The 133,134-nt window shown below is 61.1% G+C and overlaps 6 protein-coding genes across 10 annotated transcripts; 2 read left to right on the forward strand and 4 right to left on the reverse strand.

The window, feature by feature from the left end:
- The first annotated feature begins 8,967 nt into the window (after positions 1 to 8,967).
- Positions 8,968 to 21,414, forward strand: NUP85 (nucleoporin 85). Of its 3 annotated transcripts, XM_055129794.1 has the most exons (20): positions 9,061 to 9,105; positions 11,380 to 11,473; positions 11,584 to 11,804; positions 12,175 to 12,354; positions 12,446 to 12,516; positions 13,085 to 13,128; positions 13,350 to 13,419; positions 14,431 to 14,552; positions 15,570 to 15,704; positions 15,782 to 15,904; positions 15,990 to 16,121; positions 16,231 to 16,337; positions 17,368 to 17,451; positions 17,535 to 17,600; positions 17,680 to 17,831; positions 19,381 to 19,498; positions 19,581 to 19,681; positions 20,338 to 20,489; positions 20,570 to 20,671; positions 21,232 to 21,414. In XM_055129794.1, the coding sequence occupies exons 5-20, from the start codon at positions 12,492 to 12,494 to the stop codon at positions 21,331 to 21,333; spliced, it is 1,635 nt and encodes a 544-aa protein (XP_054985769.1). In that variant the 5' UTR covers positions 9,061 to 9,105; positions 11,380 to 11,473; positions 11,584 to 11,804; positions 12,175 to 12,354; positions 12,446 to 12,491; the 3' UTR covers positions 21,334 to 21,414. The 3 variants fall into 3 exon arrangements, with proteins under 3 accessions (XP_054985767.1, XP_054985769.1, XP_054985768.1); XM_055129792.1 differs by lacking the exon at positions 12,175 to 12,354 and having other exon boundaries at positions 8,968 to 9,105; positions 11,645 to 11,804; XM_055129793.1 differs by lacking the exon at positions 12,175 to 12,354.
- Positions 21,415 to 22,328: 914 nt separating this feature from the next.
- Positions 22,329 to 31,619, reverse strand: GGA3 (golgi associated, gamma adaptin ear containing, ARF binding protein 3). Its single transcript, XM_055129791.1, has 17 exons — positions 31,432 to 31,619; positions 26,882 to 26,966; positions 26,728 to 26,803; positions 25,889 to 25,987; positions 25,224 to 25,347; positions 24,987 to 25,090; positions 24,824 to 24,904; positions 24,588 to 24,725; positions 24,438 to 24,519; positions 24,228 to 24,344; positions 23,906 to 24,136; positions 23,711 to 23,781; positions 23,407 to 23,615; positions 23,138 to 23,319; positions 22,891 to 23,060; positions 22,699 to 22,809; positions 22,329 to 22,627 (listed from the first exon to the last, which is right to left on the reverse strand). The coding sequence occupies exons 1-17, from the start codon at positions 31,469 to 31,471 to the stop codon at positions 22,517 to 22,519; spliced, it is 2,031 nt and encodes a 676-aa protein (XP_054985766.1). The 5' UTR covers positions 31,472 to 31,619; the 3' UTR covers positions 22,329 to 22,516.
- Positions 31,620 to 31,742: 123 nt separating this feature from the next.
- MRPS7 (mitochondrial ribosomal protein S7) lies at positions 31,743 to 35,260 on the forward strand. Its single transcript, XM_004615666.2, has 5 exons — positions 31,743 to 31,873; positions 32,363 to 32,554; positions 32,676 to 32,739; positions 33,331 to 33,498; positions 34,779 to 35,260. The coding sequence occupies exons 1-5, from the start codon at positions 31,791 to 31,793 to the stop codon at positions 34,998 to 35,000; spliced, it is 729 nt and encodes a 242-aa protein (XP_004615723.1). The 5' UTR covers positions 31,743 to 31,790; the 3' UTR covers positions 35,001 to 35,260.
- On the reverse strand, positions 35,178 to 38,757 carry MIF4GD (MIF4G domain containing). Of its 2 annotated transcripts, none has more exons than XM_055129797.1 (6): positions 38,615 to 38,757; positions 37,545 to 37,666; positions 36,329 to 36,438; positions 36,108 to 36,263; positions 35,933 to 36,025; positions 35,178 to 35,565 (listed from the first exon to the last, which is right to left on the reverse strand). In XM_055129797.1, exons 2-6 carry the CDS (start codon positions 37,624 to 37,626, stop codon positions 35,329 to 35,331), a joined length of 678 nt encoding a protein of 225 aa, XP_054985772.1. In that variant the 5' UTR covers positions 37,627 to 37,666; positions 38,615 to 38,757; the 3' UTR covers positions 35,178 to 35,328. The 2 variants fall into 2 exon arrangements, with proteins under 2 accessions (XP_054985772.1, XP_054985771.1); XM_055129796.1 differs by lacking the exon at positions 38,615 to 38,757 and adding an exon at positions 38,229 to 38,598.
- Positions 38,758 to 39,938: 1,181 nt separating this feature from the next.
- Positions 39,939 to 54,290, reverse strand: SLC25A19 (solute carrier family 25 member 19). 2 transcript variants are annotated; one of them, XM_055129795.1, is made up of 9 exons: positions 54,156 to 54,290; positions 53,119 to 53,174; positions 49,880 to 49,966; positions 48,197 to 48,365; positions 47,962 to 48,117; positions 46,974 to 47,147; positions 43,912 to 44,092; positions 43,080 to 43,210; positions 39,939 to 40,404 (listed from the first exon to the last, which is right to left on the reverse strand). In XM_055129795.1, the coding sequence occupies exons 4-9, from the start codon at positions 48,326 to 48,328 to the stop codon at positions 40,222 to 40,224; spliced, it is 957 nt and encodes a 318-aa protein (XP_054985770.1). In that variant the 5' UTR covers positions 48,329 to 48,365; positions 49,880 to 49,966; positions 53,119 to 53,174; positions 54,156 to 54,290; the 3' UTR covers positions 39,939 to 40,221. The 2 variants fall into 2 exon arrangements, with proteins under 2 accessions (XP_054985770.1, XP_004615775.1); XM_004615718.2 differs by lacking the exon at positions 49,880 to 49,966 and having other exon boundaries at positions 39,942 to 40,404.
- A 5,646-nt stretch (positions 54,291 to 59,936) lies between these two features.
- GRB2 (growth factor receptor bound protein 2) lies at positions 59,937 to 104,627 on the reverse strand. The gene is made up of 6 exons (XM_055133279.1): positions 104,468 to 104,627; positions 94,589 to 94,782; positions 64,880 to 64,977; positions 62,616 to 62,738; positions 61,400 to 61,568; positions 59,937 to 61,181 (listed from the first exon to the last, which is right to left on the reverse strand). The coding sequence occupies exons 2-6, from the start codon at positions 94,664 to 94,666 to the stop codon at positions 60,996 to 60,998; spliced, it is 654 nt and encodes a 217-aa protein (XP_054989254.1). The 5' UTR covers positions 94,667 to 94,782; positions 104,468 to 104,627; the 3' UTR covers positions 59,937 to 60,995.
- Between the last annotated feature and the right edge of the window lie 28,507 nt (positions 104,628 to 133,134).

Raw genomic sequence — 133,134 nt, forward strand, 5'->3', positions numbered from 1 at the left:
GGGACCATATGGGATGCTGGGAATCGAACCCGGGTCGGCCACGTGCAAGGCAAACACCCTACCCACTGTTCTATCGCTCCAGCCCCATCAATCTTAATTTATTTCTGGGTCTCCTTTGGTACTTGGGGGCTCCTCCTGCCATGGTCCCCAGGGGTCACTGCCACTGATTTTCACAGGGCATCCCGCAGGGTCTCTCGCCTTATCTCCCCAGTCCCTCAGCCTTTTTTTATATGTGGTTTCTTGGGTCATGACAGAGCCTGGCAAGCTCCCCGTGGCGTATTCAATATGCCAGAAACAGTAACAAGTCTCAAAATGGAGATGTTACTGGTGCCTGCTCACATAAATCGATGAGCAATGGGATGACAGTGACAGTGACAGTGACAGTTTCTTGGGTGATGCTCAAGGGCTGCTCCATACTCTGTGCTCTTGAGTGACCCCTGGTGCTCAGGGGACCCTTATGTGATGCCAGGGAGTTGAACTGACTTAGTTGCATCATGCGAGGCAAGCACCTTACTCCGGTACTATCTCTCGGCCCTATCTCTCAACTTTGATTCCCAACCCTTATCCAACTTTAGGGCTGGGGCGATAGCATAGTGGGTAGGGCATTTGACTTGCATGCGGCCGACCGGAGTATGATTCCTCCGTCCCTCTCGGAGAGCCCGGCAAGCTACCGAGAGTATCCCGCCTGCATGGCAGTGCCTGGCAAGCTCCCCGTGGCATATTCCATATGCCAAAAACAGTAACAAGTCTCACAATGGAGACATTACTGGGGCCCGCTCGAGCAAATCGATGAACAACAGAACGACAGTGCTACAGTGCTATCCAACTTTAGTCTTGCTCAACTTTTTTTTTTTTTTTTTTTATAGAGCTGGGGATGGAACCCGTGAGCAAACACATACAGGGTAAAATCCCAGCTGTTGGGCTATACCCCTTAGCTCATCTGCAAGTTTTATTTTATTTATTTATTTTTTCTTTTTGGGTCACACCCGATGATGCACATGGGTCACACCTGGCTCTGCACTCAGGAATTACCCCTGGCGGTGCTCAGGGGACCATATGGGATGCTGGGAATCGAACCCGGGTCGGCTGCGTGCAAGGCAAACGCCCTCCCCGCTGTGCTATCACTCCAGCCCCTCATCTGCAAGTTTTGAAATGAATGAATTTTGGAGCCAGAGAGATAGCACAGTGGTTAAGACACTTGCCTTGCAGGCAGCTGACTCAGATTTGTTCCCGGGCACCACAGAGGGTTCTCCAAGTCTGCCAGGAGTGAGCCCTGAGCACAGAATCAGGAGTCAGTCCTGGGCACAGCCCCTCCCCTCCAAACAGAAACGGGTAATGTATTTTTGTTTTGCCATAGCCAGCGATGCAGAGACTACACAGGGCTCTGTCCTTGGGGGTTGCCCCCAGCTGAGCGTGGGGGAAGGATGAAGCTGGGCCGTTCACCCACAGAGCAGGCCCTCAGCTGTTAGGACGCCCCTCTGGCCCTTTCAGGTAAATACTGTACAGATAACTGCATCCCTATCAAATAACTCACTCCTTCAGTTTTTTTTTTGTTTTTTTTTGTTTTTTTTTTTTGCTTTTTGGGTCACACCCAGCGATGCTCAGGGGTTACTCCTGGCTTTGCACTCAGGAATTACTCCTGGCGGTGCTTGGGGGACCATATGGGATGCCGGGGATTGAACCCGGGTCGGCCGCGTGCAAGGCAAACGCCCTACCCGCTGTGCTATCGCTTCGGCCCCCCACTCCTTCAGTTTTTAATACATAAATATCAATATTTTTTTAATTTTTTAGTTTGGGGCCACACTGGCAGTGCTCAGGAGTTACCCCTGGCCCTGCACTCAGGACTTACTCCTGGCCATCCTCCAGGGACCATACGGGGCACTGAGGATGGGACCCTTGTGTCTGCACGCAAGGCAAATGCTCTGTCCTTTGGACTATTGCTCTGGCCCCTGTTATATGTTTTTTTTTTCTGGGGGGGGTCACACCCGATGATGCTCAGGGGTCACTCCTGGCTCTGCACTCAGGAGTTACTCCTGGCAGTGCTCAGGGGGACCCTATGGATGCTGGGAATCGAACCCAGGTCGGCCTCGTGCAAGGCAAACGCCCTCCCTGCTGTGCTATCGCTCCAGCCCTGTTATTTATTTATTTTTTAAGGCCACACCTGGTGGTTCTCAGGGATCACTTCTAAGGCCGCATCGGGGACCATATGGACACCAGAGCTCAATCCTAGGCCGGACATGTGGAGGGCAAGCGTCCTACCCACTGTACGTCTCTGGCCCTAATTTTCACATTGAGTAATTTTTCAACAAAATCCCACTGTGTTTTAGGGCCGGAGAGAGTCCAGTGGGTAGGGCTCTTGCCTCCTGTGGCACCCTGGGTTCGATGCCCAGCAGCGGGACTGCTGTGTCAGGGGGAGGCGCAGCTCCTGTTTGTTTATTTTCAGAGTGTTCATATATTGTTTTCCAAGAGGCTGAACCAGTTGATAGTCCCACCACTGGCGGGTGACGTTTCCGTTTCGCTCACACCCATTCTGACCATGATAAACGGATGTGGGCGGGGGGAGGGGGAGAGAGAACAGGGGGTAAGTAAGGTTCTTGCTGCCTTGCCTGTAGACCTGCCTTGCATGTTGGCCAACCTGGGTTTGATCCCGAGCACCCCGCCTCCTCCCCTGAGCACCACCAGGAGTGCTCCTCAATCTGCACTGTCTCTCGGGCCCCAGGCCTTGTGATTAGAAATGAATTTTAAGAGAGGACTTATGGGGGGCTGGAGCGATAGCCCAGCAGGTAGGGCGAAATATCTTTTTATTTTGTTTTTTTTTTTTTTTGGTCACACCCAGGGATGCTCAGGGGTTACTCCTGGCTCTGCACTCAGGAATTACTCCTGGTGGTGCTCAGGGGACCATATGGGATGCTGGGAATCGAATCCAGGTTGGCCGCGTGCAAGGCAAACGCCCTCCCCGCTGTGCTATTGCTCCAGCCCCTAATTTTGTTCTTTTAATTAATTTATTTATTTATTTTAGCTTTTTGGGTCACACCCAGTGATGCACAGGGATTACTCCTGGCTCTGCACTCAGGAATCACCCCTGTCGGTGCTCAAGGGACCATATGGGATGCTGGGAATCGAATCTGGGTTGGCCACGTGTAAGGCACACGCCCTACCTGCTGTGCTATTGCTCCAGCCCCTAATTTTGTTCTTTTAAAAATTATTTTTTATTTTATGTACCACCGTGAGATAGAGCATTACAAAGACGTTCACGATTGGGTCTCAGTCATACAATGTTCCAACACACCCTCCCTCCATCCGTGTAATTTCCCAGCCCCAATGTCCCCAGCTTCCCTCCCACCGCCTTAAACCTCCCCCTCTCCCCGCCTGCCTCCGTGGCAGGCACCTCTCTACCCTCATCTCCATTCTGCTGTTATTTTCTGAGGGTCACACCAGGCTGGCTGTGCTCATAACTTCCTCCTGGGTCTGCATTCGGGGCCGGCGCCCGGCTGGGCCTGTGAGGCCAGATGCCGTGCCGGGCTCTAACTGAAAGACTGGCCGTATGCAAAGCAATGCCTCACCTGCGGGGCCCTTCCCTGCCCCCTCCTCTTTGGCTCGTTTGATTTGGGGCCACCCCTGGCAATGCCCGAGGCTCACTCCTGGCTTTGTGCTCTGGGGTCACTCCCGGTGGTGCTGGGGAACCATGTGCAGTGCCAGGGGTTGAACTGTGGTTGGCGGTAGGCAGGGCAAGTTCTTGAACCCTGGTGAGGTCAAAGGCTCTGGATGCCTCTTGGGGGTGTTGCTGTATGTTAACTTGATGACTCAGTTCCCACCCCCCCACCTTCACCCCCCCCCCCCGTCCCAGACCCTCTGGTTTTTTGTTTGTTTGTTTTGTTTTTTTCCCTTTTTGGGTCACACCCAGCAATGCTCAGGAATTACTACTGGCAGTACTTGGGGGACCATATGGGATGCCGGGGATCGAACCCGGGTTGGCCGTGTGCAAGGCAAACGCCCTCCCCGCTGTGCTATCGCCCTGGCCCCCCAGCCCCTCTGCTGATGACAGTGATGACCGGGTTTGCATCCACGCGGTGACTCTGAGCCGAGCGGCTAGCTGGGGTCATTATTAGGGGAGTGTGCGCGCCTGCAGGAGTCGCACCCGGCTGGCACCTCAGCACATCCCTCGCGCAGCGGCTCACCAGGGTTTCAGTCTTTCCACTGTGGTTCTGGAACACGCCCGACTGCGGTGCAGCCCCAGATCTTGGTACCAGGAACCGGCAACACCGCCAGGGCGGGGCTTCGGTGCGGGGCTGGTGTCGGGCCGTTGTGTTAGCCTCGGCGCATTCTCCCACCCCGCCCTTTGCTTCTGGAGGGGCACATCCCTAACGGGCTCGGGGGTCCTGCCCAGAGCGGCCCTGCGGTGCTGGAGGTGGGACCTGTCTCCTGCATTCAAAGTACTATGTGCACTGGGCTGGAGCGATAGCACAGCGGGGAGGGCGTTTGCCTTGCATGCAGCTGACCCGGGTTCGATCCCTAGCATCCCATAGGGTCCCCTGAGCACCGCCAGGAGGAGTAATTCCTGAGTGCAGAGCCAGGAGTAACCCCTGTACATCGCCAGGTGTGACTCAAAAAGCAAAAAAAAAAAAAACAAAAAACAAAACCAAAAGAAACCCAAAGTACGTGCGCTTGGGGCCGGGGACAGAGTGTATCGGGCAGGGTGCTGGCCTGGCTCAAGGCCAACTTGGGTTCAAACCCCAGCCACTCCCTGAGCACTGCCAGGAGTGATCACTAAATGCAGACCCAGGAGTTAACCCTGAGCAGTGCAGATGAAACAAATACAAAAATCAAATTATGTGCAGCAGCCCTTTAAGCTCTATCCCTGGCAGCAACCCCCGCCCGTTTTTGGGAGGTGCCAGTGATCAAACCCAGAGCCTCAGACTGAGTCTCATTCCTTGATGCCCGTCTTTTTCTTTGACCTAAGTGGCTCTTGATCTGTCTCCTTGGGTGCTGGGAGGCCAAGTACAGCTGTGGATTGAATTCAGACTCAAATATCTTAACTCTTGAGCTACACCCCTAGCTTCTGTGTGCTAATTTGTTAATTTTATTCAGTGTATCACTGTCATCCTGTTGATCAACGATTTGCTCGAGCGGGCCCAGTAACGTCTCCATTCATCCTAGCCCTGAGATTTTAGCAGCCCCTTTACTCATCCTTCCCAAGAGTCTCTCGCCCCCCACCTCCCACGCCTGGCTGTCTTCACCAGGGCCCCTCGGAGGGGGTGGGTGAGTTTCCCTCCCTGCCCCGAGCAGAGCCCCGGCAGCTGAAGACCTCCGGAACCCGGCCACAGCCATGCTCAAGGCCACTCTCCACATTAATTTTATTATTTAATTTTATATTATATATATATTTATTTAGCTTTTTGGGTCACACCTGGCAATGCACAGGGGTTACTCCTGGCTCATGCACTCAGGAATTACTCCTGGCGGTGCTCAGGGGACCATATGGGATGTTGGGATTTGAACCCGGGTTGGCCGCATGCAAGGCAAACGCCGTACCCGCTGTGCTATTGCTCCAGCCCTTAAATTATACTTTTAATAAATTATTAATTTTTTTAAAGAAAAAGCAAATTTGGGACGGGAGCAATAGCACAGCGGGTAGGGCGTTTGCCTTGCACACGGCCGACCCAGGTTCAATTTCCAGTATCCCATATGGTCCCCTGAGCACCGCCAGGGAGAATTCCTGAGTACAGAGCCAGGAGTAAACCTTGTGCACCTGTGAATCACTGGGTATGACCCAAAAAGGAAAAAAAAAAAAAAGCACAAATTTTCTTCCTATGTGCTATTCTTTGTTTTGGGGTCACGCTCAGAGGTGCTCAGGGATCACTCCTGGATGTTCTGGGGATTGAACCCAGTTGGCTTTGTGCAAGACAAGCCCCTTAGCTGCTATACTATCTCTCTGATGCCTTAACTTTCTTTATGCTTAAGGGTTACTCCTGGCTCTGCGCTCAGGAATTACTCCTGGTGCTTGGGGGACCGTATGGGATGCTGGGGATCGAACCTGGGCTGGCTACATGCAAGGCAAATGCCCTCCCCGATATACTAGTGCTCTGGCACCAATATCTTTTCTGCTTTGTTGTTCTTGTTGCAGTTATTTGAGAAGAGGTTTTTGGGTTTCACCCTGAGGACCTCAGGGCTTACTCCTGTCTGTGTAAGAGAGCACTCCTGGTGGGAATCAGGGGACCATATGGGCTGCCGGGGATCAAACCCGGTCAGTCCTGTGTAAAGCAAATGCCCTATCTGTTGTATTATCTCTCTGCATCTTTATTGTTTTTTTTTCTTTTTGGGTCACACCCAACAATGCACAGTGGTTACTCCTGGCTCATGCACTCAGGAATCACTCCTGGCGGTGCTTGGGCGACCATATGGGGATGTTGGGAATCATACCCGGCTTGGCCGCGTGCAAGGCAAACACCCTACCCACCGTGTTATCACTCCAGCCCTATCTCTCTGCATCTTAAGCACATGGACAATGCTGGTTTGGTCCCAGCACCACGTATAGTTTCCCGAGCACTGTCAAGAGTGATCCCTGAACAAGACCCTGGAGTACGCTGTGAGCACTGCAGGTTCAGCTTCCAAAGGACCCAGAATAAATAAATAAAAATTAAAGAAGGATGGGCCGGAGCGATAGCACAGCGGGTAGGGCGTTTGCCTTGCACGCGGCCGACCCGGGTTCGATCCCCGGCATCCCATATGGTCCCCCAAGCACCGCCAGGAGTAATTCCTGAGTGCAAAGCCAGGAGTAACCCCTGAGCGTCGCTGGGTGTGACCCAAAAAGTAAAAAAAAAAAAAAAAAAAAAAAATTAAAGAAGGATGCAGGTGGCTGAAAGATAGCTCAATGAGCTGGGTCAAGCTTTGCATGTACGAGGCCTAGATCTGAACCCCAGCGAACAAGGGGCCCTGAGTATCACTGGGTGACATCCCTGCCACCGGCCCCCAAAGACAAAAGAGGGAACACCAGAAAGGATTCCGTGTGGGGCTGGAGGGGTGGGGTTAGGGATGGTTCAAAGGGCTGATCTCATCTTCCTTGCTGTGGTCCAGGCTGCCACCATCTGATCCCGAGCTTTTAGTTGTGCCTGCCCCCCAAATGAAAATCGGTAAACAAACAAGGACGTATAAATGACTTCACTTAAATCCTTTCCTTGGAAGATCGAGGGAGGGGCTAGGAGGAAAGAAAGGGCTCATCTATGAAAAAAAAAAGCACTGTTTGCTAGTTTTCCTTCTGTATTTTATCCCTGGCACCACACCAATTGGTGCCCAGGGCTTCGTCCTGGCTTTATGGTCAGGGATCAATCTTGGTGGGCTCAGAGCATAAAAGTAGGGTCCATAGTTTGGTTTTGCTTTAGGGCTCACCCAGCAGTGCTCAGGGATACTCCTGGAGGGGCTGCAGGCTCCTTGTGGAGTGCTGGGGTTGCAGCCCCGAAGGCAAGCGCCTGAACCCCTCTATTTTGTCTCCGTTGCTTTCTTCTGGGTTTTTAACAATTTGTGCCTCAGAACAAAGTATTTGGTGACAAGTTTTTTCTACCCAGCCCATCTCATTTCCACCAATTCAAAGAGCTCATTGAAAATCATTTCATGGGCAGGACCTCCTGCTCTGCATACAGGATCTCTGATCAGGGCAGGTCCCGAGAGCCCTTAGAACACCAAGCAGCAGTTTCTGCGTCCACCCCACACAGCCAAAAAAAAGAGAAAAGAAAGAAAAAAGAAAGAAAAAAGGGCTGAAATTTTTGGAGGTATGATCCAGTCATGAACCGCTTTTAAAAAGTTAGACGGTGGGGCTGGAGCAATAGCACAGCGGGTAGGGCGTTTGCCTTGCACGCGGCCGACCCCGGTTGGATTCCCAGCATCCCATATGGTCCCCTGAGCACCGCCAGGTGTAATTCCTGAGTGCAGAGCCAGGAGTGACCCCTGTGCATCGCCGGGTGTGACCCAAAAAAAAACAAAAAAAAAGAAAGAAAAACAAACGAAAAACCAACCCAGTAATTTCAGGGAACAGGCATCCCCCACTGAGTAACTAACTTTAGTTTCCTGGTCAAATTTATTTTCCACATAAGGGAAGAGCTTAGGTTTTTAGACTTTCCCTAAAACTACTCTTTTGTTCAGGGTTTACTCCTGGCTCTGCGCTCAGGGTTGGCGGGATCTGGGGGTGTCGGAGAGCGAGCCCGGGAGGGTCACGCGCAAGACAAACGCCCTCCGCGCTGTGCCACCGCCCCGGTCCCCTAAGACTTCCCAATCGATCACGGTCGGTTAGATCTCAACGTTGCGTATTGGACACGGTCCGCCGGGCTCCGCTCTCGCCACCGGCGCGGATGTCTGTGAAGCTGACACTTGGGCAAACCAGTAACTCCTGCCCGTGCCTGCAGCACTGCCGAGCTTCCCGGGGGCCCGGGATTCTCCGGTCAGGCGCGGCCCCCGCGCCTTTGCACCCGCTCGTCCCGGGAGGATCAAACCCGCGGCGCGCGCGCGGCGGGGTCTGTTTCACAGCGCGTTCCGGGCATCCACACTGCCCTTCGCCGGTCCTACGCAGGGGTGGGCGTGGGGGTCCGCCCGTGCATACAAGCCCGGGGATGCGGGGGGCTGGCGGCCCAGGGTGCCGCGCTTGGAGGACGCCCACCTGGACACCAGGAAGCGGCGAGGACCGCGCGGGAGCCGCGGCGGCGAGGCCACGCCCCCAGCCCGGCCCGGCCGGCGCGCCCGGGTCCGCGCACGCGCCGCGCCGCTCCCGCCGTCTCCGGGGGCCTTTCCCAGGCCCGGCGCGGGGCTGTCCGCGGCGGCGCCTGACCGGGCGCGGGGCGACTTTCCCGGACGGGCGGCCCCGGACGTGGTTTCTCCGGCCGCAGGCAGGCGGGAGAGACTCGCGCCGGGACGCCGCAGCGGAGCGTGGCGGAGGGGGGCCGCGGCCGCCGTGCGTGCGCGCGCGGGGCCTGCGGGCAGTGGCGGGGCCGCCCGGCGGGGCCCTCGCCCGCCGCGGCGCCGGGGCGGGAGGCTCGAGGCGCGGCTGGGGCGGCTCGCGGGCTCCCGGCCGTGCGGCGCGGCGCGATGGAGGAGCTGGACGGCGAGCCCGCGGTCACGGTGAGCGCGCCCCGGAGGGCTCCCGGGGCGAGGGGTCCCCGCCGCGTCGCCGCCGGCCGCTCCGACCCCTCGGCTCCCGGGCGGGCTGGGCGGGACGAGGTGCCCGTGCCCGGCGCGCGCGGACGCTGCTGCGCGCTGCACCCCCGTGAGCCCAGGACCCCGCACCGGGGGCTCCTGCCGCCCCGCCCTCCTTTCCGGGGCGCACGCGGCTCTCCTCCCGCCGCCGGTTAAGTCGGCACGGCGCGGCCCCCTTCGGTCGGCTCGGGGTGTCCCTAACACTGGTCCTTTGCGGTCTTGGGGGGCGCGCGGAGGGGCGCTGCAGAGGCCACGCAGTGTTGGGGGTCGCCCCGGTCTTATCGCGTGCAGCACCTGCGGTAATGCTTTGATCTGTCTCCGTCCTGCCCCGCCCCCTTCCACACCCCCAAAGAGTTCTTTCCCGAGACTGTTCTTGGTTTTCTGTTTGGGGACCGCATCTGGTGGTATTTAAAGGCTACTTGCAAGCCACTGTTACGGTGCGGCCGCAGCACTGCTGGGGGACAGTGGGTGCCGGGAATGCAACCTGGGGCGTTCGCTCTGCCCACCAACCACCTCCATGCCCCCCTTTTGTTTGCTTGTTTGTTTTGGGGGTCACTCCTGGCTCTGCTTTGGCATCGCTTCTGGTGGGGCTCAGGGAACCGTGTATGGTGGAAAGTGATTGAATCCTGGTCGTTTGCATGCCAAGCCTTGAGGAACCTTATGGGGTGCCCAGAATCAACTCAGGTTAGCCTTGTGCAATGTAAGTGCCCTACCCCCTATTTTTTTTTAAAGCTTTTTGTGCCACACCCGGCGATGCTCAGGGGTTACTCCTGGCTCTGCACTCAGGAATTACTCCCGGCAGTGCTCTGGAACTGTATGGGATGCTGGGAATTGAACTTGGGTTGGCCGCGTGCAAGGCAAACGCCCTACTCGCTGTGCTGTGCTGTCGCTCCAATATCCCCCCCCCATTCTATCTTTCCAGCCCCCTCAGACTGGCAGCTAGGGTTGAAGCATTTAGCAAAACTCTTTCCGGGTCAGTGATGAGAGAGCACATTTCCGGGTGGTAGAGCACGTGCCTTGCTTTCGCTGGGCTTTAGGTTGACCTCTTAGGTATACCCAAGAGTATATTCCTTCTGTTCCCCCTCCCTATCTCCGCAGCGCTGTGGGGTACGGCCCTTACTGAGATTTTTTTTTTTTTTTTGGTTTTTGGGTCACACCCGGCAATGCACAGGGGTTATTCCTGGCTCATGGACTCAGGAATCACTCCTGGCGGTGCTCGGGGGACCATATGGGATGCTGGGAATCGAGCCCGGGTTGGCCGCGTGCAAGGCAAACGCCCTACCCGCTGTGCTATCACTCCAGTCCCCGCTTACTGAGATTTTTAAAAAGAAACTTGGGGCTGGAGCGCTAGCACAGCGGGTAGGGCGTTTGCCTTGCACACGGGCGACCTGGGTTTGATTCCCAGCATCCCATATGGCCCCCCCGAACACTGCCAGGAGTTATTCCTGAATGCATGAGCCAGGACTGACCCTTGTGCATCGCCGGGAGTGACCCAAAAAGCAAAAAGAAACTTCGGGCGGGAGAGCTAGTACAGCTGGTAGTAGGTGCACTTGTCTGCTTGTGACTGACCCAGGTAATCAGGAAGGAGCCCCGTGGTGTGGCCCGAGCACTGGAGAAAGGGACTGGAGTGATAGTGCAGTGCGCAGCACACTCACCTTGCACTCAGCTGACCCAGCTGGGATCGCCAGCACCCCATAAGGTCCTTCGGCCAGATGTGATCCCTGAGCACCGCTGGGTGTGGCCCCAAAATAATACTCATTCGGGACCTGAAGACTGGGTTTAATGTCAGCACACAGTTGTCTTCACAGACTAGCACTGACCGTGAGGGGTCTTTGGTGTGAGATGGTTATGCCTCGAGCAAAGCCTGTCGTGGTAGTAACAGCTTCTGGTTTTTTTTGGTTTTGTTTTGTTTTTGCTTTTTTGGGTCACACCTGGCGATGCACAGGGGTTACTCTTGGCTCTGCGCTCAGGAATTACTCCTGGCAGTGCTCAGGGGACCATATGGGATCCTGGGAATTGAACCTGGGTCGGCCGCATGCAAGGCAAACGCCCTACCCACTGTGCTATCGCTCCAGCCCCCGACCTTCTGTTTTTTTAAAAAAAAATAGAAAAGCATACTGGAAAGGTGCAAGAATTTCTCGACCCGGGGTGGAACTTAGTATAGGACTAAGTACTGTGCTCTGTTGTTTACTTACTTAGTTAATTCCTGGCGTGAATTCCAAGAAGAATCAAATATGTTTCGACTGGGGGCCCGGAGAGATGCTGGTGTGTGAAACCTCCTTCAGGAGAAAAGGTTGGTCACTTTTCTGTTGCTCCCCTGGACACGCTGGCCTTTCCTCCCGCCCCCGCCCCAGACCTGGTTCTGTCCAAGGCAGGTGTCCTGCCCGCTGTGCTGTCCCCTAGGCCCCTAGGACTGGCTTTCCTTCTGGGTGTGATGGGGATGACGCCTCCTTCTTTACTTCAGAAAAGTCGCCGTTGCCTGGGTGTCCTTTCATCTACATCGTCCGGAAGGATGTCGAGATTTACTCTCAGATCTTGAGAAAACTCTTCAACGAATCCCATGGAATTTTTGTGGGCCTCCAGAGGATTGAAGATGAACTGACCGGAAAATCCAGGAAAGCCCAGTAAGCAACTGCCCGGTGTCCGAGGCCCCGGGAAAGGCCTCCTGGTGCGGGAATCAGAGGGGCTCTGGCTTCAGTCCGCCCTCTGGGCCGGAGCAGCAGCGCAGCAGGGAGGTTCTGGCCGGGCACGGGGCGACTCGGGCCGCCCCAGCCAGACTTGGCCCCACCGTGTCGACAGGATGGTTCAGTGCTTTGTCTCCGCACGACATCCCTGTTCGTAGAATGTCTAGAACATTCCTTAATCCGTCCCCTGCCGTCTTTGTGGAGGGAGGAAGTGTAGGAACGTCCGTTCCGTCTGAGGGTGGATGGCAGCTCTTGTGTGTCGGGGTAGCCTATCAATCATGTTTTGTTTTGTTTTTCTTTGCTGGAGAAGTTTCAGGGGAAGTTTTTTATCTGGACCTAAATCTTGACCGTGTGTAACGGGGTCCAAATGGTGTCGCCTTTTGCCAACCCAGTTGTGGACACACATAGTGCTCGGGAACTATTCCTGGCTTCATGCTCTTGGCTGACCCCGGGTGCTGCCAGGCCTTGAACTTGGTTGACCGCATGCCAGGTCAGCACCTTCACCTCTGTCCATCAGATTCTGTCTCCCTTTGTCTTCCTGCGAGATATCCCAGATTTAGAAATCATTTCTCTCTCCATAGGTTGGTGCGAGTGAGTAAGAACTACCGATCCGTCATAAGAGCATGCATGGAGGAAATGCACCAGGTTGCAAGTAAGGCTTTTATCTATTAAGGTTTTGGTTTAAGAGCCACACCCTGCAGTGCTCAGGACTCATTCCAGGCTCTGCGCTCAGGAATCACTCCTGGTGGGCTCAGGGGACCATACAGAGTGCTGGGAATTGAACCCAGATCAGCCATGTGCAAGGCAAATACCTGCTGTACTAGCTTATGACTCCTGCGAATGAGAATTTATTTTCGTGGTAGTGGTTGAAATATTTGATAGACATTCCAGTTCAGAACTCTTCCTTGCGGGGCCGGAGCGAGAGTGCAGTGGGTAGGGCGCATTCTGTGCATGTGACAGACCCAGATTCCATCCCCAGAATCTCATGGTCCACCGAGCACCTCCAGGAATAACCCGAGCATTGCTGGGTATGGCCTAAAACGCCCCCCAGAAACGAAATACTCTTGTTTACCTCATGTAATCCTGACATAAGCTGGCTTCTCCCCTGCTGTGCTGTCTCTCCAGCCCCACATGGGTGGTGTTTGGAGAGACAGAGGCACGAAGCACAGACCTTCAACTGTGAGGCTCCATTGCTCACTTGATGCTCTGTCTTTTGTTAGCTGCTGCCAAAGACCCCGCCAGTGGCCGCCAGTTCAGCTCTCAGGTAAGGGCTGTGGGAGGTACCTTGATCACTCCACTCAGGTCACTGTGTCAGGGTGGCTTTGCCACCGTTGGGGATGTCCAAGTCTTCCTCGGGGGAAGCTCCGCCTTCGGGCTCCTTCATCTCCACTGAGCTAAGAAGTGACCCTGAGTCCAGGCGTCCTGCTCCTGGGCCCGCGAGCGGGCGGTGCCGGGCTGTCTGACTCGGTCCCCTTCCCTTGCCAGGTCTCCGTTTTGTCGGCCATGGAGCTCATCTGGAATCTGTGCGAGATTCTCTTTATTGAGGTCGCCCCAGGTAAGCCGGAGTGCCGCTGTCGGGAGGTGGCCGCTGGCCGCTCTCGCCACGGGAGAGCCTCAAGAACACCCACAGACGCCTGTGGGCTGCGGCGTGGGAAATGGGGTGGGGACCGAGCGATAGTCCATCCAGGGTTCGATCCCTGGCATCCCACTAGGAGTGGGCCCGGCGCACGGCCTGGTGTGGCCCCAGACAACACAGGGTCCCCCCCAGAGAAACAGGAAAAGACATTTTCTGCCCTTTCCAAAGCAAGTCCCAGCCTGGTGCAGTGGGTCCCAGCGTGGGTGGCGAGCTCTCTGCCTGGCACACAGCGCGCAGCCTCCCTGTGGGACCATCCCTCTCCCCACTGCCAGCCCCAGGGAAGTCGGGCAAGGGAGGCCGCATCAAAGGCCGGAGCTGCACACAAGGCTCTTTCCCAGTGGCCCGTGGCCCGTGCTGCCGGCAGGGGCTCTCAGACCTGGGGGAGGCGAGGGCTCTGGTTTAGTCTGTGACAGGGACAGGCCTGGGCGAGGCGGCCTCACTGCAGATGGGGCGGTGACAGGGGTGAGGTTTGGCCTCCTGATCTGGCCTCCAGTTGGCTGGGCCGGTCTGGGCTGTGCGGCCTCTGCTCCTCAGCTGGGTCCGATCCTGCTCTCACATGCTCGCACCCTCTCGGTCACGGTCCCTGAGGCTCTCGCTGTGACTCCGCTGTCGAGCACTGTGCAGTCGAGACGTGTTGGGAGGCTGGGAGGGTCATCCCGGGGTGCCACTGACCCATTTGATCCTGCGCGTCGCAGATGGTCCCTCAGCCATGCCAGGGGTGCTGTGTGTGACGCCAGGCGCAGGCCGTAGATACCCCGAGAGTCTGGCGTGGGGAGGCCGAGTCCCGGGATGCTGACCGGGACTCCCCGGCCGCCGGGCAGACACGGGGCCCGGCCTCTTCTAGCGCCGTCGCTCCCCGCCTGCTGCCTCTGGGGGGGTGTCCGCTGCAGGGGTTGCCGAGGCCTGTGTGACGCGTGTGCCCCTTCCCAGCGGGGTCCCTCCTCCTGCACCTCCTGGACTGGGTCCGGCTGCACGTGTGCGAGGTGGACACTTTGCTGGCCGACGTGCTGGGCAGCGAGGCTCCAAGCAAGCACGAGCGCTTCTGGGACTTGGTAAGGGCCCTGCCGCTCCCTCAGTCTCTTGTCCCTGGGGGTGTGCCCGGGGCGCGGGGGAGACAGGCGTGCTGCGTGGCCGCCCGGCGTCAAGGCGACGTGGTGTCTGAGGGTCAGGCGAGACGTGAAGAGTCAGAAGCTGATTTGATGGGGGTCCAGGAGATAGGACAGTGGGCAGGGCGCTTGCCTTGCAGACGTCCAACCTGGATTCCCCAGCACCCCACGTGCACCCATGAGCACTGAGCCAGGAGTAAGCCCTGAGCACCACATTGTGAACCAAAGAAAAAGCATTGGTGCATCGAATACACTTGGTTCAGGAGGCAGGAGCCGGCCGGGTGGCTGACGCCGCCTTAGAAGCACGAGGCGGGGCTGGAGGGAGCACAGCAGGGACGGATCCCATATGGTCCCCTGAGCGCTGCCAGGAGTAGCTCCTAAGTGCGTGAGTAAGCCCTGAGCACCGCTGGGTGTGGCCCAGAAAACAAAAAACGGGTGTGAGGCAATGAGCTCCATCCCGGGGCTGGAACCACCACCCAGGGTGGCTGCCGAGCAGAGCAGACCTGTGGGGCCCAGCGGGAGGGCCAGCGGGGAGGGCGTGTGCCTTGGACACGGCCCAGCCAGGTTCGGTCCCTGGCATCTGTGTGGTGCGCCTCCAGGAGTAATTCCTGCGTGCAGAGCCAGGAGTAACCCCTGAGCATCACCACTGTCTGCCCCCCCCCCCAAAAAAAAAACAAACAAACAAGCGAACAAGTTCTTGGTGACCTGCAGACTTTCGGCACATGGTTGAGAGGCTGCTGCCGGCCAGGAAGGCGGCTCAGAGGGGCCCGGCCATCCGCCCACGGGAGCCTCAGGGACCTTCCGGCACCCTGTGTTCACTGGAGCCCCCTGGGCGTGACCCCTGGCTGTGCCGCACGTGGGCGCTCTGGGCCCAGGGGCTGCCTCCAGGCCTCTGCAGGGGGGAGCGCGGGGGCGGGGCGGGAGGCTCTGGCCCGGGAACAGCCTGTCTGGGCGTCCTTGCAGGTGACCACGCTCGTGCTCCAGGGCCGCCTGGACGAGGCCCGCCAGATGCTCTCCAAGGAGGCCGATGCCACCCCCGCCTCCGCGGGCATGTGCCGCCTCCTGGGGGAGCTGATGAGGACGATGCCCATCCTGAGCGTATGTGGGCGTGGGCCGGGTGGGCGGGGCGGGGCGCGTGCGCGGGGGCGGCCGAGCTCAGGGCCGTGTCCCCGCAGCCGGGCAGCACGCAGACCCTCACCGAGCTGGAGCTCAAGTGGCAGCACTGGCGCGAGCAGTGTGAGCGCCGCCTCCAGGACGGCACGTTCGCCGCCAGCCCCCCGCTGGAGACGCTCTGCAAGGTGAGGGGGGTGCCGGTGGGAGGGGGCGCGGGCGGCAGGGGCGGGCGGCGGGCGGGGTGTCAGCTTCGCCCCGCCTCCCCTGCAGATCATGCTGGGGGACGAGGAGGCCCTGCTGGGGCAGAGGGAGCTGCTCAGCTCCTGGTACCACTTCCTGGTCACCCGCCTCCTCTACTCCCACCCCACGGTCAAGCCCAGCGACCTGCACTTCTACGCCCAGGTGAGCTGCGCACCGTTGGCGGGCGGGGTGCCCGGCTGGGCCCTGGCTTCCCCTGGAGCCCCCGGGAGCCTGGCCTCTCCAGGGACTGAGGGGGCTGCCCCTCTCGCAGTCTAGCTTTGATCTCTTCCTGGGCGGAGACAGCAGCCCAGAGGCCCTGGACAACATCTTGCTGGCGGCCTTCGAGTTCGACATCCACCAGGTGATCAAGGAGTGCAGGTAGGCCCCGCCCCTCCCGCGGGGCCCCGGGCCTGGGGGCTGGAGGAGACACGGGAAGCCCATCTCGGTGGCCCAGCAGCCGGCAGCATCTGCCGGAACTCTAAGCGCTGATTGGGCCTCAGCAGACCCGTCCTGCCACTTGCTTCCCGCAGGCTGCCTTGGTTCCCCCGAGTCTGAGGACCGGCCCGCTCCGTCGCCCCCAGCCGTCCTCAGGGAGGACCGGCGGGCAGAGCGGGCTGAATTCTGCCCGCGGGGGCGTTTGGAGCTGGGGTTCTGCTGATGGGGAAGCCGGCCCGGGAAGCCTCTGGCGTGGGAGAGAAGGCGGGCGTGTCATGGGGCGGGCTGCAGGTCTGGCGTCTGGGATGGCAGGGGGCCAGTGAGGGCTCCGGTTCCTGAGTGCCCCAGTAATGCCCTTGAAGTGGGATCTGAATGGGCACCCCTCACCCTCACCGTGCGAGCGCACAGGCCAGCCGGGCCTAGGAGCTCAGCGGGCTGGTTCCTGCAGGCCTGCTGAGGGGCCACGCTCCTACAGGCCGGACTCCTTTGTCGGGCACATGGGGGAGGGGGCAGGCGACAGCCACTCCTGGTGCCTCTGCAGTGCCCCCTGCAGCCCGGAGCGGGAAGCCGGGAGGTGAGCCCGAGCGCCCCTGGTTGGTCTCGTCACCTGATTGCACTGCACACGTGGAGTGTCGGCGTGTCCACACTCGGCTTCCGGCCTGCCTGCAGTGACCGCTGTTTGTGGAGACCCGCGTCCACCACGGCCCCCCGGCGGAGGGCAGAGCCGGTGGCCACTCTGCTCATGGCTATCGTCCCTTTCCCAGCCCAGGCCGCAGTGCGGCTGTGCGTTGCGCCTCTGGGGCGCCTTGGAACCCTGAGGCCGTTTCCCGTGTGGGGCTCCCTGGTCCTCCCTCAGGACGGACGCGAGGGGTACAGACTGTCCCGCCGACTTACCGGCCGTGCAGAGTCCCGGGGCCCTGGGCCCCCACGGCCCCCCGCTGGGCCCTGCCTCAGCCTCCCCCTCCCCCCGCAGCATCGCCCTCAGCAATTGGTGGTTCGTGGCGCACCTGACTGACCTGCTGGACCACTGCAAGCTCCTGCAGTCACACAACCTCTAGTATGTGCCGTGCCGGTGGGGCGGGGACGGGGCAGGCGGGTGTCTCACGTGTCTCACGCGTGTGTCACGTGTGCTGTGCTCAGTTTCGGGTCCAACATGCGGGAGTTCCTGCTGCTGGAGTACGCGTCCGGGCTGTTCGCTCACCACAGGTAGGGCCCGGCCTGCGGGTGCGGGGGGCGCGGGCGGGTCTGGGGTCCGGGGCGGCCCTCACGGCCCGCGCCTCTGCAGCCTCTGGCAGCTGGGGGTGGATTACTTCGACCACTGCCCCGAGCTGGGCCGCGCCTCGCTGGAGCTGCACATCGAGCGGATCCCGCTGAGCACGGAGCAGAAGGCGCTCAAGGTGCTGCGGGTGTGCGAGCAGCGGCAGATGACGGAGCAGGGTGAGTCGGCCGCCCCGCGTGCCCTGCAGGCACAGCCCTGGCCCCCCCACCCCCGTGTGTAGCCCTGTGGCGGGTCCCATCCTGTGGGCCTGGTGTGGGCGGGGACCTCGTGCTGCCAGGCCTCGGCCCAGACTCCAGTCCAGAGAGCGTGTCCTGGGCCCTGTGAGGCGTTTGCTTTCGGTGTTTTGGGTCACACCGGGTCATAATCGGGGTTTATGCCTGGCCGTGCTCAGGGACCCCATGCGATGCCGGCCATTGGGCCCGGGCCAGCAGCATGCAAGGCCAGCGTCCTCCCCACTGTGCTGTCGCTCCGGCCCTGTTTCTTTTTTTTTTTTTTTTGCTTTTTGGGTCACACCTGGCCATGCTCAGGGGTTACTCCTGGCTCTGCACTCAGGAATTACTCCTGGCGGTGCTTGGGGGACCTTATGGGATGCCGGGGATCGAACCCAGGTTGGCCGCGTGCAAGGCAAACGCCCTCCCCGCTGTGCTATCGCTCCAGCCCCCCATTTCTGACTTTTAAGTTCTGTTTTCTTCTGGGTGTTTGTGTTGTGCCAAGCCGCGCTCCTGGCTCTGCTCTCAGGCCTGGGTGCTGGGCCCCTCCTTCAGTGCTCGCTCCAGCCCCGTGCTTTCATTCCGTTCTCCTTTCAGGGAGGTGTGTGTGGAGGGGTGTGTCCTACCTGGCTGTGCTCGGGGATCAACTTGGGGTTTGCCACCTGCTGGGCAAGCGCTGCCAGCCTGCCCTGCTGCGCATCTGGCCCCTCGCGCGTCTCTGGAAAGTTCCTGTCTTCCGTACTGCCCGAGGCCAGGCCTGGGGTCAGCCTCGCGGTCACCTGAGAGCCTGAGGCTATTGCGGAAGTGTCGAGAGCAGTGGGTGGCCCCTCATTGTCAGGGGACAGAAATCTAAAATTGTGGGGCTGGAGTGATGGCACAGCAGGGAGGGCGTTTGCCTTGTACGCGGCTGACCTAGGTTCGATTCCCAGCATCCCATATGGTCCCCTGAGCACTGCCAGGAGTGATTCCTGAGTGCAGAGCCAAGAGTAACCCTTGAGCATCACCAAGTGTGGCCCCCCAAAAAAGAAGAAAAAAACCTAAATTGTGTTTTGTTACCTCATTTAGCGATACTCAAGGGTTACTCCTGGCTCAGTGCTCAGGGTTACTCCTGGCGGTGCTTGGGGAGCCATATGGGAAGCCAGGGATCGAACCTGGGCAACCGTGTGCAGGGCAGGTGCCCTACTCACTGCACTGCACTGTCACACTGGCCCGACAAACCAAGCCATGTCTTTCTTGGTTCTTGTCTAGGGGTCTTGAGCCGTAGTTTGCACGCGGGGGAGCGGCGCTGGGGATGGGCCCCAGGGCTCCCGCGCAGAGCCTGCCTGGCCCAGGTTCATTCCCCAGGGGCACTGGCGTGTTCGGGCTCTTCTCTCAGACTGGCGTCCCACATGTGGAGGACAAGGGGTTCGGAGCACCGGGGTAGGCGGGGGGCGCTGGAAGTCCCGCCAGCCTGCCCAGCTAAGCGGCCGGGGGTGTCTGTCTGTCCGTGTCCCGGCAGTGCGCAGCATCTGCAAGATCCTGGCCATGAAGGCCGTCCGCAACAACCGCCTGGGCTCCGCGCTCTCCTGGAGCATCCGCGCCAAGGACGCCGCCTTTGCCACGCTCGTGTCCGACAGGTGCGTCCGGCTGGGGCTGCCTTTCGGGCCTGCAGTGGCGACCCTGGGACGGCTGACGTGATCTCCGATCCCGGGCCTACAGGTTCCTCAGGGATTACTGCGAGCGCGGCTGCTTCTCGGATCTGGATCTCATTGACAACCTGGGCCCCGCCATGATGCTCAGTGACCGGCTGACGTTCCTGGGTGAGTGTCCCCGCCGGGGCCGAGCATGTGCCCTCGGCATGACCTGTCCAGACCTGCCCAGTGTCCTGCAAAGTCCAGAGTCCAGACCCGTAAGCGGCACTCTGCAGAGTTTTAGCAACACAATTTCCATCCAGTGATTTCAAACTTCAGTCTCTCGCAACGAGGAACAAGAGATGGTCATGCGTGCCCCCTTTGATAGGGCGTTTGTGAGGGTCTTCGGGAAAGATCGAAAAGTCAGTTCTTTTCCTTCTGTGTTTGGCCACACCCGGTGGTGCTTAGGACTCACTCCTAATGGGTGCCAGGGACCCAGCCTGGCTGACCCTACCCACTGCACAGTGCTCCAGCCCGTTTTGTCATTAGATTCAGGTTCTGTGTCAGGGGCAGGAATGTGGCTGAGGTCTTGGAGCCGTGGCTCTGCCCCCTGGTTTGTGGGGTTCACTCTGGCTGGGAGGATGGCCTGCGGGGTGGTCCTTGGCAGGCGGTTCCCCTTGCTCCGGTAGCCGCCCGGCTCGCCGGGATCACTGTGTTCTCGCAGCGTTGAGCTGGGTGGGGTCCCTTCGCTGTCCGCACCCACTCAGCCGTGGGGCTGCCCCTTCACCTGCGGGGCTAGGCGAGCTGGGAGGCGGGAGGCGAGCACTGCTCCCTCTCCTCACCAGGGAAGTACCGCGAGTTCCACCGTGTGTACGGGGAGAAGCGTTTCGGCGACGCCGCGTCTCTGCTCCTGTCGCTCATGACGTCGCAGATCGCCCCGCGGTCCTTCTGGATGACGCTCCTCACGGACGCCCTGCCCCTCCTGGAGCAGCAGCAGGTGCCGACAAGGCGTAGGGCCCCTGGAGCTGGGGGCGTGGGGGGCACCGCGGCCCCCGCCTCACCGCCCGCCTGTCCTAGGTGATCTTCTCGGCCGAGCAGACGTACGAGCTGATGCGGTGCCTGGAGGACCTGACGCTGGAGGCGCCGGTGCGCGGGGAGCCCGGGCTCGGGCCGCTGCAGGTCCGTGCGGTTCCTGGGGGTGGGCCACGCGCGCTGCTCTCGGGCTCACTCCTGAGGGGCGTGGGGGACCGCATGGGGCCCAGCTGTCAGGCAGACGCTGTGCTGGTGGTGCCTGGTGGGGGTGGGCCCCGGGTGGGCCTCTTGCTCCCTGCCATGCTGTCACCAACTCTCGGCCCCTTCCCTCCCTTGCCGACCCTGTTAGAGCCGACAGAGCACTGAGGACGTGAGGGGCTTCTGTCTTCCTGTCTTTCCCCTCAGGACTCTGCCCTCACAGTCCCGCTTCCTCTAGTGTTCCCGTCACTGGCAGCGACCATCAGTAGTTCTGGTTTGGGGCTACTCCCCCCCCCCTCCACCCCCAACCCCCGTGCTGGCGCTCCAGGCCCTCCCTGAGAGCGCTGAGGAGGCATGTGGCTCTGGTGGGGTGGGTCCATGGCCCACTCCCCGCCCCCCGCCGGCTGAGACCATCATTCCCCCACCCCAGAAGACTGCTTGCTTTCCCCCTTCTGACTTTGAAAACCACGAAGGCTTCTGCTGCCCTCATGCCGGCTGTCTTGCTTTAGGATGACGACATAGAGACCACCAAGGTGGAGATGCTGAGACTTGCCCTGGCACGGAACCTTGCCCGAGCAATTATAAAGGAAGGCTCGTCGGAAGGCTCCTGAGGTCAGCCTGCCTGGAGCTGCTCCCCCATGGCGGATTTGTAAGGCAGTGTATATAAAATAATAAATATTTTCTTTTCCAACTGTAAGAGCAAATTCTTAGAGCCAGCTAGGGTCTAGGAACTGCATTTCACCTCAGGTCACTCCTGCTCAGACCCTGACCCTGGCACCCCCACTTAGACATCTGGGAACTCCCTGGGGTCAGCGGCACCTCCAGGAGCCCAAGGAGAGTGAAAACGGTTTTATTAGTCATGCAGCAGAGACCCAGCATGGCCGTGGGGTCACCCACACACCGTCCAGCGCTTGGGGAAGGCAGTTTCCACCTACAACCCCAGCCCCAAGGGAGGCTGCAGCGGGACCTTTTCCTAAGGGCTGGAAAGACTCCTGTGGTTTGTCTTTCCGGGCAGTGGAACCTGCTCTCAGTCCCCTGGGGTGGCCTCCTGCAAAGGGCGGGGCCTGGAGCTCGGCGGGGTCACTGCAGCCCAGCCTCAGCAGCAGCAGGGTCTGGTGGCTCCTTGGAGCATGGCCCCGGGTCTCACCGCCTCCAGACCCAGCAGGACTGCGAGCTGGGGACAGCTGGGGCCTGCGGCAGGGAGGAACTCCGGCCTAGTGCCTGAGCTGGCCCATCGGCCACGGGACAGGATGGGACAGGAACGTATTTCATGCCAAGCGAGAGGTAGTGACGGGGTGGACTGTCCCCGCGGCAGGAGGCGCGCGCCTCAGAACGCAGCAGAGCACTGCTTCTGGAGTAGTGGCTCTGCCACTCAGCCGCCTCTGGTCCAGCTGCCATAACCAAGTCATCTGTAACAGCAGGCCCTGCCTCCTACCACGTCCACAGGACACACCCTGCCACCGCCAGGGACCAGCACGGGCCTCACCCACCTCCCTGGGGGGAGCAGGGGCGCGGGGCAGTGCTGGGCGGGGGCCCATTCCCTTGCCGCGGCTCCCGCATCAGCCCGGTGCAGTGTGGGGCCCGGGGCTGCGCCCACCCAGGGCCACCCAGGGCGTGTGGCCGCTTCAAGTCACACAGGTAGATCAAGTCAGGTCCTTTAAGGGGCACGGAGACGCCTAGCAGCTGCCCGCCGCCCCCATTCCCCAGCGAGCCGCAAGCACCGGCTCAGAAGATCCCTGAGCACCTGCTCGGCGCCCCGGGGCTTAGAGGAAGCTTCCGGCCACGGCCCGGGGCTCAGAGGTTCCCCCACTGCTCAACAGGCGGGAACTGGTCCACCTCGCCCACCTCCGTGTGCAGCTGCTCCCCCAGGGCAAAGGTCAGCCTGTACCGCAGCCTGGCCTTCTCCTGTGGACAGAGGGCAGTGGGTGAGCGGCCTCTTGTGCTCGGCCCCCCGGCCCGGGCCCGCCGGAGCTCACCTTGAGGGGATTGGCCAGCAGCATGACCTGCGTGATGGCCGCCGGCGGCTGCGCGGGGCTGAAGGGGGCCAGCTCGGTCCCCGAGGGCGGCTGCAGCTTCACCTTCATGGACTAGAGAGGGAGAGGTGGTTAGGGGGACACGTGGGGGCCGAGATGCACCCAGACCCACCGTCCAGCCGGGGCCCCGGGCACCTTGGGCACCGCGGCCTGCAGCACGATGGCCTTGACAGGCAGAGGGGCCGTGTTCAGCATGGACACCACCACCACCAGCACGTCGGGCCGGCCTGGCGGGCTCTCCTTGGCGAAGTGCAGGAGGATTCGGAAGCCGTTCTTGTCGTAGGCTGTCACGGGGAGCGCGCTGCCTGGGGGAAGGGCAGGCTGCAGCCGCAGGCAGCGCCCCGGGCCGGACTGCAGCCCACCCGCCCTCGCCTCCACCTACTGGGCCTGATGGACTCCAGGGGGACGTGCACGCTGGCCAGGGAGAGCTCGGGGCCCTTCGCGGGGCTTCCCTCGGCCGGGAAGAGGGGACTGCTGGGCCCTGCGGGGAAGGGGAGCAGGGGCCTCACTGGGGGCGCCCCGGGGAAGAAGCTGGAGGTGGCGGGCTTCACCAGGCCGGAGGTCCTGCAGGCAACGGAGAGGCGTCAGGGCAGAGTGGGGGCAGCGGCGGGAGTTCTGCCCGGCCTAGCCCGCCCCCTCCCCGCTCCTTACACTGGGGCTGGCTCCAGGAGGTGGCCGGGGGCTGCTGGCGGCGGCACAGCGCTGGGGCCGGCCTGCCCGGGGGCCGGACACTCAGCCAGGAGCAAGGAGCCCGCGTGGGGGGCCGGGCCGCCAGTGGGCACAGGGCACAGGGGCGCCAGGGCGGGGGGGCTGTAAGAAGCAGGCTTGGGGCTGAGGAAGTCCAGCTCCGGCTGTTTGCTCTGTTGGGGACAGAAGAGCGATTTGGGGGTCTGCGGGGGGCTCTGGCCCGGCCTCCCCAGGGGAAGGGCTTCGGGGATGTCGCCGGAGCCCCCACCTGGAACACAGGCCACTGGCCGTTTGCAGCTGGCTCTCTGGGGGGGATGCAAGGGGCTGGGTCGGTGAGGCCTGGAACAGAGGCGGCCCGCCGTGAGCACAGAGACAAGATGGGCCCCACCGTCCCCAGCAGCCTGCAAAGGAAACAGGACACGCCGCCCACCCTGGGGCCCCCCACGGCCAACACGGGACACACCCAGGCAAAGCAGCTCCTCATCCAGCAGGGAGAGGCCGGCGCTGGGCGGCCCCGCGGGGGCCTCGGCTGGGCTGGACATGCAGGTGCGCGTGGGCGCCGAGGCCTGGGGGGGCGGCGGGAGGATGGGGATGCCGGGGGCCGGGGGCGAGGGGGCCGGGCCCGGGGAGGAGCAGTCCGGCGTGTCGGGCTCGGCAAGGTCGATGAGCGTGCCCTGGACAAGGCAGCAGTTCCCTGGGGGATGGAGGGGACAGGGAGTCAGGCCCAAGGGAGCCGTGGGCGGGCGGGCTGCCCCCAGCCCAGAGCACTGGAGCCGAGCACACACCTTCGGAGTCGGGCCCCAGGGAGGTGGTCGTGTCCCCATTGAGGACCTGTCCTTCCACCACCGCCTTGTAGGAGTTGATGACGCGGGACAGGTTGTCGCTGGCCTGCAGGATGTCCCCTAGAGCAGAGGAGAGACTTCTCGCCGCTGTGACACGTCTGCGGCCGCCCCCCGCGCAGCCCCGCTCGGGCTCTCCGGCCCCCTCCCGCTCACCCAGGCTGCTGTCGTCGTCCTCCGTCTCGCTGGCCAGCTTGAACAGCGCCCGCCTCTTGCTCTCACAGCGGTCGCACAGCTCCTGCCGGCGCGGGGCAGACGTCAGAGCAGGCCGAGCCCCCCAGGCCGGGCGCCCCCGCGGCCCCCTACCTTCATGAGCTCCTTGTCGGCCTCGGACGAGCCGTCGCGGCTGTAGTGCAGCAGCATCTCGTGCAGCAGCTTGGCGTTGTTGTTCACCTCCTCCAGCGTGTGCTGGCGCCGGGTCACCTTCTGGATCCGAGCCTCGTCCTGCGCTGGCGCAAGGGGGGGAGGGGACAAACTGTGGCCACGCCCGGCCCCCCGGAGGGAGCAGAGCCAGGCGCCCCCCTGCCCCCCGAGCCACTCACCTCCTTCACCATGGACTTGATGAGCTTGTTGGCCTCCTGCAGGTCATCTGGGTTCTTGCTCTTCAGCAGCCTGGCCAGCAGCTGGGGGACACACAGGCCTGGTGAGGGCACAGGCGCCCGGCGGGGCGGGGCCCAGGGCAGCCGCAGCCCACCAGCCGCTCACCTTGGATTTCTCCTCGTCGTCAAAGACGGGGTTTTTGGGACGTGGCGGTGGGGAGGGGATGAGCGTGCGGTCCACGGGGATGGGAGGGTCACTCTGCACGATGCCTGGAGGGGCAGAGGGCAGCAGGGCTGGCTCCGACGCCTGAGCGGCCCTGCCCCCACACACCCCACCGGCAGGACCCCACGGAGCCAGGGACGGCGGCCCTGCCCCCCGCCGCCACGGGGACACCGCTCGCACCCTGTCTCCTCAGCATGTGGTACGCGTCCTTGATCTTGCATTCCTCAGGGAGGGCCAGCGTCCAGCTGAACAGCAGCTCGATGACCTTGTTCCTCACTCTCTCTGACACCCTGTCCCCCAGGTACTGGGACCAAAGGAAGCGAGTGGCCATGTCAGCAGGGGCCAAGGCAGAGCCCGGGAGGACGGGGTCCCCACAGTCCAGGGGATGGTGCTGGCCACAAGTGGGAAAACCAGGTTGGATTTACGATGGTCTCCCGAGCACAGCACCAGGAATAAGCCCTGAGCACTGCTGGGTGTGGCTCAAAAACAAGAAAAATAAGAGAAACCAACCCCCCACACCCAAAAACCTCAAAGAGACAGGTGGTCGGTGGGGGAGGGCCCCGGGCCTGGCAAACAGTGTCGGGCCGGGTCCGTCTCTGCCCTGCACCCACCTGACCCGCCAGATGCCACGTGCTCTGGCCCGGAGAAGGACGCCCGTCCCTCTGCACTGGGCCTGTCACGGGCAGGCAGGGGGCCGAGGGGTGACCCTGCTCCAGCCGGGCCCGGCCGCGGGACACAGGGAGAATCGGTTCTGGCGGTTGCTTGCGGGCAGTGCTCTGGCTGGATGGTGGACAGGGGACAGGACAACACCAAGGGGCCCCGGAAGTGACGGGGTGTTCACTGACCTTCGGGGACACGACCTTGATCAGCTCATTCAGGAAGCGGAATTTGCCCACTTCGTTATGAAACCGCCTCCCGCAGTTCTTCATGCACGCCTCCAGCACCTGCAGCGGGCGGCACGATGGGCCGGGAGCACGGGGCGGGGAGCACGGAGCCGAGGGAGCCATGGGGCCAGGGAGCACTGGGCTGGGGAGCACGGGGCCAGGAGCACGGGGCCGGGGGGAGTCACGAGACCGGGGAGCACGGAGCCGAGGGAGCCATGGGGCTGGGGAGCACCGGGCTGGGGAGCACAGGGCTGATGGGAGTCAGGAGACCAGGGAGCACGGAGCTGAGGGAGCCATGGGGTTGGGGAGCACAGGGCTAATGGGAGTCATGAGACCGGGGAGCACGGAGCCAAGGGAGCCATGGGGCTGGGGAGCACGGGGCTGGGGAGAGTGACAGGACCCAGCCCCGCTCGGCAGCACTGTATCCCCGAGCCCAGATAGGAGGAAGGTCAGAGATCAGCCCTGGCCAGGGCGGCCCACAGGTTCTGCCGAGGGAGCCGGGAGCAAGCCCGGGGTGTGGGCGCCGATGCCCTCGGCCTCTCCCGGGGAGAGAACACACGAGGCCCTGGCCTTGGAACTACCCGAACCGCCGCGCGCTCTCCCGCCCCACACCAGCCCAGGGGCCTCGCCCGGGCCAGCGTCCCGAAGGACAGAGCCAGCCCTGGCGGTCTCCAGGCCTTTGTTCCAGGTGACACGACAGGCCCAGTGTCCCCTCTGCCACCCGGGGTCCCCCCCTGTGGTCAGCGGCGTGTGTCACGGGACATGGCCGCTCGGGGCCCGCAGCCGAGCCCGCGTCCTACCGTCAGCGCCTGCACGGCCTCCCACTCCTGCGGGGACTGGATCTTGTGGGCCAGCAGCCGCACCGCGATCTGGGGCCTGCAGACGAGCAGGGACGCGTGAGGCGCCGCCGGCCGACCCCCCGCTGCCTCCCCCGCCCCGAGACTCGGGACTCACCCTTCGAGCTCGGTGTTGATCTGGTCGCAGAAGCCGATGATGTACTCCCAGTCCTCCTGGCGGTTGGAAGGGTTGGTGGCTTTATCTGGGCACAGACCGGAAGAGGCAGGGTCACTACGAGCAGAGCCGTGGGCGGGTGGGCGGCACGAGGAAGGCTTGGCTCTTTGTTGCTCTTCACGGGGCCACACCCAGTGATGCTCGGGGGTTACTCCCTTTGGTGCTCAGGGAGCCATATGGGAGGCCGGGCATCGAACCCGAGTCAGCCACGTGCAAAGGAACGGCCTACCCGCTGTGCTATTGCCCCAGCCCCAAGGGTGAGGGGCTTCGCTCTGACTCCCGTCTACTGATAGACGTTGCCTAGTTTCAGCCCCAGCACTGCAGGTCTCTGGGCATACACTGGGAGAGCCCCGGAACACCACCAGGTGTGGCCCCAAACAACCAACCGTGCACAGGCGCACACGGACACACACGCCACAGAAACGGTCCATGTCCCTCAGAACTGTTTGCGGGGGCCAGAGAGGCAGCGCAGGACAGCGGGAGGGCGCGTGCCTTGCACGCGGCTGATGGTTCCCGGCACCCCGTACGGCCCCCCGGAGAACCACTAAGGGTGATTTCTGAGCACAGAGCCAGGAGTAAGCCCTGAGCACCGCTGGATGCCCAAACACAGAGACTAAAGAAAAGTGAAAACAAATGCAAGGCTGATGGCCTCTGTCCCTTCCTGACCCCGGCCAGGAGCAGCCCGCCGAGGCCGGGGCCACCCGCCCGGGGTGAGGAGACACTGCAGTAGAGGGTGGGGCCGGGGGAAACTGGCGTTACGTTCACGCCACATGGAAGGGAAGCCGCACCTACGTCAGTCTTGGAACGAGCCGGACGCCTGGGAGATGCCAGGCAGGGCAGGAGCCTGCCACTGCAAGGCCAGGGACCAGCACGCTGACCCCCAGGCTGCTCCTTCCCGAGCAAAGCCCAGCACCTGCCCTCACACCCGTCAGGTGCTTGCGGCTGAGTCATCCCCATCTTTGGAGAAGCTCCTGGTTCTCCCTGGGCGCCTGGGGGCTGCGGACACACGTGCACACGGAAGGGGCGGCCACAGCTTAAGGTGTCGGCCACCTCCCGCTGCAGCAAAGGCATCACCCGGCGAGAGCAGGCACCCCCACACCCCAACTCTGACAACACACGCACACACGCACACACACACATATGCACACACGCATTCACACATGCACACAGAGAAAAGGTTTTTCTTTTTTTTAATTGGGTCACCGTGAGAACAGTCACAAGCTTCCAGCCTAAGTCTCGGCCATACAATGATCAAACGCCCAGCCCCTCACCACCAAGAGCCCACTGTACCCCGGCCCACCTGCCCATGTGGCAGAAGGCTTCCATCTCTCTCCGCAAGGAGAGCCTCTTCAAGGAGAGGCAAGTGCAGGCGCCCCCCACACCCCAGCTCTGTGCTCACACAGCACACCCGGGAAAGCGTCTTCCCAGGGTCCTTTGGAAGACAGAGTCAAACACAGGTGCTACCCGCCCCCCGCCCTGTGCCCACACTCTCTCTCTCTCTCACACGCCCTGCCCACGGGAGCCCCGAGCGCCCCTCAGCCGCAGACACCCCCCCTCCACTCCCTGCTTGCCTGGCCCCAGGCCACCCCCCTCTTTCACCTGACAGACGTTCCCGCCACAGGTCTGCAGGGGGCGCTCGGCCCGCGCGTGGCCTGATTCCGGGTTTCAGCCCCAGCTCTTCTCTGCCACCAGCCCGGGCACCCGGGAGCCACCGCTGGGGCTAGTCCCCACCACCGGGCTCCCCCGCCCACCCTGAGCACACGCAGCAACCTGGTGCCCATGCCGGCCTCCTCCCCTGGGCTCCCGCCGCTGCTCTCACCTCAGCCCTGCTCGGGCCTGGCATGACGGGCTGGTCCCAGGGACTCGGGCACCCGAGACAGGCTCTGTACGGAGCCAGGGTCAGAAGCCAGCGGAGGCCAAGCCTGGGCGGGCGCTGGCACGACAGGACGGCGGGTAGCGGGTAGGGTGCTGCCTCGCATGCTGCTCCTAGACAGCCCCCGGGGCGCCTGAGCACAGCGGGATCCCCGAGCACTGGGGGAGGGGGGTCCCCAAGCCAGCCTGCTAAGCGGCCAGGACAGAGAGAGGCCCGGTGCTAAGGCCCGAGTCTCCCCAGGGCAGGGGCGCGGAGAGCGGGCAGAGCAACCGCGGCTCCGGAAGGTGCACACCGGCCCTGCCGAGGACGCGCCTCGAGGCGGCATGCTCCATCGCCTGGGGACGCGGCACCCTGCAAAGGCCGCTGCCACCCGGGTCCCTCCTTCGCCCCGACCCCCCTCCCTTCTTCCCTTCTCCAGGCGGCTGTGTCCCTGCCAAGCCCCCCCGCCCCCGCCACGCGTGCTCACTCGCGCCTGCCGGCAGAGCCTGTGTCCGTGGGGCCCCGGGAAGCTCGAACCCGCCACTGCTCTGCTGTCCCCTCGGCCAGGTCCCGCAGTGCAGGGGAGCAGGAGGTGGGCTGAGCCCTCGGGGCGAGCACTGTGGGCCTGGGCTTCTCTCCAGCCACCTCCGGCCTCAAGGCGGGGCTCAAAGGCTGGCCCCCACTAATTCGCCTCCTCCCCCACCCCCGCACCCAGGCTCCCCCAGAACCTGCTCCGGGCTAGGGCATCATGTCTTTGTAAGCTGGGTCACACCTGGGGCCGGGGATTGAACCCGCCAGGGTCCACGCTCAGCACTGTCCATGCCACGGGGCACTCTCCTCCCCCACACCCAATTCTGCCAGGGCTCACTCCGGGCCTCCCTTCCAGGGAGTCTTCCGTCCTGAAGACTCGAGATAGACGGGGTGCCGGGGCCAGACCTAGGACGGCCACAGGCAAGTGCCTCAGCCCAGCCCTGTACATCTCTTCACCCCCAGGATCTGCATTTTTTGCTTTATTTTTAGTGACGCGACAACATGGTTTTTTTTTTTTTTTTTTGCTTTTTGGGTCACACCTGGCGATGCACAGGGGTTACTCCTGGCTCTGCACTCAGGAATCACCCCTGGCGGTGCTCGGGGGACCATATGGGATGCTGGGAATCGAACCTGGGTCGGCCACGTGCAAGGCAAATGCCCTCCCCGCTGTGCTATTACTCCAGCCCCGAAAACATGGTTTATTGAAACTTACTTAGAAAGGCGAGAGGAGGGCTGGAGTGATAGCACAGCGGGGAGGGCATTTGCCTTGCACGCGGCCGACCCGGGTTCAAATCCCAGCATCCCATATGGTTCCCCGAGCACCGCCAGGGGTGATTCCTGAGTGCAGAGCCAGGAGTAACCCCTGTGCATCGCCAGGTGTGACCCAAAAAGCAAAAAAAAAAAAAAAAAAAAGAAAGAAAGACGAGAGGAGAGAAAGGGGGAAAGAGCCGCTGCTCCGGGAACACAGGGCTGCCGAGCTGCCTCCCTCCAAGCTCTGCCCTACCCACCCCCTCACCTTCCCCAGGACTGGCCCAGCCCCTGCAATCCTGGCGACAGAGCCCTGGAAACTAACCGGGATCGGTGCCCCCACTGCGCTGTCACTCCATCCTCAGAACTATGCAAGCGGACAGATGCAACCCAAGGCAGGGACTCCCTGCTCCAAGAGCAAGCAATGACTAGGGGCCAGAGAGAGAGTACAGTGGGTAGGGTCCTTGCACCCGGCACGCTATAACCTCATACGGTTCCCTGAGCAGTGCCTCGAGAGACCCCTAAGCACAGGGTCAGGAGTAAGCCCTGAGCCCACCGGTGTGGGCCCGCCCCTCTCCGCTAAGAAAAAAAAAGCAGCAATCGGGCACCGGGAAAACCAGTCTTCCAGGTACCTCCCAGTGTCCCCCACCCCCGTCCCCACCCCCTGGGCTCCCCAGAACACCCCTCGACTCCACACCCTAGCCAGGGGCTAGCCCACCGCGCCCGGCCACTCTGAGCATCCTCAGATGTGCCTGCCGGGAGGCTCGGGCAAGGGCTGCGGTGACTGTCACGCCGCCCTGCCCCGGCGACCGGCTGCCGGGCAGCTGATACAGGGCCGAGTCCGGAGCCCTGGGGACCTTCCTGCAAGTGCAGAGCTCGCCCTGGCAGCCCGGGGGCACCCCGCGGAAGGAGGGCGCCCGGCGGGGCGGGGCCCGAGGGACCCAGCTCGGGAGAGAGGCGCTGTCCAGGGCCTGGAGCCGCGCGCGCCCCCCACCCCACCCCCGGCCTGCAGACGCTCGAGGGCGCGAACCCTCCGCGCGCGGCCTGGATGCCCGGGAGGCGCCAGGGATGCTCGGGCGGGCGCGCGGGGCGTGGGGCGCAGGGCGCGGCGGGAGCGCGTCTGCGCGGGGCGGGCGCCCCCTCCGGGCCGCTCCCCCCGCCGCCGTCCTGCCGGGGGAAGCCCCCTCCCCGAATTCACGGGGCGCCGTTCTGGAGCGCGGGGTCCCCGGGGCCTGCGGGTGGGCGCGCGGGCATGCGTTCCCGGCAGCCCCCGAGCTCGCGGGCGGCGGGGCGCGCGCGGGCAGGCGGGTCTGGGCGCGGGGCGCGGGGCGCGGGGCGCGGGGCGCGGGCGGCGGCTACTCACTCAGCCAGGACTCCAGGCTCTCCCCTTCCGCCTCCGCCATATTGCCGCCTCCCGGGCCGGCCCCGAGCCCTCAACGCTCGCGAGAGCGCGCGCGAGCCCGGCCCGGGCGGGGCCTGCATGGGGGCCTGCGACGAGAGCGAGCGGCCGCCCCGAGGCGCGCCCGTCCGCGACGGGTGGCGGGAGCGCAGCTGCTCTCCTCGGGCGCTTCCTTTGGGACCTCGGAGCGGGCGACCCGTAACGCGCTGGCTCATAGGATGCTGCGCTGAGGCAGGGGCCGGGGGCGCCTTTTCTCCCCGTCCCCCGTCATTCGCTCGGGCACGCCGCGGGCAGCCCGCGCGGGGTCCTCGCCGCCAGCCAAGATGGCTGCCCCCGCGGTGAGAGCTGCGCGAGGGTGGTCGCGGCTGGTGCTGAGCGTGCGCGGCGCTGCTCTGCGGCTCCCAGGGTAAGGGGTCGGGGCGGACAGCCGGGGGCCGCGCGGGCCTGGACGTCGAGACCTGCGGGGAAGGAGAGGGGCCACGGGCAGGTCGCGCGGGGACGGGAGAGGGCCCGCGGGCCGCGAGCGCTGCAGCGTTGACGCGCTGCGTGACCTTCGGCGGGGCCGCTCTGCAGCCGAGCGAGGGCTCGGGCGGTGCAGGGCTCCGCTCGGAGCCGAGTGCGGCTGCCCGGGGCTCCGCGCTGGGGTGGGTGGGCGCTGCGTTGCAACGTAGGGGTGAGGCTTAGGGACCCCTAGGCCGAGCTCGGGAGCCGGCCGTACCGTTTTCTCGGGCGGAGGAGCTCTCCCTCCCGGCCCGTTGGGGAGAGGCCCTCGCCTCTTCCCGGGTCTCCTGCAGCTCCCCCTTTGTGCGCGGGCTGGCATCTGTGCCCATTGTTGAGTCAAGCCCTTTCACTTGTGGGGTCAACTTCTGTCCTCTGCATACTCCCGCGCCCCCAGGCTGACCCAGGTGCGGTGGAGCCGCTATGGTCCCGAATATAAGGACCCCCAGGTTGACAAGGCGTATTACCGCAAGCCGCTGGCCGAGCTCAGTGAGGAAGACAGGCATGAGCGGGAGCTGAGGAAGACGCAGCTCTTCAAAGCCACCCCGGCCAAGAGCACCATCTCCGTGTTCGAGGACCCAGTGATCAGGTCCGACGGGAGTGCACGCTTCGGTTCCGTTGGCTGGGACAGTTTGGGGCGGGGGGGACGCCACCGGCCGGACGCTGGGGTTCAGCCGGGGAAAGCTGAACGTGTCCTTTTTCTCCCTCAGTAAATTCACCAACATGATGATGAAGGGAGGAAACAAAGTGCTGGCCAGGTCGCTCATGACGCAGGTAAGCGGCTCCGGGCTCAGCACGCCTCTCACTGGGCGAGTTCCAGGGGGCCAGAGAGAGAGGTCAGCGGGGAAAGCGCTTGCTTTGCGTGCAGCCCACCTGGGGCCAGTCTCCAGCACCCATATGGGGTCCCGAAGCCCGCCACAAGTGATTCCTGAGTGCAGAGTAAGGCGTGACGCCTGAACACCGCTGGGTGTGACCCCAAAACAAAACGACTTACTGGGTCCCAAGAGAGAGCATGAGAGAGAGGCATTCCTTTGAGTCCTGCCCATCCTGGTTCAGTCCCTGGCACCACAAGTAGTTCTTTAAGCACTGCCCAGCGTAAGCAGAAACAAAATGAAATGAAATGAACTTCCGGTGTGTATGTGCAGACCTGCTGGGCCCAAGTCATATGCTTCCCCCCCCCCAATATCTCAGCTTGTGCCCACACGTCCCCCCCCACAGCCTCCTTCTGCCCTGTTCCACTCAGACGCAAAGCACTTTGGAACTCTCAGGCTTGTTGGCAGAGGGGATGGCTGGGAATCACGGGCCAAGGCACAGGCCGAGGCTCCAGGGAGTCGGGCCAGCCACTGCCACCATGTCCCTTTGCAGACTCTGGAAGCTGTAAAGAGGAAACAGTTCGAGAAGTACCACATGGCTTCCGGCGAGGCTCAGGCCAGCATCGAGCGCAACCCCTACACCATCTTCCACCAGGCGCTGAAGAACTGTGAGCCTGTGATCGGGCTGGTGCCCATCCTCAAGGGCGGCCACTTCTACCAGGTGAGCGGGCGGGGCCGGACTGATCGCTCTGAAGGGCCTGGACCCACCAGGAATGCCAGAGATGGGAGCTGGATGAGGGGGGGTGTCCTGGTGCGCCCCCCCCCCCCCCCCCCGGTCAGGAGTGCTCTCGAGAGCAGTAACCATAGCGGAGGTGGAAGATGAAGCATTATCCTCGTCTTCCCTGGGGGACCGGAGAGACAGTGCAGCGGGTGGGACATTGCCTTCCACGGGGCTGGTCTGGGTTTGATCCCTGGCATCCCATCCTGTCCCCGAACACCACCAGGGCTGATTCTTGAGTACAGAGCCAGGAGGAATAACCCCTGAGCACACTGAGCGTGCCCCCCACCCCCACCAAAAGCACGTGTCTCATTTTTGGAAGTCCCCCTGTACCCCCACCCCTTCTGTCCAGTCCTGAGCCCTAAGCCAGCAGCTTGTGTTTCCAAATCTTACCTGGGGTCTGGCCCGGTGTGGACTGACGTTTCAGCGCCCTTTGTGGAACTGAATGAGGGGCAGGTGTTCTAGGCTTTAACTGTGCTTGCCAGGAGCGGGGCTTCACGCTTCTGCCTTCATACAGCCCCATCCCGTCTTGGGGATGCTGCAGGGACCCTGCAGTGCTGGGTGCAAACCCGGCCTCTCGCAGGCACAGCGTGCGCTCCAGTGTGCCAGTGCATCTCTCTGGGCCTGTCGCGGAAGCTGAGGGCACGGGCTCACTCCTGTCTGTGTCCCGGGCCCAGCAGGCAGCAGGGCCCTGGCCAATGATTCTTGGCGAAGTCCCAGCCAACTTGTACCAGTTGGTGCTTATATTGGCTTGGCTGAGCTTCCGTTTAAGTGTTTTTCTTTTGTTTGGTTTTTGGTTTGATTTTTTTTTTTTCTTTTTGGGTCACACCCGGTGATGCACAGGGGTCACTCCTGACTCTGCACTCAGGAATTACCCCTGGCAGTGCTCAGGGGACCATATGGGATGCTGGGCAATCGAACCCGGGTCGGCTGCATGCAAGGCAAACGCCCTACCCACTGTGCTATAGCTCCAGCCCCAACAGTTTAAGTGTTTGGCCTGGGGGCTACTTCCGACTTGAGGCTGGGGGTGGGTTCATTCCCAGCCGTGTTTAGAGGAACATGCAGTGCCAGGGGTCGAACCCATGGTTTCCACCCGAGAAGCCTGGAGCTCCCATTTAGTGGCGAAAGGCCGAGTGAGAGCCAGGCCCTTCGCGGGAGCTCGCCTGGGCCGGTCCCTGGGAACTGGCCGCCCTGGGCCCACCCTGCCACGCCCGTCCTGGCAGGTCCCTGTGCCGCTGGGCGACCAGCGGCGGCGCTTCCTGGCCATGAAGTGGATGATCACCGAGTGCCGGAAGAGGAAGCCCCGGCGGATGCTGATGCCGGAGAAGCTGGCGCACGAGCTGCTCGAGGCGTTCCACAACCAGGGCCCCGTGGTCAAGAGGAAGCACGACATGCACAAGATGGCCGAGGCCAACCGGGCCCTTGCCCACTACCGCTGGTGGTAGGGGTGCGGGGAGAGGGGCCCGAGCCCCGTGCGGGCTGCACTGCCCCGGCCCCATCACCCTGCCGCAAGGGAACATCATGACTTTGGGCTCCCCGAGTCTGGCGGCAATTCGGGCCCCTTCCGGCCGCCTTTTCCGGCCGCCTGGAGACCGGGGGACGCTGGGAGGAAGCGGCTCTCGTGTTAGCAAAGGTTTATTAGAAAATCTCCCGCTCCCGCGAGGTGCCCGCCACCATTAAACCTGCAGCTGGGCTGCTCCCAGGCCCCGTGTGTCCCAAGCGGCGTCTGTGACCTGCGCGTGCTCGGCCCCGCAGGGGGGCACAGAGGGCGGCCTAGCTGGCCTCGTCGGAGACCTCGCTGTAGTAGTAGCGGTGGGCGGCGGGGGTGGTCCTCCAGCCGGCCGCCCGGAACTCGATGATCTCCAGCAGCAGCAGCTGCGCCAGGGAGCTGAGGCCGGCGGGCAGCAGGAAGCCGTCGCGGAGCAGCATGAAGAGCTCGTCCATGCGCTGCCCGTTCACCTTCTCCAGCTGCTCCCCCACCCGGTGCAGCTGCAGCACCAGGCAGTCCACCTGGCGGGGTGCTGGGGTGAGCGGGCGGCCAGCCGACCCCTCCCTGCGGCCCCCTGGCGGGAAGGGGCGAGGGTGCGGGCTCCTCGCCAGAGGCTCCCCCTCTTTGGTTTGGGGGCCGCCCTGGTGGTGCTCCGGGCTCACTCCTGGAGGGGCTTGGCACCAAGTGGAGTGCCAGGAATCGAACCTGGATCTGTCCCGTTGCAGGCAAAGAGTCTTCCCTCCCGGCCTCTCTGGGCCCCACTTCTACCCCCCTGCTAGTTTGCCTTCCCGACTGGCCCCCGCGGCCGCTGGAGGTCCTCTGCGTGCCCCTGAGCAGCGGGTCTCGCTGAACCCCGGGGCTGGTCCCTGCAGCGCCCACGCGCCTCACCTCCTCCTCCACCCTCAGACTGTCGGGCTGGGCCAGCCGGAAGAGGCAGTCGTAGATGGGGTTCACCAGGGCCATCATGGGCATGTTGCTGACCTGCCGGGGCGGGGGGAAAGGAGTGAGCCGAGGGCCTGCGCGGTGCCGTGGGGGGCGGGGCGCTGCGGGGGCGGGGCCGTACCCTCAGGTAGTCGAAGATGTTGCAGATGAAGGTGACGTAGCAGACCCAGGCCTGCGGGGAGCGCGCGCGCAGCTGCTCCCGGGCCTGGAACTCGCGCTGCAGCCGGTCGAGGAGGCCCCGCCGGAAGACGTTCTGGCCCGTCTGCTTGCCCTCGGCCTGCGCGGGACGGGTCTGAGCAGCTGCGCGGGGTGGGGGGGGCGCCCCGCCCGCGCCCCACGCACCTGGATGATGGCGTTGCACAGGCGGCCCGCCTCCCTGCTAAACACACTGTCGCGCAGAGACTGGTCCACCACCACGCCGGCCACTTTCTCCAGGTCCACGGCAGCCGGGTCTGTGGGGGAGGGGCCGCTGAGCGCGGGTGCTGACCAGGGGGCCGTCGCTCTGCAGGCCGCACTGACGGGAACTGTCTCCAGACCCAGTTCGCCTGCTGCCCCGGGCTGAAGGTCTCCGGGGATGGTTCCCCCAAGCCCTGGGAGCACCGCATAGGAGGCCCCCCAAAATAGCAAGACTCGGTGAAATACAGCGAATGTGCAGTGTGTGTTGGACCAGGGGCCTATTCTGGTGTCAGCCTCCCAAGTCCTGGAGGTCTCAGTACCACCACGGGACCCCTGGGGACCCCTCCCTTGCACTGTGTGGTCAAGAGCTATTGGGCTGGGGGGCGGGGGCTAGAGCGACAGCACAGCGGGGAGGGCCTTTGCCTTGCACGCGGCCGACCCGGGTTTGGTCCCTGGCATCCCATATGGGCTCCCGAGCACCGCCAGGGGTAACCCTGAGCATTGCTGAGTATGACCCAAAAAGCGAAAAAATACACTGTGGGGGCCCTCCTCCTTAGCATTGGTTGGCGGGGTCCCCCCAAGAAACAAAGCCAGTCACTTAAGACCCCCGGGCCAGGCACGGCCCAGGGAGGCCGGCTGCGTCGCAGTGGGGCTCGGAGGGAATGGCAGCGCTGCCCAGGCACCGGGCTGGCCTCTGACAGTGCCCAGCACGCGCCCGCCTTGCCTGCTCAGGCCGCCCTGCACCTGCAGTGGGCACATGGGCCCGGGCCGGACGACAGGGGCCAGAGGCCGCGCCCCGCTGCGCCCGCCCCTCCGCAGGCTGGTACTGGCTCCGGGATCCACAAGCCCAGCCTGGGGGCCGGCTCGGGGCCACGCCCCCCAGTGTCAGTTTCCCTGCCGCCTGTCTTCCAGCCGGGGAACTGCACTGCTGACCTGATTCTCAGGACCGAGGGGTCCGGGCTCGCCTGGCAGACCCCCTCGAGCTCAGGTGGGCTTCACTCACTTTTCTTTGGCCGCGGGTGTGTGTGTGTATGTGTCGCGTCCAGTGGAGCTCAGGGCTTACCCTTGGATACTGTTCGGGGATCATCGCTCCGGGTGGGGCTCAAGGGACTGTAAGGGGCGGCGCCCCTCCCGCCGTCCCATTGCTCCGCCCCGCACTCACCTTTGAGGGCCGTCTTCAGCAGCTGCTGAGTCTGCGCGTCGAAAGACTGGATCTTGTACTCCTCTCGCCCCTGCTCCCCCATCGCCCGCACACCTGTCCTGGGGTGGGCCTAACTGCCACGCCTGCAAGGGGGAGCCAGGGGGTGCCGGAGCTGGGCGCGGGGCCTGCAGGCCCCGGGGACACGCGGAGGGGGCTGGCCCAGGCTTGGCAGCGGTACTCCTGAGCACGCTCTAGTTTTCGGGGGTTCCCTCGGGAGTCCCCTTCCAGCCGGGACACACCTGCGGCTCGGCCCAGGCGCCCCGCCCACTGCCCGGCGGCGCGCGCGAGGCTGACACTGACGGCGAGAGCAGCCCCGCGCGGCCCCCGGGGCGGGACAGCCCACCCAGCCCACCCAGCCCCTCTCCCGAGGCCTCCGCGCCGGCCGGCCCGCGCGAGTGGGTGGGTGCGGGGGCCCCAGCCCCGCGGTGCCCAGGCCCCTCCCAGGACCAACTGGTTCGACTGGCTCCCCGCGGGGCAGAGCCCGGCCCAACCGGGCCGAGGAGAGTCCGCAGGTGTGTCCCGCTGAGTTGGCCCTGGGACCGCGTCCCCCCCGCTCCGGTCACGGGGAGCGACTGCGCGGCCGCCCCGAGCCGGACACGTCCCCCCCGCCAAGCCCGCCGCCGGGGACCTGGCGCCGGGCCCCACCTGCTGCGCCGGCGCCGCGCCCGCGTGCCCACAGCCCGCCCGGTGGACATGGTGCGCGCCCCGCATCCACGAGGAGCCGCCGGTGCGGCCGCCGCTTAGGTCACTTCCTAGCGCGGCGCTGTGGCGGGTCAGCGGGGCGGGGCCACGGGCCGGGGGCGGGCTCTGGGCGGGACTACCGGTCGGGGGGGCGGTCCCTCTCTGGGGCGTGGCCTGAGACACGGGGCGGGGCCTGGTGTGGGGCGGGGCCTTCTCTTTGGCGCCACCTACCGGAGCCCCGACGGCTCTGCCCTTGCCGCGGGGCCGAGGACGCTGGACTCTAGCCCAGGCTGGGGCCGCGCTGGACGTCCGTGGACACTGCCCCCGCGCCGCCCTGTCTCCCCCCTCACCTGACACAGGTCTAGCCGCGACCACGATGGCTCGTCGGCACTGGGCCGGACGTGCTCTCCGGCCTGCATGAAGCTCCGGGTGTCCGGCGGGGACAGCCCTCCGCTGCCCACCCAGGGCTCGGAGTAAGCAGGTCGCAGGAGGACACCGGGGCGGCCGCGCGGCGTGGGCGGAGCCGGAGCGGGGCGTGGCTGCGTCGGGGGAGCAGTGGGAGGGCAGCGGGGCCCTGCCCTGGGGCCGCATCACACCCTCCTACCCTTCCACGCCGCTTCCCACCCATAGGGGTAAAATTGAGAACCCACAGGCAGCTACGAGGGCCCAGGTGACAGCTTGCCAGATACAGGGAGTGACCGTGACGCTGGCCAGCAGCCACGCTCCGTCCCTCTAGGCTGGAGCTAGGGCAAGGTGAAGGACATAGGCCCCGTTCCCTCTTCAGGTCCAGCGGGGGCCGGCACCGGGCCTCCCGGAACTGCCTCTGTCTGGGACAAGTGAAGAGTGTCAGGGGCACCTCCAGCTAAAGGACCCTACACTGGTTCCCGGAAAGCAGGGGAGGGGCCTGAGCACAGGGTTAGGGTTAGGTGCCCTGCATGCATTCTACCTGGGTTCCATCTCCAGCACCCCATCGGTTCCGCCCAGCCTGCCAGGAGTGACCCCTCTGTGCAGAGCCAGGAGTCGGCCCTGAGCACCCGCCCGGTATAGCCCCAAGACCCCAAATAAAAAGGAGCCTCTCAGAGGAGGGGCCTTTCTAAAAGTTCCTGCTCGCCAACGCCGTGCCTGCACCTGGGACTTGCCCGGGCCTCCGGAACAGCGGCCGGGCACGAGGCAGCAGCTCGCGGGGCCCCAGACTCCAGCCGCGGGGTCCCGTGCTGCGCCGGGGAGGCCCGCGGGGCTGCCCCACAGGCCGGGGATGGGGCCGGGAGGTGGCTGTGTGTGAGGGCTTTGCCTGGGTGCCCGGGATGGAACCCAGGGCCTCGCACAGCCGGGAGCTCCGTCCTGAGCGCCGACGTGTCCAGCCTTCGGTTCTGTTTCACGTCCTTTTGGTTTGTGTTTCCGCGGAGCTGGGAATGAAGTCGGGCCTCCTGCGGGGAGGCTGCGGCCAGCGCCTCACTCACAGTGCTCTGAGGACACGGTGGGGGCAGGTGCACACGCCCGGCCTTCGGCCTCCTTTCACCAAGTTGTGACACACGCACGGCGCCATGCTGGGCTGGGCCCAGGTGCCCTAGGTGGGCATGGTGCCAGCTGGCCCGGCCAGAATCACCCAGGCTCACGGACACGGGGCGGACACGAAGCGTGTGGCTTCGCGTGCAGCGAAGAGGGAGGAGCACAGTGGAATGTGCTGGCAGCTTTAATGTCTGTCAGGGGAGCGAGGGGCCCCGAGTGTGGCCGCCACACCCCCCGCAGAGAAGACGGGGCCTTGGGGGGCAGCCGAAGCCAAGGCCCCTTCCAGCCCCCTCTGTCCTAGTCCTCCCAGGCCCGAGCTCAGGCCCTCCGGCGGGTGTCCTGTGTCTGCCCGCCCCGGGGGTCTCCTCCTGCAAGGCCGGGCAGAGAGGGCGCAGGTGGCACGGGCCAGAGCGGCCGGGGACGGAGACCTTCGGGCGGGGGCCCTGGGCTATCTGCTGCTCCTGTTCAGGCAGTGGAAGAGGCTGCAGATGAACTCGTACCAGAAGAACACGAAGCCAGTGGACATGGCGGCCTTGAGCAGGCTGGGGGACAGGCCCTTGAAGAAGCCGCGGGGGCCCTCCTCGCGCAGCACCTGGCGGGCGCAGTCCCGGAGGCCCGTGTACCTGCGGACCTGCGGGCGGGGCGGGAGAAAGTGCCAGGGACGGGGAAGGGTCCCTGGGGAAGGGTCCCTGCCGCGCCAGGCTGGGCAGGGCGGGAGCACGAGGACAAGCCCCGTCCCCGCCCGGCTCCGCTGCTGGCAACTCTTCATCTCCCGCGTGTCCTGCGGCTGCCCCACACTCCAGACCCACTCCCCTCCCTCCACTCCGAAGTGCTCGGCAGCTTTGGCCAGGAAGGCGGCCGAGCCGAGAGCACGTGCCTCCCCACGGGGCTGACGCCCTGGGCTCAGCCAGCACCACAGACGCCAACACCCAAAACCTCGGGGCCAGAGTTGTGGGACAGCAAGCAGGTGTTTGTCTTGCAGGTGGCTGGCCTGCGTTCTGTCCCTGGCATCCCAAAGGGATCCCCAAGGGGCTGGAGCGATAGCACAGCGGGGAGGGCGCTTGCCTTGGACGTGGCCGACCTGGGTTCGATTCCCAGCATCCCATATGGTCCCCTGAGCACCACCAGGAGTAATTCCTGAGTGCAGAGCCAGGAGTGACCCCTGAGCATCGCCGGGTGTGACCCAAAAAGCAAAAAAAAAAAAAAAAAAACCCAAAGGGTTCCCCAAGCTCTGCCAGGAGTGATCGCTGGGTGCAGCGCCTGGAGTAAGCCCTGAGCCTCACGGGGTGGGGCCCCAAAACCAAAACCAAACCACGAATGAACAAAAGCTCCAGTTCCAGTAACTCCCCATCATGACAATGACGTCAAGAACCAAGTCCGGCTCCCTCGCCAGCCGGGCGGGGGAACCCCACGGCCTGTATCCCGACTGCAATTCCCTCCTTGCTGACCTCCCCTTTCCACTCCCACAGACGCCCCTGCCCAGGAGAGCCCCTCTTCCTGTCAGCATTCAGACAGGGTCTGGAGTGGCAGCACAGCCGGGAGGGTGTTTGCCTTGCCTGAAGCCGACCCAGGTTCTATCCCATGGCGTCCCGAGCACCGCCAGGTGTAACCCCTGAGCACTTCCTGGTGTGACTCCCCAGAAAAAAAAATCAATAAAGGAATTCAGGGGCTGGAGTGATAGCATAGCGGGTAGGGCGTTTGCCTTGCATGCGGCCGACCCGGGCTCGAATCCCAGCATCCCATATGGTCCCCTGAGCACCGCCAGGAGTAACTCCTGAGTGCAGAGCCAGGAGGAACCCCTGAGCATCTCCGGGTGTGACCCAAAAAGAAAAAAAGAAAAAAAAAAGGAATTCAGACAAATCGGGCAACAGGTTGGGCTGGGAGATCCCTGGCCTTGCAGGCAGCCGCGTTTTGTCCGCGTGCAGGTGTGTTTATTCAGAGCATCCGCAATGCTCGGGGAGGCGGAGTGACCGGTGAGTGTGCCAGGCTGACTGCTCTGGGTTTTCAACCTTGGAAAAAGGATCCCAGCTAGAAGGTCGATTCTCTGGCTGCCCCGGGGCTGCCTGGCTGTCCTGGCCCTGCACTGTCCCTCCTCGCCTGTCCTGGTCTGTGGGGCTGTGGTCCCCATCACTGCAGGACACAGCCCTGGAATGATCCACCGCTACCGCACACAATAAAACCCGATCCAGGGGCCGGGGTGCTAGCACAGCGGGGAGGGCGTTTGCCTTGCACGCAGCTGACCCTGGGTTCGATCCCCAGCATCCCATAGGGTCACCCAAGCACCGCCAGGAGTAATTCCTGAGCCAGGAGGAACCCCTGAGCATCACTGGATGTGACCCAAAAAGGGAAAAAAAAAAAAGACACGATGCAGTGGGGGCCAATGGGAGGGACGGGTATCTCCTGCAGCTAATCAGCCTCACAGAAAGACCTGAGGGGGCCGGAGCCATAGCACAGCGGGGAGGGCGTCTGCCCTGCACAGGGCCAACCCGGGTTCAATCCCTGGCATCCCACAGGGCTTCCTGAGCACCACCGGAATAATTCCTGAGTGCAGAGCCAGGAGTGACCCCTGTGCATCGACGGGTGTGACCCAAAAAGGAAAAAAAAGAAAAAGAATGGCTCTGGCTCCTGGGGAGGGGGGAGCACAGAGCTTTCTAAGACACTGAAAACGGCTGACAGGAAGTTCTGTGCTTCCCTCAGGCCTTCCCGCCGAGAGCCGAGTCTGAGGCATGTCTCTGTGCTCCCAACCGCCCAGGAACTCCCTGTGAAGTGCTCTTTGTCCCAAACTGAGCCTGACTCTTGGTGTTAATGTTTTGGGTTTTTTTTTGCTTTTTTTTTGGGTGACACCCGGCGATGCACAGGGGTTACTCCTGGCTCTGCACTCAGGAATTACTCCTGGCGGTGCTCAGGGGACCATATGGGATGCTGGGAATCGAACCCGGGTCGGCTGCATGCAAGGCAAACGCCCTACCCGCTATGCTATTGCTCCAGCCCCGAGACCCAGCATTTTCAAAAAAAGAAAAAACCCAGAGTAGAGGGGGCCAGAGAAGGAGCACAGCGGGAGGCCCGTTCCGGCAGGCAACCGGCCTGGTTCCATCCCCACGACAGCCTGTGGAGCTGGGAGCACCACCAGGAGTGCGCCCTGAGCACTGCAGGCGTGGCCCAGAGCTCCCTGCCTGGGTGTTTCCACAATACCCACGGCCTGTAGGAGTCGGTGTGTGTGCTGGGGGAGCAGGGGGTCCGGCTGGGGCCAGCGGCAGTGGGGGTGCTGCCAGGCCCTTCCGAGGCCCAGTGAGGGGCGGGGCTCACCTGGCCGAAGTTGGTGCGCGCGTGCTCGAACCCGCGGACCTGCAGGCGCTTCTTGAAGAGGTCCAGGGGGTACGTAAGGGTCTTGCTGATGACTCCAGCTCCGCTGCCACAAATCAAATTCTTTAAGTTCCCTGAGCCCAGGACGCAGAATGAGGAAAATGTGAGAGGAAGCAGAGTCAGTAAGGCCAAGGCCTGAGCCCCACCCTGGGCCCCGCCCCGCTGTCCAGTCCGCAGGCAGGACGGGCTGCTGGGGGGCACAGGCTCGGCCCTGCCCGGTGACCCCTCAGCTCCACGCCAAAGTGATCAGGTATGACTCACGGTCCTGATCCTAAAGCCAGCGTGCCCCTGCCCCCAAATACTGGTGCTCAAAGCGATGGAACTGTGGGAGAGGCCACTGGGCACTGGGCACGGGGGCCACATGGGGTGGAGGTGGGCGAGGCGCGAAGTGGGAGGTGGCCTGGATGAGGGCGGGGCTAGGTGTGAAGGATGGGAGGGAGTGGGGCAAGGAGGGCGGGGCCTGACAAGGGCATCGGTGGGCGGGGCTTTGTGAATGGGGTAGGGCTACAGGGTGGAGGGGCGTGGCTTAGTGGTGGGGCTGTGGTGGGCGGGGTTTGTGAATGGGGTGGGGCTTGGCAAGAGTTTTGTGGGCGGGGCTTTGTGGAGAAGAGGGCAGGGCTTAGCAAGGGAGTTATGGGCGGGACTTGTGGGATGGGGCTTCCTGGCCGGGGAAGGGGCATGCAGGAATGGGGGGCACATTGGACACTGGCACTGGGTGTATCTGTGCCTCAGCTGGGCCTGAGCCAGCGGGCACTTGTCCCATGAAGGCCCTCACCGTTGGAGCTGTCGCGGGGCAGGAGCCACTCGTAGGCCTGCTTCAGGGAGCTGTAGAAGGAGAACTGGAAGCCGGCGTAGGGGAAGATGGCCAGCAGGGTGGGCTGCAGGCCGCGGTAGAAGACCAGGGGCCCTTCGGTCCTGTACATGGTCACCACCGCGTCGAGCAGTGTTCTATAGACCTGGGCAGGCACAGGGGGTGGCGTGGGGGTGCAGCCTGGGCACTCGGCCCAGCACCCCCGTGCCCCTGAGCCAGAGCCCTCAGCCCAGGGAGGACAGAGCAAATGGACTGGGGCCCACGCCCCAGAGGGACTCAGGCAAAAGGCCACAGGGTGCTTCTGGGGCCAGGGGCACAGAAGTCACAGCTGTCCCGAGGCCAAGCAGAGCCCGTGAGGCGTGAGGCAGCGGCAGTGGCCACCAGGATGGCCCAGAAGGCTGCAGTGATGGGGAAGGGGCCACAGCCCGAGGACCACCGGCACAGCGACTCTAGGGGCGCCTTGTTTGTTTGCTTTGGGCCAGACCTGGCGGTGCGCAGGGGTCACTCCTGGTGCTCAGGGGCCACACAGGGTGAGGGAGACAGACCCCGGCCCGGCCAGGGCAAAGCAACGGCCCTCGCTGCTGGACGAAGGCTCAGGCCGCGGGAGCATCTCTCTGGCCGGCCCTCAGGCTGCCCTTCGTCCAGAGCACACAGACGGCCGCAGTCTGGCCTTTCGCCTCCCTCTCAACCCCGCGTCCTCCTTCAGACAGCATCTCCCCACGGCAAAACGGCTTTACTCTGGCCTCCCCGGGCCCATCTTATCACCTGCCTTACCGCTAGACCCCCATCCTGGACCCCGACCTCAACACCTGCCTTAACGCTGGGCCCCACCCTGGACCCCGACCCTAACACCTGCCTGGAAGCCACGGGGCACGAAATATTTCAAGGAAGTCTTCAAATGCTCCACTGGGGGCTGGAAAAGTACCATGGCAGAGGGCCAGAGCGATAGCACAGCGGGGAGGGCGTTTGCCTTGCACGTGGCCGACCCGGGTTCGATTCCCAGCATCCCATACGGTCCCCTGAGCACCGCCAGGGGTGATTCCTGAGTGCATGAGCCAGAAGTAACCACGTGCATCGACCCAAAAAGCAAAAAAATTAAAAAAAAAAAAAAGTACCGGGGCAGAACGCAGAAACCAGAGTGCAGGGAGGCAAACAGAAACCTCTGATGCAATGATAACTAATATTCCCGGCCCGTCAAAGTCTCCACCGCCCCTGTGACCTACTGAAAGCTGAGGAGAGTTCTGTACCGCCATGGTTTTTAAACGGGGGAAGGTGATGGTGCTTGCTTTGCACACTCACCAGGCCAGTCCCCGGCACCCCACAGGGGCCCCAAAGTCATGCCAGGAGCGTTCCCTGAGCACAGAGCCAGGAGGAAGCTCTGAGCACCAGCAAGTATGGCCTCCCCAACCCGAAATAAAACCGAAACAAATTGGAAAAAAGAAAGGGCTGAGCCAGAGGGAGAGTGTGTGCCGAGTGCAGGCCCTGCACGGCGGGGCGGCCGGGCGCCCCCCACGCCAGCATCAGCTCACGAGAACCGCCAGGGGTGGCCCCCAAACACATCTACACATTCGTACGGCCGGAGAGACACTAAGGGTGCAGGAGAGAAGGCGCTTACCTTGCATGCGGCCAGCCTGGGTTCAACGCCGGCACCACAGACTCCGAGCACTGAGCCAGGAGTCAGACCTGAGCACTGCAGGCGGTGGTCCATGCCCATGAAATCTTGCTTAAGAAAGTAAGAGTCCACACGGAGATGACTCTTTCTGGCTCTGGGGCCACACCGAGCAGTGCTCAGGGCTCACTCCCGGTGGGCTCGGGGGACCCTCGGTGGCGCCGGGGGTTGAAGCCGGGTGGGCTGCATGCGAGGCCAGTGCCTTCCCTCCTGCGCTATCTCTCCGGCACCGAGAAAGGATTCTCTCTTGGCTGGCGCATGTGCCCATCCTCACACCTGTGCGGGGAAAGAGATCATGGCGGGCGGCGACCTCGGGGAGCCCCTGGCCCCCCGCTTCCCCCCGTCTGGGCTTCTGAAGCCTCACGCACAGCTCCCGTGTCCTCTAACCCGGTCTCGGGGGAAACCAAAGCCGCTGGGCTCTGCGGGATGAAGCGAGGCGAGCCCCCCTCCCCCTCCCCCCCTGCTCTGCACCTGCACGGCCTGTCCACCCCCTGCCCGGAGCCCCATGCCCGCCCCACGGGCAGCTGAGCAAATCTGCATTCAGAGGGCAGCCTCGAAGAGGCAGGCTGGCTGACAGCCCCGCGGGCGGAGAGAGAGCACTGTGGGGAGGGCGCCCGACCCGGGTTCCATCCCTGGCATCCCCTAGGGTCCCCGGGGCCCCTCCAGGAGTGATCCCTGAGCACAGAGCCAGGAGTCGGCCCCGAGCACCAGCGGCAGGGGTGGCCCAGACACGAGAGAGACAGACTCGGTGGCTCTCGTCCAGGGGCCACACACCTCCCTCCCCCAACGCCCGGGACGCCCGGAGAGCCACTTCGAGCACCCCCCGGGGAGCCGGGCCGGGAGCAGCCCCTGAGCACAGCCAGGTGTGGCCCCAAACCGAAAAGAAATGACCAAACAAAACCTGATCTCAGTCCTATACTCGGTTCCTCCCCAGACAGGGAGTTTCTTTCTCTCCTACTTTTGTTTTGGTCACACCGGACAGTGACCAGGGCTGACTCCGGGCCCTGTGCTCTCCGGGGTCACCCTGGGCAGGCGCAGGGGAGCACCTGGGGTGCTGGGGCCTGAGCCCAGGTCAGCTGCGTGCCGGCGAGTGCCCTGCCCACTGCACTCTCTCTCTGGCCCCCTCCTACTTTTCAATAAGCCTTTCTATTTTGTCGCTGTTTGTCTTAGGGTCACACCTGGCAGGCTCCGAGGGCCACCTGGGGTGCAGGGGGTCAGACCCAGCTGGCCACATGCCAGGCAAGCGCCCTCCCCACTGCACTATCGCTCCGGCCCCTAAACGTTCCTACTTGCTGAAAAAAAACGTCAGACAACAACCACGCGAAGCGCTTCCCGGGTCGGGCGCCCCGCCACTCACCTTGGGCTCGCCCTGGGCTGCGAGGCGGGTGCGCAGGACGTCCACGGGCTGCACGGCGAGGGTGGCCACGCAGGCCGACAGCCCGCCACACAGGAAGTGCACCGAGAACTTGCTGGGATTGAGCTCGCCGCCTCGCTTCTGCACCAGCTCCGTGAGGGTCTCGAAGGACATGAACTGCGAGGGAGTGGCGGCATCACCGGGGGTGAGGGTCCCCCCCCAGGGACGGACCCGAGGCCGCGTGCACCAGACCCACATCTATCAGACGCCGAATGGGCCCAAGGGCCCGAGACTGTAACACGGGTGGCGGGAGGGGGGTGGGCGGAGCGACAGCACAGCGGGGAGGGCGTCTGCACGCAGCTGACCCGGGTTCGATCCCCAGCGTCCCACAGGGTCCCCCCGAGCACGCCGGGAGTGATTCTTGAGTACCAAGCCAGGAGGAACCCCTGAGCATCGCCGGGTGTGACCCAAAATAAGAACACAAAACACCAAAGAAAAAGAAAACACAGGAGGGAAACTCGATACCAAAAAATCCTTCCCAGGGGCCCCCGGGTTAATCCCTGGCACTCCATGTAGTCCCGGCCAGGTGTGGCCCTCAAAGCCACAAAAAAACAAAAACCAAACAAAAAACAATGTTTTGGGCGAGAGCAAGAGTAAGGGGAGGTAAGGGCCTGGCCCAGCGCCCCACACAGACCCCCCCAGCCCCACAAGGTGTGGCCCCCTGAGAGCGGAACCAAGAGTTCCGGGCACCGCTGGGCATGATCCCCGCCCCCCTCTGGCCCCGGCAAGGCAATTCTCCGCAGCAACGCCATGTCCTGAGCTCCTAGCGGGCACCCCTGCCCTCCGGCCCCTGGCGGGGCAGCTGTCCTGCAGCAAGGGCAGCCCCGCGTCCTCATCGCCAGCGGGACAGGAACCGGCTCCCCCAGAGAAGAGAAGTGAGCGGTGGGCTTCCCGCTGCCCACCCGCCCCCCTCGCCCTGCCCCGCGCCTACCTGCACGCCCCCGTAGCCCACGGAGAGCAGCTGGGCCGGGACGTGGCCCTTCCAGAAGGCCCTGGGGCCCTCCTCCCGCAGGATCTGCCTGGCGGCCTGCAGGATGCCGTGGTACTTGGCTCTGGGGTCCCTGGGGGACAGACGCTCCACCTGCAGCTAAAGGGCCGAGCAGGGGCGGTCAGGGAGGCCGGGGCGGGGCCGCCCGAGCCCGGCGCGCCCACGGGGGCAGACACACCTGGAAGCGGATCTTGATGACGTCCATGGGGCTGATGAGCGCCCGAGTGATGAGCCCGGCCATGGAGCCGGCCGCCGCCACCTGCGCGCTGGACACCGTCCTGTCTTCCGCCTCGGGGTCGTAGCCGACCATCCCTGCCTGCGGCTACACGGTGTCCATCGGCTTGGAGCTGGGCGGGAGAAGGCGGCTCAGCCGGGCCAGAGCGGGCCGGCCCCACCCGACACTCCCCTCCCCCGCCCCCCTTTGCTGGCAGCACTGAGGATCGAACCCAGGTCTCAGGTAGGCAAGGCACCTAAGTCCCGTGTGTGTGTGCGTGTGTGTCTGTGCGCGCGTGTGTGTTTGGGGGGCTTCAGGCAATGGTGCTCAGGGCCAAGTCCTGGCTCTGTGCTCAGGATTCGAACCCAGGCAGCAGCGGCCTACAAGGACACACGCAGGGCACGGCCTCCCCAAGCCCCCCATGTCCCTCCTTCTGCCCTGCTCTTTCACGCACCCCGACCCACGGCCTGGACCTCCGTCTCACACATCCTTTTCCGGTCCCCTCTGCCCCCCGTCCCTGAGAACATGGTGCTGGTGCCGCCTGCCCCCCTGAGCTTGTGGGGGCCAGGACAGGACCCCAAGACCACAGCTGCTTTTTTTTTTTTTGCTTTTTGGGTCACACATGGCAATGATCAGGGGTTACTCCTGGCTCTGCACTCAGTGCTCGGGGACACTATGAGATGCCGGGGATCGAACCCGGGTCGGCTGCATGCAAGGCAAATGCCCTCCCCGCTGTGTTGTCGCTCCGGCCCTGACCACAGCCCTTTTAAATAAATTTTTTCCAGGGCTGGAGCAACAGTACATTGCCTGGCACACAACCCACCCGGGTTCAATCCCCAGCATCCCATAGGGCCCCCGCCCCCTCGAGCACCATCAGGAGTGATTCCTGAGTGCAGAGCCAGGAGGAACCCCTGAGCATTGCCGGGTGTGACACAAAAAGAAAAAAAAAAGGGGGGGCTGGAGCAATAGCACAGCGGGTAGGGCGTTTGCCTTGCACGCGGCCGACCTGGGTTCGATTCCCAGCATCCCATAGAGTCCCCTGAGCACTGCCAGGGGTGATTCCTGAGTGCAGAGCCAGGAGTGACCCCTGTGCATCGCCAGGTGTGATCCAAAAAAAGCAAAAAAAAAAAAAAACAAACCCGTTTTCCCCCAATTTTATTTTATTGTTATAAAGTTGTTCACAATAGTGAATTACATTCGATATTCCAACACCAGTCCCACCACCAAGACTGCGGCCTTCCAGGACCCCCGAGAGGGTGGGAGTGGGGACCCCTGGGAGAGGCAGGCCTGTCTGCCGCGGGTGGGGGGTGCAGGGGGCGTCTACGCCCTGAAACGCTGCTCCCAGGCCCCCGACCCACTGACCTCTTCACACCCTCACCCTGTGCCTGCTCTTCCTCCCTCCCCCGGCTCCTCCCACCTGAGGGCCTCACCCCTGCTCTTCCTGTTTCCTGGGTCACAGGGAGCCCCCTGCCCCCTTGTCCCCAGAGCCTGGAGAGCCCAGTCCCCGGCAGTGGCCCCACACCCAGCGACCCCTCCCCAGCAACGCCAGGGCGACCAGGCACAGGCGGCCGTGACACGGGTCACGCAAAAGCACAGCACACGGCCTGGGGGCTCAGCCCTCCCTGACTTCTTTTTTCCATTTCTTACTTTGCCTTTTTGGGTCACACCAGGCTGCTCGGGGCTTTACCCTGGCTCTGCACCCCGGGCTCCTTGAGATGAGAGCACGACAGTCACCTTGTGGAAAGAGAGATTAATAAATCAATTACCACCTTTGGGGCTTGCAGGTGACTGACCCGGGCTCGACCCCCAGCATCCCATATGGTCCCCCAAGCATTGCCCGGAGAGATTCCTGGGTACAGAGCCAGGAGTAACCCCTGAGCACTGCTGGGTGTGACCCAAAAAGCAAAGAAAAAAAAAAAAACCCAAAAACGCCCTAAGGACCAGAGAGAGAACATAGCAGGCAGGGCCCTTGCTTTGCACACAGGTGACCGCGGTTTGAATCCCTGAACCCCATGCTGTCCTCTGAGCCCTGCCAGGAGTGCTCCCTGAGCACTGCTGGGTGTGGCCCCCAAACAAAAACAAAAAGAAAAAAAATATCATCTTTTGAGTTGTCTTCCTGGCAGCACGAGGAGTGACCCCTGAGTGCAGAGCCACGTGGGCCCTGGGACCACCAGGTGTGACCCTCCCAAGACAAAAGCAAACAGCAACAAAACATCAGCTTCATATTTCCACTTCACATAGGTTCTTCTAGCATCTCTCCTCAGGTTTGGCTTATAAGACGCAAAGTGTCAGGCTGGGGACGTGACTCGGTGGGAAAGCACGTGTCCAGCGTGTTTGAGACTCCGGGCTTGATCCACAGCACAGAATATGCAGAAAGGAAAATGCAGGGGCTGGAGAGATAGCACGGGGGGGGGGGGTTGGCGCGGGCCTTTCTCTTGGGCGACCCTGGCTCGATCCCCAGCATCACACAGGGTCCCCAGCCCTAAGCAACGCCACGTGTGACCTAACAAAAGCGAATTTAAAAACAGGCTTCAGACACGAGCGGCCCTCTGTTCCTGAACACCCACGATACCGGAAGCCCCCTAACTACTCTCGGCACCCAGCGGCCTCTTGCAGAAATGCCTCTAGACTGTGAACTAAGCTACGGCCCCCCCGTGCCGCCCTGGGAGGGGAAAGATTTTTCTTACTTTTTTTTTTTTGCTTTTTGGGTCACACCTGGCGATGCACAGGGGTTACTCCTGGCTCTGCACTCAGGAATTACTACTGGCGCTGCTCAGGGGACCATATGGGATGCTGGGAATTGAACCCAGGTTGGCCGCGTGCAAGGCAAATGTCCTACCCGCTGTGCTATCGCTCCAGCTCTCTCGGCCTTTTCTGTCCCCAGAGGCGTGGCGACCACCACCTTATAAGGCCCACTAAACAGAGGTACGAGCTTGCAGTGATGCAACTTCTGGCAGAAATTCCTCTCGACTTAATTACTAAAATACCAGAAATCCAAAACCGCCCCGTGACCTCATAGGCTCTTCATTCTCAGCAATGGAAAACAAATGATCAAATGATGCCTTTTGGGCAGGTCTGATTGTTGGGGAGAAATTTCAAGTAATAATAGTGAGTTTTCTGTTGAAATATTGAATGTAATCTAAGTAAAGAGAGATTAAAGTGAAAATCACCAGCCACACAGGTGGGGGTGGGGGTGGGACGGGAGTACACTGGGGTTCTTGGTGGTGGAACATGGACACTGGTGAAGGGATGGGTGTTTGATCATTGTATGACTGAGACTTAAGCCTGAAAGCTTTGTAACTTTTCACATGGTGATTCAATAAAAAATAAAAAAATAAAAATAAAAATAAAAAAATAAAAACAGGCTTCAAAAGCAAAAAAAAAAAAAAGCTAGGGGCTAGAGTGATAGTACAGCAGGTAGTGCGTTTTCTTTGCACCCAGCTGACCCGGGTTTGATTCCCAGCATTCATAGGGTCCCCCGAGCACCGCCAGGAGTGATTCCTGAGTGCAGAGCCAGGAGTCAGCCCTGAGCATCATTGCCGGTGTGATCCAAAAAGAAAAAAAAAAAATCCAGGCTTATTCCAGGCAAGGGATATGGCTCCAAGGGCTGGAGCACTCCGCATTGCCGGCTCAGGACCTGTGAAGGTGTTTAAACTTGGGACATCAGGGCTGGAGCAATAGCATAGCAGGGAGGGTGTTTGCCTTACATGCAGCTGACCAGGGTTCGACTCCCGGCATCTCATATGGTCCCCTGAGCATCGCCAGGAGTGATTCCTGAATGAACGCAGAGCCAGGAGTGAGAGAAGTGAGAGTGGCTCAGCCAGAGCCCTGAGCATCGCTGGGTGTGATCCCCAAAAGTTAAAAAAAAAAAAAAACTCAAAAAACAAACAAAATGAAACAACCTGGGGCTCCTGACCCACAACTGGCCACAGGCGCCTCCCGGAGCCTGCTTCATCACATTGCCCCCTGCAGGCGGGAGGAGGTACAGCTGCAAATGGTCCTGTAAAGGCAAGTTCCCACCTGAGTTCCATTCCGCCTCGCTGTACCTGAGCAGGCTGATTGAGCCTAGTCCCCTTTTCTTTCTTTCTTCTTTTGGGGTGATGCTGGGGGCTCTCAAGAATTGCTCAGGAGACTTGGGGGCCCCCAACGGTGACTCTCTTGGTCAACTGCGCCAGGATTGCAATGCGAGGGTCCCCTACAGTGCTGGGGACACCTGGTTCACCCCAACCATGCTGGGGGCCTCCGGGGCCATGCCCTGCTCAGAGGACGGCGTGAGGGGAAACCATCTTCCCGGCTCGGGCTCTGTTTTCTAGAAAACGGGAATGAGGTCTGCCCTGCCTGGTCCAGCCGGCTGCTCACGGGAGAAGCCACTTGTAGTAAGTTTTCCAAAAAAGAGAGAAGCCGGGGTCAGAGAGATAGCACAGTGGATAAGGCTCTGGCCCTGCAGGCAGCTGAACCGGTTTGATGCCAGCACCACAGAGACTCCCTGGAGCCCTGCCAGAAGCGACATCTGAGCACCGAGCAAGGAGTAAGCCCTGAAGCATTACAAACCCCAGCCCAAACCCCACCTGACCGTCCCAGAAGAAAAAGGGAGACGGGGGCCAGAGTCAGCCCTGGCTCTGTGTGCTCTGCATGCGGGCGGCTCGGAGTTCAACCCCTGACGGTACATGCACGGTCCCCTCGGCACTGCCAGCAGGGGCGCTGAGCACTGCAGGGGTGGCCCCCCTCTCACACACAAAAGAACATTATGGGACCCGGACGGGGGTTCGAGAAAGCTGGAAGGGTTGGGGCCACTGCTGGGGGTGAGCCCTAAGCACCCCCAGATGTGTCTGCACAGTCATTCCGCAGGCGAAAGGCTGGGCAAATACAATTCACACTGGCCTTACTTTTCTTGCTTGTTCCAAATGTCGTTCTGGTACCAACAAGACTTGGAGAAGTTTATCTAAAGAGGAAAGAAGACTGATCAGAGGCATGGCAGAGGAATAGGCACAGCTTTGGTTATAGGCACGGCTGTGGTGATAGGCATGGCATTGATCATAGGCATGGCATTGATCATAGGCATGGCACTGATCACAGGCACGGCTTTGGTGATAGGCATGGCACTGATCATAGACATGGCATTGATCACAGGCACGGCATTGGCTATAGGCACGGCATTGGTCATAGGCATGGCATTGATCATAGACATGGCACTGATCATAGGCACGGCGTTGGTTATAGGCATGGCATTGGTTATAGGCATGGCATTGATCATTGGCATGGCACTGATCATAGGCACGGCGTTGGTTATAGGCACGGCACTGATCATAGGCACGGCGTTGGTTATAGGGATGGCATTGATCATAGACATGGCACTGATCATAGGCACGGCGTTGGTTATAGGCATGGCATTGGTTATAGGCATGGCATTGATCATTGGCATGGCACTGATCATAGGCACGGCGTTGGTTATAGGCACGGCTTTGGTTATAGGCACGGCACTGATCATAGGCACCGCACTGGTGGCAGGCACGGCACTGGTCACAGACATGTCACTGATCCCAGACAGGGCACTGGCTACAGGCAGGGCGTGGGCGCTGTCGGGCAGCTGGCGCCGGCGGGGGTGTGAAGCTGCCTCGCTCCTCTAACTCAGTCCGCGTGTGTGCGGAGGCCCCCGAGTTCGGGCGCGCAGGGGGCGTGGGCAGGAGTGCTGGGTGGCGGGGGCTCGGCAGGCGGCCCCGCGCGTGGACGCGGGTGCAGCACCCCGAGCCGGGTGCGGTGTGGCGAGGCGGCGGCGGGCGCCCGCCGGGCGGGCTCTGCCCCCCGCGGCCCCGCGGGCGCTGCCCGGGGAGGCGAGACACGTGTGCGCGGTGGCCGCCCCGCGCGACGCCCCGGAGAGAGGACCCGAGCACCCCGCCGGGAGGGCGGAGTAGAGGTCACTCACCCGGCTGCAGGCGCGCCTCCACTCGCGGCTCCTAACGTTCTTCTCTCCCTCCCTCCAGGCACGACCCAACAGCAAGACCCAACTGCGTCGGGCCGTAACTGACGGACTCCCGAGCCAATCGCGCCGCGGCTTCCGACAGGCGCCGGGTCACTGGTCGCGCCCTCGACACTCGGCAAACGCCTCTCCGAAGGGGCCTCTGGGTAATGTAGTCCTGGCGATCACGCTGCCGCCTGCCGGGCGCGGGGCCTTCTGGGAGATGTAGTCCGGCCACGCGCACCGGCACTACCCGGAAGAAGGCGGGTCCTAACCAGGCTGCGCGCCTCTGAGTGGCTCAGCTGAGCCCGTGGGCGGGGCAAAATTGAGGCGCGCCGAACTTGACCCCAAAACCCCTGAGCAGCGGACACCGACCCTCTGAACTTGAAGCAGGTCTTGCCAAAGTCTGTAGGACGTTCACGGGAAAATAGAGAGGCTGTTAGGCTTTGGTTTGGTTTGTGGGCCACACCTGGTGGTGCTCAGGGCTTACTCCTGGGCTTACTCCTGGCTCTGTGCTCAGTGATCACACCTGGTGGGGTTCCGGGGAACCTAAGGGTCCCAGGGATCGACCAGGGTGGGCCACAGGCCAGGCAAGCTCCTTACCCACTGTACTCTCTCCAGCCCCATAGCAAGTTGATTTCTTTCTTTTTTTTTTTTTTTTTGGTTTTTGGGTCACACCCGGCGATGCACAGGGGTCACTCCTGGCTCATGCACTCAGGAATTACTCCTGGCAGTGCTCGGGGGACCATATGGGATGCTGGAAATCGAACCCGGGTCGGCCGCGTGCAAGGCAAACGCCCTACCCGCTGTGCTATTGTTCCAGCCCCTCAAGTTGATTTCTTAATATCAAGCATCAAATTGACATTTCCCTATCTGATCTATAAATGCTAATTTAAGGAGCATCGGGGGCATTGGGCCTGAGCTATCCTTCGGAGGATAGGGCGCCTGCCTTGCACATGGCCAACCCGGGTTCGATCCCTGGCAAACACCCAACAGGGTCCCCAAGTTCCTCCAACAGTGATCTGAGAACAGAGCCAGGAGTAAGTCCTCAGCACCGCCTGGTGTGGCCCCAAACCAAAGCAAGCCACGGCTGCCCAGTTCCAAGTCAGGCCCTTACCCAGCGCGCGGGAACTGCCTTGACAAGGACTCAGTCTGGCGCTGCCAGTGTAGCCCTGAGCACCACTAGGGGTGCCCCTGAAACCCAAAGGAAAAAAGGCTGAACTGAATTTAGACTGAACATCCCAATGGTTTGTTTTTGGGGTCACCTCGTGCTGCTTGGGGCTACTCCGTTCCATCGCTCCCGGGGTGCCGAGGGCACCGTCCCCCCCAGTGGGCTGGGATCTGACCCTCGGGCACATCAGTTACATCTTTAGCCCCCTGAGCTCTCTCCTGGCCGTCATGTCTTCATTTAGGCTTGTTTTGTTTTCATCTGGGGGCCAGACCCAGCAGTGCTCGGTGGCTCCTGGCTCTGTGCTCAGGGGCCCTGGATGGTGCTGAGGAAGGAACCAGGCTCAGCTGCGTACAAGGCCCCGGCCTCCATTCCTCTGTTCTCTCAGGCCCGTGCTCCTTTTTTGAAAAATGAATTCTATTTATGACTAATGTTTGGAGGGGTGGTGGCCCTGCTTGCGGGGGGCTAGTGCAGGGGTGACGGGCAACCCATGCTTGCCAGCCGGCCTCCCAGAGGCAGTGGGACCCAAGGGCCCTGACGACAGAGGGAGGCGGGGACGGGCACGGGGCGGGGGGTTGGGGGGCGGTAATGCTGCTGGCGTGGACAGTTCAGATCTGCTCCGTTCACGAGCACAGTTTATTTTATTTTTGTATATTTTTTTACTTAGAAAAATGTTTGGGCCACACCCAGCGATGCTATTATTCCTGGCTCTCTGCTTAGGGTGGGATTCCTCCTGGTGATGTTTGGGGGGCCAGATGGATGCTGGGGATTGAACCCAGGTCGGCCGCTTCGTGGCAAACGCCCGACGTGCTGTACTAAGTGCAGCTGCCCACACTTGCTGTCTGGCCACTCAGCTGGAATGTGGGCCCCTGAGTATCTCTCCACAGGGGGTCCCCCACACACCTGCCTCCACCTGGGCTTGCTTGATCAGGGCGGGGCTGGGGGAGGCGCTTCAGCTGCACACGTGAACGCGACTTAATGTAAGTCACAGCACTGGCGTCCCTGAGGCCCCGGGGTTCTGCAAAAAGCCACTTCTGACCCCTAGGGAGGTCCAGGCCACAGGCCACTGACACCAGAGCCCCAGGCTTCAGGGACAGGACAAGGCAGAACGGGGGGCCCGCGGGAGGGAAGGGCGAGAGCCCCAGCGGGGGCGGCTGAGGAGGCGGGGGAAGTCCAGAGGGCTTTTTTGTGGGTCTGCGGCGATGTGCAGACGAGGCACCCGAAGGACTCACTTCCCCAAGCTGCCGGGAACTGCTGGCCGCCTTCCGGCCTCACATGACAGGGCTCACTGCTCTGGTGCCACCGAGAACGGGCAGCTCGGCCCCTCCCCCTTCCGTCCCTCTCGTCGGGCCCCTCGCTGTGCCCACGCGGGCCGGGGCAGAGTCTGGTGGGTGGACACTCACACACGCTTGACCTGGTTTGGTCCCACAAGCCCGCAGGAACCATCCCTCCCTGCACTCAGAGCCAGGAGTGTGCCCTAAGCCCCGAGAACAAAAACCAAAAAACAAAAATGTAGCCCTAAAGGTCTAAAGCAAAAACAAAAAGCAAAACCCTAAAATTTAGTCCTAAAACCCTAAAACTGGGGCTGGAGCGATAGCACCAGGGAGGGTGTTTGCCTTGCACGTGGCCGACCCGGGTTCGATTCCCAGCATCCCATAGGGTCCCCCAGCACTGCCAGGAGTGGTTCCTGAGTGCAGAGCCGGGAGTAACACCTGAGCATCACACTGGGTGTGACCCAAGAAAGCAAAAAAAAAAAAAAAACCAAACCTAAAACCAAGAAACAAAAAACAACAAAAGAAATATTTCTTGGTGTTATCTCTAAGAGCTAGTAACCGAAGAATTCACTTACAGGGCGTAAGGCAGCTGCTTCCCCCCGTGGCTGGTCTCGGTCCAACCCGGGCACTGCTGTGCGTGGCCCCCCCAAGCAGTGGCCTGCCGGGATGGTCCCTCACCCGGCCCCAAGAGGCACCATGCACCAGCACGTGGCCCAAACTATTTTTTAACCCTTTTTGGGTCACACCCGGCGATGCTCAGGGGTTCCTCCTGGCTCTGCACTCAGGAATCACTCCTGGCAGTGCTCGGGGGACCATATGGGATGCTGGGGATCGAACCCGGGTTGGCCACCTGGAAGGCAAATGCCCTCCCCGCTGTGCTATCACTCCGGTCCCCCCCTTATATCTTCTTTCTCTCCTCTTTCCTTCCTTTCTCTTCTATATAGTTCTCCTACACTCTTTTCTCTTTCTTTTCCTTTCTCCTTGGGGGTCGGGATCACCGGCTCTGGGCGTGGGGATCTCTCCTGTCACACCAGATGCTGCCAGAAATCAAACCCAGGCAAGAGAAATGCCTGAACATTCTTTCCCTTTCTGTCCCTGGGCCCTTACTTTTTTTTTTTTTCCTTTTTTAGGTCACACACAGTGATGCACAGGGGTTACTCCTGGCTTTGCACTCAGGAATTGCTCCTGGCAGTGCTTGGGGGACCATATGGGATGCTGGGGATCGAACCTGGGTCGGCCGCATGCAAGGCAAACGCCCTCCCCGCTGTGCTATCGCTCCGGCCCCGGCCCCTTACTTCTTTAAAGCCCAGGTGAGCGGAAGATTCTGCTCCTGCCCAGCGTTTCTGGGTGTCCTCACGGCTGCCAGTGTCTTAGGTGCTCAGGCTACCAGGGAGGGGGCCCAGAGTTTCTCCCCTCCTCGCCTCCGGCCCGAAGGCTCCCCACGTGGCCGGGTCCCGGGTCCCCGCGCCCCTGGCCGCCGTGCTGGGGCTTCCCAGGCTTGAGCAATGACAGAGGGGCTATAAATACCCGAGGGGGGTCTGGGCCTCAGACACTTCCATTTTGGCTCTTTCGGTCCCCAGGGCTGTGATTTTGAGAGGAAAGATAGTTCTGGTGAAAGTTTCTGGAGGAAGTCGGGCCCGGGTGCAGGCGTCCAAGATAGAGGCGCTTCGAGCCACTTCCGTGCCCTCCTTTCAGATTCACTCAGCGGCGACCCCACTGCCGCCCCCCACCTCGGGGAACGAGACCGACCGTCAGGCCGGAGAGCCGGTACGTGCTCAGGAGGGCCAGAGGCTGCGGGCAGGGCTGGTGTCAGCCCGGAGGAGGGGTCGCAGTTCGCAGGGGGAAGGCCAGCACCCAGCTCTCCGGAGTTCACGCTCCCCCACCAGCCAGCAGCTGCCCTCAGTTCTTTTCCTTTTTCTTGGGTGGAGGTGGTGGGCGGGGGTTTGGGCCACACCCGGTGGTGCTCGGGGCTGACTCCTGGCTGTGCTCAGGCATCATCCCTAGCTCTGTGCTCAGGGCTGACTCCTGGCTCTGTGCTCAGGGCTGACTCCTGGCTCTGTGCTCAGGGCTGACTCCTAGCTCTGAGCTCAGGGATCACTCATGGCTCTGTGCTCAGGGCTGACTCCTGGCTCTGTGCTCAGGGATCACCCCTGGCTCTGTGCTCAGGGCTGACTCCTGGCCCTGTGCTCAGGGCTCACTGCTGACAGGCCTGCAGAACCATCTAGGATCTCGGGGACCGAACCTGGGCTGACCACATGGCAAGGCCAATGCTCACCCAACTGTGCTATTGCTCTGGCCCCTTGGTCTGCCAGGAGTGATCCCTGAGCACAGTGCCAGGAGCAAGCCCTGAGCACTGCCAGGTGTGCCCCCCAAACACGGAAACCCACAGGGCTCACTCCCCAGGGCTCCCACTTCCGGCTCCTTCTGGGGGCTCGCAGGTCACTGGCCTGGGCTCTGCACGCCGGTTCCTCTTCGGCCCGGGACCCATGGCGGCCTGTCCTGTGTCTGCCCATGAAGCCCCCTGGCCCCCTCCAGCTTCCCGGCCCCCTCTGTCCCTGCAGCGCCCCCTCCCCTGCTGTGCCCCCAAGGTCCCGAGGCCGGGGGGCTGACGGCTCCTGGGCTGTCCCAGGTGCCCGCACGGGAGGGGCCTCAGAGCTCATTCCCGAGGGGGGACGCAAGCGCCCCAACAGTCCTCCCGGGAGGGGCCCCGCACACCAGCCTGGCTGGGCCCACACGGCCCCGACTCTTTCCCCTCAGGAGGCAGCTCAGGGCTGCTGGTCTGAGCAGAGGACAGGCCCCAGGACGAGGAACCCGAGGGGCTGAGACCCTCCGACTAGGCTCAGGAGGCCCCCGAATGAGCGGGACCCGCGCCCGATGGCTCCAGGACACCCACAATCCCACCCTCTGGCCCCTCCTTGGGGCTCTCTGCTCAGGGCCCCTAAGGAAGCAGCTCCCCGCAGGGTGCCACACCCCGTGACCCCTCAGACCTGCCTGCAGCAGCAGGGGACCCCGCGTACCCCGGAGGGGAACTGAGACCCCTGCAGAGGCTGCGGGACTCGCCTGGAGTCAGGGAGCATTTCCCGAGGCTCACGGCCACTCACGGCGGGACGGGCCAGGCCGGGCTCCAGGGGGCGACCTCAGAGCTGGGGCATGAGGGGCGCCCCCCGCTCCGCGTCTGCATACGCTGCCCCCTGGGGCCCCAACCACACCGTCCCATCCCCCTGAGACCTCCCAGCCCAGCTCCGGCATGACAGCCGCCACGGGCTGGGCCTGGAGGCGGCGCGGGGAACAGAGGCGGAGGCGGAGTGTGAATCCATCGTGTTTATTGTCACAGTTAATCACTACCTACCAATGCCGTCCGCGGTTAAAGGATTAAGTACATAGGTCTTTTTTTTTATTTAAACACTGATTTTTAAAAAATATATACACACAAAACTGAGTTCAGCAAGGCTTCATGATATACACCGGGTCCGGACCGCTGCCCGCCCGGCCCAGCGCCAGTGCCGGAGTCGGGGGCAGCGCCGGGCGGGCGGGAGGCACCTGCGGGCGGAGGCGCTGAGGGCCCGTCCCCAGGCGCCCGAGTCGCCGGGAGCCAGGAGGAGGACGGAGAGGCTCGGAGGGGGGCAGCTGATGCGGTGGGCGCGGCCTCCGGCGACCCCTTTTCCCGGGGGAAGGGGGCGGCGAGGGCCCGGACAGAAAAACAAGGCGGAGCCTCAGCCCGTGCGGGCGGGAAGCAGCTGGGCTCACCCAGGGTCTGCCTGGGGGTGGCGGGCGGGGAGGGGCGCAGACCGGGCCTGAGACCCCCCCCACCCCCGAGCCCCGTCTTCTGGGCCAGCCAGAGCCGCATTCCCCCCGGCACGTCCACGAGTGGCCAGTGGAGCTCGCGGGCGTGGGCTCGGCCCCGCTGCCCGGGGAGAGTTTCCTGGGGCAGGGCCCGGGCCGGCTCCAGACGGGCAGCCTCGCCCCGTCCTCTCCTGTGGGGGTGTCCGGGCGGGCCCGCCCCAGACAGTGGCAGAGAGAAAATACCAGCCCGCTTGGTTTCTTTCGCTTTATTGTTGGCATCGGCTAGGACTAAATGCGGCAGCAACGTCATGCACGAGGGACAGAGGAGAAAGGGAGAGACGGGGAGGGAGCAGCGGTGAAAATCTGTCATAAAAACTCTTCTCTTAATTTATAGGTAAGTTTTGGCATTTTATATCCAACGGCCCCGCCCACCCCACCCACCCCAAGTTCCAACCAAAGTGAGAGGGTCCCTGGCGCCCCCGCTGGCCTCCCTCCAGCTGCCGGGAGCCGCCGCCCAGGGGGCGAATTCATGTGTACGAGTCGGAAGCGTCTCACGTTCCTTCCATGCCCTCCTCTGGGTTCCTAGACGTTCCTGCTCACGGGGGTGACATAGTTGCGGGGGAACATGCCCGTCTGCCCGTGGCAGGCCCCCTTCCACCAGTTGGGGTCCGAGTTATCCATGACGTGGATAAAGTCTCCGCGGCGGAAGCCCAGCTCGCCGTCCTCCTGGGGGTCGAAGTCGAAGAGCGCCTGCACGTACGTGGGTTGCTGCGGAGAGGCGGGGATGGCTGCACTCGGCCAGTCGGGCCAACGCAGGCACACACACGCACATACACACGCACACGGACAAGCACACACACGCACATATGTATGCACACACACGCCCACGGGCGGGCGGAGACAGCTCTGCCTGGATCCTGCCACTCTCTGCCAAACGCGGGCGCGAGCCCAGGGTCCCAGCGGCCCCCAGGGACCGCCGAGCTCACCTGTGGCACCTGCTCGATGTCCCGGAGGAAGATCTGCTGGTTCCGGGACACGGAGGTGGACCTGTGGTAGTCCACCAGCTCGTTGAGGGAGTTGAACTTCACCACCCACAGGAAGTACTTGCCGGCCCCGTCCCGGAGGACCTTGAAGTGCTGCACGTCGTTGCCGAACCTGGGGCGGCAGGGAGCACGGGCCGGTGGGTGTGGGGGGACCCCTGCAGGCGCCCCCCACTGGGTTTGGAGGGAGGACACGGGAGACTGCCCCCCCCTGCCCCGGGGCCTCGGGCTGCTCCACGGGAAAACGCCCAAAAAGGTGGGGTTGGGGCCGAAGCCACACACAGGGGGAGGCACCTGCCCCGCATGCGGCCAACCGGGTTCAGGTCCTGGAGCACAGCCAGGATGTGCCCCTCCCCCAGCAGTCACAGGGGACAATGAAACCCTGCAGGGCATCCCGGGGATCGTCCACTCCTGACCCACGCCCACCCGACACCGGTGGGGCGGGACACGGCTACACCAGGAGCCCTCAGCAGGTGGCAGCACTGAGTTTCCCGGCGTACGGGCCGCCAGGACGTGAGCCGAGGCCCCTGGCACCCTGGACAACGTGTGACCAGGCACTAGACCGGGCCTGTGACTGGGACTAGGGGCCTGTGCTGTTGAGGCAGGAACGGCAGCAGCTGCCGTGAGCGGAGGGGGAAGGGACGGGTGACGGCCAAGGCCCTGGGCTCCACTTGTGTCTCTGCACGCACTGATGCTCGGCTCCGCGCAGCGCGAGGCACCCAGGGCAGGGACGCGTGGGGACGCGGGGCACAGCCCTCACCCCCGCCTGGGCCCTACTCGCAGTCACTGAATCACAAAGTCCGGCACCGAGCCAGGACTGGCACTGGGAAACACGGCAAGGAGCACCGGACACAGCCCACAGTCGCAGGAGAGAACACGGGCGAGGGGACATGCAGGCCGGGCCCCGGGCCCCCCGGAGTAGCCCGAGCACCACCCTGTGTGCTCCACACCCCGCACGGAGTAACGGAGTGAACAGGCCGCCGGTGCCGAAAGTGGCCCGAGCCGTCACGCCTGGAGACGCTGATCCCCGGCCGTGCGAGAGGGAGCAGCCGCGAGAAACGGCCGCCCAGACTCCGAGTCCTCCTCTCCGGGGGCTCGCGTGTCCCTTCTCCGGGACTCCCCGCCACCCGGCGCAGACCCCAGCCCGAGCAGCCGGACTCACTTGACGGAGAGGGAGAAGTCCCCGGGGGCGCTCTCGCTCTCCCGGATGAGGAAGGCCCCGTCGTGCCGCTGTTTGCTGAGCATTTCTTCCGCCTTGGCTCTGGGGATTTTGCCGAAGAACCACCTGCGGAGGGAAGGCCCGTCCGTGAGCACCACAGAAAGGGGCGTCCCGTGCCGGCTGCGGGCAGCCACGGTGGCCGAGGCCACCGACTGGGCTCCCCAGTGCAGCACCGTCCAGGCCCCGGAAGGTTCCAGCGTGGCCTCCAGAGGAATCCAGGCCCCTTGCGGCCTTCGGGCCTGTCACTGTGACCAGCAACAGGGGACGGGAGGACACCGGGGCGCCAGGAAGGTGACGCGGGGGGGGGCGGGTCTGCTCAGAGCCAGGCGGCAGGCGGGCACACGGGCTCCTCTGCCCGGCACCCGTGGGGACTCCGGCAACCACGTCATCTGCCACCGTCTGACTGTCCCACTTTCCTCTCCGAGCAGTGGCCGCGGCCTGGGCGTGGGGGGACTGAACCCAGGCTGGCTGCCTGCAGGGCAAACGCCTTCCCCGCAGCCCTGCGACCCTCTCCCTGGGGCCCACGTCAGGAAGGAGCCAGGGACAACAGCCCACGAGGGGCAGCGATGACTGTCTGCTGCCGGCATGTGGTGGCAGGTGGCAGGGGAGGGAGGCGGGTCCCTGGGCTGTGCCCAGCTCTGCTGCCCCCAGGACAGGCCGGATGGGCGTGCGGGCAGGGCAGCGGGCAGGAGAAGCGCCGAGGGGGCCCAGCCCACGAGGTGAGGGTGTCCTGGGCCCGCCTGCCTCTCGCCCGCCCTCCCCAGAGCACTAGGAGGTGGGGGAGGGGAGTGCGCCCCCAGCACCTTCTAGCAGTTGGCCCGACGCGAGCCCTCACCCTGGGCCGCTGCGGGTCTGTCACGGCTGGTCCTGGGCTGACCCTGACCCTCCCCCTGCCCAACTCCCAACCCTAGCCCGCAGGCCACAGCCACATACGCAGCCCCGTTTCCCGTGACCCCCGGGTGAAGACTGTTTCAAGTTTCTAAGGGCTTGTCGGGGGGAGGGAGCCCGGGGAAGGGGGGGGCAGGGCATGGGGGCAGCTGAAGGATCCACCGGGCTCGCCAGAGGAAGGGGTTCCACCCCAGGCACCACAAAAGGTCCCTGAAGCCCTGCAAGGAGGGATCCCTGAGCACAGAGCCAGGAGTCATCCCTGAGCACTGCCAGTGTGACACACCACCCCCCAACCCCCAAAAATTATATGCAAAAGCAATGAGTGAATGATACCAGTTATAACCCCCCCTTTAAGGGTGGGGAGACTGGGCAGAAGAGAGGAAATCTGTACAGTTACAAGGGTGCAAGATGGTACAGGCACAAAACTACACAAATGAACAAGTTCAACTGGTTTGCAAATCATCTGCCGAAGGAGCCCCCGCGCCCTCGAAGGCTCCCCTCGACGGAAAGAGAAGGCTCCCGAGGGCTGCGCAGCCACAGCGCCTGCGTCCATCCGGGGCCCCGCCGGGTCGGCCTGGAGCACTGTCGCCAGGGCCGTGCCCCTGCAGAGCTAGGAGCAAGGACAGGAAGCGCTGCTGCACCGCTAACACTTAAGAACTCGTGTGGGGCACCCGGCAGCACGTGGCCGGCCCTGGACGGATGGACGCAGGGGTGAAGACCAGAGGCGGGGCGGAGACAGTGAGGGGGGTGGGGGGCGCTGGCCCCACATGGGTTCTATGATTGGCATCTCGTGGCCCCCCGAGCCCCACCGGGAGTGATTCCCACACCGTAGGCTGTGGCCCCCAAGCAACAAACAAAACGATGAACAGTCTGGGCCCAGAGGGAGGCAAAGCTACCCCCGGGAAGCACGTGTCCGTCCCCTCCAGGGCCCGGCTGCCCGGTTAGCCGGCCATCACCACGGGCCCGACAGGTCCTAAACGGGGAGTCCCACTCACTGGGGGGATGCTGTGACTCTGGGTGGCCCAGGGCCTCACGCAGGCAAGGCAGGGCACTGCCCCCGAGACCGTCACTATTTGAACCCAGAGCGCCACCGGCCCACAGCACGCGCCTGCTGTGAACCAGGCACCCCGAGCCAGGGGCTGCCTAGTAGCTGGGAAGACAGACGAAATGTCTGGTCTTTATTCCCAGTGACGAGATTTCTTTTTGGGGGAGGCGGCGCTGTCCACGCCCAGCAGGCCCCAGGGCCGGCCTCCCCCCCCCCCCACCGCACGCTCCGGCCCCCTGGCCGCGCCCTGGGGACGCCCGAGAGCCCGACTCACGGGTGTGGCTTCATCTCTATGTAGTTCTTGGGAATGAAGCCGTCTTTGCCGTTGAGCTCTGCCTTGTACCAGTTCTGATCACATTCTTCATTCAACACCTGCAAGCACAAGGGGGAGAAGAACCATCAGCCACCGCCCTCGCGTGCTCCCGGGCGCCCCCCGCCCTCGCTCCCTGTCTGACGCTCATCAGTAAAAGGCATCACTCAAGACGGTCAGTTCCACGGGCACGGGTCCCGGCACGATGTGGAACTGCGTGAGACCCTCAGTCTCCCGGAAGTGCCACTTGAGGTCAGCAGCACGAGGACCCGGCCGTGCCTGGACCCCCACCCCCCGCCGCCCACAGTGCCCAGCACGCCCTGCTACTCCGATCCCCCACGCTGCTCCCTGAGGAGGCTGAGCCCCGTCACCTACGAGCACGACAGAAGCACCAGCACCACCGTGGCTGCTGGTCCGCAAAAGGAGGCTCCCCAGGTCCCCGGTGCTCGCGGCTGACCTAGGCTCGACCCCTGGCACGGCCCTGAGTCCCCAGCCAGACGCAGCCCTGGCATGGGCGTGGGGACGAGGATGGAGGAGGAGAGACAGACGCTGGCCGCTGGCCCAGGGCATGGGAGACTCGTCCACGAGGCAGAGCGCACCTGCGCCCACTGGGCTGTGGGGACCCCGGAGCCACCTCGCTGGGGAGCTGGAACCCCCGGCTGGTGTCAGTTAGGGGTTCAGCGTGTGGCGAATCCCGCCCGAGGTATCCTACGGGGAGGGAGGCCGGAGGGCTCTGCGATGCGGGACCCCGGGACCCCAGCGGCCAGTGAGGAAACTTCCCCCCTCCTTCCCTTAGAATGAAACAAAGCGGGAGCGGCAGAGCACGTGCCCGGCAGGTGCGAGGTCGAGGCTGACCACGATACATAAAAATAAATGAATTTTTATCGAACAGGAAATCAACCTGGGGCCGGAGTGAGAGTGCGGCCGGGAACCCAGGGTTCGAGCCACAGCGTCCCGCGGGCATCGCCGGGCACATCTTCCTGAGCGCAGGGGCAGGCGGAACCTCTGAGCAGTGCCACGTGCGGCCCCAAAGCCGAGGAGCCGGTACCGGCCAGGGCCGCGTGTCCACCCAGAAGGCCCAGCGGGTGCCACAGAGCAGCTGCTGAGCCGCCTTCGGCTGTCTCAGACCCCCCCACGGACGGGTGTTAAGGGTCTCGCCCGCTGAGTGTCACTGGGAGGGGCCCCGGGCCCCCACCCGCCCCCTGCCGCCCCCGCCAGACTTCCCGGGAGAGAGACGGGGAGGACAAGGGCTGACCGCTGGTGGGGAGGGGAGCCTGCGGGACCCCCAGGCCGAGTCCCCGGCGGTCAAGAGATTTACTAAGCCGAGTGCGTGAGTGAGTGGAAGACGGGACAGAATCTGCAGAGCTGAAGGCAAGATCCGCTTCTGGGAGGAGCAGAGCAGAGGGCGGAGGGCAGAGGGCGGGGCCGGCTCTGTCCTCTGGTCCTGCTCAAACCTTAAGGCCGGTGAGAGAGCGCCCGCAGCCTGCCCGGGGAGGGGGAGACGGACACCGCAGGGGCCGGGCGTGCATGTGGATGAGTCTGCACCTACGGAGACTTCCCACCTCTCTGGTGGGAAGGGGAACCTGCGGGACGGAGGCAACGGGGGCCCGGCCGCGCCCTGGCGGAACAGGGTCAGAATGAGGAAGCCAGGCGCTCCCCACCCCCACGGCGAGCAGAGCACCAAGCCCAGGAGCAGCGGCACCTCCCTCTGCCCGCAGCCGCACGCTCCCCAGCCAGAGGCTCCAGGAGGCAGAGCCGGCGCCCAGAGATCAAGTCAGGACCTGCGGCAGGAGCAGGGGGGTCGGCCGCACCTGCCGCCCTCCTCCCCTCACACCTCCAAGGAAGTTAGAAATACTCTGGCCAGAGGGAGGGGCTGGCCGCACAGCCTGCCCTGGGTCTGACCAGCACTGCCAGAGGGGGTCCTTGGGCACCACCAGGTGTGGGGAAGAGAGACAGACAGACAGACAGACAGAAAGAGAACACCCAGGTCCGAGAGCTGCCACCAACCAGGCCCACCCCCAGCGAGCGGCCTGGGGCGGCCACGTGGCCTGCAGCCTGGCCCCCGTCTCTGAGGGGAGGCCGTGCCCCTCCCCCGGCAGGCGGGCTGTCCGCCAGGAGCGGTCAGTAGGAGTTGCCGAGGGGCTCCAACCCTTTCAGCTCACTTCCAGCCTCCAGGCGGTACTGCTTGGTGGGTGCGTGCAAGCGGGGGTCGTCCTTGATTCAGCCTCTTACAGGACAGAGACCAGCAAGCAGCCAGACAGAGAGCGAAGCGGAACCGGGCCCACACCGCGGCCCCACATGGTCCCCCCGAGCCTCCGGCACGGAGCCAGGGTCAGCCCAGAGCACCGCTGGCTGTGGCCCCCGAACAAATGAAAAACAAACCTAAATAGTAGCGAAAGTGATTTACAGAAACTCAACATCAACGGGGGATGTGGGTGAGCGGTGGGCCCCGCCCGTGGCCACAAGCAGAGCTGGAGAGGCCGGAGCGGCCCCACAGCCCGGGCGGCCTCCAGCCTCTCACACCACCAGTGTAACATTTCGCTGGGCCCCGAAAACCATTCTTGTTGCTTCTGGGTCACTCCCGGCTCTGTACTCCGGGGACCCAATGGGGTGGCAAGGATGGACCTGGGTCTGCGCCCACCTTTTGCCCTCTCTCTGGTGCCCAGTCTTGCCTGGTGGTGCTCAGGGGCCCGTACGGAATGCCGGGGCTGCGCAGGCGGGGGCAGGGCACGTGCCCTTCTGCCGTCCTGTCCTCAGCCACCTGCAGAGTGTTTCTATAACACGAGAAGCTGTGTAGCTCCCTCTCCCTGGAGTGTTTCCAGGCCCCCCGGGCCCGGGGAGGGTCGCACACCCTTGTCCTTACTCTCTCTGTTCCATTGGCCTCCCCAGAGGTGCGGAGGGTGCCAGGGGCCACCGCCAGTGACCTCCCAAGTGCTCGGCCGGCCAGAGCACTCTCAGCACCAGTGCTCAGCCCCTGCCCTGTCTAATGGAAGGATTCGATGGGCCTGGAGACAGCCGGGCGAGGGCTGTGGCGGGCACGGGACCACCGGGCTCCTTCCCAGACACCACAGTCCCCGGAGCAGTGGCCAGCCGGCATGACCCCGGCGGCTCTGGGCAGGGCCCGAGAAGCACCCGGTCCTCCAGCCTCGAAATCACCAACAACTGCCAGGAGGGGGCTGGAGCAATAAATAGCACAGCGGGGAGGGCGTTGGCCTTGCGTAAGGCCGACCCGGGTTTGATTCCCAGCATCCTATACATAAGCCCCCGAGCACCGCCAGGAGTAATTCCTGAGTGCATGAGCCAGTAGTCACCCCTGTGCGTTGCCTTGCCGGGTGTGACCCAAAAAAGAAAAAAAAGCAAAAAAAAAAAAAAGAATTGCCAGGAGGGGGGCGGGGCCCTGGGCCTTCTGAGCACTGGTTGTCCCCGCCCAAAAGAGAAGTTACTCAAGGAATGCAAAGGTTGCTGGTCGGTTCACTGGCCCCCTGGCCACTAGCATGCAACCATGACACATCACCCTTGAAACGCTGTCAAAGGAGCACAGAAGGCGGGAAGGGGCCGGGAGGGAGATCCCCTCGCCCCAGCTGTGCGTCCGGCCCCGGGATGACCCCGCTGTGCCCGGGCGGCACTGCCTTCTGTCACCCTCACCAGTTCCGGAGGGGCCCAGGGTCCCTGTCATCCTCAGAGGCGGGATCTGCCTGGTTCCGACCCGTGCAGAGCCCAGGTCGACCCAAACAGCTGTTCTGGGGAAAGCCCACCTCCCCCAGTCCTGGGGATCAATGGTGGGGCGTCAGCCGCACCCCGGCCCCCGCCGCTGGGGTCTCTGCAGAAGGGGCACAAAGGGGCACTGCTTGCACCGTTCCTAAACGAGCCCGCGGTTCCGGCCCGCGGCCAACCGCGGCCTCTGGATGCCGAGCCTGGAACAGAATCCTGTGTGGTTTGGTCTGAGCCACACTGGGCGGTGCTGGGCGGGTTGGGTGCTGACACGCAGGGCCAGCATCGGGGAGCTGCCCTGGAGACGGGGTGCCACGGGTGACGGTCACAGAGCCGTACAGGAGGCAGACGGCGCGACCATGCAGCGCCTACGGGAGGAAAGGGCCTCCGTCACGGCCACAAGGGGACAGCGCGAGGAAGGGGACGATGCAGCCTGTCCCGGCAGACGGGTCAGTCCGGAGACTCAGGGGTCCCAAAGGGCCGGCGGGGATCAGACCCAGGTCGGTGCTGTGCCGGGCAAGCGCCCTCCCCACTGCACGATGATCGCCCTGGACCCAGGCGGGCACGTCTTCAAGGTGAGGGGTGAGGACGGGCGTGACAGCGCAGTGCGGAGGGCACCTGTCCTCCACCCCCGGCACCCCCTCGAGGAGTCAGCCCTGAGCACTGCGCAGGGAAGAGAGAACCCAGGTTCAGGGGTCATGTCTGGGGTCGACTCTCAGGGAAGACAGCCCGGGAGCCAGCCCGGCCGATGGAGGCAGAAGCAAGGCCTCGTGGGCCAGTGCGGGCACGGAGCCCCGCCCGCAGCCCAGGGGGTACCGAGGGGGTGGGTCAAAGGGCCCAGCACCTCGGTCTCCCCCACCAGGAGGAGTGGGCCCGGGCCTCCCCCCCTGCAGAGACAGACCAACGCTGCCCGACTGCACGAGACGCGAGCCTCTCGTTCTGACAGACGTCCTCAGATGCGTTCCTGGCTCAGCTGTCGCCAAGAAAAGCTGCTCGCGGCATTTCAACAAAACAGGAAGGCGGTCCACACTTCTGAGCCGGCGCCCCACCCTGATCAGTCTGGGGTCAGAGGCGACACCCCAAAATAAACGCACCCCACCCGAGAGGCACCGCCAAGCGTCTCCCTTGCTCGGGGCTGCCTCCCTGCCGTGCACCCTGGGGTGGGGGGGGGGGCTGAGGGCTCAGGGCTGCACTGAGCTGCTCGCAGGACGTCAGGGAGAAATGGGGGGACGGGGGCGGGGCCACGGACACCAAGGAGGCCGGGGGCCCAGGAGGACATCTGGGTCAGTCCCTCCCCTGCGCAGGAAGCTTCGAGGGAAAGGACTGCATCAACAGAGCATCTGGTCCCAAATGTCTCGACACGGCCTCCAGCACGGGGAATGAGGAACAGGGCAAGGGGTGACAGGGAGGCGCCGGCCAGACGCTTGCTCCCGTGTGCTCCGAAGGGAAGCAACTGGCCCAGAACCTCCCCACTGGCCCCAGCCAGACCCCAGGCCAAGCCTCCTGGGCCAGGTCTCTGCGCCGTCCCGAGGCCTGGCGCCCACGCCCCACGGCCCTCACCCCAGTCCCAGGCACACGCTGGGCAGCGACGTGCCCAGTCTCCCCGTAGGGACCCCGAGCTGTGCCAGGGCCCAATCCTCTCGCGCCCCCCCCGCCCCGCGCTGAAGGGCGGGTCACTACTCCTGTGACCGGCGAGGCCCACGCTGGACAAGGGGACTGCCGGCTGCCACTGGTGAGCGGCTCGTGGGCACCAGGGGGCCTCCCCCCAAGGCCCCGTCTAGGTTCTACTTCCATACCCGTAGCCCAGCTCCGAGCAAGACCCCCAGAGGGCAGGGAGGAAGCGCAGCGGCCAGCGGCTGCCGAGACCGAGGTGGGGACACGGGCCTCAGGCTGCTCTGGCCTCAGGTTTGCTCAGTGTCAGTGGGAGAGGCCGGGGGCATCCTCGGGGGTCCACACGACTGTCCAAGGACGGCGCCAGGCCTGTGTGCAGCAGGGGACGATCAGGAGTCTCTGGGCTCCGAGAGGGACTGAGCCACCGCCAAGCCTTTCGCACGATAGGGCAGGACGTGGCTCGGCGGCTAAGCCCCTGCCGCCACGCGCGAAGCCCCAGGCTCCAGGTCAGGCTGCGAAAGGCAAGGGAAGAACCTCCGATGACAAAGTGCCACGGGCTCCGGGGCCCGCCACGCACAGGAAGAGGAAGCGGTGGGATGTGGGGTGAGCAGCCACCGCAGGCCGGTCTTCCCGGGGCGGAACCCGACAGCCAGAGAAAGCCCGTTACCCGAAGTTAAACGCTTTCAGTTCTTTTCTGGGTCACACCCGGCGGTGCTCGGGGGACCCTACAGGGTGCTGGGGCTCGAACCCAGGCCGCCGCCCTCCCCGCTGCGCTGTCGCTCTGCCCCCCCATTCCACGGTCCCTTCCTGAAGGCCAGAGGAGATATCGCGACCAAGGCAAAGGGACACGGCGGGCAGGCGGGCGGCCTCCACCTCCCGGCCCTGTCCTCGAGAGAAGGGACGTGCGGGGCGAAGCGGGGTGAAGCGGAGACGACTCCCCCGCGATGTCGGGGGGCTGGCGACAGATGCGGCAGCTGCTCAGGCTGAGCGCCACCCCGTCAAGCGTGGGGGCTCGGCCCGTGGTGATTAACTCGCCAGCTGCACAGCTCCTCAAGAGAGGCTCGGGGTGGGCCTGGGCGCGGGGGCCAGCGACAGACAGGCCCCGCCCGGCCCTGCCCCCCGCCTTTCTCTCTCTGTACCTACACACTGTTCTGCTCAGAAAATCAGCACTTGCCGTCCGCAGAAATGTCACAACCTGCGGAGAACCGGGGGGAGGCCGGGACTAAATAATAGGATGCACGCGTTCCAACAACGGCATGTCAGGCCCCGCTCCAGCCCCCAGGAACCACTTCCTGACTTGATGTGGCAGCGAAAGCTGGGAACTTGGGGCCCAGGACGGAGCCTGGTGGGAGAGCCCAGGCCCTGGATGCATGCGGAGCCGGTCTGCACCCCAGGAATCCCAAGCCCCAAACCAAGGGAGGGGCCCGGGTGCCGCCCTCCAGTTCTGAGTCAGCCAGAGCGGAAGGAAGGAGCAACGGGCGGGGGGCGGGGGGTGCCCTCCTGCAAGGGCGACTAAGCACCTGAGCAGCCAAGACCCGGCAGGGTCTGAGGGCCGAGCAGGACCCAGGGGAGCTGCTGCCTTTGGGGGGCACAAGCCGCTCTCCCTGGAGAGCAGCTTTGACCGCAGACGCCTCCACAGCTACCACTCGGCCCGTCCGGGCCCCGCAGGGCGGGACTTTCCCTTCGCTCTTCGCCTTGGTTTCAGGCTGGCCCAGCGCTGGTGCCCAGGGCTTTATCTATTCCCGGCCCAGCTCTCAGGAATCATGGCGGGGGTGGCCTGCGGGAACCCGGTGGGGTGCTGGCTATGAAACCCAGGGCGGCACGAGTGAGGCAAGCGCCCTGCCCGCTGTGCCCCAGCCCTCTCCCCGCCACCCGCCACCCCCTATAGACTTAGTATTCTCCCACAGTAGGATCACTGGGCCGTTCTCATTTTGAAGGGGGTGTTGGGGTCACACCCGTCAATGCCCAGGGCTGACTCCCGGTGGTGCTCTGGGGACCCTACGGGATGCCGGAGGTGGAACCCAGGTTGGCTGCTCGCAAGGCAAGTGCTCTATCCGCCGCACCATCGCTCTGGCCTCTAAGATTTTACTTAAAAAATAATAAAATTCACACTTCCTTTACAGACAGCCTTCTGCTTCTCCCAGAGTTCTAACAATAGCCTCCAACCCCGCCCACCGCGTGGGTGCAGGAAGATGGCTCCCGGGTTGGGGCCCCCAGTCCCACCGCGGCTCCACGTGGGCCCCCAGCACGGCAGGAGCCGCTCCAGGCCCAAACCACGCCCCTTTCTTATGCATGAAACACGCCACGCTGCAGTGTCCCATTACCGGGCCTTACTGTATCTACCTTAGTCACTGCAGCCCTGGAAGGGTGGCTGCAGCGTCCCATTACCGGGCCTTACTGTATCTACCTTCAGTCACTGCAGCCCTGGAAGGGTGGCGAGTCTGGAACCCCGGTTCCCGGGCTCTGGGAAACACCTCGACCCCGCCGAGGGCTGGGTGAGGCACACGGGGGCAACTCACTCGGGGGGCAGCGGTCAAGCAGCACGGCCACCCCGAGCGGGAAGGCGCCCCACCTGCGCGGTGCACAGCGCTTACCGGAGCACAACCTGCTTCTCCTCTTTCTTCTTGGTTTTTTTTTTTTTTTTGGCTTTTTGGGGTGACACCCGGTGATGCACAGGGGTTACTCCTGGGTCTACACTCAGGAATTACTTCTGGCGGTGCTCGGGGGACCATATGGGATGCCAGGGATTGAACCTGGGTCGGCCGCACGCAAGGCAAACGCCCTCCCCACTGTGCTATGGCTCCGGCCCCTTTCCTTTCTTCTCCGATATGCCAAATCCCCGTCCTCTGGTCGTTCTGAAATTCACCACCCTGTATCTGTATAGGCCTGAGGCTCAAAGGCCAGGCCAGGGTCCCCGGCCACCCGCGGGGCTGTCTCCTGCTCTGCTTCTCTCCCGGCCCAGGACGCCCAGGACACCGACCGGAATCCAGACAGCGGCCCTCTCGCGTCCTCGCCCTCCCCTCCGCCCCTGCCAGCCCCCAGACAGCCCAACCCCACGGAGGCCCTGTTCCTTCCCACCTGCCAGGAGCCGCAACCGTCCTCGTTCTTTCTGGCCTCTACTGGGCCTTTCTCGTCAGGAAACAAAGCGCAGCTGTGTCTCCATCCTGGGCCTGGGAGAGGACAGTCCTCACCTGGCCCTACCAGACTACCGGTTCCACCCAGAGCCCACCACAGTGCTCCTATGCTGGTTCCAATTTCTTGGCTTCTGCTCCTCCCCCCCCCGCCCCAAACGTTCAGTGATGAAAACTTCAGCAAACACCACATCAGTACCCCTCGCACTGAAATAATTTGATTAATATGTTTATTAATAACATATTAACATGTACTTACTCATACCTGTCCATCTTCAGCCTTCCACTAATCGGCTCTGCTGCTTTCTTGTGTGGGGGGTCACACTGGCCAGTACTGGGGGCTCTACGTGGTACCAAGGGCTGGTCACTGCAAGGCGAGAGCCTCACTCCCGTGCCATCTCTTCGGTGACATCAGTATACCTCCTCCTAAGCATTTTCTCATGCACTGTTCATCATAAACATGGCATGCAAAGTTTCCTCTGGGTGTGAAATTCACACAACCCGGCTGGCCACCCCCTAGCCACGTCCGTCACGTCCCTTTTCGGGGTGGGGCCGTCCCAAGCACACTGCCTGCACCCACCACAGGCCAGCTGCTGCATTATCTGATGTGCGGACTCATTTCCTTCCCTGACACATTCTTCTTTGCTTTTCTTATTTTTTTGCTTTTCGGGCCACACCCGGCAATGCCCAGGAATCACTCCTGGCGGTGCTCAGGGACCCTAAGGGATGCCGGGGAGGGACCCGGGAGGCCGCAGCCCTCCCCGCTGTGCCATCGCGCCCCACCAGCACTTTACCTCCCAGGAGCCACTCCTCAGGAGTCCCTCCCCCCTGCTGGCCACTCTCGGGGCTTCCCTGGCTGGCTGCTTTGATCTCCATGGCTTCTGTTCTCACAGCTCTTCTGGAGCCAGGGACAGAGCCCAGCCCGGGCGGAGGCCCTGGGCGCTGCGAGCCACGCTCATCCCCGCGCCCTCCCGGCAGGAGCCCCGCACTCGGCGTCCTCGGCTGCCCGCTGGGCTCTGGCCCACCCCACTTCATACGGCCTCTCGAGCCCGCGCAGATGGGCTTCCACCTCCTGAGCGAGGCTCTCCAGCCTGCACAGCGGAGCGACATCGCTCAAGTGTGAACTGGGTGCCCGAGCAGGTGATCAGCGGGCAGGGCCGGTCCCTGGCACCACATGGTGCCCTGGGCACAGCCAGGAAAGGTGCCAGAGCAAGAGGGCCAGGGTGTCCCCGAGTACCAGCGGCACAAAACTCAGGGTCAGGAATAGAAAAGGCGGGTGGGCGCCCGCCTTGCACACAGTGAGGGAATTCAACCCCCAGCACCCCGGAGTGGCCCCCAAGAGCAACACCAGCGGGGAGCCCTGAGCATCGCCACGTGTGACCTTCTCAGGAAAAAGAAACAAAAATGCAAGAACCAGAAAAAGTTTCTAAGTTTATAAACGAAGTGCGAATCGGACTGTGTCAGCAAGCCGTGTGAGCATGCAGGGTAACCCTGGGACCGGGAATGGGAACGAGGCGTGGGCCGGAGCTGACGGCAACACACCAGCCCTGGTCACTCGGGGGGCCACTGCACACGGCCAACCTGGGTTCGATGCCGGGCACCCTATAGGGTCCCTGAGCACCAGCAGGAGAGATCCCTGAGAGCAGAGCCAGGATAGTGCCCGAGCACTGCCTGCGTGCCCCCCGCCAGGAGCAGGGCGCCGTCCGGAGTGCCCGGAGCCAGGACGCTCCTGGGGCAGCTTGCTGTGGAGACACCTGAGCCGGGCACAGTGACTCGGTGGCTCTGCCTGAGACCCACCCCACGAGGGGAGCCGGTGGCCAAGGGCGGGCCCCTCCTGGCAGGCGACAGGCACACGTAGCCTGGGCCTTTGGGAGACAATCAGCAGAAGTGGCGGCCCTAGGACAGTGTCTGGGGGACAGGGAGAGGCTGCAGGGCGGCTCTGCAGCAGGAGTGACCACTGAGCACCGCGCTAGGCACCCCCGAGCACCACCAGGGTGCCCCCCAGAAACCAGGCTAACGGAGTCCAATCTCAGCATAGCGTCACCGCCCTGAGGACAGAGGACTGTCCGTCCACTGGGGTTCTGTCTGACTCTGTGACACCCAGTTCCCACGCACGCAGGGCCCGCTGCCCGGAGCCTGCGCCGTGGCTGCTCCTGGTGTCCCTCGCGCAGCCCTCACTGACCGCAGGCGGGAATGAGGAACCATCGCCCGCGAGAGAATGCTGCTGGGCTTGACCGCAGCCTGGTGGGACCGAGGGTGGGCGGGGCGGGCGGGCTGTGCGTGCCTCACCCCTGCAGAGTCCAGCTTCCACTCGGGCCGCGCACCCGCCGGACGCCACAGGACGGAAGCGATGGTGAAATGTTTCAGATCCTTAGATCAAAACGTCTGATGCACGGAACCCCTCACCGCTTAGGTTCAAAGGCCATTCGAAACGCCGGCTCGGCTCACCCCTCCTTCCCGGCGGGCCCTGGAAGGTGGGAGCCCAGGTCCCGAGCCCCCGCCCGCTGCCCCCAAGTGAGTCTGCGCAGGCTGGACATGAGCCCCTTGGCCCAGCAGGTCGAGAGAACCTGGGTGCCCTCCTCTCTGTCCAGAGCGTCCTCGACAGACGGGCCAGAGGCAAGGCGCCTGCCTGGCACGTGGCTGAGCCAGCGGTGAGCCCTGAGCACTGCTGGGGGGCCCCCACTAGCCCCCCCACCCCCACGACAAACTCAGCAGTCACCTCCCTTTCTTAGGGGACTCAAGACAAAGTGAGACCCCAGCCCAGCCCTCTCCCCTCACCCGGTGCTGTCGCCCCTGGGATCCCCCCAGCACCCACCCCACCGTGGGGGCTAGAACCCCCACTGTGGAACGCAGGAGCCGAATCTATTAATCCCCCCTCCAGGGCACTCAGTCAGTGTTTGACAGTCTGGTTCCTCTCGCAAAGAAAATTCTTTGTTGGAGAAACAGTATGCCACAGAAATATTGGAGCTCTTCTCTCATAAAGGAAACGATAAACTGGCTCCCAATGCAAATGAGACGCTATGATTATTACATAATGCGTTCGGGCCCGACTCTCATTACCAACAAGCGAGTGTTCCGAGAGCCTGGCTCTCCGGCGTGGCTCCCGCAGGCTGCGCCCGCCGCCCACCCACACACCTCTCCCAGGTGAGTCTGGGCCGGGCCCTTTCCGTGAGCTGCGGGGTGTTCGCTTTCCCTTCTGGGCACCACCCGGGGCCATTCTGAGACTAGGAGCCGGTGTCCCTCCTGCCACGCAGGCGGTCGGGGCGAGAGGACCAGCGAGGCAGGGCGCAGCCCGCTCAGACACCCGGTCCACACGGACCCGGAACAAGTCCTGGCTTACAGCAGAACCGCGAAGACCCAGGCAGGGCCTGGCCTGTGGGGAGGACCGGCAAAGGAAGCCGACGGGGAGTTCAAAGGTCACGTCCTGCTCTCGAGGGACAGCAGCCAGGGTGGACCACTACTGGGGGGCGGGCACAGGGGAGGGACAGACGCCCGCCCTCCAGGCTGGCCTAGGCCCAGGCTCCGAGCTGACAGACGGGTTGCAGGCGCCCGCGGGGATGCCCGGCTCCCCGGAGAGCAGGCACGACTTTCTGGAATGAGGCAGGCCAGAATTTCTGGGCTACTTAAAAAAAGAACCGAGTCCGCCCCCCACCCCCAGCCCTCCCGGGAACATTTCAAGCCTTTTCGAGGCCCACACCCAGCAGTGCCTCGGGCCCCTCGCACCTGCCGGCCTCGGAAGGGCGGGTGGCAGCCTCAAGACACACCGTTTATAGCCGAGGCAGGAGGGAGGTTCCCACCTGGACCCCCTCTGTGGCTTGCTGCAAAGGTGAGCGCCAGGCCCCTCGGGACACGCACACGGGGAGTCGAGGCCCCTCTACAGTGTCTCGACCGTGAGCCGGTGCCACAGGGAGAGACCCCCTGCATCAGTGGGGGAGGAAGGAAGCTGGCGAGGCTGTCTGCGGCCCGAGGCTCCATCACGCCGGGACCCCTCAGGGACTTTGCGCTGCCTCCAGAACTGCTCACCCCGGGACTGGAGAGGTAGGATAGCCAAGGAGGGTGTTTGCCTGGCGCGCGGCTGGCCCAGGTTTGACCCCCGGGTCCCCGGAACAGCACCAGGAGTAATTCCTGAGCTCAGAGCCAGAAGTAACCCGAGCATCGGCGGGCGTGACCCCAAAAGCCCAAAAATAAAAAGATCCAAACAAACAAAGCCCCTCCGAGGAGCTGGCAGAATCCCGGCTCCCACCCACGGGCCCTGCCGCCCGGGGGCACCTTGCCTCCGGGGCTGTGTGGGGAACACAATGGCGTGTGGGCCACGCTGGAAAGGGCAGGACGGCCCCCCACCCCCAGTTGTCACCCAGTTGTTGGTGTGACAAAGCCTGACAGCCAAAGGAGCTACGGCAGGAGCCCGGCGCCCTGCGGGGGGGGGGGAGGGGGGGTGGAGAACCCCGTCTGGAGAGCAGACAGGAAGCGCGGCCGCGGGCCGGGAAGGACAGTCACCGGACACCACGCCCGGGCCCACGGGTGTCACGGGGCTGGCGTGTCTGTACGGGGGGAGATGCCGCACAGACCTCCTGGCTCCTGATGGGAGCCCCCCCCAGGGTAGCCGGCTGGGGGGAGTGGGGGCCAGTGCCCGCACACAGCCCCCCCCAGAGCCGCCTCCGGAAGCTGCCCCGGCCCAGGCGCCCAGCGCGCAGCCCAGGACGGGATGCGGCAGCAGGAAGGGGCGCCCCAGGGCAGCTGTCGGAACCCCCCGCTTGCTCTCACCCCATGGCACACACCTCCCCCTTACTCCTCCCCAGCCCACCAGCCACGGGGCCGGGAGCCCTCCTGCCCGCGCGAGCCCCAGGCCCCCAGACCCCCTTTCTCTCTGAGAGCCAAGCCTGAGCCGGGCCCCTCCTGGCCCGCTGCCCTGGCCCGCAGCTGGAGAGACACCTGCTCGGGCGCGGCCCTCCCCTGATGGGGGCCGGAACCCCACGGGCGGGGGACACCACAGGTGGTGGGGCCCGAGCGGGCAGTCAGGCTGGCCCACGATTCCGACTCAGCCCCCGCCCGGCAAGCATTCTCTGCCCAGGGTCTATTTTCTCTGGGGCTGCAGCGTGGGGGGTTATTCTGGGCTCTGAACGTGACAGACAGAGGCCTGTGGGGACAGGACGCTCTGGACCCAGGGACCCGCGGGCATACAGGGCAAACGGATGCCGAGTCCCGCCCCGGGGCGGCGTCCCGTCTGCACCCGGGCGAGCACTGCCGGACACCGCAGACTCCTCACGGGGTCGACTCGGAGTCAACCTCTGGCCTTCCGACATTAAAAAGCCTTTAACCGGGGCCGGAGCGGATAGGGCAGCGGGGAGGGTGTTTGTCTTGCATGCAGCTGACCTGGGTTCGATCTCCAGCACCCCACATGGTCCACGGGGCACTGCCAGGAGTAACTGAGTGCAGAGCCAGAGTCAGCCCTGAGCACTGCTGGGGTGTGGCAAAAAAAAAATTTGTTTTGTAACCATTGCTGGAAAGAGTATAGGGGTTAGGTGTCAAAAAACAAGAAAACTTGAGCTGTTGCCCATTTTCTAATGGCCCTGGAGATTAGATTTCATACGCGGGAGCTACAGTCAGCTGCCCCGCGGGTCAGTCTTCAGGGGAAGCAGGGCCGGGCCCTGGCGGGCGAGGCTGTCTGGACTCCCGGTATCTGGCACTCCTGAATCAAAGGCCCAAAACTCCGGCTGGCCGAGCACGGAGGCCAGAGCTAGCAACCACGCGCGCTCCCGCCTCCCCCACCCCCGCCCGCCAACCACCCTGCAGGGCGGCCGTGGGGGCCGCTGCCATTCTCACAGAGGTGGGAAGCTCAGGCCAACGGCCACTGAAGCCATCGACACGAACCCACCCTGGCACCCTCGATTCAGAAGCGCTGAGGCCTCCCCAGCCAGACTGAGGAACCCGAGTCCGGGAAACAGGCACCGCGCCAGAAGGGGTCCCCGAGCACCACGCCCTGTGGCCCCCACGCAGGAGCCGCACCGAGCAGTTCTTGGGGCGCCGCGCTTCACGGAGGAGCCGGCCCTGGCCGCACTGAGAGAGACGAGCCGCTGTGGGGGGGGCTGCCAAAGCCAGACTTCTCCAAACGGCCCCTGACCGCCCCTGCTGCCTTTCCTCTTTTTCTCACGCAGGCCGGCGTGGCACGCACGTCACTGCTGAGCGCCAAGCCCTGGGCTCGTGACCCTTTCTGAGAAATGCAACCCAGGGGACCAGAATGACAGCACCGCAGGGAGGGCGTCTGCCCTGCACGCGGCCCAGGATGGGTCCCTGAGCACTGCCAGAGTGAGTCCTGAGCGCAGAGCCAGGGGTAACCACCAGGTGTGGCCCCAAAGAGCAATATGGGGGAGCACTGCTGGGAACACCCTGGCTCCACGTTTACAATCAATCGTCAGCAGGGGTGGGGGTGGGGTCAAAGATCTTGGACCCCTGCAGTTAGGCAGCCCCCTATGGGGACCCACAGCTGAAATCGAGGGTCTGGACAGAGGTGAGAGAAACAGTCACCATGTCCTGGAGAGACACCGACAGGGAGGGGAGCCCCCTCCACGGTGGGGTCCCCAGAAGGTGGAAGAGAAGCACCTGGGGCTGCGCTGGGGGAGGGGTGGGCCTCGGGGCGGTGGCACGGGTCGCCCAGGCCTCCGAGGGAGCTTCTCACTATCTCACTCCCACTTCTCCTTTCCTCCGCTGCCCAGCCCGCATCTGATCAGGCATCAAGGCCTCGTCTGCGTGAGAGGCCCCTAAGCAGAACAAACACGAACAAGTCACAGGGACACGGGATGTTCACCCCCCGCTTGCCCCCCAACCGTGTGGGGCAAAGGAAACATCAGAAAATGCCCGCCAGGGGCGGAAGGGTTAAATCACCGGGGGACTCTGCAGCTGTGAGAAGTGGGTGGGCGCACTGGTGGGAACCACCCCCACCGCCCCGACCCACTGCAGACTCAGTGCCGGCCAGCCGCTCCCGCTGAACCCACCTGGCAGGGTCCCTCCCTGGCAGCCAGCACGTACCAGTCACGCGGGAGCAGCCCTAGGACATGGGGACGGGGAACTGGCTCAGGCTTGGCGTGGCCACAGCTCTGGCTGCGTGTGGTTCGGCAGCCCGGGGCCTCCCCACTCCCGCACCCCTTCTGCACCGGGGCCCTTCCTCCCTTGGACCCGTCCACCTGCCGCCAAACTGCTCCCTACTTGGGAACAAGATACGGGCGTGCAAATTGCGGAGGCCTGGGGGGGCTCGTGTGTGGCCCTCGCTCGGGGGCCAAGGCCTCCTGGTAGCTTCTGCTCCGGCTTACCGTTTCAAGGGCCACATATTTAATTCCATCCCCCACAATCTACTGCGGCGAGTTCTCTAATGACCCCCATTTCCCGCGGAGGGATTCTGGCACCAGGAGGTGAGGAGAGCTTGCCCGGGGCCCCTCGCCTGGCAGGCAGCCCCGGAGAGCCCGGATGCAGGGGCCTGTCTCTCGCTGCAGCTGGAGGGCTCCGAGGTCGCTGCGCCGATTAAGCCACAGGACAGTGACTCTGCGCCTGGGCCCACCTCGGAACGGGCACTCTGCCCTCGGCGGGGAGCTGTCGTCCCATGAGTACTCGGGATCCAAAACTATTCAGCTGCAGTACACAATTACCACATCCGGTTCGACCTCACTCTAAAGCCGCTAAATCAGTGTTTAATTAGAAGATATATTTCATGCCACCGCATTCATCACTTGGCTACAAATTGCACTGGGCAGGGGGGCTGGGATCCCCAGCAGGGTCCCTGGGGCTACTCTTGGCTTAGTCCCCGGGCTGGCCATGTGCTGCTGCTGGGGACAGAGGCCCTGTACACAGTGCTGGGGCTCAGACTCAGGGCCAGCCTGCTCCTAACCACTGAGCAACACTGCCAGTTCCTGTCTTCACTATAAAACATTTGGGGGGAGGGGGAGGTGGCGCTGTCTGGAGAGGGTCCAGTGGGGAGGGCATTTGTCCTGCACACAGCTGACTGGGCTCGATCCCTGGGACGCTGTACTGGCCCCTGAGCATCGCTGGGAGTCACTCCCGAGTGTGGAGCCAAGAGGAAGCCCTGAGCTCCTCTGGATGTGCCCAAAAAACAGACAAGTTTTTATATCGGGGGGGGGGGGCAGGGTGCTTATGGGGGCCCGGGGCCACTCTGCAGGACACGGGGCCCAGCCAGCCTGGGGCAAGCATGGGCCTGTCCTCAGATGTTCTCACGCCTCCCAGCGCGGGCCCAGAGGGGGGTCGGGGCCCGTGGCAGTTTCCCGTCCTGTCAGCTCCCGCTCGGGTGCCAGAGTCCAGGGTCCACGCAGCAGGCCACGGGACTGGAACCTCGCGACTGACAGCTAAACGTCCCGCACCGGCCAAACACGAGCGAAGCTGGGAACACTGACGGAACGCCAGGCCTGGGAGAGGGTCTGAGCACCGGGCCAGGAGCAGCGTGAGCACTGCAGGGGGACCCGTGTCCCCACCCAGGAGGCTGACAGCCGCAAGGTCTCAGATTCTGCCCTCTGCGGTGTCGTGGTCAGTCCCGAGCAAGAGCACGAGTGCTGCCCCGTGTCTCTCACGCCTGGCGGTCGCTGGCCCCAGCGCAGAGGCTCTGTCGGACCCTCTCCGGAAACGCCGAGCTCGGGAGCACTGTCCTCGGGCAAATACTGGCCCCGAGGAAACGCTCGGACCCATTTCCAAGACCACCGGCCCCTTCAGGTTTGTCTTTGCTGATGCTCCGGGGCCCCACCCGGCAGCGCCCAGGGAGTCGAGCCCGGGCTGGCACGCGAAGGCGAGCGCCCTCCCGCCGTGCTGCCCGCAGGCCCATCACCCTCGGGACTACACAAACTGACCAAATACAATCGCTTCCTGCAGCCATCCTGTTTCTGCGGTGCTATTAGCACCGCGCTTGGGGCAGAGAGACAGTCCAGCAGGCGGGCGCTCGCTCTGCACGCGGCTGGCTGGGCTGACTCCCAAACAGGCCGGTCTCCCGAGCCCGCCAGCAGGCAGCCCCGCGCACCAGGTGCAGCCTGGCCCTGAGAGAGAGACAGGGAGGCTGAGCAGACTGGCAGAGAGGAGAGGGCCGAGCGGACGGGCTGGAGAGACACCCAGGGCACCTGCCGGGACACCGACGCTCCCAGCGCTTGAGGACGACCCACCAAGCCTCCGGGCGACACTAAGTCCTGCTGAAGTTAGAACCCCGCCCCCCCCCCCAGCACGGCAGGACCCGCAAAGCCGCGAGGGGCAGAGTCCCCGAGCACACTGGGCACGCCCTCCCCCAACTCTGGGTCTCTGCCCCCCGCTGCCACTCTGGACTTGGCCACCCCAGCTCAAGTGCATGAGTCTGAGTTTCCAACATGACACTTTTGTGCCTGTTTGTCTTGCGCTCTGGGCCACACTAGGCAGTACTCAGGGCTCACTCCTGGCTATGTACTCAGGGATCATACCTGGCAGGTAGCGCGGGGGCACATGGGGTTCCGGAGGCCGAACTTGGGTGGGTCATGGGCAAGGCATGTGCCTTACCCACTGCATTAAATCTCCGGTCCAGTCAAAGTACTTTTTAAACCAAGGGCTGGGGAGGCAGCTGAAGGGGCAGGCAGGAAGCAGGGGTGGGGGCGTGCTGAGCTCCCCAGCACGGCAGGAGCCTGGGGTACCCCCAAGCACCACCAGGTGTGACTCATAAACAGAAGAACGAAATAAAAAATCAGGAACCTGTACCACTGGCACAGCACACTCGAGGGAGAAGCCAGCCAACGAGACCCCCAGACGGCGGCCAAGCCGCGAACCAGCACCAGCAGGAGCAACACTCCCCTCACGTGCAGAGAACGTTCTCCAGGAGACCATTTCCCGGGCCATAGCCAGGTTTCTATCAAATTAAAGAACTGAAACAAAACTGTAATCGGGAAGCCTGGTGGAATTTAACAAGAAACCAACAACAGAAGGAATGCTGGGGAGGGGCTTACAAATACAAGAGAACTAACAGTCCTGGACAGGCCGGGGCCGGTGCCTGCCTTGCACGTGGCCATCCGGATCCCATCCCCAGCTTGCCGAGAGTGACCTCTGAGCACAGAGCCAAGAGGAGCCTCTGAGCACCGTCAGGTGTGCTCCTGCCCGCAAAGAAGAAAAAGACAAAAACCAAAGTGGTCAAGAAAAAATAAAATGGAACAAGGGAAATTAGAAAATATTTGGAATAACTGAAATGAGTAAAAACAAACTCTGCATGCCCACATTCATGGGATCAATTAAAGCAGCTCAGAGAGAAATTTAGGGCTGCAAATATCTATTAACAGGAAAAATGTGGGGCCAAGCGTGAATACAGCGGGGAGGGCGCCTGCCTTGCACGTGGCTGGCCAGGTTCGATCCCGGCATCCCATCAGGTCCCCTGGCCCCCCCCCCGGAGCGATCCCTGCATGCAGAGCCAGGAGGAACCCCTGAGCACCAGCAGGTGTGGCCCAAAACCAAAAAATGGCGGGGGGGGAGAGAGTTTACTGTAGTGCTCGTGAAATTTAGACCGCAACTCTTTTGCAGGTGAAACAAGAATCATCTTGACTCGGGCTCCCTGAGAAGACGCGGAGGCAAGGCCTTCGGGGGCCGCTGTGTGGGGCGGCAGGCGCGGGGAGCGGGCGGTCCTCTCACACCTAGGCTGGAGACGCGGCAGACAACGGGAGCACAGGCGACTTTCCTGGTCAGTGGGAACCAAGCGCCGGCTCTTTCTGTGCCAGCGATCTAAATTTAGGAGGCCACGAAAGTCACGAGTCCCCCGGGAGACGCTCCAGCGACCTGCTTCCAGCACCGGTGGGGCCACTGTCACCGGCTCTCCCCGGCCCGAGGAGCGCAGGGCCGCCAACGCTCGGGAAGACCCACGCCAATCTCGGGCCAGAGCGGCTCTGATTCGGCTCAAGTGACTTGGAGAAAAGTCGTGATTATCAGGATTGTCCCCAACAGCCCAGCACAGGGACCCTTTGCAAGGTCACCAGGGTTGTGCCCAGGGAGAGAAGCTGTCACGCCATCGTGAGGGCCTGGGTAGAAGCCGAAAAGGGCAAGAACGGAGTATGTCTGGGGTCGAGGAGACGACTCGAGGGCTGGAGCACACACTTTGCATATGCAGAAACCCCAGGTTCAATGCTCTGAGCACTACTGAGAGTGACCTCTGAGCACTGATCCTGGAGTACCACCCTAAATACCACCACCTGTGTGACAAAAAAAAATTCAATGTACGTACAGGGGGTAGGGGTGTGTGTGTGTGTGTGTGTGTGTGTGTGTGTGTGTGTGTGTGTGTGTGTGTGTGTGTGTGTGTATGTGTGTACACATAAATACAAAACAGCAGGCAGGGCACTTACCCTGTTTACACCCAACCTGGGTTCAATCTCTGTCATCCCACAAGTACCGCCAGGAGTGAATTCTGAGCGCCGGGCTGGGAGTCAGCCCTGAGGACCCCGAGCGCGGCCCCCCAAACAGAAACAATTCCAACAGGCCGGCTCACTGGGACACTGGCACCTAGAAAGCTACTGCAGTGGGTGTTTCAAATTGCCTTTCTGCTCATGAAACGCATCTACGTTTACAAGCACACCCATTGTAGGGCCCAGAGATAAATCAATGGACTATTCAAACCACACGGTCCCCGAGCACACCAGGAGCCGGGAGGGGCTCCAGACGCAAAACATCCAGGCAGGCACGTCCGTCGCAGAAAGCAAAGGTCTCTCTGGTGCCGGCAACAGCAGGGAGACCCACTAGCCCCGGAAGCACTCGCTGGCCTCGGCTGTGAGGTCTCACGACTCAGCCCGTCCCAAAAGCGCCCACAGGGCTCCACCGCGACGTGCGTGAAGGAGCCACGTGACAAAGCCTCGTTTGTGTCCCGTCTTCCCCAAATCTGAGCTATGCTCCAAGACCGCCCTGCAGAAGGGACTCGCTTGGCCAGAATGACACCACACTCCAGCCCTGAACGCAAACCAAATTGCCCACTATCAAGGGGCCTTATCGCTCGGCCCGACCCTCACAGAGCAAGCCCCTGGCCCGAAGGGACAGCGCACAAAGGCTGTCCAGTCTTACAGGTGGGGAGACGAGACCCGCCTCTGCTCCACAGCCCGAGGAAACGTGCAGATGTGGCACGCTGGTCTCTGCTCAACGCACGCGGAGAGGAGGTCAGCGCTGTATGACCGTGCCAGCCTCTCCGAACCACGGCACAGCAATCTCCCTGCAGATCGGGATTATTAATAGTTACCGGGTGTTGAGCGATAAAGAGGGGCCGGCTGCAAAGCACGACACTGGGGCTGGAGAGAAAGCATGAGGGGCGACGGCTGGTGCCTTCCCTGCAGATGGCCGACCCCAATCCAACGCCCAACACCACACAGGGTCCCCTGAGCATGCCAGGGACGACCACCAAACAAGCAAACCAACGTAACCGCAAATGACATTCTAAAATGTAAAACTATTTTAAATAATTAGCAAAGCCATCATGCGAAATGGTGTCGCCAGGTGTAGCTTGAGTCCACCGCGACCGCGGCATCGAACCGTCCGCACCTGGGACAGAGCGTAGCATAGCGGGCAGGGTGCCAGCCTCGAAGGCGCCCACGCAGGTGCTCCCCCGCACCCCAAGGTCCGAGCCCAACCCGGAGGGATCCCTGAGCACAGAGTCAGGAGTAAGCCCTGCGCACTGCCAGCTACGGCCCAAGAGACAGACAGAAAATGCTCACATCACGACAAAGCTGAAGAGCAGAGACAATCCCGCCACAGCTGGCGCAGGAGTCTCCTGTGTTTTTGTATGGAAGCATGTGCAAGTGCCCGGGGGCCGACGGGCATGGGGTGCCGAGGCCTCCTGCAGGCAAGCCCTGCACTCGGGCCGGTTCGCAAAGTGGGGTCACAGCTGGTGGTGCCACCAGAACCAGGCGCAGCCTGACCTCTGGGCCACCAGCCGCCCTGCTTGGAGTGATGTTTAACATTCAGAGACAGTGCCGGGAGGGAGGAAGGTACTTTTCTGTCCACTGGGCCATCCCTGGTTCTAATTCCTGGGACCAGGTCGGGTCCCCTGAGACCCAGCGGGGGTCACATCTGAGCACAAAGCCAGGAATCATCCCTTAGCACCGGCAGGTGTGGCCCAACCTCCTCCCAAAGCAAACACGAAAACGGAGACTTAGAGGGATCACAGGCACCCTGTCCAACCCACAACAAACGCGAGCCAGGCCAGGGCAGTCTGCACCAGCGTTCGGGTGAGGGAACCACACAGGGGTCTCCGTGCCACCAGGGGTGGGGTGGGGGTCTTTCTGAGCACTGGAAAGTTCTCTGGAGGGTGTCAAGTGGGTTTGGATTTGTTGCTTTTACTTTTTTCTGAAGAGAAAAATAAAGTTTGGGTCCGTATCATCTACAGCAGCCAGGGGCGGAGAGAGCAGAGACAGGGACTGGTGTCCTCACCCAGGAAAGAAACCCGAGGGGCCGGAGCGACAGTACAGCAGGGAAGGCATTTGCCTTGCACCCGGCTGACCCGGGTTCGACTCCCAACATCCCATATGGTCCCCCGGAGCCCCTCAGCCCAGCCAGCAGCAGTGCCATCTCAGTGACCTCTCGGGGTAAGCTGCGGGGGCACATCCCTCTCTCCAGTCAGACCTGGGGCACCTCCGGGGCTGAGAAACATGGTCCCGAGGCCCAGGCACACCCAGCTGCGAGAAGCAAGCTCCGCCCCCACAGCACAGCCGGAGGGCCCCAGTGGTGCCCATGCCCGGCCGGCCTCGGGCTGCTGCTCCATTATCCCCAGACTGCGGCACCACTCCCGACCCCCCCCACTGTCCAGGCCTGCAACGACAGACCACGGCGGCCCTGTGGGCATTGGGCAAGGGCACCCTGAACCCCGGTCAGCACCCAGGGCCGCTCCTAGTCAGCGGCAGGGAGCAGCGGGGACCTCAGAAGCACAGGGCCCCCGGGACGGCCATCACGGCGCAATGAGGGGACAGACGGAGACCCGGAACTCAGGCCACTGCCTGAAAGGTCACGTCCTGAGCAGTGGTTAACGGCAGGGCTGCAGCTGGAGAGCCTAGTGGACAGCGGGGGCTGCGGAACTGCTCCGGCCCCAGATGCCAAGAGCAGGAGCTTCCGGGCAGGCACGGAGACAAGAGAAAAGGCATCAGCAGGGCACATGCGACACCCCAGGTTCCACCCCAGGGCTCAGCTCAGTGTGGCACTGCACACACACACGTGCGCGCACACATACACACACACACACATACACCCAGGCCGAACCCAGGCCGCACCATTGCGCGCGCACACACACACACACACACACGCGTGCCCAGGGTGAACAAAGGCCGCACCATGGCGAAGCACACGCGCTACCTCAAAGCTCCGTCACTGAGCTCCCGGCCGCACAGGGGTACACCCAGCAGTGCTCAGGGCGGCGGCATACAAGGCGGGTGCCCTGCCGGCCGCACTCTCTCTGGGCTGAGGCTGGACACCCCCGCTGAGGGCCTGAGGTCAGTGTGACGGGTCATGTGACTTCACGATGACCCCAGTTCAGCTGGGCTGGCACCCTCGTACCAAGGCGGTGTCCAGGATAACCTGGAAGAACAGGCAGCCCGCATGACTGCCTTCGGGGAGTCTCACTCGCACACACTGCGGGGCCCCCACACGGTCCCGATGATCCAGGTCAACCGTGACCCCAACGGAGTACCGAGACGCACACGCAGGCAGACTCACACTGCTCCTAGGACGCTGGCTATTTGGTTTGCTTCCTTTCGGGGACGTGCCTGGCAGGGCTCGGGGGGTTCCTCCTGGCTCTGTACTCAGGAACCGCTCCCTGCGGTGCTCGGGGGGCCATGCGGGAGTAACTGTGCAAGGCGAGTGCCCTCGCCAGCCTTCACGGCCCATCCCTGTTCAGCTGCTGGTCGTTAACTAGGCCTGAGCAGGCTCAGACCGTCAGAGGCGGGAAGCAGGGGGGCAGCCAGAGGGGGCTCCAGGGCCCGCAGGAGGTGGGAACAGGCACCCTGACACGAAGGGGGCTGACAACCGCCTGCTGATGAGGCCCGCAGAGGAACCCCTGCCCCCGTTTCACGGACAGGGGAGCAGAGCGCCAGAGACGGTGATGGGGAACCGGGCACCAGGAGAGGCGGGCCGGGAGCCACGGTCCTTGCTTACTGCCAACCCCACCGGTGTTCACAAGGAGGGCGACAACTGAGGAATGACCTGTCCAAAGGACTCACATTTTCTTCAAAATGTCATTTTGAGTCACTTTTTCTCTGGTGGGGGGGGGTGATACTTTTGGAACACATGCTGTGATGCTATGCTCAGGGGCTACTCCCGGCTCAGTGCTCGTGGACTCACTCCCGGTAGTGCTGGGAACAGGACCCAGGTCTGCCCTCTGGTCCTCAGAGTAACCCCTGAGCACTGCTGGGTGTGACCCAAAAAACAGGAAAAAAAAAAGTGAAAGGCAGCTCTGACCCTCAGCCGTTGAGGGGCCAAAAAAGTGTGAAAAAAGTGTGGAGGCAACTGGCAAGGGACCTGGAGGGGCGGCAGAGTTCAGTGGCTACACACACCCTCTGCCTTTGGGACACTGGGGTCCCCTCCTCAGGACCACAGTCCCCCAAGCCATGGTTACAGCCACCCCCCAAAAGAGAAATGGGCACGGCAGGCCCTAGACAGAGCGGCCCGTCACCTGTAACTTCCTAGGACCACCATCAGGGTAAAAACAGGCAGAAAATGGCAACTCCTCATTCAGAGACGTTACTGTTCCGTTTTTACAAAACCCACTCAACGGAGGCCAGGCAACGGCGTCCAGGCAACGGCGTGCAAGGAAGGCGTCAAGAGTCACCTGGAAGCCCCATCAGTGGGAGATCCTTCCCGTTAGTGCCTGTACCCCCGCTGGAGCAAGAGAGCACAGCAGGGAGGGCGTCTGCCTTGCACACCACCCCGGACTCGAACCCCGCACCTGTATGGCTCTCTGAGCACTGCCAGGAGTCAGCCCTGAGCATCATGGAGTGGGGCCCCCAAAGTCAAAAATAAGAGCAAGAAGATCTTTAGCCAGACTTCAGTGGATCGTGAAAAAGCCAAAATGGTTTTCACAATGGTCAAAAACATGGAATTTGGACACAAACTGGTCTGGACTTGAGCCCCGGCTGGTGAACCGGGCAAGTCCTCCAGCCGGGGGGCTGCAGCGTGCCTCGGGCAAACAGTCTCTCCCGACGGGGTGAGAGAACCAGCACGCTGGAGCCCCAGAGATACCAGCAGCCAGGATGGCCAGGAGGCCCAGCACCAAGCCTGGAGCCTGGGGGGGCGTGTAGCCCCAAAACAGAACAAAAAAACACACGTTCCATATAAAGCAGCATAGTAAGGGAGTAACAGATGGCCCGGAGCAGCCAATCTGCGAGCTGCTCCCAGAACTCAGCCTACCATGTTGGGGCGTGGGGGTGGGGCGGGGCTGGGGAGGAGGACGCGTGGGTGTGTGTGTTGGGGTGGGGGGTTGGAGCGCCATCTGCACGAGCCCCTCTCACGGACAGTACTGTAAATCACGGAGACTACTATCTCCCGCTATTCCCGGCTCGGGGCCACACTCAGGGTGCTCAGGGCACCCACGGGAAGCGGGGCCGGACCGCGCGACTGTCCCTTCCACCCCGCACCATTACTTCCCCTTCTGGGGGCGCAGAGCTGGCCCTCTCGGTCTCGTCTTGATTTGTGGCAAAGCCAGAAACCACCCGGGGCCTCAGACGTGCAAGGCAAGTGCCCTACTGGGAAGCTACGTGCCCGCCCTTCTGTATACTTCTTTTTAACTTGTTTGGGGGGTGGGCGGGTGAGAGGACCGTCAGGAGGGAAGCTGACACTGGTGCTGGGGCTGAAAACTCAGCCATGAGTAACTCTGAATCACGGCTTATTAAAAAAAGTCAAGACTCGTTTGAAAAACAAAAATCTTGTTGGAGGGGCTGGAGCGATAGCACAACAGGGAGGGCGTTTGCCTTGCACACAGCCAACCAGGGTTCGAATCCCAGCAACCCATATGGTCCCCCAGCCACGCCAGGAGTAATTCCTGAGTACAGAGCCAGGAGTAACCCCTGAGCATCGCTGGGTATGACCTCCCCCACCAAAAAAAAAAAATCTTGTTTGAGATCTGCTTAGCATCCTCAGAGAAGCACTGAAGGAGGGATCGGTGCCCCCTGGTCCTCAGTGGAGGGGTCAACCCGCACCATCCCGTGCGGGCAGGCAGGATGAACTCACTGCCTCTCCCTTCACACTCACAGGAAGGCAGACGAGGCCGTGACACCGACTGCGTGCCAGGGAGGTGAGTGAAGCAGCCCTGAGCTGCTGGTCTGATACCGGCAGACGGGTAGGAGGGACAGCCAAGGGTTAACAGTGAGCTGGCGGGAACAGCCACCCCAGGTCCTGTGGCACCCCGAAGCAGAGTCCAAAAAGGAGGTGACAGGGGCAGTCACTGCTGGGGCCGCCATACACAGGCTCCCAGGTGAGGTGACAAGACCCCAGAGGAAACGCTCTGATTCCCTGACTCATCGCTCGCCCCGGAGAGCCTGGCCCTCCGCCAGCCCCCAAAGGAGCCTTGCATAGGAACTGAACGTTCATTCTTGGCACCTATTTGGAAATGATCCACTGAGCTGACAGGGGAAAAAGGCAAGAAAGGCAAATGAACTACTTTGCTGAGAGAATTCAGTCATTCTTAGAAGATTAGACGCAATATTCTGGGTTTAGACAACAAGGCTGATAAGAACGCTTATCAATCGGCAAATTAATGCTTCCATAAATATCCTGATAGGATTTCAACATACCGAGTGTGAAGGGCTGGACAGAGAACAGCTGGCAGGGCCTCACACGCTGATCCGGGTTCTATCCCCGGAACCCCGTTTGGTCTAGGAGTAATCTGAGTGCAGCGGCAGGAGTAACCCCTGAGCACTGCCAGATGTGGCCCCAAACCAAAATAAATAAAGATAAAATACTGACAGTACAAGGTTAAGGCTAAAATACTGGGTGGGGGTGATGTGGACATAGAGAGACAGCAGAAGGCTAAAGCACTTGCCCTGCATGCAGCAGGCCCCAGTTCAATTCCTGGCACTACATATTGTCCTCCAAGTCCCCAAGTGAAAGGGTCACTCCTGAGTACGGCTCCCAGAAAAGGCGGGGCCGCAGGGTTACTGGGAACAGCTCAAAGCACGCGGGCGGAGCAGGGCCGCGCCAGAGCAGCACCCGCGGAGAGGGAAGGGGCTCCCAGACGCTCTGGGCAGGACAGCCTCTGCTCTGCAAGCACCGCGCTGGGTGGATCGCTGAACTGCCCGAAAACAGTCTTTAAAAAACATCAAAGGGCGCGGTGAGAAGCAGCCTGAGAAAGCCCTCCAGGAGACAGGCAGAATCCCAGCACTGATTTTGCTGTCACGCCAGGGTTCAAACCCGGGGCCCCGGGCATCAGAGCCCCTCTCCGAGACTGGCACAGGGTCACTGGGCTCCCCTGGGGCGCCCCCTCCCAGAGCCACTGCATGTCTCCAGAGGCTCCCCCCCACCTCGGTCCCTGTGTTCCTGTCCCCGAGGCCTGTCCTGGCCGTCCACACCCAGCCCTCCGGTCCAGGCGCCACCTGCCACCTGCACGGCCGTCTCCAGTGTTAGCTCAGCCCGGCCGCAGCCCGTCCCATCACAATCCAGCCCAAGCCCGCTACCCGCTCCGGCCGGCCGGGCCGCCCCGTCTCCACACCGGGGGTCTCAGGGCCCAGGGAGAGCGAGCAAGCGCCTTCCAAGAGGGACAGCAGGAGTCCCCAGGAGGTGGGGACGCAGAAGCCCGAGACGGCAGTGGCCACAGAGATCATCGCCCAGGGGAAGAATCCTAGCCCCAGCCTGCCCTGCAAGAGTGGAGAAACTGAGGCTCACCTCAGACGAAAGGGCTGGACTCCAAGAGCAGAGTAACTCTGTCCATTTCTAGGCCTGGAGCCCCAAAACAGGGAGATGAAACAAGGGCAGAGAGAAGGAAGCCTGGAGGGCTTCCCGGCGTGACCAGGAGGCAGTGTGCAGGGAGGGGAGTGCCCGAAGCTGGCAGCGGGGAAGGTGCACGCCGCCAGGGGTGGGCCGGGCAATGCTGCACCTGAGCATCAGCCTCGAATCCAGCGTTCAATACCGCAGGCAGTTTCCCGAACGGACAGAGAGAGCACGGCAGGGAGACCGCTGGCCTTGCACACAGCTGACCCGGGTTCGATCCCTGCCACCCCATTCAGAGCCCCCCAAGCACAGAGCCAGTGGTAAGCCCCGAGCACCCGGCGTGTTGCCCCCAACAACAACAAAGGAAAAGCAAGGGTCCCGAGTCACGAGGGCCCACCTCACGACGCAGCAGCCTCCCCCCAGCCCCCCCACGTACTGAAGTCGTCAAACCGAATCAAAGCCACGCAAGTAAGAGTCATGAGGGAAACCTGGAGGCTTTGTTCCTCCTACCAGCAGCGCTCAGGGCCCGAGCCTGTCCCTCCACGGCGCTGGGAGACAAAGGGCGACCACTGCAGGCCACGCTTTCCTTTTTGGAGCACAGCCACGCGACCACTAACAAACAGCTAATGGCCACCATTCAACAGCAATAATGGCCCCATGACCTCATCCGCCAGCCAGCTACCAAATGGGAAGGGACCGAACACACAGATTTTTCTCTCGCCTAAGAAAACCTGACAGGGTGGGGGCTATGATTCACCCCCCCCCAGAAGGGTAGACAGGACCACTGCTTCTAATTACAAAACCGGACAAAAGGGTCTACACGTGTGACAGTTTTAGCAGGGAAATTAACAGAACATGTTACAGACAGGGCGTGTGCCTTGCACGCAGCGAACCCTGACACCCCTGAGGGTCTCCAGAGCCCTGACAGGAGTGATCCCTGAGCACAGAGCCAGGAGTCAGCCCTGAGCACTGCTGGGTGTGACCCCACAAACACACAAGATAAAAACCACCAGTTCTGTCCAGGTCTCGGATAAACACCAGTGACAACAGGTACCGTTCTTGAAGAAGTATGTTTAAAACAGACCTCAAACCCCTAGTGTCAGCTTAGTTTACTGATGAAGGGCTAAGCATGCGATAGGATAAACAGAACAAGATAAGACACGAAGCTCCCGAAAAAATTTCTTGGGGAGTCTCCGTTTCCCTGAAACGGACGAGGCTCCTGAGTGGGGTTCCCGTGTCACAGGGGGAAGCTTTCAAGCTCCAAGCTCGGGCAGCGGCAGTCAGCTGGGGTCCTCACAGAGCCCAAGCACGTGTCCCCCTGAATCTAGGCACACGCGGCCTGCTTCCCGACAAGCGGGAGCCTCTGAGGACGTGCACAGGGAAACGCCAACCCATCGGCGGCTTGGTGAAGATGGCCCGGGTTTTCTCGTGCCTGCGGGGCTCTTCAGCCGCACCTCCTGCGAGCACGACCTGCAGGCGGGCTGCGCAGGGACCTCGGGCACCACCGCTCCACCCTGGCCGCGGGAGGCGTGAGTCAAGACTCGCCCTCCGACACAGTCCTGCCCAACTCCACGGTCTTCCTCCCCACAAACTACTCCTCACCTCCTCAGGGCAATCAACGGCAACTCCCAGCAGCCAGACCAGGCTGGGGCAGGGGCAGGAGGGATGCCAGAACCCGGGGTGCGGGGCAGGTGCCCACACTTCCCCGCAGGCCTTCCCATTCGGGGCTGCCGCTACTCGGTAACACCCACCGCGGGAAAGTCAATCACACAATTGAGAGGGCACGCTGCCCCGGTCGACTGGGCCGACGGCTAATTAGCCCGGGCGGCGGAGGGCAGGCGGGGGGCAGGCGGGGGGGCAGTGGGCCTCACCGGGTTCCCGGCGTGGGGGCTCTTGTCTGCACCAAAGGCTCCCATGCCGGGTCAGCGCCCCTCAAGCGCCTCTCCAGAAACCGCGAACGCACGTGGAACAGCAGGCTGGCGCGTTCCGGGGGCCCAGCCCTCGCCAAAGGGCGAAAATACGCCGAGGTCCCTTCTTCCCGCGCGCTGTCACCGACTCAGGACCCCGACTCAGGACCCCTCCCCACGGGCAGAGCCGCTCGCGTCCCACCCGGGCCGGCGCCCCGCGCGAGCGCGGAACCATGCGAGGACCCTCGGGAGGCGAGGGCGAGCCTGCGCGCTCCTGCAGGGAGACGCCGGCCTCCAGAGGAAGCCCCCGCGGGCCCCGGGCCCACCCGCCGGACGCCCCCCAGCAGCGGCGGGATCAACAGGCGCGCGGGCGGCGCCACACAAAGGCAGCGGCGCGCACGCCCCCGCCCACCCCCGGCGCCCCCGCGGCTTACCTTGAGGATGTCCCCGCGCTTGAAGCTGAGCTCGTCGTCCGCCGTGGCTTTGAAGTCATACTTGGCGATGGCTTCCATCCTGCGCGCCGCGCGGGGCCCGCAGCCCGAGGCGGGGGGAAGGGCGGCTTCCCTGCACTAGCGGCCCGGCGCGCCCCGGGGACCGGCTCCGGCGCTCCAGGACACACAATGCCAGCCTGGATCGGAAGAGCGAGCGTTGAGAGACGCGGCCGGGATCGGCGGCAGCCCCGCCCCGCCCTGCCGCGGCCCCAGCCCCCACGCCCCACGCCCCCCGGCCCGCCGGCTCGGCCCGCCTCCCTCCCCGCAGGCAGGAGCCCGGCGCCCGCTTCCGCTCCGGGCCCGGCCCCGGAGACCGACGGCCCCGCGGGCCAATGGCAGCGGCCGCCCCGCCCCCGCCCCGCACTTCCTCTTCCGGCGCGCGGCGGCGTGCAGGAACCGGCGGCGGCCGCGCTCAGCCTCCGCCTTTCCTCCCCGCTGGCTCACACGCCTCCCGGGGGACGGCAGCCCCCGCTCTTCCACTAAACGGGCCCCTCTCCCCGGCCTTATCTGCGCCCCCCGGAAACGCCGGCGCCGCTCTGGAGAGCACGCAGGGCTGCCTCCCCCCTGCAGCGCACGGCCAGTGCGGGGCTCCCGCTGGGGCAGGCTGGCGCAGGCTCTGGGACCCCCTTCCTTGCAGCCGGCCCCAGGAGGGCCGTCCAAGGGTCAGCGTTCCAAATCGCGTTCCTGCGTGATCTCTGCCTCGCCGGAGGAGGTCTGATGGACACGGGAAAGGCGCGGCAGAGCCAACAGGTGGACCGTTCCTGGGCCATAACAAGCAGGAGGGTAGCGGAGCAGGTGAAGATGGAGGGAGGCGAGACTCAGGAGACAGGACAGAGCCACCGGGAAGGAGGCCGGCGACAGCGCGAAGGCCAGCACCGCGGCAGCCAACCGCCTGGAGCGAACCTGGCGCACGAGCACTGTCCTCAGGCCACCCTGGGCCACCCCGGAACCAGCGGGCAGGGCGCCGGCTTCAGTCTCTGGCGCTCCCAGAGCCCACCAGCAGGGAGCCGTGAGCGCAGAAGCCAAGCCCTGGGCACTATCAGAGTATCAGAGTTAGTGTCAGGAGCATTTGCTTCTTACACGTCCCTAAACATCCCTCCCCGCGGGGCCGAGGTGCGAGCCTTGTCCCTGGCTAACCCCAGCTCAATCTGCATAGGGACGGTCCCCTCAGCACTGAACTCCTGCACACCACAGATGTGACTTCTACCTCCACCCCCACCAAGAAACGAAACAAGAAACCTCCTTTACTTACACTCTCTGGAGTTACTCTTTGGGGGCCACACCCTGCAGTGCTCGAGACTTAGTCCTGGCTCTGGCCTCAGCGATCCTCAGGGACCATACACGGTGCCAAAATTTGAACTCAGGCTGGCGCCTGTCTGGCAAGCACCCCACCCTCTACTAGGGCTCACTCACCCTGGCCCGGGAGTTACTCTCCCCCCCGCCCCCCTCCCGCTTTTTGGGTCACACTTGGCGATGCTCAGCACTCAGGAATTACCCCTGGCGGTGTGACGGTGCTCTGGGGACCATACGGGATGCTGGGGATGCTGTGATTTGAACTCGGGTCGGCCATGTGCAAGGCTAACGCCCTACCCACTGTGCTATCACTCCAGCCCCTACTTTTGCTTTTCTAAGAAAACTACGAGAAAGCAGTTCCTCCACCCACCCCAACAAGCAATCATTCCCCCCCTTTTTAAAGCTTTATCTTTGTATTTACTTAAAATTTCCAAATAATACACTTCTACTTGTGTCCTAATTTCTTCCAGCCATTATCTAGCACCTGAGAGATGAGCCCAAGCATTCCCCTTTGCCAACTGTCCAGGTTCCCAGGAACAGCAGATTCAGCCTGATTTATGCAATGCATCACACCACACAGCCGCTCCAATTCAGCCCTTCCCTGGGCCCCAGCACCAGCAACTGTGCCACCCCGCATCTATTTTTAAATGTTCACAAATGCTCCGAGATCTCTGCTACCCACTGGGAGCCTTGTCCATTCCAGGACCCCCCAGATCCCTGGTCTGCAGTCGCTATGATCAGTGAGGTCTACAAAATGATTGGCAGAATCTTAAAAAACAAAAAAACCAAGAGCGACATTTCTGAAAAACAATCCAGAAGTCCCAAACACTCACTGACAAGGTCCACAGCAGGGACCGGCATTTGCTGTGTCACTCCCAACTGTGACAACTGCTCCCAACACCTGCTGAGGCCATCAGGGACCCCTCCCCCACGTTTCCTAGGGATCCTGTCAAAGACAACAGGCCTAGCGACGGGCTTCCCCTCTACATCAAAAACATAAACGGAAGAAGCACTAGGACATGCATCAAAAATATAAACAGAAGTGCCGGGACAGCAGGGAGCACTCCGTTCGCCGTGACGCGGACAGCCGGGGTTCGGTCTCTGGCATCCCACCAGGTCCCCAAGCCCCAACACAAGTGATCCCCGAGCAAAGCCCCAGGAATAAACCTGGGCACTGCCGGCTGTGGTCCAAAAACGAAAACCAGAAATGCTAACCCGACACACATTCGAACATGGGTACAGCACATCCAGACGACCATAATAAAAAGTAAGTCCGTGTATTTTTTCAAGGGGAGGGAGGATTTCATGACACAGTGAGACTTCATTTGAGAGAAATACCACAAGCGCAATCTGTACTTCTGGAGCCAAATCAAATCGATCATCCCAACAGAAGTCGGAAGAAAACTCGGCGAGGTGGGGCTGTCAGCCCCTTCACCGGACAGTTCACACTGGGAAGGTAGGAGCAAGGGCGAGAAAGTCGCCACCCCTCCGTAACTCTACACAGAACCCTGAGGGCAGGTCCGCTGTCTGGGTTTTGGTTTTTGGGTTTTTGTTGTTTTTTTTTTGCTTTTTGGGTCACAACCAGGCGATGTTCAGGGGTTACTCCTGGCTCTGCACTCAGGAATTACTCCTGGTGGTGCTTGGGGGACCATATGGGATGCCGGGGATCGAACCCGGGTCGGCTGCGTGCAAGGCAAACGCCCTCCCCGCTGTGCTATCGCTCCGGCCCCAGGTTTTTGGTTTTTGAGTTGCCACCGCTCTTCCTTTGTGAAAGAAGGGCCAAGAGTGCAGCTACCCGGCTTCCACACTGCAGCACACCCCCGGGCACTGTACCCTGAGACAGTCTGTCTGCTAAGGGAATTGCTACGCTGCGGTCTTCTTCCTTCCGACCCCCTTCCTCCCCCAAGACACAAAAACCAAAACGTAGTCGAGCACAGCACTAGACTGGCTGCCCCTAAAGGGAAGCGGGCGCAAGAACCCCAAGGCTTACCAGCTATGGTTTTTAAAAAACCCCAGTTTTCTAGTCTATGAAATGGGAATAATGAGGGGTGCGCCCCCACAATCTGGGGTGTGCAAGCCGGAAGCCCAGGTTTGAGTCCAGCACCACTTACGTGGTACCCCAACACTGCTGCTGGGTGTGGCCCCCAACTACCTACTGAATATCAGGTAACACAGAGAATAGCCATAAAGAGCTCTTACGGGCTGAAGCAAAGTCCAGTGGGGAGGGCAGTGGCCTTGTGCTCGGACAACCTGGTTCATTCCTGCCCCCCCCATGCGTTCCCCAGCCCACCAGGAATGATCTAAGCTCATAGCCCTGAGCATAGCCTGTTGTGACTTTTTTGGTTATGGTTTGGTTTGGGGCCATATCTGGTGATGCTCAAAGGTTACTCTTGGTTTTGCACCCAAGAATTACTCCTGGCAGTGCTGGGGGGGAGGCGGAGGGAACCACGGGTTGGGACCATATGCGGTGCCGGGGATAGAACCCGGGTCGGCCACAAGCAAGGCAAGCACCTTACACACTGTCCTATGGCTCTGGCCCTCCATTAGTAACTGTAAAACACGTGCCCCGGAGCCAGCGAGCTACTCTGCCTCCAGACGATGGCACTGAAGCCGTGATATAAATACAACACGCCGCACGGACCAACATTCCAGAGCACAGAGAAGAACATCCTGCTAAAGCACCCAGCGACAGAGGGCCAGGCTCTTGAAACACACACCGCCAGGGCCAGAGATAGCACCGTGGGGAGGGCGCTGGCCTTCGAGGCAGCCCTCGGATCTGATACCTCTGATCCTCAGCTCACACATGGTCCCCTGAGACCACCAGGAGGGACTGGATCTGAGGGCAGAGCAGGAGGGAGCCCTGAGCGTCGCCAGGCATCGCCCAAACAAACAAAAAGCAAATTAAAAATCAAACTGCAGGGGCTGGAGCAATAGCACAGCGGGGAGGGCGTTTGCCTTGCACATGGCCGACCCGGGTTTGATTCCCAGCATCCCATATGGTCCCCTGAGCACCGCCAGGAGTAATTCCTGAGTGCAGAGCCAGGAGTACCCCCTGTGCATCGCCGGGTGTGACCCAAAAAGCAAAAACAAAAAAAAATCAGACTGCAGAGAGGGGCTGGAGAGTGCACAGGGGTCAACCCCACCTCAATGCTCCGGCACTGCTGGGTGTGGCAAAAAAAAAAAACACTGCAGAGCTCCAGAACACAGGGCCACCCAACCACCATGGGGTCCAGGCCCCCCCAAAGCAGAAAAGGTCCAGGATCTAGAACGGGGGTGAGGGGTGCAAGCTCTGCTTCCTCCCGACCACGCGCTCAGCCGGCACTGCCTCCCCACGCGCACGGTCTGCTGGCCGGCCGAGGGCCCTCGGTGCCCCTGGGTCCCCGGGGGCCCCTCTCCCTGGTAGAGGAGAGCTGTGGAGAAAACAGTTGATGCCGTTTCCATGAAGCAAAATCACACATGTGGACGTGTGCTACGGGGCAAACACAACCATGGGAACTTGCCTTTCGTTCAGTTGGCTTTGGGGGGCAGGGGCCACATCTGGTGGGCTTCGGGGCTTACTCTGGCTCTGTGCTCAGGGATGACTCCTGGCGGGCCACGGGGCGCTATGGAGTGCCAGGGATGGAAAGCAGTTGGCCACTTGCAAGGTCAGGGCACACCCGCGGCACGTCACTCAGGCGCCGCAGGCCGATGATTTAATCCCATGAAAATCCGTGATTCCGTGGGAATCACCGGACTCTGACAGGTTGGTCTGCTGCGCGCCACCCGGCAGGGCTTCGGGGGCAATGTGGAGCCAGGATGCCGGTCACTGCCACGCTGCAGTCAGACAGGTGCCTTAGCCTCGCTACTCTCCCTCGGGCCCCTTTGTTCCTGGGGTGCCAGAAAGTCTCTGCAGACCTCCCGCATACAAGGCATACGCTGGGGCTCATCTCCGGAACCCCGTCAGTCTCGTCCGAAATATGGCTGGGGGCAAGGGACACACCTGGTAGTGCTCAGGTCTTACTCCTGGCTCAGTGCTCAGGCGTCACTCCTGCTGGTGCTCCAGGAGCCATACGCAGCGCTGGGGATAGGACCCAGGCCAGACTCGCAAAGGAGCGCCTTCTCCACCGCACTCGCTCTCTGGCCTGGGCAGCTTTCAAATCTCAGTACATTTACCGTCTGTCTCTTGTGGGCTACCCCCTGTGTGCCAGAGTAACGGGAGACAAACGGGTGACACAAATACTGTTCCAAAGAGGGGGAAGCAAACATGTGGATGGTTCACAATCGTTTCTCTCTGGAAGCAAGAGCACACTTCTGCTCTATACGCTACACTTTAACTGTAGTTTCTCTGTTTTTACCGTAAGCAAGGTAGCAAGGTTCTCTGCCACCCATACAGTTCCGCGGTCACCCATGGCCTGGAAACACTCAACAGTAAGACGCGCTTCTCTGGGGAGAGGCACGCCTGGTACTGCTCTGGGCTCACTCCTAGCTCTGCGCTCAGGGATCAATCCTGGTGGGCTTGGGGAACTGCAATGGGTGCCCGAGATCAAACCTGGGTTGGCTGCAGGCAAGTCAAATGCGCTACCCACTGGACTATCACTCTGGCCCTCAACAGTAGGACATTCTTATGGAAGCCCCTAGGTTCGATTCCTGAAACCAATAAAAAAAAGTAAAACATACACCCCTATTTCCTGGCCAGACGGTGCAGGAGGCTGACTCCCTGCATGCAGCCCGCCGGGTGAGTCCAGAGCGCGGCAGACGGCGCCTGAGCGGGGCCAGGAGCAGCCCCTGAGGCTCCCAGCACCGAGCAAGGCGCCGAGCCTCCAACACACACAAAGGCACTCTGAAGCCCCTTTTACAGAACGCTTCAACAGTCTCGCTGTAGTTTGGGTTTTGGTCCCACCCTACAGTGCTCAGGACTCAGCCCTGGCTCTGTCCTCAGGTCCTCAGGGAGACCCTCTGGGGTGACCCTCCAGGCTGGCCACGTGCAAGGCGAGCACCTCACCCGCTGCACGGCTGCCCCGGCAGCTGTGCTTCACTGTCCACCTGCTGCTCTACCTGATTTACAAACTGAATCCAGGGCAGGCTCGGCCGGCTGCAGAGCTCCAGCCGGGATTCGCCCCCCCGGCGCTGCCAACAGGCAAATGTTCCCCCCAGGTAGCCCCAGGTTTATACAGGGCGCACTACAGTAGGTGGGGGCTTGGGAAGAAGCGCCCTCATGGGGGCAAACACAAGACCAGTCGTGCTGATGCCCCGCAGTGAGACCCGGAGTCCCTCACTCCAGAGCCCGAGTCAGTCTCCTGAAGAACACGCACGCAGATCAACGGATAGACTCACTCTGAGACAGCGCCTCAGCCCCGGCCTCCGGCATAAAAAGCTCAGGGCACCCCCTTCTCAACCCCCCAACTGAGACCAGGAGGACTGTACAGCTACGTTCCCCAGAGTCAGGGGCACTCGTGCGCCCAGGGGTTAAGGAACCTGTATTGTAGCGGGCAGATCCCTGGCGCTGCACGGTCTAGGGACCACCCGGAGCAGCCCCCGGCAAACCCAAAGCCCTCCCCCAATTAAACTGCTCCAAATCACAGTCCTAACGTGTTCAAACACTTACACGTATGAAAAATCAATCATGTCTAAAGACATTTAGTCTAGTATGTTTTTAAGTATTTACTTACTTAAGGGAGGGGGTTCGGGGCGGAGGCCGCCCTCCTCAGCAGTGCTGGGGGCCCAGGGGTCACGTCCAGCAATACTCAGCCAAACGGTCTAATGCCAGGGCTGGGGGGTGGTACTGGGGACCAACAGCAATGCTCAGGGGGCGACGTGGAGTCAGGGACTAGACTGACCACTAGCCCCCCACCCCCACCCCCGCCCAGCCTGTGCTGTCTCCCAGGCCCTAAATAGGTACAGAAAGTGGAACACTTGCCTCAAAGGTACCCAGAGCCCCGCCTCCTGTGGGGTGCTCCTGGGGTTCTGCCCAGTGGTCCCCCCACCAAAATTTGCATGAGATTCTTTCAAGTCAGACATGCTAGGCTTGGAAGAATCACTGCCCTGCAATTTAGGGGGGAAAAAAATGCTTCTATCCCCTGCTCACTTTCCATCACAAATGACCCACGCCAGGCTTTTGCATGAAATGGAAATGATGGACCAGAGAGGTGGCAGTGCCAGGGCTAAGGTGCTTCCCTGCTCACAGCAGGAGCCCTGGGCACTGAGCTAACCCTAGGAAACAAAAGCACTGCCAGGTGGGGCCCCCAAAACAAAAGTCAACTCTGACTCCGGGGCCCCCACTGACTACCCAGCAGTGCCAGAAAGTCCTGCTGAGTGAAGCCAGCAGCTGTGGCCTCCCTCCCCACACGGGGGTCTACGCAGAACTCCCCAAGACCCCCGGCTCTGCCGCTGCAGGGGCTGGCGGAGTGCGAGCAGGTCCCCACTGTGATTGATAACTGCGGGCACTGAGCCAGAGCGACTCCGAACAACTCATCTGAACGACTCCGGGTGTGATTCAAAACAAAACAGCCAGCAGCAACCTGAGAAGAATCTGCACGCAAAACCCAGCAACCCCTCGGATCAGAATTCACTCGCAGAAGGATCCCGCCTCAAGTTCCTTTCATCTGTTTTCACCGGGGGGCACACCTGGCAGTGCTCAGGAATTTCTCCGGGAGGTGCACAGGGGACCACACCGGGCATCAGGGGTCCACCCGGGTCAGCAGCACATCAGGCAGAAGCCCCTCCCCCTGCGCCAGTGCCCCAGCCCTGCCGCAAGCGTTTCTAGACTTGCTTTCACTATCTAGGAAAGGCGACTGCAAGAAAAATCTTTCCTTGACTTGGGGCTTCAGAAAATTTTGAACCAGGGAAGGAGCACTGAAATAAAGTTACTTCTTGGGGCTACAGAGACAGCGCAGCTGGTAAACTGCTGGCCTGGCATGTGGCAAGCCCAGGTTCCTCCCTGGCACCTCAAATGCCCCCAGAGCCCTGCCAGAAGTGAGCGCAGCGCCAGGAGCAAGCCCAGAGCACAGCCGGGAGTGACCCCAAACCAAAAAGAAATATTTCTATTTCTATTTAAAAAACAATGACTAACGGCATTATACACATGGGTCCTAAGAAATGTATAGAGACACTATTGAGACAAACGGCAGTGAGAGCCTCCTAAGGAGTAAGTCCGTTGACTCTCACGGGACAATCTTCATCAAGGTTCGTGCAATTCCCTGAAGTTTTGGACTTTAGTTGCACTGTAACACAGGCCTCCCCGTTGGATTTTAATTTTGTAACATTCATCACTTCCAAAAGTCATAAAAGTCTGAGCCTCCCAAAATAACCTGATGTCCCCTGCTGATAGGAGAGACACCCCGGAGGGGGACGTGGGACGGGGGACGGGGGGAGGGGGGGGCCAGGCATAGCAAGAACAACATCAGCAAGTGGCCTGTGACCCAGCGACAGGCAGGACCCCGACAGGCAGGACCCCGGGTGGGGCGGCCCCCGCTGCAGCCAGCCCTGCCCCTGTCCCCCACCCCCGCCCCCGGCCCGCGGGCCCATCTGGCTGCCTCAAGGAACACACTGGACGCGGACGGACCATCGGGGCAAGAGGGTGTCTTCCGGGGACCCAAAACGGGATCCCTACAGGAACCAGAAAACGACCCGTACCGAACAGCAAGAAACCGCAGCTGGCCCGTAAGGCGAAAGGTCCAGGTCCGGTTCCACCCGGCACCACCTGACCCGGGAGCACCAGGTCCGGGGAGCACTTGGTGTAGCCCCCAGCCACCCCCGACACACACACAGACACACACGCAGGCACACACGCACGTACACAGACACACACCCTCGCGGGGGGGGGGAAGGAGCGCGGGGGGGAACCCCAGAAACCTAAAAAAAAGAAAGAAAAGAAAAAAAGGCAAAGAAGCGAGCCGAGAAAAGGGGAAGTAGATTAGCGGAGGGGGAGGGGAAGGGGCAAATGACTTGCATTACTCAGGGCAGCGCCGGGAGCCGCGGCGCCGGGGGAGAGTGGACGGGGCAGCGCCGGCAGGGGGGGGGGGGAGCGGCGGGCCGAGACCCGGGCGCGCCGCCCCCCGCCCGCGCCCCCCGCCCGCCCGAGGCCCCCGCGGGGCGCCCGCGCGGCCTCCCGCCGACGACGTTTCTGGGGCAGCGGACCCGCCGGGGCCCCCGCTCCCGGGCCGCTGTCCCCGCACGGGACCGGGACCGGGACCGGGACCGGCACCGGCACCGGCGCGGGGGCGCGGGCCGCAAGCCGGCCTGTATCTTCCGGAACGGAATCCCCCGCGGCCGCCGCAGCCCGGGGCGGGAGGGGAAGCAAGCCGGGGGCCGCGGCACCCTCGGGGCGCCCGTCCGGGCAGGGGCTCGGCGGGTCCCCGGGGACGGGGACGGGGACGGGGACGGGGACGCGCTGGCCGCCGCGCCGACCCGCGAGCGGGGACGTGGGCGCGCCGGGCGCGCGCGGGGGTCCCGCCGCCGGCCCCCGGGAAGGAAGCGCCCGAGAGGGGAAACGCGGGGCGGGAGCCCCCCGCGCGCGCGCGCCCCGCGCCCGCACCCCGCGCCCGCACTCACCGCCGTCCGCGCTCCGCTCCCGGCCGGGCCCTCCGCAGCGCCGCGCGCGGCCGCCCACCCGCCGCCGCTCCCGAGGGCAGCCCAGTCCCGCCGCCGCCGCCCGCTCGCCAAGCAGCACCGCCGCCGCCGCGCTTCCGCTCCGCGTCCGGCTCCCGCGAGAACTGCCCCGCGCGGCCCCGCCCCGCCCCGCCCCCGCGAGACTTCCCCCGGCGGAAAAGGCCCAGCGCGCAAGCGCCCCTCAGAGGCGTGGCCCCCGCAGGTAGCGGCCGACGCGGGCCCAGCGCGCAGGCGCCGCGCCGCCGGCTGCAGGTGGCACGGGCCGGGCCCCGCCCCCGGCCGCTGTAACCCTCTCGGCGCCGCAGCCCGGGAGGTGACCGGTCACTCGTCCAGCCCGGCGTTCCAGCACGAGGGCCTCCGTGAAATATTGCAGAGGCCGGCCCAAACGCGGCCGTGTGCAACGGCGGGTTCCTTCTCTTGTTGGCTGGAGTAGCGCGTCCGATTTAAAGCACTGCCAGACAGGTAGAAAAGGTGCCACCGCGACCCGAGATCCTGGCCCCTGGGAGATGCTGAGGAGGGACTGGGAAGGGGAAAAGAGAAAATAAGGGCCTGGAGAGATAATGCAGCGGGAAGGGCGCTTGCCGTGCACGCGGCTGACCAGGGTTCGATCCCCCCGTGTTCCATCTGGCCCCAGAGCACCGCCAGGAGTCTGAGCAGAGAGTAATCCCTGAGCACCTGGAGAGCGCAGGAGCCATTCATTACAGGTGTCCTTGTTTTGAACTTTTTGAAATGGGAAGAGCTATGGGAACTGAGAAATAAGAATTCCTTTTTCACTCCACGTGTCACCTGCCCCTCCTCCCAGGAAATCAAAAACCTAAAGGTAAATACATTGTGAGATAAGCAGGAGAAATAGGACAGGGGCATTGCGCTTGCTTTTGCATACGGCCAACCAGGTTAGATCCTCCAGCGCTGGAGCACTGCCAGGAGGACTCCTGAACGCAGAGCCAGGACGAGCCCTGCAGCACATGAGCACCCATCAAAGGAATGCTGGGAAAACTGCTAAAATGATTCAAATGAGTGCTGAGGCAGCAACACAAGCAAAACGAGCTGCTCGGCCTGTCTCTGACAAGCCTTCCCAGAAAAGGTGAAACAGGGATGTCTCAGCCTAGCCTAGGAGCATAAGTGGGGATCATCCCTGCAGAGAAACGGAAAGAAAAGTCCGAGCACCCCAGTGCACGGGTGAGGCACGGGAGAGTTCCGGGCTGTGCCAAGGAGTGGATTCCCGTAAGAGGTAGGGTGAGTCCCTGGGAGGGGCAGCAGATGAGAGGTGGAGAAGGAATTCTTATTTATCAGTTCCCAGAGCTCTTTCCAATGCAAGAATTTCAAAACAAGGACAGCTCCAGTGGCTCGTGCTCCCTAGGCACCCACAGAATGGCACTAAGAGGACAGCCAGCTGTCTGATCCCAGAGGCAGGGAATAAGGAAAAGGAACTGTTGTTTCCCCAAGTATGTTCTGCACATGAGCCCAGAACAAGGTCTTGTGAGGCCAAAGACCACCCTGCTTCCTGCAGCTTGTAACCGGGACAGATGTCTCCTCTGCAGGGCCCAGCGGCTGGTTTGATGGGGCTGGAGCGATAGTACAGCCGGGAGGGTGTTTGCCTTGCAAGCAGCTGACCCAGATTCAATCCCCGACATCCCATATTATGCCTAGAGCACTGCCAGGAGTATTTCCTGAGAGCAGGAGCCAGGAGTCAGCCCTGAGCATCACGGGATCTGACCCAAAAAGGCCAAAATCAAAACCAAAACAAAATAACAAAACAACCACCCAAAAAGCAGTTGGTTTCCAGAGCCCCTGCCCTATATATAGGGCTGCGGAGAAGGGAGCAGGACACCAAGGTCTCAGGGAGGGTTTGAGATTTGAACTGCAACATGAAGGCAGGGAGAATGAGGGAATCTGCCAATATTTCAAATTAATGAAAGGGAAAAAATTCCTGCACCCTAGATTGGATCCCTAGAACCCTGTAGTCCTGCAAACAATGCCAGACCAGGAGTAGCCCTATGCACAGAAAGAAAGAAGGAAAGAAAGAAAGAAAGAAAGAAAGAAAGAAAGAAAGAAAGGAAGGAAGGAAGGAAGGAAGGAAGGAAGGAAGGAAGGAAGGAAGGAAGAAAGAAAGGAAGGAAGGAAGAAAGAAAGAAAGAGAAAGAAAAACGAAATAAAAAAAATAGTACTAAGTCATAGTACAGCAGGTAGGGCAGTTGCCTTGCATGTGGCTGACCCCGTGTGATTTTCAGCTTCCCACAAGGAGTACTGGAGCACCGCCAGGAGTAATTCCTGAGGGCAGAACCCAGAGAAGCCCAGAAAGAAGAAAAAAAAAAAAAGGGCAGAAGGCTGGAGCAATAGCACAGCGGGGAGGGCGTTTACCTTGCACGTGGCCCACCCGGTTCGATTCCCAGCATCCCATATGGCCCCCTGAGCAGTGCCAGGGGCGATTCCTGAGTGCAGAGTGAGGAGTAACCCCTGTGCATCACTAGGTGTGACCCAAAAAGCAAAAATCTAAACAAAACAAAACAAAAAAACCCACCCTGATCCATATAGAAAAAAAGTTGCAATAAATTTAAAAAAAAAAACAACAACCAAAAAAAAAAACAGGGCGAGCAATAGTCCAACCGGTAAAGTGCTTGCCTTGCGTGCAGCCGACCTGGGTTCCATCCTGCACGGTTCCCCAAGCTCCGCCAGGAGTGATCCCAAGGGAAGGCCCAGGAGGGAGCCCTGAGCACTGCCAGGTGTGGCCTAAAAGCCAAAACAGAAAAAAATAAAAACACACTCAGAAATTACTTCTGGCAGTGCTCGGGGGACCATATGGGATGCTGGGAATTGAACCCGGGTGGGCCGCATGCAAGGCAAACGCCCTCCCCGCTGTGCTAATGGCTCCAGCCTGGGTCCAAGAGAATCTTGAGAAAACAATGTGCAAGATCACTGGACACAGAAGGGAAAGAAAGAAAACAAAAGACACCCCAGGGAGCAGGATTTTGTTGTTTTTGTTTTGTTTTGCTTTTTGGGGTCACACCTGGCGATGTCGGGGATTTCTCCTGGCTCTGCACTCAAAAATCACTCCTCACAGTGCTCGGGGGACCATAGGGGATGCTGGGAATGGAACCCGGGTCGGCTGCGTGCAAGGCAAACGCCCTCCCCGCTGTGCTATTGCTCCAGCCGGGAGCAGGATCGGGAAGGCCCAAGGCTTAGGTTGACTGGTGGAGAGAAGCAGGAGCAGGGCCAGACGTGCGGGAACAGTCGGCTCACGCACCGGCCGCCGCGGGGCCGGGGTGTAGCTCAGAGAAAGTGCCCGGCTCCCCAGACACGCAGCTCTGGCTTCCACCCCCAAACAAAACCAAAACCCTCAGCTGGCCATACCCATTCCTTCCAAACAGACCATGAAACGGCCCCGGAGCTGCTCCAGTGGGGTTTGCCAATCGATTTTTTTTTTTTTGCTTTGTGGGTCACAGCTGGCAATGCACAGGGGTCACTCCTGGTTCTGCACTCAGGAATCACCCCTGGAGGTGCTCAGAGGACCATATGGGATGCTGGGAATCGAACCCGGGTTGGCCCTGTGCAAGGCAAATGCCCTCCCCGCTGTGCTATTGCTCCAGCCCCCGATTTTTTTTTTTTTTTTTGGTTTTTGGGTCACACCCAGCGATGCACTCAGGGGACCATATGGGATGCTGGGATTAGAACCCGGGTTGGCCGCGTGCAAGGCAAACGCCCTACCCGCTGTGCTATTGCTCCAGCCCCCGGATTTTATTTTTTAATTGACTTCTGAGCCAACCTGGTGTCTGCACTCAGGGGTCACACCTGGTGGGTTTAGGAGATCAATTTGGGGTGCCAGGGACAGAACCCTGATTGACTCTGGGCAAGGCAAGCACCCTCCCCTCCAGCCTCTTGGCATTCTTTTTTTTTTTTTCAATTTTTTATTGAATATCTGTGAAATAGGCCATTACAAAACTCATGATTGAGGGGCCGGAGCGATAACACAGAGGGTATGGCGTTTGCCTTGCAGGCGGCCGACCCAGGTTCGATCCCTGGCATCCCATATGGTCCCCCAAGCACCGCCAGGAGTGGTTCCTGAGTGCAATACCAGGAGTAACCCCTGAGCATCACTGGGTGTGACCCCCCCCCAAAAAAAACTCATGATTGAGTTTCAGTCATACTACGATCCAACACCCATCCCTCCACCAGTGTACATTTCCCATCACCGATGTCCCATTTCCCTCCCACCATCCCCCAGCACACCCCCGCCACCCTCTGCAGCCTACCTCCATGACAGGCACTTTTCTGCTTTCTCTTTCTCCTTTTGTGCATTATGGTTGCTCAGGGCGTTCGGTATTTTTATCGGGGAGGTAAGGGTGCATATAGCTTTTAACTGGGTGGCAGCTTTGGGGTGTGGAGGTGACTGCAGAAGGCTTCTGGAAGTACAGGGAGGTGGGGGAAGTAGCCCATCCCGACCCCGAGAAAACCTGGAGAATTTCAGTCATAAAACCCACATACCCGATTTTTTCAGCCGATTATATCTCAGTGAGGTCCATCCTGAGACAGGGGCGTCCAGCCGGAACATGACAACGGCTCTTCTGGACTGTGGGAGCAAGCAACAGGGACTCTACTTGGGTGGGCACTGGGCTGACCCACCCCCTTCCAATGTGCAGTTCAATTCGTAAACTGCAGCTTTTGATCTTTTTTGAGATTTATGGGTCTCTGAAGCAAGGTCTGTAAATGCTTGTATAGCTGAACCGGAGGTGGTTTGTGGGTGTGACTTTGGCTGTTTAATTTCTTGGGAAACTCATTCCCACATTGTTGGGGTCTGGCCAGAGGCAATTTGGGGGTATCAGGCAATATGGGGGTATCAGGAAGCCTGAAGGCACCCCAGGCTGCACAAACTGATGCACTCACCACGCGGGTAAAGGCTGACCTGCTGGGGGTGCCACTGGGGTGGGGGAAGAGGGTTCCCCCCCACACACACACCTTGACATTTTTTTTGGGGGGGGTCACACCTGGCGTTCCACAAGGGTTACTCCTGGCTCATGCACTCAGGAGGTGCTGGGGGACCAAATGGGAAGCTGGGAATCGAACCCGGGTTGGCCGCGTGCAAGGCAACTGCCCTCCCCGCTGTGCTATCGCTCCAGCCCTAGGCATGCTTTTCTGTGGTTAGAAAGAGGGTTGGTTGCACTTTGCTCTCTCGGATTGTGGTGCTGCCCCCTGCTGGTTATCCCTGGACTGGCTGGTGTTCGGGAACTAGAAAGTCACCCCAAAGCTGAACCCTGGCTCCCTTGGGGAGACCCTGAGTCCTTGAGTCTACATTTCCAAGCTTCCCTCTCCCCGTGCCTTTCCTTCTACCCTTCCTCTCCATCTCCATCTCCCCTCCCTCCTCCTCCCTCTCTCTGTCTCTGCCGCGATATCCCTGTCTCAGTCTCTCTGGAGTGCTGGGGGCTGCTCCATACTCAGTGCTCAGAGCCTGCTCCCAGTACAGTGCCAGGGATCCAGCCCAGGGCGTCCCACTTGCAAGGCCAGTGCTCTGGGCGCCTGAGCGTCTTCCCTCTCCTCCGGAAGCCTCCGGCAAGGTGTAAACACAGACGTGGGGAGTTGGACGGTCTCAGAGCTGCCTTAGCTCAGGTGCGAGCTGAGGGGGCAGAACTCACACAGGTTTTGAGGGTGATGCCTGGTGCCGACTCTGCCATGTGACCCCGAGTCCTGCAGCCGACCCACCTGCTTGCCCCACCTGGCCCACACCACCCCGGGGCCCAGAAAGATGCCGGCTCTGGCATCCCAGAGATATCCCCCTGCCTCGGTTTGGAACAGGCTTGGAAGCATGCAGGTGCAGAGCTGGAGGGCTAGCACGGTGGGCAGGACGCTTCCCTGCACTCGGCCAACCCAGGCGCATTCCCTGGCACCCCTTAGGGTCCCCCCAGCATGCCAGGAGTGATCTCTGAATGCAGAGTATGGTGTAAACCCTGAGCACTGCTGGGTGCGGCTCCAAACAAAGCTTAACAAAACAAGAAGAGAAGTTTGCAGGGCTGGAGCAATAGCACAGCAGGGAGGGCGTTTGCCTTGCACGCTGCACCCTGGATTATATATAGATAAAAAAAAAATGCTAAAAAATACTCTGAAGTGACAGTATAGTGGGTAGGTACTTGCCTTCCAAGCGGCTCTCCTGGCTTTGATCCCTGGCATCCCACATGGTCACCCGAGGCCACCAGGAGTAATTCCCGAGTGCAGAACCAAGAGTGACCCCTGAACACTGCGAGGTGTGGCCCCCAAACAAATAAACTACAAAATACTTAAAACATGATAAGCAAGTATCACATTTTGTAACAATTCCTTTGCTGATAATGTCCACATTATGGTAAATTGTTTGTATTTGGGTACAGATATATTCTATATTTGGTACTAGAGTAGTAAGGACTATTTATAACACTGAAATATATTAATGGAAACAGAAATTCCACCATTCCAGGTGACTAGTAACACAATAATATAATTCAACTGAAGCACAAATGTGTTAAGATATAACTGACAGAACAAACATTGCTTCTAACAGGATCATCATCATCATCCCGTTGATCATCGAATTTCTCGAGCAGTCTCAGTAACGTCTCCATTCGTCCTAGCCCTGAGATTTTAGAAGCCTCTCTTTACTCGTCCTTCCCATCAATGCCGCATTGAGGCTCTTTCAGGGTCAGGGGAATGAGACCCAGCTTGTTACTGGTTTTGGCATATGGATACATCATGGGGAGTTTGTGAGGCTCTCCCATGCGGGCAGGAAACTCTCAGTAGCTTGCCAGTTTCTCTCAGAGGGAGAAGTAGGCTATAAGATATAAACTTCCGGGAGCTTGCTTTTAAGTCTCTGGATGTTGGCCATTGATGGGATTACACGGCACCGGGGGCAGTCTCTGGGTGTGACCGCCTAGCTACTGGAAAATGGGGAATCTGGGCAGAAGAGACCCAGTCCCGATCCGAGCAGGCTTGGAAGTCTCAGCCCCAGGTCCAACAGGATATTGTATATATTTTATACAACATATACAACAGGTTGCTTGCCAGGCTCTGCCGTGCGGGCAAGATATGCCAAAAACAGTAACAAGAAGTCTCACAATGGAGACATTACTGGTGCCCACTCGAGCAAATCGATGAGCAACGGGATGACAGTGACAATGACAGTGACATACAACAGGACCAACAGGAGCTTGATGGGCCTCAGCCCCAGACAAATAAAATAATAAAATCTGAGATAAGCGAGCGGACTCCGGTCCTGACCGCCCGCTGGGGCAAAGGCAGCGTCGTGTTGGTCCCTTCTCGCTTCCTGCTCCTGTTTCTCCCTCTCTCCCCCTGAGCGAGCAACAAGGCCAAGGCACTGGGTCTGGGGGCGGAAATGCGAGTGGAAGAGACCCCTCTGCTTGGGCACATCTTTGCTTTTTTGGGGGGGTCACACCTGATGATGCTCAAGGGTTACTCCTAGCTCTGCACTCAGGAGTTACTCCTGACGGTGCTCAGGGGACTGTATGGGATGCTGGGAATCGAACCCGGGTCGGCTGCATGCAAGACAAACACCCTCCCCGCTGTGCTGTTGCTCCAGCCCTTGCTTGGACACTTGTGAAGACTCACTAGCCACTTGATTTTAGCAGGTTTATTAAGTTTGTGTCAAGACTGTTCCATCTCCCGTAAACCGCGACAGCAGTGCTCAGGGGCCACTCCTGGCTCTGCATTCAGGGGTCACTCCTGGAGGTGCTCCTGTGTGATGCCAGGGAATCAAACCCGGGCCAGCCACATGTCGAGGCAAGTACTTTCATCCTTGTGCTCTGCCCAGCCAAACAGCTTCTTTGCTTTTGTTTTTAGGTCACACCTGGCAGTGCTCAAGGCTTACTCCGGGTTCTGTGCTCAGGGATCACTCCTGGCGGGGCTCAGGGGCTGGTACGCGGTGCTGGGGATCCAACCTGGATAGACTGCAGGCAAGGACAGTGGCTTGGGGGCCGGAGAGATAGGATGGCGGGTAAGGCGATTGCCTTGCACATGGCCAACTTGGGTCCAAGGCATCCCGTAGGGCCACCAAACACCACTGGGCAGGGGGGGTCATTCCGAGTTCAGAGCCAGGAAGCAACCCTTGAGCATCTCTAGGTGTCAACCAAAAATATAATTTTTTAAAAAGGAATAGTGGGGTGGGGATGGAGCAATAGCACAGCGGGGAAGGTGTTTGCCTCGCACGCGGCCAACCGGATTCGATTCCCAGCATCCCACAGGGTCCTCCGAGCACTGCCAGGAGTAATTCCTGAGTGCATGAGCCAGGAGTAACCCCTGTGCATCGCCGGGTGTGACCCAAAAAGACCCATAAGGAAGGGTGATGCGTGCCGAATGTAGACTTGAGACTGAACACAATGGCCACTCAACACCTTTATTGCGAACCACAAGACCTAATCAGAGAGAGAGAACAAAAGGGAATACTCTGCCACAGTGGCAGTGTGGGGTGGGGGAAGACGGGACTGGGGAGGGTGGGAGGGATGCTGGGTTTACTGGTGGTGGAGAATGGGCACTGGTGAAGGGATGGGTCTCGAACTTTGTATGGGGGAAACATGAGCACAAAAATGTATAAATCTGTAACTGTACCCTCACGGTGATTCACAAATTAAAAATAAAAAATAAAATAAAAAAGACCCATAAATAAATAAATAAATAAAATAAGAATAGTGCCTTATTTAATGCTGTCTCTTTAATCCTGAAATAAAAAGGTATCTGAGCCTCTGATACCCTTCTCCTTTCTCTGTTCTCTACAAATAAATTTTGTTGTTTTGTTTTGGGGCCACACCCGGTGGTGCTCAGGGGTTACTCCTGGCTCCTCACTCCAGAATTACTCCTGGTGGTTCTTGGGGGACCATATGGGATGCTGGGGGTCGAGCCCAGCCAGCCGCGTGCAAGGCAAATGCCCTCCTTGCTGTACTACCACTCGGGCCCCTATTTTCTACAAATGAGTTTTATTTAACAAGAATTACGAGAAGCGGGGCTGGAGGGATAACCCAGTGGGTAGGGCACTTGCTTTGCATGCAGTCAACCCGGGTTCAATCCCTGGCATCCCGTAGGGTTCCTTAATCCCACCAAGGGTGACCCCCATATGCAGAGCCAGGAGTAAGCCCTGAGCACAGCCAATGGGCATCCCCCCAAAAAAAGATGAATGACCCAGAGCACCCGAGGTGTGCGCCCCCCGCAAAGTGAACCCACAGCAACAAGGCATGGAGCACGAGGCGTACCTCACAGCTCTCCATGAGTGGTATGACTGGTGCCAACCTGACTCAGGCCTCAGGAGACCAGCCACCGTGCCAGGGCGTCAACCCAGTGGCCACATGCAAGGCAAGTGTTGTTTCCGCTTTAGCATCTCTGGCCCCAAGCTAGTTTTTTGCTGTACTACTGCACCAGCCCCAGAAACACATTTTAAATATATATATATATATATATATATATTTGCTTTTGCTTTTTGGGTCACACCTGGCAATGCACAGGGGTTAATCCTGGCTCTGCACTCAGGAATTACACCTGGCGGTGCTCAGGGGACCATATGGGATGCTGGGAATCGAACCCGGGTCGGCCGTGTGCAAGGCAAACGCCCTACCCGCTGTGTTATCGCCCCAGCCCCCATTTTAAAGATTTTTGACAACACTCACTTCCAGTCATGAACCCCACAGTTTAAGAAGTTTAGTCCTGGGACCAGAACAATAGCACAGCAGGGAGGGCGTTTGCCTTGCACACAGCCGACCCGGGTTCGATTCCCAGCATCCCATATGGTCCCCCGAGCACCGTCAGGAGTAATCCCTGAGTGCAGAGCCAGGAGTAACCCCTGTGCATCGCCAGGCACAACACAAAAAGAAAAAAGAAAAAGAAGCTTATTTTGGGGGCCAGACCATAGTACAGGGGGTAGGGTGTTTGCCTTGCAAGCAGCCGACCAGGGTTTGATCCCCGGAATCCCATATGATACCCCGAGAACCGCCAGGAGTGATTCCTGAGTGCAGAGACAAGAGTAAGCCCTGAGCACTGCCAGGTGTGGCCCTGAAAAGAAAAAAGAAGGAAAAAGAGAAGCCCCAGCTTAGAGGGACAACTGGGCGGTTCCCCCTGCTTGCCAGTAGAGGTCGCTCTAGACTTCACGGGAACGGTCGCGCTGACCGCGCTGGAACGCAGCTGGCTTTGGGGGCTCCAAAAAAATGCGCGGGCCTCGCTCCCCAGTGCCAGGAAAGCTCCCTGGCCGGGTCCCAGCCACGCAGCGCGGAGGAAATATCCAATTGCAGCCGATGCAATGGAAACCCCACTTCTCTGGAATCCGAACAGGACTCGGAACCAGCAACACTCCCGGCACCCCCTCCCCCCAAATTTGTAACCACAAATTCCGATTCTTGGTAGCTGCCCAAGGGTGCTGGGGACCATTCCTCTGGAGCTGCCTCTTCCTGCCTGCCTGTACGAGGCACAGCCTTCAGTTGCCTGCCTGTCGTCTGGGTTTTACAGCTCGGGGATGGAGCCAGACCGAGTTTGTCTTCCTGTCTGGTCAGATTTAGAGGGTTCTAGAGCTGGCCCTCTGGCCAAGAACATTATGTCTTAGGAACAAAGTGAAACAACGTGGGTCGTGTGGTGCAGGCAGAGCCTGGCCCGTGTAAACCCGCAGACGCCAGCTGTTATTACTATTATCGCTGCTTCTATGATGTCTGGACTATGGCACAGAGTCCTTTAGAGCAAGCACTGAGCAGAACCAGATGGGCCAGCCCAGGGCCCTCCTTAGCCTGGACCCCTAAACTTCCTCTCTCAATAAAAACCCTCACAGGGCCGGAGCGATAGCACAGCGGGTAGGGCGTTTGCCTTGCACACAGCCGACCCGGGTTCGATTCCCAGCATCCCATAGGGTCCCCGAGCACCACCAGGAGTGATTCCTGAGTGCAGAGCCAGGAGTCAGCCCTGAGCATCGCCAGGTGTGACCCAAAAAGCAAAAACAAACAAACAAACAAACAAAAAAAATCTTCACCCTCACACCCTCAGCACAGGAAGAGGGCTAGTGTGTGGAGTGAGAAAAACACGAATCGGGGGCTGGAGCACTAGGACCGAGGGGAGGGTGTTTGCCTTGCACGGGTGCGCAGGGCTTCCTCCTAGCTCTGCACTGAGAAAGTACTCCTGATGGTGCTCAGGGGACTCCATGGGGTGCCAGGGATTAAACCTGGGTTGGGCAAAAGCCCTACCTGCTGTGCTGTCGCTCCAACCTTTATGCTGTCGCTCCAACCCTTGGCTGAGCATTTTGGGAGACCTTGCCCAGTCACCAGAGCGGGCGGCGTTTAACAGCTGCTGACTCCAGAGCACTCTGGGTGCAAAGAAATGAAGCAGCAGGGGCTGGAGCAATAGCACAGCGGGGAGGGCGTTTGCCTTGGACGCGGCCGACCCGGGTTCGAATCCCAGCATCCCATATGGTCCCCCGAGCACCGCCAGGGGTAATTCCTGAGTGCATGAGCCAGGAATGACCCCTGTGCATCGCCGGGTGTGACCCAAAAAGCAAAAAAAGAAAAAAAAGAAAAAGAAATGAAGCAGCAGATTCATTTTCGCCAGTAGCCTTCCAGGGCAGGAGCGCAGCCCCTCCCGCAGACTCCGGCTCCGTCCAAGAGCTCTCCCCGTCCTCTGCCAAGCGCCGTGTCCATTTGGGCTTTGGGGGAATTAAGCCTGGACGAGTCACAGCATGAGCTAGATGGGAATAACAGGAGCACTGCCCGCGGCCTGAGGGAGCCCCATTACTCACCGACTCCAATACTCAGAGCCTGCGGCGGGAAACCTGCTTGCTAGCCTGGGCGCACAGACACCAGCAGCGACGGCTGGCGAGGCACCAGGGGCGAGAACGAGGAAGCGCCAGCCTGCTACACAGCTGTGTGGAGGATGCGTGCTCGTGCTTGCATATGTGCATGCGTGTGCGTGCACATGCGTATGCTTTTGTAGTGCTTGTGTCTGCATGTGTGTGCATGTGAATGTGCCCGTGTGTGTGCTTTGTACATATGTGTGCATGTGCACACATGTGTGAATGTGTGTGCAGGCACGTGTGCTGCATGCAAGTGCAGAACAGCACCCGAGTGGGTGAGCAGAGAGCGCAGGTCGGGCCCTTGGGAAATCAGAGCGGCTCGAAACTGAGGGTAAGGGGCTGGAGCGATAGCACAGCGGGAGGGCATTTGCCTTGCACGCGGTGGACACGGGTTCGATTCCCAGAATCCCAGAGGGTTCCCCAAGCATCGCCAGGAGTAATTCCTGAGTGCATGAGCCAGGCATAACCCCTGAGCATTGCTAGGTGTGACCCAACAAGCAAAAAAATAAATAACTAAGGGTAAGGGCCTAAACTAGTGGTTCCATGGGCTGACCACAGGCCCTGCACGTTGGAAACCCAGGGTTAATCCCTGACACCACATGGTCCCCTGACACAGAATCCCTAGAACTAGGGGGTGTCACCTCTCCCCTAAACAAACAAACCAAAAAATTTATTTATTTATTTATTTTTGCTTTTTTGGGTCACACCCAGCAATGCACAGGGGTTACTCCTGGCTCTGTACTCAGGAATTACCCCTGGCGGTGCTCAAGGGACCCTATGGGATGCTGGGAATCGAACCTGGGTCAGCTGCGTGCAAGGGAAACGCCTTACCCGTTGTGCTATTGCTCCAGCCCCCAAACCAAAATTTGAGGGTAAATGGGGCTGAACGGGCTTCAACCAGTTTTTGTGTTTTGTTTGGGGGCTACGTCTGGCGATGCTCAGGGGTTACTCCTGGCTCTGCACTCAGGAGTCACTCCTGGAAGTGCTCAGGGGACCATATGGGATGCTGGGAATCGAACCTGGGTCAGTCACATGCAAGGCCAGGACCTTACCCACTGCTTGCTCCTCCCCAAACTATGATAGGTTTTGAGGGACGAAGGTAAAGGGGCTCGGGATGTGGCTCAGGGGGGCAGAGCACATACCTGGCAGCTGTGAGACCCCGAGTTTGATCCCATGCACTAGTGGGTGTCCCCCAAACCTCAGCTGAGCACAGCAGTGCGGAAGGGTGGGCTAAGGGACGGGAGTGACAGCACAGCGGGCAGGGCCGCCCTGCCAGCAGCCGGCCTGGGTTCGATCCTTGGCATCCCATAGGGTCCCCAAGCACCTCCATCAGTGATCCCCGAGCACAGAGCCAGGAGGAGTAAGCCCTGAGCATCACCTGGCGAGTGACCCAGGAACCACAGCAAAGCAAACCAGAGCCACCCCCCGAACACCAGAGTGACGGGCAGCAGCTCGGCTCAGAGGCAGGTGAATCGGGGACCCCAGTGGACCCCGGGGCCAGAGAAGCTCCACTCGGGGCCTTTTCCAGACCAGACGCTGGAGCTGGCAGGCGGCCGAGGCAGGCCGGGGGCATCTCACGTGGTCCCCCCCTCTCCTCTGCCCTGCCCGGCCTCTCCGGGAGCTGAAGGCAAAGCTATGTGACCCCAAGTGCCTCTGTCCGGGAGGGGAGCCGAGAGCTGAACCCCTGGTGGAATGCCGGCAATGTGGGCTTGGCAGGCGGGAATGTGGGGACCAAGTCTGCCCCCCCGCCCCCCGCCCTCCTCCCGCCCTCAGGAGGGGCCGCTCCGGCGGCAGGGAGCCCGGCTGGGGAGTCATGTGGTTTTGGGAGCCCCTGTGTCTTATTATAGCGACAAAGGTCTCCCTGGGCCCGGCCCGGGAACTAAATATACTGTCCTCGCACTGGGCCCTCCAGGCCACAGGGGCAGCTGTCGCCCAGGGCCCGGCTCTGCTCCACGTCACAGGACTCAGCACCGAGCCCCTACACGGGGTTCAGGCGAGGAGGCACCAGTTTCGGGGCGGGGAGGGTTGGAGGGATCTTACCACCTTGCAAAGCACCCGAACCCCCGCCTTCAGCCCCCCCCCACAATATGGCCACCGAGCCCCCCCAGATCTCTGAGCCAGGAGGAAGCCCCCAGCATCACCGGTGTGCACCCACCCTCGAAAAGAAAAGCCAATTCCTAGAAGGATACAAGAAGCTTGACGCTGGAGAAGAAGGGTGAAAGGGGGCCTGGGTTTTGTTTGCTTGTTTTTAGTTTTGGGTCACACACGGGAATGCTCAGGGATCACTCCTGGCAGTGCTCGGGGGTCAAGCCCCGGTAAGCCACATGTGCGTCAAATGCCCTCCCCGCTCTGCTACTGCTCTGCACATTTTATTTTTCCCTGCATGCTTTTTTCTTTTCCTTTTTTTATTTTTCTGCTTTTTGGGTCCTACCTAGTGATGCTCAGGGGTCACTCCTGGCTCTGCACACAGGAATTACTCCTGGAGGTGCTTGGACGACCATATGAGATGCCGGGAATCGAACCCAGGTTAGTTGTGTGCAAAGCACCCCCTTGCCCCCTGTACTACCCCTCTGACCCCTTCTATTTTTTTTTCTATGGTGTTTGGGTCGTCTCCAATGCTGATGAAAGTTACTCCTGGATCAGTGCTCAGGGGAACAAGGGGATGCCAAGGGTTGAACCTGGGACTCTGCATTTCAGGGCTGGAGCAATAGCACGGCGGGGAGGATACTTCTTGCCTCACATGCAGCCAACCCTGCTCAATCCTCAGCACCACCTCAGGGCCTTTGAGACCTGCCAGGAGTGATTCCCCAAGCACAAAGCCAGGAGTAAGGGCTGAGCACCTCTGGGCTGGCCCAATATGTGGTGCTGGGGACTGAACCCGGGTCGGCCACATGCGAGGCAAATGCCCAACTCGCTGCACTATCTCTCCAGCCCGTATTTCAAGGTAAATTTGATAATTTTGCAAACAGAATGCTGATGCGTGAATGTTCGTGCGGTCGGAGGCGCTGAGACGAGGAACGCGGAAGAATGTATGTCATGGGGGAATCTAGGTTCTCTCGGACTCTTAGACAAAGGTAGAGAGCCCCATGATCTCCTTTTATTGATCATGGAAACTCTTTTTTTTTTTTTTTTTTTGCTTTTTGGGTCACACCTGGCGATGCACAGGGGTTACTCCTGGCTATGCACTCAGGAATCACCCCTGGCCGTGCTCAGGGGACCATATGGGATGCTGGGATTTGAACCCGGGTCGGCCGCGTGCAAGGCAAACGCCCTACCCGCTGTGCTATCTCTCCAGCCCCGATCATGGAAACTCTTAAGGGCACAATACAGTCACCAAAGGAGTTATGAGAAGATCATGCAACGTTCTTCTGCATACGGGGAAACAAACAATGTTGGATCTACACACTGACAACAAACAGGCTTAAGCAGAACGGGGATCTGTGAGAAAAGGAAGACTGACAGTTTTGTTATAATTAGGAAATTATTTATTAAGGCAGCCAAAAGAATATGTTCAACCTGGGCTGGAGTGATAGCACAGCGGGGAGGACATTTTCCTTGCACACGGCCGACCTGAGTTCGATTCCCAGCATCCCATATGGCCCCCTGAGCACCGCTAGGAGTAATTCCTGAGTGCATGAGCCAGGAGTAACCCCTGTGCATCCCTGGGTGTGACCCAAAAATTTAAAAAAAAAAAGAATATGTTCAACCTCACCCAAGCCACTGGGCTCATCCTGGTTGCTCAGTCCAGCCCCAACAGAATGCCTTGCAAACTTCAGTGTGGAGTTGAACTTTAGCTACCAAACGATGTGGATTTCCTTCTCTTGCTTCAGTGCCTGCTCTGGGAATGAGGGCCGGGGCCCCTTCTCTGGACCACTTTCTGGGTTCCGCATCTCACTGGAGCTGACAGGAGGGTTCCCGCTGGGAGCCCAGGTTCCAGAGAGAAGAAAGCAGGCTGAAGGGCAGAGGCCCCGCGGGGAGGGCGGTTGCCTTGTACACGAGCGACCTGGGTTCGACCCCCGGCATCCCACATGTTCCCCCCGAGCCCCTCCAGGAGTGATTCCTGAGTGCAGAGCCAGGAGTCAGCCCTGAGCACCTCTGATGTGACCCAAAAAGAAAAAAAAAATTAAAAAGAAAAAGAGCACTGCTGGGTTCGACCCCCCCATCCCACCCTACCCCCGCAAAAGAAAGAAAACAGACTGAGCTAAAGTTTCCGTGGCCAGTAAGTTTCAGATCCAGGGGTCCAGGGAGGGTCTCTCGCTGGCCCTGCTTGTGATACAGGCGTGGAAACTGAAAACAAACAATTGAACAAACGGAGAGAGAATAAGCAGTAGCTGCAACAAGAGGCCGGGTGTGTGTGTGGGGGGGGATGGTGAGGGGGAGAGCTCCAAGGGCTGCGCAGGGGTCTTGGGTTTGACCCCTGACCCCCAGGGCTCCCACTCAGCATCGCCTCCCTACCCCCACCCCAGCACTGCCAGGCGTGGCTCCAAACAGAACAGCCTGAAACAAGCAAGAAGGTGCCGGTGTTGACTGGTCCACCCTGTCTGGAACTTTCCCATGGATTCTTCTGTCAGCGGAACCCAGGAAAGAAAGCGCGGAAGGGATGGAGGGATGGAGTGGTGGAGTGGTTTCACGCGCGCTCAGCCCGAGTTCTGGGGGAACGGGTCCTCCGCTTCCCAAATCCTGAATGCGGCCCGCCTGGGAGAGGGCCCCGAGTGCGGGGGGGGGGGGGGCAGGATTCAGAGGGAAAGGGGGCACTTTGGGCTTGTGTCCCGACACCACGCTGGCCCCGCGGCCCCTTCGCGGCTTCTCCCGGGGGGGGGGGGGGACGCTGCGGCCGAGAGCGGGCTGCGTGAATGAGCGCGGCCCCCAAAGGACGAGCCCTGGCATTTCTGGGAGTTTCTATGGACACCAGAAGAAAGGGCAGGATGGAATGGGAAGTAATGAGGCGGTCAGCAATTCAAGACGAGGCCGCAGCGGGGGGAGAGCAGCTGAGAATGTCACGTGCTCCCCTGGTCACCCCAAGGTAGAACGGGGGCCCTGGAAACAGCACTCGAGTCCCTCTCCCCGCGGCGCTGGTCTGGCCCTTGTCCTGAATCGAACCCTCCCGGCGGGCGCTTTGTCCTCCCCTCGTGCGCACGGACACCCATGTGACCTCCTCTGACAAGGCGGGTCCCCGCCCTCGCCCTCCTCCACTCTGGGGCTGGACAACCTCTCTCCCACGGGCACCCCCTTCCTCCCACCCGGCCAGCCAAGCGCGGTGAAGAGTGGCCCCTCGAAAGGCCTTGGCCCGCATGTTCTGTCTGGCGCGGGGCGGGGGGCTTTAGGGGTCACCCCCGGCCAGCGACGCCCCCGGGTTCCTCCTGGCTCTGCACTCAGCAATCACCCCTGGCGGTGCCCGGGGGACCCTATGGGATGCCGGGGATCGAACCCGGGTCAGCTGTGTGCAAGGCCAGCGCCCTCCCCAGGGTCCTGGCTCTCCAGCCCCTCCTACGTACATCTTGGTTTGACCAGGTGTCACACCCAGGGTCATGCATGGTGGACCGCAGTGCTCACCCCTCTCTGGCCACAGTGCTCGCTCCACCCAGCTTTGCCCGCCCTGGCTGGGCTTGTGTCATAGTTGGGGCACAGGAGTGAAGTAACGGTGCTCCTCGCGGGGTTCCGACAGTGCTCACCAGGGGCTGCCCTTGCTTGAGCACCTGGGATTTAACCCTACACCAGCTGAAGTTCAGGCACAGACACCGCCTGAGCCCAAGCCTGTCCAGTGCCCGCCTTCACCTGCCACACAAGTCCCGGGGGGCCTCCGGGGCTGCCCGCCAGCCCGCAGCTGGGAGCCCCCGAGAGCTGGGCTCCGCAGGGGGCAGCCACACCTCGTCGCTAAGGGCAGTCCGTGCCCGACAGAGGCTTCCTGTGACAAGGCGAACCCTCCCGGAGAGAGACTGTTTATTATCTTTCATTTGTGGGCCCCACACCTGGCATGCTCAGGCCTTACTCCGGGCTCAGGAGAAGCTGTGTGGCACCAAGGATCTAACGGGGCTGGCCCTGCACACGGCCGACCGGGGATTGATTCTCCCTCGGGCGCACAGCCTGCCTGTCTGAGCTTGGAAATCTGCCGCCTCCCGGTCAGACATCAGCGTCTTCAGCCGTACGGATCTCCCTGGCTGGGGCTTCCGGCCTGGCTGTTCATCAAAGATAAAGAACATAGCCAGGGGATGGAGCCCTGCACAGAGGGGAGGGCGTCTGCCTTGCACGCGTTTGCCTTGCACCTGAGTTCAATTCCCAGCATCCCCTATGGTCCCCCAAGCACTGCCAGGAGTAATTCCTGAGTGCAAAGCCAGGAGTAAGCCCTGAGCATCGCCAGGTGTGACTCAAAAAGCAAAAAAAAAAAAAAAAAAAAAAAAGCACACAGTCATAGCATAGCGGGGAGGGCGTTTGCCTTGCATGGAGCTGACTGGGAACTGGGTTCAATCCCCGGCATCCCATATGGTTCCCCAAGCACTGAGTGCAGAGACATCACTGGCTGGTGTGACCCCCTCCAAAAAAAATAGAATACCGCCAGGGTCCGAGAGATATACAGACCCTAATGCGCTGGCCTTGCAGGCAGACAACTCCAGTTTGATCCTGGCACCGTGCAGGGTGCCCTGAGCACTGCCTGGCGTGGCCCCTGGGCACAGAGCTGGTAGCAATCCCTGAGCATCATCAGGTGAGCTCCCCAAATCCAAACTAAAAAAATGAGGATCAGAGCAAGAGGGGGGCTTGCCTTGCACCCGGCTGACCGGGGTTCGATCCCCAGGATTCCATGTGGTCCCTCGAGCCCACCGGGAATGATGCCTGAGCACAGAGGCAGGAGTCAGCCCTGAGCACTGCCGGTGAGCCTTCGAGTCCTGCTCGGCTTTTCTCTTCATGTTTAGAAGCAGGAAGGATACGTCCCTGGGGCCGGGGGCTTAAGGGGAGCAGGCCTGGGGGGCTTCTGCTCCTTACCCCACACCCACCTAGTGACCAGCACCCAGCAATGGTCACTCGAGCGCTTCTGCGGAGGGATAACCAGCTCGGGGCTTCCTTTCTTTTTCTTTTTCCTTTCCTTCTTTGTGGGGTGCACACTGGCAGTGCTCAGGGGTTCCTCCTGGCTCTGCACTCAGGAATCCTCCTGGCGGTGCTCGGGGCACCATGTGGGGTGCTGGGGATCGAGCCCAGCTGAGTCACGAAAGGCTAATGCCCTCCCCGCTGTGCTGCCTCTTGGCCGGGCCCCTCTCAGCGTCACTGAGCATCCCCCGCCCCTGCCTGGCACTCCCGCCCGTCTGCCGTCAGCCCGCGGCCCCCTGGGCTGCTCGCGTGGTGCCAGGCCCCCCGAGGGCCGGGAGGCGGGAAAGCCGGGGCCGCGCGGGCAGCCAGTGCAAACTGACCTGAACTTCGCTCCCAGACGGCGTCCCAGGAGTGTGAGAGTTTGCTTGTGTCTGCACAACCCTCAGACCACACCTGTGATAAAATCAAAACGAAACCAAGGCAACGGCCTGTGGTCATTGGCCTTTCAACTCAAGACAAACTGTCTTCTCCCCAGCGCCCAAGGGACCCTGACCGGGGCAGGGCACCCAGATTTACAAACGGCATTGGGACGCAGGCCTCGATGCCCCTGCAGGTCCCCGAGGCTGGTTCCCTTGGTGGGCTGGGGAGGGTGGCAATGAGGAAGGAGCAGTGGCAGCCACGGTGACTCCCGTGGCCAAAGCCCTGGAGGGTCCACAATGAAGAATGGGGGGTCCAGACGCTGCTCGCAGACAAGCACAAGGGCACCCGTAAGCCTGACTCCCGATGATCCGAGAAAGCCCACGGCTGTTTCCCTTCCTCCACACGTCCCCGTCCGGGAGCCCGCAGGGGAGAATGAACAGGGCTGGGAGACATGGCTGCATTTGGTCTTTTGGAGTTTGTTTTTTATTCTGGGGCCACACCAGCAGTGCTCAGGGCTAACTCCTGGCTCTGTGCTTAGGGATCCCTCCTGGTGGAGTAAGGGGGCCCTGTGGGATGCTGGGGATTGAACCCAGCTTAGCTGTGTGCAAAGCAAGCACCCTACCCACTCTACTATCTGTTTGGCCCTGCACTTTTTTTTTTTTTTGCCACATCCAGCAGTGCTCAGGAATTACTCCTGGCTCTGGAATATGTTGCTGGCGGTGCTCAGGGAGTCATCTGGGGTGTCTGAGCCCTATGGGTTGTCAGGCAGGGGTTAAACTCGGGTTGGTCACGTGCAAGGCAAATGCCCAGTCTGCTGTCTATGGCCCCCGCTCCCCGCCTCTGGTCCTCAGAGTGCCCAGCGCTGGGGTTGATAGCACGGCAGGTAGGACACTTGCTCTACGAGCAGCAAACCCTCTTCATCCTCAGACCGAAAACGCTCGCCCAGAGCCCAGCAGAAGTGATCCCTGAGCGCAGAGCCAGGACTCAGCCCTGAGCATCACTGGTGGTCGCCCCCAAACAAGACAAAAGAAGAGCACAAAAGAGTTTGGAACGTCAGGCGGATTCGGGATTGGAGCTGGTGCTGGCGCTGGCTGCCAGAGATGGTTCCGCGGGGCCCGGAGTCGGAGGCTGAGCTCATCCAGACTCTCTCCTCCTCCAAACTCGACTTTTTAATTTCTCTAATTAAAAGGACCAGGGTTGGGCCTGGAGCAATAGTACAGCGGCAGGGCAGGCCACCCTGCACCTAGCTGACCTGGTTTTGATCCCCTGCATGCTGCAGGGACCCTTGAGCACCGCCAGAGGCGACTCCTGAGCACAGAGCCAGGAATATGTCCCGAACATTTATTTCCAGGTGTGGCCCCCAAACCAAACCGAACCAAATTAAAAAAAAATATTAGGATTTAGGTGGAATGGGATGGAAAGATAGTACAGCAGGGAGGGCACTTGCCTTGCACAGAGCCAACCCAGGTTTGATCCCCGGCATTCCTTATCTCAGGGATGTTTCCCTGAGCACAGAGCCAGGAGTCAACCCTGAGCACCACCCAGCTCTCCCTCTCAACACACACACACACACACACACACACACACACACACACACATGCACACACATGCGCGCACGTATGCACACACACAGCCAAGTGGTATGTCCAATGTCTGTAAAGAATCAGGTACATGTAATCGTTGATGTCCAAAAAGTCTCTGCAAGAACCTTCAAGCCCAAATGTAGTTTGTGGAGAAAAGTGTCCAGGGGACAACTGCATAAATGAGGAAACGCTCTTAAAATCCTGTTCTTGGGGCTGGAGCAATAGCACAGCGGGGAGGGCGTTTGCCTTGCACACGACCGACCCGAGTTAGATTCCCAGCATCCCATATGGTCCCCTGAGCACTGCCAGGGGACAGTTCCTGCGTGCAGAGCCAGGAGTAGCCCTTGTGCATCGCCAGGTGTGACCCAAAAAGCAAAAAAAAAAAAAAAAAAAAATCCTGTTCTTGATGGCGCTGCCGGGCTGTGGTTTTGGGGGCTGCCAGGCTGGGGGTGGGGGGGTGGAGTGGGGACTGTCGGGGGGATCCTATCACCGATCAATCTATTCACCACTGGGAAACAGCCCGTGTGTCGGCTGATCCAGAGACCACTTTTCCCACTGTCACACAGGGACAGACTTCTGTGTTCAAACACGAGATAACCCCAAATCCCAACAGCTCAAAGTTTATTCCAGGAAAACCAGCGCTTGAGACCAGGACCCCGGGCTTTTTCCCACGCCGGCTGTGGCCTGCTCCCCCAGTGGGCGGTCCTTTACAACGGGAGAAGGAAATGGTGCTTCCCACCGGACCCCATCACCTTTGCAAGAAAGAAAGGAATAAAGGAATAAAGAAAGAAAGGGACAGGGGCTGGAGCAATAGCACAGCGGGTGGGGTGTTTGCCTTGCACATGGCCGACCCGAGTTTGATTCCCAGCATCCCATATGGTTCCCAGAGCACCGCCAGGAGTGATTACTGAGTGCAGAGCCAGGAGTAACCCCTGAGCATCGCCAGGTGTGGCCCCAAAGAAAGAAAGAAGGAAAGAAAGAAAGAGGAAGAAAGAAAGAAAGAAAGAAAGAAAGAAAGAAAGAAAGAAAGAGAAAGAGAGAAAGAGAGAGAAAGAGAGAAAGAAAGAAGGAAAGAAAGGAGAGAGACAGAAAGAAAGAAAGAAAGAAAGAAAGAAAGAAAGAAAGAAAGAAAGAAAGAAAGAAAGAAAGAAAGAAAGGAAGGAAGGAAGGAAGAGAGAGAGAAAGAAAGAAAGAAAGAAAGAAAGAAAGAAAGAAAGAAAGAAAGAAAGAAAGAAAGAAAGAAAGAAAGAAAGAAAGAGGGGGCCGGAGCGATAGCACAGCGGGTAGGGCATTTGCCTTGCACGCGGCCAACCCGGGTTCGATCCCCAGCATCCCATATGGTCCCCCAAGCACTGCCAGGAGTAATTCCTGAGTGCAAAGCCAGGAGTAACCCCTGAGCATTGCTGGGTGTGACCCAAAAAGCAAAAAAAAAAAGAAAGAAAGAAAGAGAGAGAGAGAGAAAGAAAGAAAGAAAGAAAGAAAGAAAGAATGAAAGAAAGAGAAAGAGAGAAAGAGAGAGAGAAAGAAAGAAAGGAAGAGAGAAAGAAAGAGAGAAAGAGAGAAAGAAAGAAAGAAAGAAAGAAAGAAAGAAAGAAAGAAAGAAAGAAAGAAAGAAAGAAAGAAAGAAAGAAAGAAAGAAAGAAAGAAAGAAAAAGAGGGCTGGAGCGATAGCACAGCGGGTAGGGCATTTGCCTTGCATGCGGCCAACCCAGGTTCGAATCCCAGCATCCCATATGGTCCCCTGAGCACGGCCAGGGGTAATTCCTGAGTGCAGAGCCAGGAGTAACCCCTGTGCATCGCCAGGTGTGACCCAAAAAGCAAAAAAGAAAAAAAAAAGAAAGAGAGAAAGAAAGAGAAAGAGAGAAAGAAAGAGAAAGAGAGAAAGAAGGAAAGAGAGAAAGAAAGAAAGGAAGGAAGGAAGGAAGGAAGGAAGGAAGGAAGGAAAGAAAGAAAGAAAGAAAGAAAGGGAGGAAGGAAGAAAGAAAGAAAGAAAGGAGGAAGGAAAGAAAGAGACACAGGGAATAGGAGAGAGTCAGAAACTTCAGTAGAATGGAGACAGGCAGGGCAGAGGTGCAAGGTGGAGAGATTGGCCGGGTCCGAGAACAGGGGAGGGGAGATGCGCAGCCCAGGACGGTTTTGAAGAGGGTTTTCCTGAAGGTCTGATATTCTCTCGTTTGGTTATGGTTTTGGGTCACACCCGATGGTGCTCAGGGTTCACCCCTGGCTCTACGTGTAATGCATGCAGCTGTACTATCGCTCCCTCTGGCCCTGGGTTCGAGGTTCTCGCTCCACCCTGTTCAGTCCTGACTCTGAAGTAAATTCAGAACATGCTGCAGTTTCTGGTCCCGAGTGGAAGGCCTGGGGCAGATTGTGGACGATGGGCCAGATGGAAAAGAAGTAAACTCACCTTAGATCATCTGAGTCGGGGCCAAGAGGCGGACTGGGTTCAATCCCCGACACCCCATAGGGTTCCCCCAAGCCTGTCAGGAGTGACCCCTGAGCACAAGCCAGGAGTAACCCCTGAGCCTCATCGGGTGTGGCCCCCAAACAAACAGAACTTTTTTTTTTTTTAATTTTATTTATTTTTAATTTAGAGAATCACCGTGAGGGTACAGTTACAGATTTATACACTTTTGTGCTTATACTTCCCTCATACAAAGTTCGGGAACCCATCCCTTCACCAGTGCCCATTCTCCACCACCCGTAAACCCAGCGTCCCTCCCACCCTCCCCAATTCCATCTCCCCCCCACCCCACCCTGCCACTGTGGCAAGGCATTCCCTTCTGTTCTCTCTCTCTAATTAGCTGTTGTGGTTTGCAATAAAGGTGTTCAGTGGCCGCTGTGCTCAGTCTCTAGCCCTCATTCAGCCCGCAACTCCCTTCCCCCACATGGCCTTCGACTACAATGTAGTTGGTGATCGCTTCTCTGAGTTGACCTTTCCCCGGAACGTGAGGCCAGCCTCGAAGCCATGGAGTCAACCTCCTGGTACTTATTTCTACAGTTCTTGGGTGATAGTCTCCCACTCTGTTATTCTATATACCATAGATGAGTGCAATCTTTCTATGTCTGTCTCTCTCTTTCTGACTCATTTCACTCAGCATGAAACTTTTCATGCCCATCCACTTAACTACAAAATTCTTGACCTCCTTTTTTCTAACAGCTGCATAGTATTCCATTGTATAGATGTACCAAAGTTTCCTCAACCAGTCATCCGTTCTGGGGCATTCGGGTTTTTTCCAGATTCTGGCTATTGTAAACAGTGCTGCGATGAACATACATGTGCAGATGTTGTTTCGATTGTACTTTTTTGCCTCTCTGGGATATATTCCCAGCAGTGGTATTGCTGGGTCAAATGGGAATTCAATATCTAATTTTTTGAGAATCGTCCAAATTGTTTTCCAGAAGGGCTGAACCAGTCGGCATTCCCACCAGCAGTGAAGAAGGGTCCCTTTCTCCCCACATCCTCTCCAACAGCGGTTGCTTTTGTTCTTTTGGATGTGTGCTAGTCTCTGTGGTGGGAGGTGGTATCTCATGGTTGTTTTGATCTGCATCTCTCTGATGATTAGTGATGCAGAGCACTTTTTCATGTGCCTTTTGGCCATTCGTATTTCTTCCTTGGTAAAGTTTCTGTTCATTTCTTCGCCCCATTTTTTGATGGGGTTGGATGTTTTCTTCTTGTAGAGTTCAACCAGTGCTTTATATACCATTGATATCAACCCCTTATCTGATGGGTATTGTGTAAATATCCTTTCCCATTCTGTGGATAGTCTTTGGATTCTGGTCAATGTATCTCTTGCGGTGCAGAAGCTTTTTAGTTTAATGTAGTCCCATTTGTTGATCTCCAAACAGAACTTTTTTTTTTTGAGTTTTCAAACCTGAGATTTTATTAAAGGGAGCACATGCTCAGTGTGTGGGAGCACTGAGCTCAGGGCCGCCCTGCCTGGCTTCCTGGGCACCTCCGGGAGTCCTCCTGGCCGCCCCATCTCCCCCAGCCCCCGGCACTGTGAAAGGAGCAGCTCTGAGCACTCAGGATGGGCTTCAAGACCATGAGAACACTGGGGCTGGAGCGATAGCACAGCGGGTAGGGCGTTTGCCTTGCACGCGGCCGACCCGAGTTTGATTCCTAGCATCCCATATGGTCCCCTGAGCACCGCCAGGAGTGATTCCTGAGTGCAGAGCCAGGAATAACCCCTGTGCATTGCCGGGTGTGACCCAAAAAAGCAAAAAAAAAAAATACCACGAGAGCACTAACATTTGGGGTCTTCTTTGACCCTGCAGTTGGATTCTCGGATAATCCATACCAACCTCTCATTATTAGCCTTGGAACCTGAGGATGAGTGAAATACGTACTTTCTTCAGAGAATGACAGAAAAACAAAACCCTGGGACCAGAGAGGTAGTACAGGGGCTAGGGCACTTGTCTCGCACACGGCTGACCCGGGTTCGATCCCTGGAACCCTTTAGGGTCCCATGAGCCCCACCTGGAGTGATCCCTGAACACAGCCAGGAGTCAGCCCTGAGCACCGCCGGGGCGGTGTACCCCACCCACCAGGGCACTGACTTGCTCGTACAGACCTTTAACTACAGTATCAAGATAATTTTCTTGTATTTTTTTTCTTTTTTCTTTTTGGGTCACACCCGGCGATGCACAGGGGTCACTCCTGGCTCTGCACTCAGGAATTACTCCTGGCGGTGCTCGGGGGACCTTATGGGATGCTGGGAATCGAACCCAGGTCAGCCCTGTGCAAGGCAAACGCCCTACCCGCTGTGCTATTGCTCCAGCCCCATCAGGGCACCTTCTGAGGTGCTGAAGATCCAACCGAGGTTGGCCTGCCCTCCCGCCATACTGACTCACTAGCCCCTGCTCAATCCCTCTCAGGTTTGTTTGATTTTATTTTTTTGGCCACATTAGGCGATGCTCAGGGTTTACTCCTATCTCTCTCCTGGCGGTGCTTGAGGGACCATTGGGATGCCAGGGATCGAACCCAGGTCGGCTGCGTGCAAGGCCAGCGCCCTCCCCGCTGAACTATCTCTCCAGCCCCAGTTCCGTCCTTCTCAATCCGGCTTTCCTCCTTCTATGCAGAGACTGGCCAGTGATGGGGGAACCGGACAGAGCAGTCCGGCCCCTCCTCCCGAAGGCGAGAGAGCCGCGACTCACGCAGTAGGCATAGTCTTTCCTGCCCAAGAGGGGGTGAAGGGCTACGGGTCCCCGCACGGGAGCACCAGGAAGCATCAGGTCCACAGCAGCCTGAGCGGGTGGCGGAGCGTGAGCTGAGCCGGAGAGGAGCCGGGAAGGGTATTCCCAGCACCCGCGTCACGAGCCAAGACTGAAAGGTGGGAGGTCGAGGCAGAGGAGGGGTCGGCGTGCCTGACGGAGAAGGAGGAGAAATGTCGACAGAGAGACAGAACTAGAGAGAAGATCTTCCTGGTGCTTCTCCCCTTCAGGTCTTGGGAGGGGGCTGGAGACCCCAGAACAAAGGAGACAGGGGGGGTGCAGCTGCCTGTGCTGCCCAGGGACCCCGAGGTGGCCCTGGGAACAGCAGAGTTGCATGGAGGCGAGCCTGGGGCCGGGCCACAGTACAGCCGGGAGGGCGTTTGTCTACCGTGCACGCGGGCAACCTGGGCTCCATCTCCATCATCCCATATGTCCCCGGGCCCACCAGGAGTGACGCCTGTGTGCAGAGCCAGCGGTGGACCAAAAGCAATTCATTTTTTTTTTTTAAAGAGGCCGGAGTGGGGGGCTGGAGCAATAGCACAGCGAGTAGGGCGTTTGCCTTGCACGCGGCTGACCCGGGTTGATTCCCAGCATCCCATATGGTCCCCCGAGCATCGCCAGGGGTAATCCTGAGTGCATGAGCCAGGAGTAACCCCTGTGCATCGCCAGGTGTGACCCAAAAAAAAGAAAAAAAAAGGAAAAAGAGGCCGGAGGAATAGTACAGTGGGAAGGGCACTTGCCTCGCATGCGGCCGACTCGGGTTCAACCCCCAGTATCCCATATGGTCCCTTGGGTATGCTGGGAGTGATGCCTGAGTGCAGAGCCAGGGCTAAGCCCTGGGCACCACTGGATGTGGCTCTGAAACAAAAGCAGTTATGAATATTTGTAAGAGGCAAGCCAGGGGAAGTCAGGGCTGGTGCACTGGCAAATTGTGGCTTGAGCAATTAATTTTTCTTTTGGGGGGTACATACTCTGTGGTACTCAGCGTGCCCAGGGGGCCACACAAAGTGCCAGGGATGGAGATGGCTCCTTATCTACGGTACCGTCTCTCTGGTCCTGGATTGACTTCCACAGCAAAGTGATTTCATGGCAAGGGAACCAACAGAGGGATGGTCAGGGAGCGCCTGCAGCTGGTCAGCCTCCTGTGCAAGCATGTCCAGTCCTGGAGAAGCACAATATTCTGGAGGTCAGAGGGTACCAGGTCAGGGGGCACCAAGGGAGCAGGGCAGGACGCTGCATTTTTTTTTTTCAACCTTTCAGATGCAACCAGATCAACGCTTTGGGAAGAACTGGGAGGACAGGGCGAGAGAGAGATTACAAGGGTAACATGCTTGCCTTGTGAGCGGCCAACCCCAGTTCAGTGCCCAGCCCCCCGGCATGGTCTACTGACGCCGCCAGGGGTCACTCCTGAGCACAGAGACAGGAATAGCCCCTGAGCACTGCCACGTTGGCCGAAACCCCAAAGTGGGAATAATACTGGTAACCAACAAGCTCGATTCCGTAACTGTTTACCGAGAACAGGGCTGGGCCGGGATAACCCAGCCGCCTCAGGGAGCTTGAGATCATACAAAAATCATACGTGCACAGAACACTTTTGTAAAGGCCACAGGGAAGACACAAAGGAGACTTTCCTATGCAGAACGTGCTCCCATGACTTAAAGTTTGGGAGGTCCTGGAATGGGGGGGTCGTGAGGAGCACACTCAGGGGGAGCGCATATTCAAATACTGTCTTTATCAGGAGGAAAGAGCCTTCAGTGCCCAGGTTCCTGGGGCGGGGGGAGGAGTGAGAGGGGTCCGCAAGGAGAGGAAGTGTCTGTGAGGCTGTAGGAGTTTGGCCCTAGGGAGTTAAACCTGGGAAACTTAGGTCTGAGCTGATTTACGACTGTCACTGTCACTGCCATCCCATTGCTCATCGATTTGCTCAAGCGGGCACCAGTAACGTCTCCATTATGAGACTTATTGTTGCTGTTTTTGGCATATCGAATACACCACGGGTAGCTTGCCATGCTCTGCCGAGCAGGCGAGATACTCTCGGCAGCTTGCCGGGCTCTCCGAGAGGGGCGAAGGAATTGAACCCGGGTTGGCCGCGTGCAAGGCAAATGCCCTACCACTGTGCTATCTATTGCTCCAGCTCTAGGGCTGGAGTGATTTACGATGAACTTTTTTTTTTGGGGGGAGGGGGGATATCTGCCAGTGCTCAGGGGATACTCCTGACTCTGCATGCAGGAATTACTCCTGGCGGTGCTCAGGGGACCATCTGGGATGCTGAGGATTGAACCAGGGTGGGCCGTATTAGGGCAAGTGCCCTCCCCGCTGGGCTATCTTTCTGCCCCTGTTTGTGATGGACTTTGAAAGACAAGCCAGAGACCTGGGCTTCATCTGTGTATTTGCAAAGATCAGCTGGGGAAAAACGTGTGCAGGAGAGTGCAAGGCACCTTAAGCAATAGCTCAAATGGGTCAGACATACAAGCTCAGGTACAAAAATGGCATCTTTTTGTGCAGCCAAGAGGAGAAAATTTGGGGGCCGGAGTGATAGCACAGCGGGTAGGGTGTTTGCCTTGCACGCGGCCGACCCGGGTTCGATC

This window comes from Sorex araneus, chromosome 3, assembly GCF_027595985.1.
Source record: "Sorex araneus isolate mSorAra2 chromosome 3, mSorAra2.pri, whole genome shotgun sequence".
NCBI lineage: Eukaryota > Metazoa > Chordata > Mammalia > Eulipotyphla > Soricidae > Sorex > Sorex araneus.

What these genes read in the sequence shown, in the direction of transcription:
- NUP85 (XM_055129792.1), top strand. Translation starts at nt 9,073, where the DNA reads ATGGAGGAGCTGGACGGCGAGCCCGCGGTCACG. An exon ending in GGAAATGCACCAGGTTGCAA is followed by an intron (nt 12,517 to 13,084) that starts GTAAGGCTTTTA and finishes GTCTTTTGTTAG; the next exon opens with CTGCTGCCAAAGACCCCGCC. An exon ending in TGACCGGCTGACGTTCCTGG is followed by an intron (nt 19,682 to 20,337) that starts GTGAGTGTCCCC and finishes TCTCCTCACCAG; the next exon opens with GGAAGTACCGCGAGTTCCAC.
- GGA3 (XM_055129791.1), bottom strand. Translation starts at nt 31,471, where the DNA reads ATGGCGGAGGCGGAAGGGGAGAGCCTGGAGTCCTGGCTGA. An exon ending in TGAGGAGCTGCTTTGCCTGG is followed by an intron (nt 23,782 to 23,905) that starts GTGTGTCCCGTG and finishes CCTCTGTTCCAG; the next exon opens with GCCTCACCGACCCAGCCCCT. An exon ending in GCCAGTGGCCTGTGTTCCAG is followed by an intron (nt 23,616 to 23,710) that starts GTGGGGGCTCCG and finishes TGTCCCCAACAG; the next exon opens with AGCAAACAGCCGGAGCTGGA.
- MRPS7 (XM_004615666.2), top strand. Translation starts at nt 31,791, where the DNA reads ATGGCTGCCCCCGCGGTGAGAGCTGCGCGAGGGTGGTCGCGGCTGGTG. An exon ending in TTCGAGGACCCAGTGATCAG is followed by an intron (nt 32,555 to 32,675) that starts GTCCGACGGGAG and finishes TTTCTCCCTCAG; the next exon opens with TAAATTCACCAACATGATGA. An exon ending in CCAGGTCGCTCATGACGCAG is followed by an intron (nt 32,740 to 33,330) that starts GTAAGCGGCTCC and finishes GTCCCTTTGCAG; the next exon opens with ACTCTGGAAGCTGTAAAGAG.
- MIF4GD (XM_055129797.1), bottom strand. Translation starts at nt 37,626, where the DNA reads ATGGGGGAGCAGGGGCGAGAGGAGTACAAGATCCAGTCTTTCGACGCG. An exon ending in TGTGCAACGCCATCATCCAG is followed by an intron (nt 36,264 to 36,328) that starts GTGCGTGGGGCG and finishes CGTCCCGCGCAG; the next exon opens with GCCGAGGGCAAGCAGACGGG. An exon ending in GTCTGAGGGTGGAGGAGGAG is followed by an intron (nt 35,566 to 35,932) that starts GTGAGGCGCGTG and finishes GCACCCCGCCAG; the next exon opens with GTGGACTGCCTGGTGCTGCA.
- SLC25A19 (XM_055129795.1), bottom strand. Translation starts at nt 48,328, where the DNA reads ATGGTCGGCTACGACCCCGAGGCGGAAGACAGGACGGTGTCCAGCGCG. An exon ending in TGGGCTACGGGGGCGTGCAG is followed by an intron (nt 47,148 to 47,961) that starts GTAGGCGCGGGG and finishes ACTCCCTCGCAG; the next exon opens with TTCATGTCCTTCGAGACCCT. An exon ending in CGCGCACCAACTTCGGCCAG is followed by an intron (nt 40,405 to 43,079) that starts GTGAGCCCCGCC and finishes CCCCGCCCGCAG; the next exon opens with GTCCGCAGGTACACGGGCCT.
- GRB2 (XM_055133279.1), bottom strand. Translation starts at nt 94,666, where the DNA reads ATGGAAGCCATCGCCAAGTATGACTTCAAAGCCACGGCGGACGACGAG. An exon ending in GACTTCTCCCTCTCCGTCAA is followed by an intron (nt 61,569 to 62,615) that starts GTGAGTCCGGCT and finishes CTGCCGCCCCAG; the next exon opens with GTTCGGCAACGACGTGCAGC. An exon ending in ACATCGAGCAGGTGCCACAG is followed by an intron (nt 61,182 to 61,399) that starts GTGAGCTCGGCG and finishes GCCTCTCCGCAG; the next exon opens with CAACCCACGTACGTGCAGGC.